The sequence below is a fragment of the Castanea sativa genome, chromosome 10 (assembly GCF_040712315.1).
Source record: "Castanea sativa cultivar Marrone di Chiusa Pesio chromosome 10, ASM4071231v1".
Lineage (NCBI taxonomy): Eukaryota > Viridiplantae > Streptophyta > Magnoliopsida > Fagales > Fagaceae > Castanea > Castanea sativa.
This window is the reverse complement of record NC_134022.1, coordinates 9,741,488-9,885,666: the sequence shown is the minus strand read 5'-3', so window position 1 is coordinate 9,885,666 and position 144,179 is coordinate 9,741,488. Positions and strand designations below refer to the sequence as shown.

At 36.7% G+C, this 144,179-nt stretch overlaps 5 protein-coding genes and 1 pseudogene across 5 annotated transcripts; 3 read left to right on the top strand and 3 right to left on the bottom strand.

Annotated features, from left to right (window-relative positions):
• Positions 1-15,436: 15,436 nt before the first annotated feature.
• Positions 15,437-16,282, bottom strand: LOC142612005 (uncharacterized). Its single transcript, XM_075784142.1, has one exon. It carries the CDS (start codon positions 16,280-16,282, stop codon positions 15,437-15,439), a length of 846 nt encoding a protein of 281 aa, XP_075640257.1.
• Positions 16,283-23,407: 7,125 nt separating this feature from the next.
• LOC142612004 (disease resistance RPP13-like protein 4) lies at positions 23,408-24,385 on the top strand. The gene has a single exon (XM_075784141.1). It carries the CDS (start codon positions 23,408-23,410, stop codon positions 24,383-24,385), a length of 978 nt encoding a protein of 325 aa, XP_075640256.1.
• A 1,110-nt stretch (positions 24,386-25,495) lies between these two features.
• LOC142612003 (uncharacterized) lies at positions 25,496-51,156 on the bottom strand (annotated as a pseudogene).
• Positions 51,157-63,424: 12,268 nt separating this feature from the next.
• On the bottom strand, positions 63,425-65,207 carry LOC142613956 (putative disease resistance protein At5g45440). Its single transcript, XM_075786479.1, has one exon. The coding sequence runs from the start codon at positions 64,992-64,994 to the stop codon at positions 63,621-63,623; it is 1,374 nt and encodes a 457-aa protein (XP_075642594.1). The 5' UTR covers positions 64,995-65,207; the 3' UTR covers positions 63,425-63,620.
• Positions 65,208-95,079: 29,872 nt separating this feature from the next.
• On the top strand, positions 95,080-97,425 carry LOC142612002 (uncharacterized). Its single transcript, XM_075784140.1, has one exon. It carries the CDS (start codon positions 95,080-95,082, stop codon positions 97,423-97,425), a length of 2,346 nt encoding a protein of 781 aa, XP_075640255.1.
• A 26,855-nt stretch (positions 97,426-124,280) lies between these two features.
• Positions 124,281-127,028, top strand: LOC142612001 (uncharacterized). Its single transcript, XM_075784139.1, has 2 exons — positions 124,281-124,479; positions 124,627-127,028. The coding sequence occupies exons 1-2, from the start codon at positions 124,281-124,283 to the stop codon at positions 127,026-127,028; spliced, it is 2,601 nt and encodes an 866-aa protein (XP_075640254.1).
• Positions 127,029-144,179: the final 17,151 nt, after the last annotated feature.

The window sequence follows — 144,179 nt, the reverse complement described above, 5'->3', positions numbered from 1 at the left end:
CAATGAGTGTGACAATAGGTTCGGCTGACCTACACTAGCGGTTTTGAAACCACTAGTATAGGTCCCGACGGTTTTTGAAACCCTATCTTGGCGCTTTTTTAAAAGTGTTGGGATATCCTTCATTATCAATTTCAAAACCTATACTAGCGCTTTTTAAAAAATGAAAATTGTCGTAGTAGGGGCACCTATAACAACAATTTTAAAACTGTCCTATAGGACTTTTTATATTTTTCTCATTTAATATTTAACGGCGGTTTTTGATACCCTATACTGGCGCTTTTTTGCTTCTTAAAACCGATGTAATAGGCCAGACCTACACCTACGGTTTAAAAACTGCCACTATAGGAAATTTAAGGAAATAGAAATATATCCTATACCAATAGTTTTGAAACTGCTGTAATGGGCTAGGCCTACGCCTACGGTTTCAAAACCGCCACTATAGGGAATTTAAGGAAATAGAAATAAATCCTATACCAGTGGTTTTAAAACCGTTGTTGTAGGTATAGAATGTTATAATAAAGTTTCCAACTATGACATATATATATATCAAGGTTTGAAACTTTATTATACATATCAAAGTTTCCAACTAGCTAGTACCCAAAAAAAAAACTCACAATCTGCATATTTCCTAGTGCCTATCCTTGGATGATAAATCCATATCACATGGAGAATGGATATCCGTGTCATCATCGTCACCATCCTAAAATATAATAAATGTACAATGAATTAATTCATTTAACAACAACGTTACTAACTGAATGACACAATATCACTAGTCTATTAGCACTTGAACACATTAAATAAATATTTGAATAATGTGGCTAATGAACTTGAACACATTAAATAAATACATGAATAACATTATACGTTATCGACAACTATGTCTTGATATACAAGTCCATTCCTAATTAAGGCTAATGTTCGTTATAGTGCAAATAATGTAACATTTAGTTAGTCTGTGGTATTAATTCAAAGCCTAGTCTATTATTTTTTTTTAATTGATCTATTATAACAAATAATTAAATATAACAAATAATCCAATATAACAAAATGTAGTTGATAAGATCTCTCTATAAAGTACAAGGATCACTAAATTCAAACCATATTAATATTTCTTTCACTCCATATTAGTATCAAAACTATGTCTTAATATGTATAATAATATGTATAATTTTTTTATTCATCAGAATAAACCATATGTCTAATCAGAATGACAATCTTAATAGGATATAAAAAATGTGGCTAATGGACTTTGAAATTTTTTACCTGAGTACAAGTAAATAGTGGATTCATTTGAGAAAACAATTTCTTCATGAAACTCATTTCAGCTTCCAAGGATTCAAAACCACGGCATTTTTCCTCCAAAGAAGCTATTGAATCATCATCTCCTTAACCTTTTGGTCTGTTGCAGTGGAAGTTGATGGTGGAGTACATTCTTCCAGGATCCTCTTATGATTGCCAAATGGGGTCGGTCCAAAGCCTACCCTCGGGACACGACCACGTTTCTCTGGACCCATTACTTGAGAAAATGCATCATCAACTTGCCATAGGATGCCTACCTCACCAGTCTCACCCTACAATTGTGTTCCAGCTGCCAATAGTTCTTTCATCTTTGCCTAACATCTTTACCAAAAAAAATTTTCATCCCTAAACAAGCTGTATCAAATTACAAAGTACTTATAATTTCAAACTATGAGCTTATACAAATTTAAAGTACTTGGTGGCTGTGTCTCATCCTCACTTGTAGGGGATTGTCGTCTTTCTTCCTCAGTTGGAGGGGTTTCCTAGACTGCTTGATCTTCACCAAATCCTCCTTGTGAAGAGCTTTCACCAATATCAACTAACTCAAACCGCCACTTCCTTCCCATTCCTGTGTGCAAGAACTTAACAATACAAATATGATAATTATAAACATCTTCTATATACAAAGCAACTATTAATCATATTGTCAGACCAATACAATACCAATTTACAGGAAATTCATTAATCTATATTTCAAGTGAATAATGCTCATGACTCGTTACAGAGATAAATACAAGAGAGAAGATTAGCTAAGAATAAAGAAGAAACAAATAAAAGTTAACCATTTTTTTTCTTCTTTTTCTTTATCTATACTGAGGAGGAAGCAATTACATTTCTCTCTAGGACCCAAATTAGTGAAAGCACAAAGCAAACCAATAAACCCAAACTCTTGAAAAAGCTTAAAATTAAAAAAAAATAAAAAAAAAGCTAAACTAAAATGAAGCAGGAGTAGAAACTAACACATTAGTCATTAGTGTCCAAACTAAAGGAGACTTGTATGACAAACACCACTCATATTTTGTATATATAACACCAATATAAGTATATAATTGTATTTTGCATATATACAACATATAATAAAAGTAGATAAAGATGCTCAATTGAGTTTTCATTTGCAGAAGTCCAAACACAGGATAAGTGACTATCAATTAACATATTCTAATCTGAATTGTAATAAAAGTAACATAATAATTCAAAAGATAATATTACTTCATTACACTACTCATCGTTAGTATACTCATTTTTGTTGTACTCCTCATCGCTGAATTCGTTATCTATAAAGTCATTATCATCTACGAAGTCCCCTTCTTGCAAGTCTTTCTCAACAATGATCGATACATTGAGTGTGGTTCCTTTTACATCAGCTCGAGCCAAACCACTATTGTCGGAAACCACATTGTTAGCATTGATATTGTAAGGAACATTCTCACAATAAGTATCTATGTCATCATCGCCACACAAGGGACCACTACCAACGTCAAACACACCCCTTGCTTTAGTTTTAATAACTATATACCAATCCTTTTCCTTTTTATCTTCCACATAAAACACCTATGAAACTTCAGATGCCAATACATATGGCTCATCCATCAGTTCATCCCCAACATATATCAAATGGGTAAAATTCACAAAAGGAAACCCTAACTCATCAGTCTTGTATCCCCTCCTACTTTGAACGTTTACTCATTTGCAGTTGAATAACACATGTCTTTCTTTGTAATAATAATTCAACTCAATAATATCAATTAGAATACCATAGTAAGTAACGCCACCTTCAGTCACAATACTTACTCCACTATTTTGAGTTTTCTTATTTGTCTTGGATTCTTTAGTTCGAAATTTTAAACCATTTGTGACATAGTGCTTCATTTGTTGGCTTTATTATATGGGCATGCAGCAATTGTTCTAAGGATAATACTAAGTTTCTGACTCTTAGTATCAATCATGGCACAACCTAACACGTTCATACATGTATATTATAAGTAAGCTATTTACTATAATGGTACAACCATAAATTGTAGTATAGATCATACTTACAAGATCTCTAAACCAGCCACGAAACTTCTCCATATGGTTCTTATGAATGACAACATTAGATATACAACGGTGGGCCTTTCTTAATTCATCCTCGATCACTTCTTTATGCATACTATGCATGCAATTGTGTTAGAGTTAAGAAAAAAGTTGTTCTTGGAATGGATAACTAGTTTAAATATTGATTCACCAATAACTTACTCACGAAATGTGCCAATGTCAGTATAGTTGAAAAGAATGTAACGATGAACTTGGGTAAATTTCGTATGACCTAGTGTGATGTAAGACACCGCACCAGTAGAGTTGTTATTTGGTCTGGCAGGTCGATTAAAAATAGTTTCAATGCCATGTATCGTGAACAATATGTTAAGCGCTCCTCTACTAAGTACCCTTCAGCTATAGATCCTTCTAGAGTAGCTCTATTTCACACATAAGACTAAAGGCGTGATAGGTACCTAAGTGGAATACTAAAATAAAAAATTGAACAATGCAACCGAAAAAAAAAGAAACAACTCACTCCTTGGTAAAATAATTGGCTTACCTCAATAGGATACATGCAACGATACTGAATTGGGTCAGCAATCTTGGCCTCACTTGCCAAATGCATGACTAAATGTACCATAACTCTAAAAAATGATGAAGGAAATATCATTTTTAATTCACATAGCGTGACTACGATGTCTTTCTCAAGGATCTCAATATTTGACAAACTTAGTGTTTTGGAACATATTTCATGGAAGCATGAGTCCCCTACATTCTACTCAAGTGTTTTCCATCTTGATTCCTCACAATGTGGGCAAGCATCAAGATTAGCATTTTCCTTCCAAAACAATATATAGTCATTAGGACAAGCATGAATCTTCTCATAACCTAAACCCAAATCCTTAATTATCTTCTTAGCCTCATAATAGTCTTTTGGCAACTTAGGATTTGAAGGAAGTAAATCTTGCAAAACTTGGAGCAACATAGTGAATGATTTGTTGGCCCAACCACAAAGAGTCTTTAAGTGGTACAAAACCACAATGGTTGAGAATATGCTAAATTTTGTTCAACCTTTGTATAAAGGTTTCTCCACATTTTCTATTCGATTATAAAACTTTTTTGCATCATCATTAGGATCTTGTACTGGTTGTTGCATAGTAGGACCTTCTGCAGCTTATTGTGCACTAGGACCTTGGTCCCTTGTATCTGGTGCCATATCATACATGGGGTATAAGTCATGCAACATCCCATGAAAATCACCATGTTGATTCAAGCTCTCTTGCACACGACTACTTCCACCTTTAATGAATTATGGATTTCACCAACAACACTATTTCAGTATTGCACATACTAAGGGTTAAATAATAAGTTGATAATGTCTACATATACACCAACATCTCACATCTAGTTTAAAATATAATAGTTACAAAACAATCAACACTCTCAATATAAACATCCACCACCTTATATCTCCATGCAAGCCACCTGCTTGCTCCAAATCAACAGCCCACCACAGTAGAAGTTTTGAGTTTACTCAGAAGAAATAATAAAAATTAACAACGAATTGAACAATATTATCACAATATTCACAAAACAATCAATACTCCCAATATACAAAATACACCACCTTATATCACCATGCAAGCTACCCGCTTGCTCCAAATTAACAACCCACCACAGCAGAATATTTGAATTTACTTAGAGGAAATTATATTAATTGACAACAAATTGAACAATAATATCACAATATTCACAAAAAAATCAACACAACCAATATACAAAATACACCACCATATATCATCATGTAAGTCACTCGCTTGATCCAAATAACCAACCCACCACAGTAGAATATTTGAATTTACTCAGAGGAAATAATATAATTGACAATGAATTGAACAATAATATCACAATATTCACACAAAAATCAACACTCCCAATATACAAAATACACCACCTTATATCACAATGTAAGCCACCCGTTTGATTCGAATCAACAACCCACCACAGCAGTAATTTTGACATATAATTATAGAATAATAGGGTACTAAGTAGATTTTACTCACCCTTTAGCAATTCACTGTCTGCCTTACTGAAAAAGAAACCCAAACTTACAACAAGCTGCTTATCCTGGAAAAGCTAAGTCTAAATTACAAGGAATTTATCAAGAAAACTAAATAATAATCATCAATGAATAAAAAACTACAGTAATAATCCAAACATACACAATACAAAATACACAATAAAGCCCTCAATAAAACGAATAATAAATAAATAAAAAACCCTCAATAAAACGAATAATAAATAAAGCCCACAACTGCAAAAGCTAACCCACAACTTAACATATTCATTTATAATGTCCATAAATCACAACCAAGTAGGGCACAATAACTGAGCAAAACCCACAATGTATAAACTAAATGACTAATTATTGGTGACTAATTCTTGTCTTGACTACTATGTTTTTGTTTGCTATATATCATATAGCGTGAGTTCAATGAGTCTACATTGAAGACCTCTTTTTCGTTTAGGAGAAAAAAAAGAGTTAATCCATTTCAATTTGTGAGGATGATAGCCCAACTAAATTTCTACAAGTGAACATTATCGTATACATAATTGTAGTAATACATAAAAAGGATTTATAGGTGGCCATGAGGGAACCATCCCTATAGACATTGGGCCAAATCGCCTTAAAGTCAGGGGCTTATCATACCTAGGGATAGAGTAGGTTGGATTGAATTTTAGAATCTTTAGATTTGTAGAGTGACAAGAATTCTAGTTGGCCTGCCTCTTAGGGCATCACCTTGAGCATGACTTTGCTAATTTCTCTAGTGGTTATAACAACATCTATATATAATCTGAAGATTGGTTGTGGGAGTAGCAGGAAAAACAAACCAAGACCAGGATTAATATTTATATTCATTGTGCAAGCCTTAAATTTTTAATAAACAAAATTCTAACTTACAACTACAAAAGCTAACCCACAATTTAACATATTCATTTATAATGTCCATAAATCACAACCAAGCAGGGCACAATAACTGAGCAAAACCCACAATGTATAAACTGAATGAGCTAAAACTAACTTAAAGAACAAACTAGAAGTCAAATCATTGGTACATGTGATAACCCATGTGTAAGACTATAAAGCTGAGATCACAAAAAACTAATCTTGCGATATGAGCAAATAGATCGGAAAATTAGTTCAGAAAACTTAAAATAGTAACAGATTCTTTTATATAAAAGAAAAAAAAAATTAGAGGAGAAACTATACCGTTGGGAACGTGTTAGGTGGCTGAGGGAGGGGAGGAGTCTGAGGATGGCCGTGGTGGCTATTAAGGAAGGTGGTGGCGGTGGCGGAGTGTAAGCCCAATTAGATCGCCTTGATTTACAATGGAGAGAAAGAGGGACAGCAGCGAGATGGTGGGGAAAGGAAACCGGGTTTGGCAGTATGGAGGTTTAGATCGGAGGAGTGTAAAGCTGATAGCGGGATGGATGGCAGTGGGATAGGTAGGCTGATCGGTGAGGGAGAGTGAGAATGAGCTTCACGAAATGTGTTGTTTCAATTTTTTTTTTCTTTTTGACCTAAGTGAGACCAAAATTTTTGTTTAAGGTTGTGGGAGACCAAAAGTGTTTTAAGCGGGAACTCAAAAATTTTGAGTGAGAATCCAAATTTTTATGTTTCTGTAGACTTATTGTAGCAAAATTTAGACTTATTGTGGCGGTTTGAAAACTGCTACAATAAGTAAGTAGTAGATTAAAACTTATTATGGCGAAATTATAACTTATTGTGGCAGTTCTCAAAACTGCCTTAATAAGTAATGACAAAGTCAACACCTATTGTAGTGGTTTTCAAACCGCTGTAATTGGTAATAACTAGGTCAAGACCTATTATAGTGGTTTCAAAACCGCTGTAATAGCTCTTTCAGGCCAAGAAACTTACATTCAATTGGACTACTTATTACAGCGGTTTACAAACCGCTACAATAGGTATTAACATTGCAATGACCTATTGCGGCAGTTTACAAATTGCCGTAATAGGCCATAAATTTTTTTCTTTTCCTACTTTTTAGTGGTTTAAAAATCACCGTTATAGGTATTCGATATGAAGAAACCTGCAGTGGCGATTTTAAAACCACCGGCGTAATAAGTGTTCGATATGAAGAAGCCTATAGCCATAGTTGTCAAAACGTTAATCGTATCGTGAATCGGATTTTGATTTTTCCGTATCATGTATCGTAAGATACAAAAATACTTAATAAAATTTATAAAAAATTATATATATATACATATATAAATGGTATATTCATTATAAATTTTAAATATAGTCAATTAATGACTAATTTATTCATCACTTATGTAATAATATTTAACAAGCTAACTAAATAAATCAAACTAGCATTAGTTTATAACATACATATTCAAATTGCTTAAATTCAAAAGTGATATTATATTACAAATTACCCAAAAATAATAATTTATTTTCATCATATTGCCTAATAAAACCCATCTAAGTCAATGCCATCATCATGTTTATCGTTTTGCAAACTTATTTCTTTATTAAAATTTACTTCATCATGATTAGCATTTACTATCTCTTCTAATTCTTTTTATTTTAATAATTTTTTTTAAAATTCTTCTTGGCATTCTAGTTTCTTGGACTTATAACAATAACGATAAAAATAAAAAATAATTATATTGTCAATTAATACCTTATTCATAGTATAGAAAATAAATTTGTAAATATAAAGTGAAGTGTAAGTGTGACTGTGTAGTCCAAATTTTATAGGAGAAAGAGAGAGGAAAAAAAACTTATGAATATGTTATTTTATTAGGCCAAATTAAGTAACCTAATAATTTTATGTTAAAAACAAGTCTAACAACTTATTAGATTCAAATAAAAGTACAAATTTTAACAAAAAATCTCATTTTAAAGCATTTGTCTATGCATCGTACGATACAATTCATACGATATGCACACTGTATCATACGATTCATGAGCACTAACGATACACCGATACAATACAGAACTTTTTACACACAATACGATATGTAGTATACGATATGTATTGCGTATCGTATGATACTAACAACTATGCCTATGTAGCAGTTTTAAAACAGCTGGAATAGGTCATTTTAAAAAAAATGAAAATACTAATTTTAAACCTATAGTTGCAGTTTTAAAATCACCATAATAGGTCATTTAAAAAAAAAATGAAAATACTAATTGATGAAGTTAAAGTTTGTCAGTCGATATGAGTTCGTCCAGATAGTGCCGGTCACAATCCTGCGTCACGACGGAAGCAAGAGCTCCTTCAAATGGTCACCGGTGTGGTGCCTGCCACAACGCCTCCGATGCCAAAATTAGTGCGGAAGAAGGTTTATAATAATAATAACAGAATAACTCAATATCTCTTGTGACTGTATCTGTCAATGTACCTTGTGTTGGAGGTGTGAACGCTTTATATACATTCTTATGGATTCTAGCCATTGTGGTATTAATGCCTTGCTTAGTAATGTTCCCAGCTAAGTAATGGATCTTTAATACGCTCCCAACAGTCTACCTATCTGGTGTTGTAACTGCTTGAGGTATTGCTGGCGACATTGAATGGTTCTGGTATCCTCGTCAGTGACATGGCTAGCTGCTTGGGTTCGTCAAAGAGAGTAGTGTCATCTGCAGTATTGAATTCGTCCATGATCTATTTCGTCAATCCCATCAGATGCCCCCAGATTTTGTGGTCATCGTGACATGTCATGTTGACCATAGAATGCGAAAGGTTTATTAGACTGCAGGTGACTCTTGGGATTTTGTGCCGTATTAAAGGCGTAGTGGCGGCGCCATACTGGTTATGGCCACGTGACGCTTTATGGTGGGTGCGGTTATTGTTCCCATTGTGTGACCCTTGGGTTTCCCGCGGATTTTCGGTTTTGGGCTTTGTTTTAAAAACTTCATCTTTTCTCCTCTTTTCTTTTCATCTTTTCAAATTCCCTGTTTGTGCTCTGAGCATCTCTATCTCTTTGATTTTTCTGCAAGCCGGTGCGCATCTCTATCCCTCTGATTTTTCTGTAAGCCGGTGCGAGGCGGGGTTTCCTACTTTCTCCATTCGAGGTATGTCCCTCTTTTCCCCTTTTGATTCTTCTCTCTCTCTCTCTCTCTCTCTCTCTCTCTCTCTCTTTTGCAATCCCATATCGCGATGAATTTCTGATATCTTCCCCTTTTTTTTTTTTTTTTTTGGTCTAGCTTCTTTGGTTTTTCTATGATTGGTTTTTCTGAGGTTTGGACTATTTGCCCCTCAATTTCTTTGCTTTTTGCGCGTTTAGGAGGGTTTCTAGGTGTTTTTCCAAATCTTGAGGATTTTGTTTTTGAGGGTAACAGTCTGGGTGTCGTTGTGGCCGATCTGTTGCCCTTGCTTCGTCAGTCCGTCGACTGGTTCGAGAATTTGGTGAGGGAGCGGATAAGGATGTCTGAGGTGAGGACTAGTGAGCTTGAGACTGGGTTGTCGTCTAGCAATGACCCGGTGGAGGGAGATACAGCCGTTTCTACCTTTCGAGAGGTTAGGGCTTTCCACGCCCTCGGAGAGGTATGTGGGCTGGATTTTGAGACGTTACGCAAATTTAGGGATAGGTTTCAGTTCCCGGAGCGGGTTAGGGTCCGTTTGCCCAATGAGGAAGATTGGGCATGTCATTCCTTTCCTAGAAAGGTTTGTTTCTATGAATCTTCCTTCGTCTATGGGCTGAGGTTCCCGGTCCACCCTTTTTTTATGGAGCTGTTAGATTGCTATAGTATTGCTCCAGGGTAGCTCATGCCCAACTCCTGGAGGATAGTGGTCAGCTGTATGAAGATATGGCTGGCCACTACGGACAGTGGAGAGCTTAAAGTGGACGAGCTCACCTATTTGTACCGTTTGAAGGAGTCCAAGGAATATGGGTATTATGAGCTAGTTCCTTGGGAAAGGAGGACCAGGATCGTCCGGAGTCTACCTTCGTCTTTCAGGTATTGGAAGTCCCGGCTTTTCTTTGTGTCTGGGGACAATTTTGAAACTTCCTCCAGAGGGGTTTGGGGTGAACTCCCGAGGTTATCTCGTTAGTGGGGACCCCGACCTTAGGTGTGTCATTATTTCTTCTCATCATGTGTGTTTTGTGGTGTTTTCTTTTTTGGTCTTTAACTCCTCCGTCCATTGTTTTGTGTAGTCAAGAAGTGCCCTAAGCTCAAGAGTAGGTATAAGGAGCGAGTGGAAAAGGCGATCGAATACGCGAAGACAATTGAGGATTGGGACAATCTGGTGGACCCGAGGACTCTTGCATTCTATTGCCTTGGCCCAGAGCCTTCTGCTTTTGTCTTGTGTAATCTCAGGATCGAGGGAAAAAAGAGTAAGTGGATGTTTCATCTGCATCGGGTTTTCTTGCATATATATATATATTTTTATATATATATATATATTTTTTTACAAGTGTTTCCCTCTTGCAAAAATGACGACCAAGTTCAACAAAGGTATGTATGATAAGATGAGGGCCAAGAAGGACGAACCATTGTCCCATCTTGGGAAGAAGGTGGTGCACGTCACAGGGAAGGGCCCTCCCGCTACTTCAACCGCTTCAGTTACTCACCTCGTCTCTGGGACAGAAACGACGAGGTCCGCTTCCCCTGCCGCCTCCATTGAAGAGATCCCTACCCCTACCTTAAAAAGGCAGCGCACTTCGGAAGGAGAAAGCTGATTCTCGCTCGTCCACGATCTGGGATGACGAGAAACTGGCAATGGACAGGGCTCATGAGGTTATGACTGCGGAAGACTTGAGGACCTTTTCGGGCTTGTCCACAAAGGAGCTGGTGGGTCGTCATCTCCACAAGATTGTCCAGGTAATGTTCTTGTGCCAATTTTATTTCTTTATGTCCATTTCTTCTTCTTCTTCTTCTTCTTCTTCTTCTTCTTCTTTTCTTTTATTTATTTTATTTTATTTTTTTTTATTTTGAGGTTCAATCTCCTTGCGTGTTCTTCAGGTATTGGGGGAGGGCATTCATCTTTCCTCCAAGTACCTTGCTCAGGAGGCCAAGGTCGAGTCCGTGCTATCATGAATAACGGCCTTAGAGGTGGACAACTCAAAGTTGAAGAAAGAGCTGATAACTTCTATGGGTAAGGCCAACCTTGCCATGGAAGAGGTCAAGAAGCTTAATGACGACCTCAGAACTGAACGGCAATTGGTTTTGGAGAAGGACAAGCAACTTGCTGCTGCTAGGGAGAGGGTGAAAGGTGTCGCTGCTAAGGCCATAGAAGGCTTCCAGCAAACTGAAGAGTACAACTCCATGCTCTTCAGTTGGTACTTCAAGGGGTTCGAGCTGTTGAGGAGATACTTGATTAAGCACCCCTCTAGAGTAAATCTGGAGACGCTGGATATGGAGGAGGTAGACAAGGAGATGGCTGCTGACTAGGCTGCCCAGCAGTTGGCCCCTGAGACCGGTGTTCCTGCGGATGCCTTGTTGCTGCTGACACCTGAAACTTATGATAATTCCTTCTTTCTCTTTTATTTTTTTGGGTGCCCTTTGTATTTTGGGCTTAAATTTCAGAACAATTTTATCTTTATCTTGAGAACACTAGTTTGGGTCCGATGTTTCAAGACTTTTGGATGAAAAAGTAATTACTTACTGTTTTGGTTTCTATAACTGCATACTTTCTTGCCTTCATGTGGTTGTATGTGATATGTTGCACCTGTTCACGCTTTTTCGGGGGTATTCCCCCTTTCAATGATCTTGTTAATTTCCTGGATTTGTCAGTAACGTACATCTGCCTAGGCGGAGTCTTATTACTTAGATTTTTGGGATTTTGCCTCGTAAGTAATGTACATTCGTCTAGGCGGAATCTTATTACTTAGGCTTTTGGGATTTTGCCTCCTAAGTAATGAACATCCGTCTAGGCGGAATCTTATTACTTAGGCTTTTTTGAGATAATCTCTTGGTCTCGTTAGTAATGTACATCCGTCTAGGCGAAATCTTATCACTCTCAATTCGTCAGTAATGCACATCCATCTAGGGGGAATCTTATTACTTTGGCTTCATCAGTAATGTACATCCGTCTAGGCGGAATCGTATTACTTAGCCATTTTTTATTCTTGTAACTTATACTTGTGACCTGGCCTGTTAGCACGAATATATTAGAGGAACAATGCTTTTATTAATTTCAAGAGCGGATACATTAATTTGTTACATCCTTTGGTGGTACTTCTTCAAGTGCTCAATGTTCCATGGTCGAGGGAGCCTTTTCTCGTCTAAGGTCTCCAGGTGATAGCTGCCTTGCTTAGAATAATGGATAACTCGGTATGGTCCTTCCCATGTGGGGCTGAGTTTTCCTTGGGAAGAGTCTCTAGTCGCTGTAGTGACCTTGCGCAGGACGAGGTCGCCTATGTCGAGTCGTTTGAGTCTCATCCTCCTGTTGTAGTATTCGGTCATTTTCTGCTGGTATTTCATCATCCTGTTAGAAGCTTTGTCTCTTACTTCGTCTAGGCAGTCTAGGTTGACTCGCAATTGGTTGTCATTATTTCCTTTTTGGAATGCTTCTCGTCTGATGCTGGCTACTCCTACTTCGATCGGGATTACCGCTTCAGTACCGTATGTAAGCCTGAATGGGGTTTTGCCCGTCGGGGTTCTCGCCGTGGTTTTGTAGGCCCATAAGACATTGGGCAATTCTTCTGGCCAGGCACCCTTCGCGTCGTCCAGTTTGGCTTTAATTATCTGGAGCAATGTTCAATTCGTCACTTTCATCTATCCATTTGCCTGTGGATGCCCTGGGGACGAGAACTGGTTCCTGATGCTGAGGTCGGAGCAGAAGTCCCTAAAGCCTTGGCTGTCAAACTGCCGCCCATTATCTGATATGATTGTCCGCGGGAGCCCGAACCTGCAGATTATATTTTTCCACACGAAGCTTCGGATTCGTGCCTCAGTGATGGTTGCCATTGCCTCCGTTTCAACCCATTTTGTAAAGTAATCAATTGTAACAAGTAGGAATCTTACCTGACCTTTACCTGGGGGTAATGGTCCAACGATGTCGATTCCCCACTGCGCGAATGGCCACGGGGATGATATTGTTGTCAATTTCTCTGCTGGAAGTCGTTGGACATTCCCGAATCTCTGACACTTGTCACAATTCTTGACGAGTTCTACCGCGTTAGCTTGTACAGTTGGCCAGAAATAACCTGTTCGAATGACTTTGCTTACCAGGGACCTAGGGCCAGCGTGATCTCCACAAATACCTTCGTGGATTTCCTCCAAGATGTATCTGGCTTCGTCTTCATCGACACACTTCAAGTAAGGCAGGGGATGGCCCCTTTTGTATAGGTTGTCATTTAGGAACGTGAACCTGGTCGCTCTCTGCTTGATCTTCCTGGCCTCCTTGGCATCCTGTGGGAGTTGTCCGTCTTGGAGGAAGGACACGATCGGTGTCATCCAACTTTTTATGCCCTCGATTGCGAACGTCGGGATGTCTTCGATGTTAGGGCGTTTTTGCATCTCCATGCTTAGCTCCGTGCTCGTTGGTTCTTCCTCTGAGAAGGCCATTTTCGCGATCTCGTCTGCTTCCATATTCTGGCTTCTTGGGATCTGTATGAACTCCAATTTGTCAAACTCCCGGGCCAGATGTTTCGCCATCTTGAAGTATTTCTGCATTCTTTCCTCCTTTGCTTCATACTCCTCTTTGATCTGTCCTATTACTAACTTTGAGTCACTCTGAATGAGCAGATTTTTTGCTCTGAGTGCCTTCCCAAGTCTCAGTCCTGTCAATATTCCTTCGTACTCCGCTTTGTTATCGGTGGCTGGAAATTTAAGTTGAATTCCATACCTGAGCTTTTCTCCACCGGGAGTGATTATGATAACCCCTACTCCCCCCCTCTTTTGGGCTGATGAGCCATCAGTTTGGATTGTCCACTATTCTGCCTCATCATCGCGGTCGTCATCTTCTGGAAGGGTGAACTCGGCAATGAAATTTGCTAGGGCTTGCGCCTTGATGGCTATTTTGGGATGGTACTCGATGTCGAACTGGCTAAGTTCAATTGCCCACTAGACCATTCTCCCTGCTGCCTCAGGTTTGTTCATGGATTTCCTAATCGGTTGGTCCATCATTACTAGGATGGGATGTGCTTCAAAGTATGGTCGCAGCTTCTGTGAAGCCATTATTAAAGCGAATGCAATCTTCTCAATCCTGGGATACTTGGCTTTTACTCCCTGGAGGGCTTGACTGACGTAGTAAACTGGAAGCTGCTTCTTATCCTCCTCTCGAATCAGGGCTGCGCTGACGGCCGAGGCTGATGCCGCCAGGTATAGATAAAGGTTTTCTCCTTCCTTCGACGGACTCAGGAGGGGCGGATTGCTCAGATAACATTTGAGCTCTTGAAACGCTGCTTCGAATTCGTTAGTCCAGGCAAAGGCTTGCTTCAATGTCTTGAAGAAGGGTAAGCATTTGTCCATTGCTTTGGAGACGAACCTATTGAGTGCAGCAATCCTTCCTGTGAGCTTTTGGACTTCTTTGACGGACTTTGGTGATGTCATGTTTAGTATTGCTTGTACCTTCTCCGGATTTGCTTCTATCCCTCTCTGGGAGACCATGAATCCCAAGAATTTTCTCGAGGCTACCCCGAAAACACACTTACTAGGATTCAGCTTCATCTGATATTTTCTAAGGGTGTCAAACATCTCTTCCAAATCGTCCAGGTGTGTCAATTCATTTTTGCTCTTGACGAGCATATCGTCCACATACACCTCCATGTTTCTGCCAATCTGCTTGCTGAACATCTTGTTTACTAATCTTTGGTATGTTGCCCCTGCATTCTTCAGTCCAAAGGGCATTACCCTATAGCAGTAGAGCCCTTGGCTTGTGATGAAAGCGGTTTTTTCTTGATCTTCCTCAGCCATCTTTATCTGGTTGTATCCTGAAAAAGCGTCCATGAACGTCAGTAACTTATGCCCGGCCATAGAATCTACTAGCCGGTCTATCCTAGGCAGAGGGAAACTATCCTTTGGGCAAGCCTTATTTAGGTCCATAAAATCCACACACATTCTCCATTTCCTATTCGCTTTTTTCACCAGCACGACGTTGGCTAGCCACTCGGGATAATAAACCTCCCGAATGAAGCCTGCCTACAATAACTTGTTAACTTCGTCGGTGATCGCTTGGCTTCGTTCGGGGGAAAAGAGTCGTCGTCTTTGTTTGATGGGCTTTCTCCCAGGATCCACATTCAGCTCGTGCTGGATGACCTGCCGTGATATGCCGGGCATATCCTTGTGACTCCATGCAAAGACATCTAGGTTTTCCTTGAAGAATTGAATGAGTTTTGTCCTCATCTCGGGGCTTAAGGTTGTTCCTATCCTCGTCATCTTGGCAGTCTCTCCCTCGACGAGTTCCACTGCTTCCAAAGCTTCTACTTTGTCTTCTTTTTCCTCCTCGATTGTCCACGTGTGGTTTTCATTCGTAGCCAATACTTCCTGGTAGCATTCCCTGGCCAAGACCTGATCCCCTTTCACCTCGCCGACACCGTCCTCGGTTGGGAATTTCACCTTTAGGTAATAGGTGAACGTAGCCGCCTTCCACCTGTTAAGCGTGGGTCTCCCAATGATTACATTATATGAGGAGGGGCAATCTACCACCAGGAAGTCCAACTGATGGGTTAGCTGCTTTGTGTAGGTCCCTACTGTGACTTTTAGCATCACCATGCCCTTGGGATATACCCTGTCCCCGTTTAAGCTGAAAATGGGGGAGTCAAACGGGCGCAATCTCCCAGGATCTAGTTTCAATTGTTGGAAGGCCGGTAAGTACATAATATCTGCGGAACTTCCATTGTCTACAAGGATCCTCTTGGTGTTGAACCATTTGATTGTGAGTGTTATAACCAGGGGGTCATTATGTGGCTGCCTTATTCCTCGAGCATCCTCTTCGTTGAAAAACATGTCTTGGTTTGTCCATCTTTGCTTGAATGGAGGTTCCATATGGACGCTATTTACTTGTCTATGGCATGTTTTCTTGAGGGACTTGTATGATCCCCCCGTGAATGGCCCTCCTGTGATCGTACTTATCTCCCCGATCACATCCTATGGTGGTTGGGATGGGCGGATCTCACTCTTGGACGAGGATTCGCGCTGGCTCTTGCTGCCGTCTCTGAACCTGCTAGACTCTCCCTTTTTCACATACTTCTGCAGTTTTCCTTTCTGTATCAACTCCTCTATCTATCCTTTCAGGTCTCGGCAATCCTCCGTGTAATGGCCATGATCCTTATGGAATCGGCAGTATTTGTTCTTGTCACGCACGTTAGGGGACGAATGTAAAGGTCTCAGCCACTGAAGGTAATGTTGATCCTGAATCTGTGTCAAAATTTTGTCAACAGGCATAATTAGAGGGGTGAATTTTACTGTTCATGGAGCTTTTTCGTCCTTTCGTTTATCTACGTCACTTCCTCGACGGCCTGGGCGCTCCCTTTTTTGTCCCTTACGTTCGTCTTCCTTCCTTCCCTCATTTCTCGGCCTTTCCTTGTCCACTATGGCTGCCAGTGCGTCCTCAGCATTCATGTACTTTTGGGCCTTCAGGAGCATCTCTGTCATCGTCCAAGGCGGATTCTTTGCCAGTGAGACGACGAATTTTCTGGACCTAAGCCCTACTTTAAATGTCGTCAGTTGTACCTTTTCGTCTGCGTCATCCACTTCTAGGGTCTCTCGAGTAAAGCGTTTCACGTATGATTGCAAGGTTTCCCTCTCCCCTTGCTTAATAGTGAGCAGGTGATCCGCTGGTCTCTTAGGATGTTGCCCTCCGACGAAATGGCACAGAAAGACGCTACTTAACTATTTGAAGCTATTAATGGATGAAGTGGGCAGTCTCGTGAACCACTCTCTTCCAGCTCCCTTCAGCATAGTAGGGAAGGAACGACACATTATTTCATTAGGGGGTTGTTGAAGGCCCAGTGTCGTCTTGAAGGTATTAAGGTGATCTTGGGGATCCTTAAGCCCATCAAAAGGCTCAAGTTGAGGCAACCAAAACTTTGCTGGTACTGGTCGTTCTAAGACTGCCATGGTAAAGGGAGAATCCGTTGCCCTGACCATTCTATCTAGGCTCTGATCCGTCTTCTCCTTGATGGCATTTCTCAATTCATCCATCTCCTTTCTCATTTCCTAGAGGAGATCAGAATGTTGTTCCTCTGGGGTAATGGTCCTTCGTCGGTCACTTCTCCCGTGGCTGTCCCCTTCATCCTCTTGGACAGCTCTTGATCGGTTCTCCTCCTGCTGAAGCCTTTATCTCATCTCCTGATTCTGTCTAGTGAGTTCTTCGATGGTGGCCGCAAGAGCTTGAACTTGCTGAGCCAAGGCCGCTGAATCCTGGTTGGATTCTATCTGGATATCGAAGTTGGTAGGAACTACGTTTTCGAATTGTAGTATGAGAATGTCGTTCCCACAGACGGCGCCAAACTGATGAAGCTAAAGTTCGTCAGTCGATATGAGTTCGTCTAGATAGTGCCGGTCACACTCCTGCGTCACGACGGAAGCAAGAGCTCCTTCAAATGGTCACCGGTGTGGTGCCTGCCACAACGCCTTCGATGCCAAAATTAGTGCAGAAGAAGGTTTATAATAATAATAACAGAATAACTCAATATCTCTTGTGACTGTATCTGTCAATGTACCTTCTGTTGGAGGTGTGAAGGCTTTTTATACCTTCTTCTGGATTCTAGCCGTTGTGGTATTAATGCCTTGCTCAGTAACATTCCTAGCTGAGTAATGGATCTTTAATACGCCCCAATGGTCTACCTAGCTGGTGTTGTAACCGCCTGAGGTATTGCTGGCGGCATTGAATAGTTCTGGTATCCTCGTCAGTGACGTAGCTAGTTGCTTGGGTTCGTCAAAGAGAGCGGTGTCGTCTGCAGTATTGAATTCTTCCGTGATCTATTTCGTCAGTCCCATCACTAATTTCAAACCTATAGTAGCAGTTTCAAAATGTCGTAATAACTCTATCTATTGTGGTAGTTTCTTAAAATGCCGCAATAGGGTATCTATAGCAGCGGTTTAAAAAGCGCTGGCTTTAAACTGCCATAATAGGTCAACCTATTGTGGCAATTTCTAAAAGCGTTGCTTTAGGTCTCTTATAGTGGCGGTTTTCAAAACTGCTGGGAAAAAAACACAACTATAGACCCAGTTTTTTTGTAGTGGGGGGAGGGGGGTGGAAAAGGGGAGAGGAGGAAGACTTCATGTAGTTTTTATTATTAATATATTTTTCTTATATTATTGACTTGCATATATTTAGGTCGGTAAAAATGACGTTTATTATCTAAGTTGTTCAAACTTCATTGAATTTTTTAAATATGTTTCATTACTTTCATGATTTATAAAGAAAATATATGTATTAATACTCTAAAATTGTGCAATTTCAAATTTATTAAACCTAAAAAATTTGATCAGTTTTTATTATTATAAATATTTCTTTATTAAGATTAATATAATTTAAAAGATTGTTTCACAGATGTACTTAATAAAATAAATCTTTGTTTTGAATTAGGTAAATATAGACTTAATGTTTTCTTCTTCTTTTTTGGCTATACAAAGAAAACTATATATATTGTTTCTTTTATAAAAACAATATATATTGTTTCCGAACTTCGGCTGCCAAGTAAAGAATAGCAGCAGACGCCTCCCTTTCGCACAAAAGAGGTATGCCTTGCAAGTTGAAAAGAAAATAAAAGCAAATAAATTTAAGTAGTAATCAATACTAAGATAAGGCCATGAGAAACTCCAATTACAAATAAAGAATAGTTTTAGAGCAGCACAAAGAGCCTTGCCTTGCAGATTGAAGAAAAAGTAAAAGCAAGACGAAGCAAATAGTTGAAAGACTAAAAGTAGTCATCAATTAAGAAGATAAAGCGAGGAAAAAACTCATCTTCAAGCAAAGAGACAGTGTCTTGCAAATTAAAGAAAAAGTACATATATATGAAGACTTTGCATGGAGGGACTGTCTTGCAAATTTAGTGATTGTCTTGTTAACCAGTGCCCTAATTTATTGGTTAATATTCAATTATGAGGTGCATATTAATGCATACTTTTCAAAATGAAAAATAAACCTATAATAATTCATTAGTTTGCATGTAAAAATTTCCTTGTAATTATTTGTGTGTTTTTTTTTATTAATATTTGTAGATAGATAATTTTTTCTTTAATAAACATGCATAAAAAAATATTTTTAAAAGATATAAAATGCACCTTAACTTATAGCCTTTAACATAAATCATTGAAGAATATGCTTCCAGAAAACTAAACTTTGCATAAACAGAATTGATTACTTGCAAATTGAAGAAAAGTGAAAGGTTTGTATTCTCTGGCGCCATCTGTAACTCACTAAAAAGAAAGTGCATACAAATTTTCTTAACCACAGCTGGTCATACTTTTGCGCAACAGATATTTGTCTTCACAATGTGACACGCAATTCGTCCACAAACTATTCCAGATACAACCCTCCATCACTAATCAGTACCATTTGACCAAAAGGCTTTCCATGTTTGATGAAAGATCCTAATAAGTACAACTTCAAAATTTGTTGAAGTTTTTAATTTTAATTTTAATATTATTTTATTGATTGATGCAGTTTAATTATTTGTTCTGCCTTGCTTGCATGGGATACCACACGGAATTCATTTGTTGTAATAAATAGTAGATTAATCCCCAGAAATTACAAGAAGGATTAAACAGTATACCGTATACTAATCAACAGGGGAATATTCAAAATCTATATATATATATATATATATATATATATATATATATATATATATATATATAATTTATAACTCCAACTAGAAAGCAAACGTAGAAATTAAGTTTTTGTTTTTTTCCAAAAAAAATTAAGTTTTAGTTGAATGCATAATTCCAAACCTCAACTTCCAAGTAAAGAATACAACTGAACAGACATCTTTCCCTCGCACAAAAGAGAGATACCTTGCAAGTTTTGAAGAGAAAATAAAAGCAAGAGAGTAAATATTAGCTTTCATTTAGGAAAGTAATCAACTAAGATAAAGCCTGCAGGAAACTCGATTTGTCAAGTAAAGAATAGTTTTCGAGTAGCACAAAAAGACTTGCCTTGCAAATTGAAGAAAAAGTAAAAGCGAGACATAACCCATGGGAAAGTCATAAATCAAGAAGATAAAGCTACGAAAGAACTCCATACCAGCAGATAATTCACCTGTACGGATAGTGAGTGCTCTTTGTCTTTACAAATAGAAGAAGCAATGCAGATCTTTTTCTAGTAAAACTATGCAAGCACTCCAGACAGCTGGGAAACTTTGCAAAAGAAAGACTTGATTCCTGGCGAAAATAGCCCACTACCATTATTTAGCAAAAAAATTAGCAATTTATTACTGTTTTGAAAATATGCAGGGATTTACCACTTTTTTGAAACTCAAAATTGTGAAACTTGAGTTTTTGAAAAATATTTTTCAAATTTTCCGGAAAATTTTTCCTTAGTACTCGAGTTCCATGAACTTGAGTATCATGGAAATTCGATTTTGTCAAATTTGAACATTAAAAAAGTGGTAGATCTTTACATATTTTCAAAACAGTGATATATTACAATATAGTTTGCAAAAAGATGCTATTTGGCTAATTTCACCTTTGATTAGTTGCAAAATGAATAAAAGTAGAGGACTATGGCTTATAGCTACTAGGAAAGTAATAAATTAAGGAAAAATTCGGTTACATGTATTCTAATATGCACGCTCTTGCATTCATATAAAAAAAAAAATTATATAAAACGTCACTTTAAGTCACAATTTCTAAGTTGGAAATCTTGTCATTTTTTTTTATGCGTGTACAATGGTGCGTAGTAGTAGTCAGTGTACAATAGACACTCATAAATTAAAGATAATATATATATATATATATATATATATATATATATATATAGAAAGTATAATTGATGTGGGAATCTCTAAAAATGTATAATTTATAATATATAAAAAATAATTAGTTTATATGAATAGTACTGTATAAAGTAGTATACATTGTTTTCAAGGAGCCCATGTGAGCAATTATAAATTTTTTTCTCTGCCAACTCTAATGTTATTGTTTGTGGGTCCCAGATTTAATATATTATTATTTCCTTTTTTGCTTTTTTTTTTCTTTAAAAAAAAATTAATCAGCTTATTCAATTTTGTGTAAATGTGTGTAGGTTAAGTAGTGTAATACAATATTTATAGTATATTATACATGTATAGAAATATTAAATTGTATAAGGATGTGGTGTAAAACCCCATTTTTTAATCTTAACATATTACATCATCTTATCAAATATAAAGTAAATAAGAATAAATACAATCACATCCAATTAATTCTGATATCATATATACATCTAACTAATTTTGAATTTATTAAGATATAATTAAAAATAGTAAAATGTATTAAACTTTAAGTAAAATACTAATGAAACAATCCCTACAAAACACTTTTTAGACTCACGTATAAATGTGTGACATTGGCAATGAAACACAGAGTTGGCAACCCACAAAATAGATAGTCAAACAGAACAAGTTGCTTGGCCACACGTTTTCATTGTCTATAAGATCCTTCCAAAACATTCTGTTTCATCTCCATCGATCAATCCAACCATGTCCTCTAATGAAAAACAAACAAATCCTGTAGAAACCTCGACCCTACCACGAGCGGAGCCCCCTGTTGTTCAACCCCCCGCACTTGAAACTATCACCACCACTAACAACAACATCCTACCACAAGCGGAGCCCACTGTTGACCAACCCAGCGCACTTAACAACAACAGCAACACTGCCGCCACCACCCTCAACAAAAGCAATAAAGAGGTCGACCACAAGAACAATATTGATAACAGTCCAGAAAATGTAGCACAATCCACAACCACCAACCATGGGAAGCAGAATATGGAGTGCAGATGCTGGGATTTTTTTTGCAGGAAGCGGACGGAAGATGACGGACCAAGCACTGCTGGGGGACCGGACAACAACCATGAAAGACGCGTTGATAAGTTAAAAAAAAATCTCAAAGAAATTGAACAGCACTTAGGGCTACTTGAGAAATTTCAAGGAAGTTCCAGTCGTCGAATAGAATTACGAGATCACTTGACGAAGCTAAATGAAATAGTAGATGAGAATAAAGAACAGGAAGCAGGCCATACTGGAACAAAAACTCCAGCCTGGATTCCTAAGATCAGCAAGGAAATTATGAAGTTCAGGCAGCAGATTTCATCGACAGACAGACTTTACGAGAAATTGAGTCTGAGTGCTGATTTACAGTCAAGCACTAGGTCTAAAGGTGGCAGTGGAGTCCATGAGTTGGGTAACGTACACCAGAGTGCAAGCTTCAGCAGCACCTCATTTTACAATGAAATTGCGGACATTTTTAGAGGGCTTGATGAAAGAAAGCAGTTCTTTTTGTCATGCTTTACTGTATTCCCAGAAAATGCAGTGGTGAAGAGGAGGATCTTTGTATATTGGGGATTGGGAGAGGACAAGCTGGCTCCAGTTACTAATGGAAAAAACGAGGGAGAGGCCTCGCCGGACGCTTCAGTTACTGAAGACAAACCTGAGAAAATCGTTGACCGCATTCTTGAGGAATTTCTAGAGAAAGGCTTAATCGAGGCTATTACAAAAAAGCGAAAGCAGCGAAAGCATGTTAAAAGCTATAAAATGCATCCTCTAGTGCGTTCTGCTGTGATTCAGATTTCCAAGCAGGCTGGATTTTTTAATTATGATGAAAAGGGGAATGTGCTTTACCAGAGACATTGGGCTTATATAGAAGTAGAACCTAAGGAGAAGCGGAAGGTGGTGGAGAATGTCTTACTCCCACAGTGTGGCAGGCTGTGTTTGCTACAGGCCGAGGAGCATGAGCAGTTTTTAGAGACAAAACCTTTTACGGCTGAAGGGTTGTCACCACTACATCAGATTTCAGATGATTATCCGGAAAAAATCGTTACATTATTCGGAAAAAATCGTTACATTATTCAATGTTAATGAGCCTTTTCCTGATCTCGAATTGGCGTGGCTATCAAAGCTGAAAGATAAAAGTAATGGGGGACAGTTGAATAAAGAGCCAAGCGCGGAGGACTGGTTATCCAAGATGAAAAATGCCCAAGTTATTTGTTTGGGAAGCTGGCCGGGATCAGCTAAACCTCACATTGAAGTGGAGAGCATTGAATTCTTAAAAGGGTTGACGAGTAGCAAAAATTTAAGGTTTCTTAGCCTTCAAGGAATCTCTAGAATTACTGAGCTTCCAGATTCCGTAAGCAAGCACAGCAATTTGGTGATCTTGGATCTCAAGGAGTGTCATAATCTGGAGATGCTTCCAGAGGAGATAATCAAACTCAAGAAGCTCAGGTACTTGGATCTTTCTGACTGTTATCTGCTAGCTCACATGCCCCAGGGGCTAGGGGCCCTCTCAGAACTTCAAGTCCTTAAGGGGTTTGTCATTGGTAATTCGCAAAGGAAAAGCTCGGGTACTTTAGATGATTTGAAGGGATTGAGGAAGCTGAGGAAACTGACCATCAATGCAAGTAGTGAGGAATTCCCTACACCAGACGATTTGTGTGCTCTCAATGAGCTTGGAGAAAAAGGAGTACTCCGAAAGCTAACAATAGCATGGGGAGCAAAGCTAGCAGATCAGGAAGGAAATGGAGCCAAAAGAGAAGATCAGAATGGAAGAGAAGGCAACTGCTGGAAAAGAATCCCATGTTCAAAGCAACAGAAATCAAAAACAAGAAACGATCAACAGGTCGGGAAACTTCCAATGAAACTTAGGAAGCTGGATCTTCAGTGTTTCCCCATGTCTAAAGCGAAGTGGTTGACACCTAATTCTTTGCCCCACCTAAAAAAACTCTACATAAGAGGAGGAAACCTCGCAACTCTAGAGGATCTGGACAAAAAAAACTGGCTCGAAGTGAAGACTTTACGTTTGAAGTATTTGGGTGATTTGAAGATGACTTGGATAAAAATGCAGGAATCTTTTCCAAAATTGAAATACTTGGAGAAAGTCAAATGCCCTGGGATCACACTCTGCCCTTGTGACGAGCATGGAGTGTGGATGACGGATGAATCCTGATCAGTTGTGAGAGGGATTGGTTCTTGTTCTCTACTGGCCTCATATTATTGTATTATTAAATACTATTGTGGTGTGTTGATTGGTTTTTTTTTTTTTTTTCCTATTTTGAGAGAGAGAATAATTATTATTGCTATTTAATTTGAATTTCAAATCTATATCTTATCTGAATTCTGAACTTCATTAATGGATTTTTAGTAAATAAATGACAATATGTCTTTTTTATACAATACTCCTTGCATGTTTGTTCCATCGAAGCCATTATTTCATATGACCCTCTCATATTTCTTTGTAAAACGCTATTATGTACTGATGCACGTTGAGTACCTTTAAATAGAATTATATAAACTTCTGCTAGTATTGCTCACGATTTATACTGGAGTAGAAGAGACAAGATTGTCAAAGGGTGGGAAAGGGCCTAGGCCTGGCAGTAGCCTTTGCCTCTTCATTGGTAGGGATTGATCTCTGATAATTCTTGTATGATGCGATTTCTACTTGGTCCCTGTTTTGTTTGGATTTCGAGATCCAAACTACGGAGAAGGGTTATATGTTGGACTTGATCAAGTTCATGGAATTTTAATAGAAAAGACACTCAGAATCAGAAAGCTGCTACTATATGTCATCCAATTGGTACACTGGCAAATACCAGAACAATGTCCTTTCATCCCAAAAAAAAAAAAAAAAAAAAAAAACCAGAACAATGTCTGATGCGGGAGACGCAAGAAGATTATTATTTATGTTTGCAAGTCAATTGTATTTTTATGTTTTAGATCCTAATAGTTTATTAGGCTATTAATATTTTAATTTGGAAGAAATGTTATTTTTGTAATAAGGCAATTAGGGTTTCCTAGCCAATTAGAACTAGAGTTTAGCAATCTTTTATAAGCAACCTATTGTACACTTTAAGGAGATAGTTGATATTTTGATGAATGAAAAAAAAAAAATAGCCGTTTGGTCTTTCTTTGGTCTAGTGCTGACTCCAGATCCACTCTAAGTACTGACTCCTAGTGATTTTTCCACTTGATACTTACTCTAAGCAAGACCTAGGTGCTGACTCCTAGGTTATATCCCTTTATTTTATTGTTATTTTAATTTTGTTCTGGTTGTCTTGCATCAATGTCCAGTAGCATGTTTTTGTGACCCATGACGATCATGACCCTATGCAGAATATAGGAAATATATTTGTGTAATATGCAATATCACTCTCATATTCATGTAGGATTCATGTGTTTGAGCCTACACATATTAGAGGAGTGTTCAACTACTGATAGGGGCATTTGGTTTGTCGTAATGTTATATGATACCACAATGTTACATTATTGTAATCTTATATTAATGTAATCTTAATATTAAAATACAATATTACATTGTTTATGAAGGTGATGAGATTAAGATAATATGATATATTTTGTAATTTTTTTTTAGAGAGTTTCAACATATGACGTCCGCTCTTGATAATAGCTCTTTATCATCAGACCAAGATACCAATCAATTTTTAGTATAAGCGGGAATTGATTCCTAGGTCTCTTATACAACCTTTAGAGACTTTACCAGTTGAGTTAATTGGAACTCACTTATATTTTGTAATTTTAAATTATCATAATGTTAGAAAAAATAAAATAAACTAAAAATTTTAATGTTATATTATCATAATGTGCATCATATCGTAATGTGTACAGAATTAAACCCTTTTTTTTCTTAGTGAAGTGTATTGAATTTAACCAAATCACATCAATGATGTCAGATCCAACCAAAGCAAATGACATTATTAAAGAGAATAGTTTATAATTTGAATTTATGGCCCAAGAGGTCCAATTGTTGTGATGAAAAGGTCATCTAGGGCTCATCCAAGTCCCTATATATACCCTTAATAGGGTTCTCTCTGTAATACACAATACAAAAATTAATACTTTGTTTGGCTCACTGTTTACTCTCATTCTTCCTTGCTTACGCTCTTCTCTCTATAATTTTGTCGTGTATACACAATACAAAAAAAAATTTTGCCTTCTGATAAATGAATCTTTTATTCATAAGAAACAAAGTACCACATCATTGCAGGTAGCTTCAGGTGCATAACATATCTAACAAAAGAGTAGAATTCAAAAAAAAAAAAATTTGGTGTATAAATTTGTGGTTTTGCAAAATTGACGGTTTGGGTGGGTCAGTATATATAGGCCACAATTCATGGCAATTTGAGAGTTGGGTTATTAGCGGCATCATGAAGATTTGAGGGCTGGGTTTGGTACTAGTGGGGTTAGGGATTGCAGAAATTTAAAGAAAAATTTTGTGGAGTTGAGAAAGGTAAATTTGTATTTGGGGAAGAGCACAGAAAAAAATATAAGTGATTAAAATGTAAATTGCACACTTTAAGATTGATTGAAATTTATTTAAGTCTTTTTATTTTATTTTTATTCAATTGAGTTCTAAAATATTTTTTGAAAAAATTTCTTACATAAAAAATCTATAAAATATTTTTATAAATTTTTTTCACGTGAAAATAATTTTTTTAATGACATTTTTTTAAGAATATTGGACAAAAAGTCTAAATTGAATAATTTGATATTTAGAGGACTCGATTGAACAAAAATAAAATTAGAGAACTGTGTAAGGTTGAATTTATTCAATCATGTGTTGGCTTTATTCCGTGCCAAAACTTCCAGTCTAGCCAGGCAGTTAGCTCGCGACTCGTTCCAGTTGCGATGTTGAGTAGCCAGAATGCCCTGTTTTATGAAAATTGACTTTTCGTATTCCTCGTACACCCTAATATAAATACCTTTATACCGACAAAATGTAGAGAGCTTTCAAAAAAAAATTTGAGAGAGAAACCCTAGAGAAAACCAAGATTGACTCATTCGTAATCTTTATCATTTGATTCTCCAAATTCCTCTACTCTCACCCTCTCCATTGACATATCCTTGAGAGGTACATTTGCCAAATCCTTATCTCACCATACCCATATCAGTGAGGAGGTGTTTTGGTGCTTGGGAAACAGTTCAGAGAGGACCAATTCATTTGGTTGATGCAATGGGCTTATTGCGGGATCCGGTAAGCTAGAGAAAATAAGGTTCGGCATAACCCTGTTGGAGTAAGAAACTTGGAAGGCTTAGGTGCACTAGGTAGATTAGGCTTGGAAGGTTTTCTATTGTTCATGTATCCCAACTTCATTCTCTAGTGGATTATTGACCGCTTGGAGGGCAGTGGAGAGGTTTTTCGCTGAGTACTTCGGTTTCTTCTTCGATAACACATCGGCGTGTTATCTTTGTATTTGCATCTCTCTTTCCTTTCTTTTTACCTTTTAATTGCTGTTGTGTTTGTAATTAATTATGGTTTAGAGTGTGTGTGTTACCAATGTGGTTATAGCTTATATTTCATATTCCGCACATATACTATTTGATTATAAGCTTGTGTTGGTATTTTTGTAATTGGGGGTCTAAACGTTTGTTGATACCCATTTTCGCGACACATTTTCTACAAGCCCGACTTCCTTGTAGGCTTAATTCATGTATTATATTTTATTTTATTATTTTAAGCATAGCCCAAGCCCATGCGACTTATTGGGGAAAATTGAGGAAGCGTGGTTTGGAGGGTATAGGTCGGTTCCTTTCGGACCTTTTGCATGAGCTCAGCCCATGCGTGCTACCAAGTGGGCAAGAAACACTGGTAGCACCTCAGGCTCATGGAGGAAGTCTTGTATCCAAAATTTCCATCCCAAAACAACTTTTATGCTTTGGGTGACTGTGACCAAAAGTTTCTGTCCAAACCCTTTTTTTTTTTTTCCTTTAAACATAGTTGGCTCCCATTGGCCAACTCCATATGCTAGCCCTCACTTAGGTGAGCCTCCCAATGGTCTGATATTTTTTATCACTGACAACTAATTAAAGAAAACCCACTTTATTTCCAAAATTATGCTAAAAGCATACCAAACTCTTCCCTAAACAAAAGCAACCCAAGCCAAAACACCAAAATAGTATTATAGGGGATAAAAGCTTCTTCCACTACTCAAAAACCAGTCAAGAGTAACACCCCAAACTCTATATAAAACTCTCCCAATGTTTGCCCTACCTATACATGGTCTGGAGAGTAAGCCACATGCCTAGCTCATGGGTCATAGTGGAGAGTAGGGATCATTGCTTGGTTTTAAATGTATTGAGAACCACTTTGAACCCAAATTGTAAAGACCTTACTCTTAATAATTGAAAGATCAAACTTAGCCGTAACTAATAGTTAGTGGACTAAATTGACAATTTAACTAGTTTTAAAATAAGAATATCGAAATTTTTATTTTAAAAAAAAAGAAAAGAAAATTGAATTGCTATAAAATAAAAGTGAATATTGAATTATGAGTAAACTTGGCCTAATGGCAAATAGGCAGGCCGAAAGTGGGAAAGGGTTATTTACTCTCCTTTTTCAGCCAAATAGCAAGGATGGTGATGCCGAAAAAAGAAAAAAGAAAAAAGAAAAAAAAAAGGAAATAAAACTGTAAATGAAGATAATCCTTTGACTAAACTCTTCATTGATGAGGGCCACCTATAAGTTGATGATCCTTTGAGAATCAGTTTATATGATGCGCTCTCCTTAAATTGAGGCACAGTTTGCTCTCTCTTGTTGCTTTGTGCAACTACGTCGTGTACTCTGTGCACCCTAATGTCACTATCCCTTTCAGTGCTGTTATGTCTTGACTCTTGATGCCTTAGCAACAACTCTTGCAAAAATTTGGGTTTATTTTATTTTTTTCGCAATCACTTTTCAAAATACCAACATTAGATTATTTATTCTACATTCTATTTTAAATAATCATCTTTCCTTTTTTTTAATATTATTATTGTAAGGACCAAAAACTCAAAAACCAGCCAAAGAATCTCGATGCTAATTCCTTGAATAAAGATCCGAATACAATATAGTTGGTAGAGAGGGTCCAACAACCAAAAGTCCCCCTCTCTGTATTTTTCGGCTCCTATTTATACTCTTGGCTCCTATCATCTCAACCCTACACCTTGCAATCTATTAAGCTTCCTTCCCCGACACCTGTCCGTCGGTAATGGAGCAAAGCCTTAACTTTGCGTTTCGCACTGTTCAGGTCACGTCTACATTAATGCAATGGACAAAGTTGATACTTTCTAATTAATGCGGCTTGAAAGGTTGGTGCCGGACATTTAATGCAACCTTCTAAGTTATCCTGCCACATTCAGCTAGTTGCAATACGTCCCCTATGCTATCAATGCCCGTGCCACTTCATCCTCGGGTGTCCTTGGGCAAGTTTCTTTATTCCTTTATTCTTCCTTGCTTACTAAGTCTTGAGCTTCCCTTCCTCGGGTCCTCGGGTTCTTGGGTCTTCGGCACCTCACAATAGCCCATTTAACACTTGAGTTATTAACCATAAATTAATGACCAAGTTTTAACTTCGCATACACGCTTCTTACATGCTCCTTTGTTTTCACACGTACAGACGTCTTTTCACTGCCCCATGACCCGCGTCTGGCGCTTCGTATCCCACGATGGAGCATTTATGGAGTCTGGCGTCTCTTTTCCCGCGCATGTTCTACGGCTGGATGAACATTGTACGGCTCAGATTTCGCTCGTAATTATGAGCGGGAAAGTTACCGCTCTTACCTCATTATTTCTACTTTCCCACCCCTATAAAAACAAACCATCAGGCTAGATGAAGCTCATTTTGGCGTTTTGAAGGCTTAAAAGAAAAAAGAGAGAGCTCCCGAGGACAAGTTTTAAGCATTCTTCAGAGGTGTGTTCATTTTCCTTTTGTTTCTTTCTACTTGTTTGTTTTCCTCCTCTTGTCGCGGGGATTAATGGGTAGGTACGCTAAGTTAGTTAACACAGACGAGGCGAAAGCCACCTTTAAAAACCGATATAGGATCCCCGATGATGTAGACATTCAGTACTGTGAGGAGGAGGATATTCCACTCATATCATGGCCACCTAAGTCCGTTTTGATTCCAATGATTGCGTTTATCTAGGGGGGAATGGAAATTCCAATGGGTAGAGTGACTAGGGATTTTCTGATAAACTATAGGCTTACCCCATCTCAATGTTCCCCAAATGTCCTTAGGATTTTAGGATGCGTAGACGCCCTTAACCGTAGGATGGGGACCAATTTGACCTAGCAAGATGTAAACTGGGTGTACAACTGCCAAAAAGGGGACATGACTAAATATTATATGAAATGTAGATTCCCCTCCGTTAGGCTGATCTCTTGCTTACCCGATTCAAGTAAAGGGATGGATGAAGATTACCTTGTCATCTCGGGCAATTGGCATGACGGCTTACACTGCCCTACCCGAGAAGGGGTGCCAGATAGGGTTCCCGAGGACTGACCTAGTATTTAGGAGTGACCAAATTCCTTTTATGTGTTTTGTATTGCTTAACTTATACATTCTAACAATTTCATTCCCTATTGTAGACGATTACCATACCGCTCCGAACTTATCTGCTGTGAACCGTGCTGATCTAAACAAGATTCTTCGGTCAGAAATATTTGTACACAGGGACGGACAACTCCGAGCAGCCCACATCATCCTCGGGTACACACCATCCACCAAACGTTTCCAAAGCCCGAAGAACGTAATTAGAGCAAGGGATCTACGATTAGCTCAGATTGACGTTGCGGCCCCTGGATTCCTACTGCCTGCACCTCCGCCTGCAGGAACTCAAGACGCACCGCTTCCTACCCCACTTGCCGCCCAACTACTTTATCCTTCGGAGCAAGCTGCCAATCTTGTCGCCAAGGAAAGAGTTGCCACTCCCGAGCCAACTCAACCTGTGGTGACAGAGAAGGATTTTGAAGTGTTCTACCGCCCAGACGCTCCTTCCAGTTCCAACCCCTCAACCAGCATAATGGGTTTTCAAGAGAAAGAGCCCGACCTGTTGGCCTTACTACAAGCGCACGCAGGCGATTCTTCACCGGCGGTGCCGGTCCCTCCTCGTCCAATTACCCCGGCTGTGACTCGCGCACCTTCCTCGAAGGTTGTAGACAAAAAACGAAAAAAAGGCCCAAGTAACAAAAACGTAATAGAAATCGAAGAAGGGGAGAGTCTCGACCCTTCTTCTAAAGATACCAGGGTTGGAAAAGCCCTTTCCAAAAAATCTGCTCCTACTGGTTCGTCGAAGGACCCCAGTAGTGAGTCTACAAGGAAGGCATCGGCCTGGCGACCCAACTTCACCCTCAACTCGGGTAACCCTGTTTTGGATGATGCCAACCTGAGGGACCCGAAGAAGGGAAGCTCGAGCCTGGTGGCCGAGTGTTTAGAGAAGGCTCTATGCCTTCCCGAAGACATGGCTGAGTTGCGGTCATTCCGCAAGAGGGAAGTTTTCCTGTCCTTGAAACAGGACTTAGCCAAGGTATTTCCTAAGTCTTTGCACACTCCATTTATGAGTTTAACTCTTTGTCATGACTAACTCTGTTAATTCGAATGTATCATAGGCGGTCCAGGCTTCTTTTATGGCTGAAGAGTGGGTAGACCATTCACTGGACCTTGCCCGAAAAGCTGAGTACAATGCCGAGGCGGCAGTGAAGGCACAAAAAGAAGCCGAGTTAAATTTAAAAGAGACCCTCACTCGCTTGTCTGAGGTAGAAAAAGCTCATAAGAATGCTGAGGCTGCCCTGCAAAGTTATGAGTCGCAAGCGAATCTTGCTCTTGAGGCCCAAAAACAGGCTCAAAACAGGCTCGCCCTCACTGTTGTCGAGCTTAAACAAGTGCGAGGATTGCTAGCCACCAAGGAGCAAGAGCAGGCCGCTGCTGAACAAGCGACGTACGATGCTGGGATGAAGAAGGCCTTTGACAGCTTAACTGCCCAACTTAAAGGGGTTGCTAGAGCATTTTGCTCGAAGGTATGGGGTCGTGCTCTGGACGCTGCCGGGGTAGCTGCTGACGCTGAACTCCGAACTCCTGACAACGTTTACTATCCTCCGGCATTGCGCTTAGCTCCTGCTCCCCCCATGCCAACAAGTGATCCAGCAGCGCCCATCCCTGCTCCTGACCCCTCTGATGCACCAACAACAAAAAACCCTTCTCCCACAGCCCAGCCCGTGGAAGAAGTAATTGAGGGTGATTTGGCTGAAGAGCCAGCAAAAAAGAAGAAAAAAGATAAAGAACCAGAGAAAAGAAAAGACAAGCAACCTGTTGCTTAGTCATTTTATTGTAGTTGTCCTCTTCTGTTTTTTTTTTTTTACAGGTGTAAGGGGCTATATGATTGCTCCATTTTTGTAACGAATATTTTACAAGAGACTAATATTAGCCTTTTTATTATTATTTTTTTTTATGCAACTCTTATTACTATGTGTTGCCGTTCAACTGTCACTTTGTACGCATCCAGATAGAGGCTTAAACGAATTAAAAATCATAATATCACTTCAAAGTTGTTCATTATTATACTTGTGATTTTAAGAAACACAAAAAGGCTTAACTTGGGCACCATAACTTAACTACTTAACCTTTCATGACGTTTGAGAGACGAGGCATGAAACAAGATTAACTTAACACACCTAAGGTTTGTTTATACTAATACTTAGCTGTTTGAGATACATTAGCCTTTATCTTGTTAGATTTATGATTCTTGAGTTATGGTCCGAGGAACCAGATAAGAACCAAATGGAACCAGATTAAAACCAAGATCAGTTTAACACTTATGTTTTTACAAGTGGTTAACTTCTCTTAGACTTGTGGCCCGAGGAGCCGAACAAGAATTAAGGTCAGTTTAACACTTGTGTTTTTGCAAGTGATTAATTTCTCTTAAACTTGTGGCCCGACGAGCCGAACAAGAGCTAAGGACAGTTTAACACTTGTGTTTTTGCAAGTGATTAATTTCTCTTAGACTTGTGGCCCGAGGAGCCGAACAAGAGCTAAGGTCAGTTTAACACTTGTGTTTTTGCAAGTGATTAATTTCTCTTAGACTTGTGGCCTGAGGAGCCGAACAAGAGCTAAGGTCAGTTTAACACTTGTATTTCTTTAAGCGATTAATTTCTCTTAGACTTGTGGCCCGAGGAGCTGAACAAGAGCTAAGGTCAGTTTAACCCTTGTGTCTCTGCAAGTGATTAATTTCTCTTAGACTTGTGGCCCGAGGAGCCGAACAAGAGCTAAGGTCAGTTTAACACTTGTATTTCTGCAAGTGATTAATTTCTCTTAGACTTGTGGCCCGAGGAGCCGAACAAGAGCTAAGGTCAGTTTAACACTTGTATGTTGGTTAATGCAAGATTGATACGAATGAACACAAAGCGACACCATCCTTAGTACAAAAGGAAATTCTTTTCTTAATAATAATAACGTCGTAAGTTATTTACGTTCCAAGGACGAGGCATCACCCTCCCAGCCAAGTCTTCTAAACGATAAGCCCCTATACCTGCTAATGAGGTAATTTTATACGGCCCCTCCCAATTAGGTCCCAACTTTCCCCAAACAGGATTTCTTGCTGCCCCTACCACTTTTCTCAACACCAAATCACCTGGTACCAGGGGCCTGGACCTAACTCCTTTGTCGTATGCCTGCTTGAGTTTCTGCTGATAGCTACCCATCTTCACACTGGCTACCTTTCTTCTTTCCTCAATAGTATTCAAACAATCATGCATCCTATCACGATTACTCGTATCGTCATACTGGTCGGATTTCATGGTGGGAAAACCCGATTCTAATGGTATTACAGCTTCCATACCATATGTCATTGAAAAGGGTGTCTCGCCTATCGATCTTCGGGGTGTAGTGCGATAGGCCCATAATACATGAGGTAATTCTTCTACCCAGCATCCTTTAGTGTCATCCAATCGTTTCTTCAACCCCGCCAAGATGACTTTATTTGTTGCTTCGGCCTGGCCATTTCCTTGAGGATAGGACGGTGTTGAATATCCATTTCTTATTCCCATTCCTGCACAGTACCGTCGGAAAGCCTTGCTATCAAATTGAAGCCCGTTATCAGAAATCAAGGTGTGAGGGACTCCAAAGCGAGTTACGATATTTTTTCAGATGAATTTCCTCGCATCCACATCCCTAGTGTTAGCTAACGGTTCGGCTTCCACCCACTTCGTGAAGTAATCCGTGTCAACAATGAGCCATCTCTTATTACCCAACTGCCTGAGGAAAAGGTCCAACGATATCTAAACCCCACTTAGCGAAGGGCCATGGGCTGGAAAATGGATTTAAAGTACCTCCTAGTTGATGAATGTTAGGCGCAAATCTTTGACACTGATCACATTTCTTGGCATACTCTTGAGAAGATTTCTGCATGCTCGGCCACCAATACCCTTGAGTCATGGCTCTGTGAGCTAATGATCTTCCTCCTGTGTGGCTCCCACAAACCCCTTCATGCAGTTCTTCCAACAAAGGTTCCACGGCTTCAGGATGTACGCAGAGCAGATACGGCCCTGCATAGGAATGCCTATAGAGCTTCTGCTCCTCTGACAGCCAATAACGGGGAGCACTTCTTCGTACCTTCTCGGCCGCTGTGCCATCTTCAAGTAATACACCGTGCTACAGGAAAGCTATGATTGGGTCCATCCAGCTTGGGCCCACGTGAATGCTGTGAACCCGCATCGCCGAGATGCTTGTCAAGCTAGAGGTCAGTAAATCCTCCACCATGACCATACGTGGTAATTTTGAGCCCAATGATGTGGCTAACATTGCTAATGAATCAGCATGAGCGTTCTGTCCTTTTGGGACTTGTTGCACTTGGAAACTTTCAAACAAACTTAACACCCCTTTGACTCTTTTGAGATAGCTCTTCATTCGTTCATCTCTTGCCTCAAACTCTCCATTAACTTGTCCTACCACTAGTCTGGAATCAGAATACAACCTTACTATCCTTCCTCCCAAGTGTTTAGCCATTTGGGCGCCCACCAAGAGAGCTTCATATTCAGCCTCATTATTAGTGGTTGAGAATCCCAGCCTCAATGATTTTTCAATGACTAGCTTTTCGGGAGAAATTAATACGACCCCAATCCCGGCTCCCTTTCGATTTGATGCCCCATCCGTAAAGATTTCCCAAGGAGTGACGTTTTCCAGCCCAATGGTCATCACAGTCACCACGGTATCTTCTTGGTTAATCTGACCTTCTGTGAACTCGGCCACGAAATCGGCAAGGATTTGCCCTTTAATAGCTGTCCGAGGCATATATTTGACATCATAAGCTCCAAGCTTGGTTCCCCATTTGGCTACACGCCCCGTATAGTCCGACTTCCTCATAATAGCCTGCAAGGGCAACTGGGTGAGTATTACTACGGTGTGAGCTTGAAAGTAATGGGGCAATTTCCTCGTTGCATGCACCACGGCTAGCAGCGCTTTTTCTAAAAGTAGGTATCGCTGTTCCACTTCCTGTAAGGACTTGCTGACATAATATATTGGTTTTTGGACCCCACCATCATTTCGTATCAAGACGAGACTTACAGCGTGATTTGTGACGGCTAGATAAGCATATAACACTTCTTCCTTTTCTGGTCTCGATAATATTGGTGGTTTAGCCAAGTATTGCTTTAAATCCTCAAAAGCCAAGTTACATTCATTAGTCCACCGGAAATCTTTGCACTTGTGCAAAAGACGATAAAAGGGGCGGCACCTATCTGCAGACCGGGATATGAACCTATTCAAGGCTGCAACCATACCGGCTAGCTTCTGCACTTCTTTAGGATTCTGAAGAGGATGCAAACCCAAGATAGCCTTGATTTGATCGGATTAACCTCAATTCCCCGATGAGTTATCATGTACCCCAAAAACTTTCCCGAGCCCACTCCAAAAGAACACTTCGATGCATTTAAGCGTAACTTGTGCTTTCTTAAAACTAAGAAGGTTTCATGCAAATCTTTCAAATGGTCTTCCGTCTTTTTACTTTTAATTACCATGTCATCGATATAAGCTTCCATATTACGCCCCAGCTGCGCCTCAAACATTCTGGTCACCATCCGTTGGTAAGTGGATCCTGCGTTCTTAAGACCAAAAGGCATCACTCGGTAATGGTAGTTGCCATTAGGGGCGAAAAAAGCTGTCTTCTCCTGATCATTTAATGACAAAGGGATTTGATGATACCCTTGGAATGCATCCAAGAAGCTCATTCGGGGATGCCCCACAGTTGCATCCACCAATTGATCAATTCTGGGTATAGGGAAAGGGTCCTTGGGACATGCCTTATTCAAATCCGTAAAATCAATACAGACTCTCCATTTACCATTCTTCTTTTTTACCACGACAGTGTTGGCCAGCCACTCGGGATAAAAAATCTCCTTGATCGCCCCGGCTTGCTTTAGCTTACTAACCTCCTCTTTAACTGCCTCCGCATGTTCTTGAGATGTGCGCCGAGGAGGCTCCTTTCGCGGCGTGGCATGGGGATTAACATTCAAACGGTGGCAAATAACTTTTGGATCAATTCCCGGGACGTCATAAGTTTTCCATGCAAAAACATCAATGTTATCCTGTAAGAATTGGACCAGCTCCTCCCTTTCTCGTATCGGTAACTTTGATCCGACTTGAAAATATTTCTATTTATCTTCCCCTATAAATACCTTATCTATCTGCTCGGCAGAACCTCCATCCTCAGCTTCACCGACTTCCCGAGCAGTCTCCTTTAATTGCTATGATGTTTCCAGAACCTCCCCTGCCAATGAGCCTTGACCTGTTCAAATAGTGGCAGACGTCAGACATTGCCTGGCTACCACTTGACTGCCATGTAGTACTCCCACGCTTCCTCGTATGGGATATTTCACCATTACATGTAAAGTAGATGAAACTGCCTCCATTGCATGCAGCCAAGGCCTAGCCAAAATGGCCGTTTACGGTGAGTATGCCATAACAACTATGAAGTTCACCTGCACTTCGGAACCCTCCACCTGCACAGGTAACTTAATCATTCCCCATGGGATTACCTACTTTCCATCAAAGCCAACCAACGGATGGTCATATTTTTCCTAATCTTCTTCTCTCAACTTTAAACCATTAAATAGGTCAGGATACATAATTTCTGCGCCACTTCCATCATCCACCAAGACTCGTCTCACATCATATCCCCCGATACGAACCATAACCACCAAAGTGTCATCGTGGGGTTGAAACATGCCCTCTTTATCCTTATCGGAAAATCCCAATACTGGCATCGCCGAGAATTTCATCCTTTTATCTGCTTGGTTACTTTCCTCTATGACCTCATTCCCGCATCTGTTTTGAACGGTCATGACCCGAGAAGGTTTCCCGAATCCTCCTCTCGGCTGCACCAAGATGACGTTAATAGTGCCTAGAGATGGTTGAGGGGCATGACCCCAATATTTCCGAGTGCCTTGTTGTTCCCCTTTCCCATCCGGCTTAGCCAATAAATGATTAATCTTCCCGGCCTTAATCAATTGATTCAGATGATCACGCAACGTCCGGTACTCCTCTGTGATATGTCCCTTATCCTGATGATAATGGCAATGGAGGTTTTGATTTCTCATAGATGCATCTCCACTCATTTTGTTGGGTGGCCTAAAGTATGGCTCATGCCGAATTTTCTCCAATATGTGATGCACGGGCTCCTTGAATAATGAATTAACTAGAGGCGTCTCGGCGGTCATCGGGCGGCTCGAAAAGTCTCATTTAGGCCGACTACCTTGAAAGCCCCCTCCCCGAGGATCTTTTCTCTCCGGATACACTTTCATTTTTCCTTTGCTTTGCAACTCGTCTTCTTCTACCCGTTTATACTTGTCTATCCGGTCCATGAGTTGACGCATATCTATCGCGGACTTCATTGTCAAAGACTTCCTTAACCCATGCTCCGTGGGAAGGCCCACCTTGAAAGTTCTCACGGCTACATTCTCCACATCTCCATCAATTTCATTATACGTTTCCCAATATCGGTCAGAATAGGTTTTGAGTGTTTCGCCTTCCCTCATCGTCATAGACAGTAGAGCATCCAAGGGTTTTGGAATCCTCGTACAAGTTATGAACCTTGCTCCAAATGCCCTAGTCAACTCTTCAAAAGACTGCAGAGAACCTTCTGCCAGAGCATCAAACCACCTCATGGCCACAGGCCCTAAACTAGAAGGAAAAACTCTGCACATTAGCGCCTCATTTTTCGAGTAAACGGCCATCTTTTGACTGAAATGACTGACGTGCTCTACAGGATCAGTCCTCCCGTTATACATAGTAAAAATGGGTTGAGAAAACCTACGAGGTAGCTTTGCCCTATTAATCCTGGTCACAAAAGGGGATTTGGCGATTTGCCTTAGGGCTTTACCCATTGCATCGCTTCCATCGTCATGATATATCCCATCAGTACCTGGCATCCTCATCTCCTTGTCCTTCTTTGCCCTAACACCGGAAGATACACTGACACGGGTCACACTTCGAGTAGGCTCATATACTGGGGGCTCATTTCCTCCAAGGTTTGCTTCCGAACTATCACTGGAAGAACAAGCCTGACTCTTACGTCTCCATTTTCTACTATCCACACGCTTGCGTAAGTAAGCTATCTCAGATTGCATTTGATGCAATACCTCATCGCGAGACATATGCGCCTCAATTGGTGATCGTTATTCAGCCCCCGGCCGTTATCATGTGCTTCCGCCACCGCTGAGGTATGTCCCTTCCCTTTTCCTTGCTGGAAACTCACTGTTACGTCCCTGCTTCGTGAACTCACTGATTCCTCCCCTTCTAGATATGCCTCAGCCATATACTTCTAAATAGAATGTATCACGTTGTTGTTCCCACAGACGGCGCCAATTGTAAGGAACAAAAACTCAAAAACCAGCCAAAGAATCTCGATGCTAATTCCTTGAATAAAGATCCGAATACAATATAGTTGGTAGAGAGGGTCCAACAACCAAAAGTCCCCCTCTCTGTATTTTTCGGCTCCTATTTATACTCTTGGCTTCTATCATCTCAACCCTACACCTTGCAATCTATTAAGCTTCCTTCCCAGACACCTGTCCGTCGGTAATGGAGCAAAGCCTTAACTTTGCGTTCCGCACTATTCAAGTCACGTCTACATTAATGCAATGGATCAAGTTGATACTTTCTAATTAATGCGGCCAGAAAGGTTGGTGCCGGACATTTAATGCAACCTTCTAAGTTATCCTGCCACATTCAGCTAGTTGCAATACGTCCCCTATGCTATCAATGCCCGTGCCACTTCATCCTCGGGTATCCTCGGGCAAGTTTCTTTATTCCTTTATTCTTCCCTGCTTACTAAGTCTCGAGCTTCCCTTCCTCAGGTCCTCGGGCTCTTGGGTCTTCGGCACCTCACAATTATTATTTTCATAAATAGTGAGAGAATCTAATGAGACATGAGAGCAATAAGAGAGAGAATAAAATAAAATATTGAAATACAATGTGAACAATGAGCATGTATATATCCATGGTTACTATAGTAACTATGTGTTTTTACATAATTTTGTATAGTCTGATCATGCGGGTGAATTTTGCGTTTGGTTGGCTAAAATGTGGTCCTTGTTATATTATACAAGCATTGATACAAGTGTTCTTACCCTTCAAATAAGGTAGAATATACTCTTCAATATCACTTTGGGAGATGTCATCTAGGAACACTTATGTACTTGACCCTTCCTGCTTCATCTAAGGTTTTCAAACCAATCCAATCCTCAATGTAAAGTTGTTTCTGCACAACAAGTGACGAACAAGGTTTTGAAACCCGAACCGTTCATTGAACCGTAAAAGGGAGAGGTTCAAGGTTTTTGAGGTCGAACCGAGGTTGAACCAGGGTCGAACCGTGATGATGTCATAATTAATTTAATAATTAATTAAAGTCAAAATATAGATATTAAATTTATGAAACTAGCAAAATTGACTAATATATCTATATATGTGAGGGGAATTTAATGATTTTCAAGCATATATTTAATAATTAAATAAGAAAGTTAATAAAATAAAATAATAACCATGAAAACATTAAAATTTATGATTAATTTTTAAAGTAAAGTTGAATATCTTTGAAGGATTTTAATTATAATTTTTTTTATTCCTTGTAAAAGATGGATAATTTAATTAAGTAGAATAAAATTGTGTTAAGTTGTTTTTATAAAAAAAAAAAAAAAAAATTGCTAAGGGGTTGGACTGCGCGGTTCTTGACACCGGTTCGTGCAGTCTAACCCCGATTTTAGGGGTTCACAGAATTGACTAAAAATATGGTTCTTTATGCTTAAAAAACCAATTTTCATCCCGGTTCTCGGTTTTCACAGTCCAACCTCCCGGTCCGGCCCAGTTCTAAAAACAGTGGTGATGAAGACTAAGATACCTCTTAGGCTCAAAACACAAAAAAATATGTTGTAGTACATATGAAGTTTTAGATTATAGTGCTAAATTAAGGTGACATAAACTTCTTTTTGTTCCAAGGAAAAAACAACTGATGTTTTTATCATGCTAACTCGTGTTATACACTGCAAAACTATGCCTTGGTCCTTTAGCATGCGACATAACTCTCATAGCCAATGCTTTGCATTGTCTGCTACAAATTTCTTCTAAATATTTTGACAAGCCTTAATTAATTGTCCAGCTTGAGATTTAATGAAATGGATCATCAATTTATTGTTACAAATAATCTGATTGTTTCCTTCACATTCTTAAATTCACCCAAGAAATGGTCAAAACAAAATCTTCTCTCGCTTCATGGAAATGAACTATTTGTATTTAGGGAAAGCAATTTTTATCCATATCCATGAACCCACCCATTACCCACCTTATTTGGATAAGTCTTAACCTAATCCATTTGAATATTTGGGTTAAATGGTTAAAGACCCATTTGGTCATTTATTTAGATAGGTCTAAATGGATAAATCCACTAATACCCACTAAATCCATCTAAAATTTAAATAAACAACATAAAATCTAAATTTCTAGAAAATGACCAAATTATCCCTAAAACCTAAAAAATGACAAAAATACTCCCAAAACCCAAAAAATGACCAAAATACCCCCCAAAACCCACAAAATGACCTAAATACCCTAAAAACAAATAAAAAGACCAAAATACCCCTGAAACCCAAAAAATGACCAAAATGCCCCAAAACCCAACAAATGACCAAAATACCCCCAAAACCCAAAAAAATGACTAAAATACATACAAAACCCAAAAAATGACCAAAATGCTCTCAAAACCTAAAAATAACCAACATACCCCCGAAACCCAAAAAATGACCGAAATACCCATAAAACCCACAAACTAACCAAAATACCCCCCTAAACCCAAAAGATGACCGAAATACCCCTAAACCTTAAAAATGACAAAAATACCTCAAAACCTTAAAATTACCAAAAATACCCCCAAAACCTTAAAAATGACCAAAATACCTCCGAAACCTATAAAATGACTAAAATACCCCCCAAAACTTGAAAAATTTACAAAAATACCCCGTAACCTAAAAAATGACTAAAATACGTCTGAAACCCATAAAATTACCAAAATGCCCCATAAACTTAAAAAAATTACCAAAATACGCCCAAAACCTGAAAAATGACCGAAATACCCTCAAAACCTAAGAATTACCAAAATACACCCTAAACCTAAAAATTACCAAAATACCCCCTAAACCTAAAAAATTACTGAAATACCCAACCTAAAAAATTACCAAAATACCTTGAAACCTAAAAATGATCGAAATACCCCAAGACCAAAAAAATGACTAAAATAACCCTAAAACCTAAAACAATAACCAACATACCCCAAAAACCTAAAAAAATGACTGAATACCGCCAAAGCCTAACAATTACCAAAATACACCCTAAATCTAAAAAATTACCAAAATACTCCCTAAACCTAAAAAATAACCGAAATACCTTCAAAACCTAAAAAATAACTAAAATACCCTTGAAACCTAAAAAAATTACCAAAATACCCTAAAACCTAAAAACTGATCAAATACCCTCAAAACCTAAAAAATGACCAAAATAACCAAAATAACCCCAAAACCTAAAAAGATGGTCGATAAAACCCCTTGAAACCCAAATTATGACCAAAATACCCCTAAAAATGTAAGATGACCAAAATATACCTAAAACATCGAAAATTAACAAAATAGAGGTTTAGGGTATTTTGCATGTTTCGAGGATATTTTTGACAAATTAAAGGTTCTAAGAGTCTTTCAGTCATTTTATAGGTTTCAAGGGAATTTCGGTAATTTTTTAGGTTTCGGGGTTATTTTGATCATCTTTTAGATTCTAAGAGTATTTTAGTCATTTTTTATGTTACGAGGGCATTTCTGTTGTCTTTTAGTTTTAGGGTTATTTCAATAATTTTTAGATTTTATGGTTATTTCGGTAAATTTCTAGGGTTTAGTATTATTTTGGTAATTTTTAGGTTTTGGGGTATTTCGATAATTTTTTAGGTTTCAGGGGTATTTTGGTCATTTTTTGGGTTTCGATGGTATTTTGGTCATTTTTTGGGTTTCGGGGGGCATTTTGGTCATTTTTTGGGTTTTGGAAGTATTTTGGTCATTTTTAGGTTTTGGGGGTATTTTGGTCATTTTTAGGTTTTGAGGGTATTTTGGTTATTTTTTGGGTTTCGGGGGTATTTTGGTAATTTTTTTAGGGTACTTTGGTCATTTTTTGTGTTTTGGAAGTATTTTGGTCATTTTTAAGTTTCGGGGGTATTTTGGTCATTTTTAGGTTTCGGGGGTATTTTAGTCATTTGGTTTTGGGGGTATTTTGGTCATTTTTAGGTTTTGGAGGTATTTTGGTCATTTTTTAGGTTTTGGGGGTATTTTAGTCATTTTTAAGTTTCGGGGGTTATTTTGGTCATTTTTTGGATTTTGGGGGTATTTTGGTCATTTTTTGGGGTTTAGGGGTATTTTGGTCATTTTAGTGGTTTTTAAGCATATTTGGTGATTTTAGAGATATCGGGGGTATTTTGGTCATTTTAGAGGTTTCATGAGTAATTTGCTCATTTTAGAAAATTTGGGGATAATTTTGGATGTCCAAGGGTATATTGGTAATTTTGGAAGTGTAGGGGTATTTGCATCATTTTAGGTTTTTAAGGGTATTTTGGTAATTTTGATGGTCAAGAGGGTAAGTTTTAGATGTATTTAGGTCATATTGGGTTAAATGGATGAGTTACTAATTAAATAGGTTAAGTTGGTACTGGATAATTAATTTATATATAATTGGATCATAAATAAATAAATGCGTAATTACACACCCTATCCATTTATGATCCAACCTGCCCATTTGCCACCCCATTAGCATTGTATTGTTTCTTCAGCAGTAATAATAACCAATGTGTCTCCAGTCATGCTTTTTTCATGATATAAAAGTTGTAGCCTTCATTTACTGTAAATGAAAGTGCTCATATTGGTAATTTAAATGTCTTAGCATTTCAGCTAAAGTGACGACTGTTTTTCTATGTGTATCTGGGCACTGCTCAGGTTGGTAATTTCACTTATGTAACTCCTTAATTAAAACCCATTTTGGCAATGGGATTCCATGTCAGCGAATCATTCAAATTTGGAAAGTAAACTATGTTTCAAGCTAAAAACAATACCTGTTGTGGAGGTAAAATTGGCTTGAAGGCCCCATCTGGGTAATATCCAAACCAGGAGGTTTCCTTAGGTATCAAAAGAGTATCATTCTCAAACTGTTAGGCATACAAAAAAAAGTACAGAGAAGGTTGAGAGATGCTTCATAACTTTAAAATTTCTTATTCTGAGAAAATTTAAGCAATCTGAGAGGACCAAGAACGTTATATATTCCTCAGCAATTTGCAATGATAAGTCTGTTATTAAAAAAAAAAAAAAAAAAAGGGACTTTACCATGATAGGCACCAAGCTCTGTAAGCTACTGAATCGTTCCTTATAAGTGGAGTTTCTCTCGTCAGGGAGTTCATGTTAAGCTTGTTAAATTATCAATGCATGTAGATGGATGGCTATATGACAAAGGCCAAAAAATCAGTTTCACCCTCTGTGACTACAGAGTAATTTCAGAAAGGACACTCAGCCAAATGCTATTGAAAAGAAGATCACTGCAATATCTGTAAGTGTTCATCAGGTTATTCTTCTCCCATTTGGTAATTTGAAATAATTGCTGGGAGCAAAGTGATCCTGCCATTCCAGAAATCAAAGGTCATGCTTATTAGAAACATCTAAGATATAACATAATTTGACAGAAAAAGAGTAACAAGATGAAATTATCCAACTTCAATAAAGGAATTAAAATGTTATACAAGAGAGAGAGAGAGAGAGAGAGAGAGAGAGAGAGAGATTTATACTTGGAAAAGGTCAGTGTAGAGCAATGACTTGACTAGTTTGTCCACAAGAATGCATTTAAAACCAGACTGTAGAAGCAAAAAGCCAAATAAGAATATTAGACAGAGCTCAAGATAGGATTAAACAAAAATTTTAAATTTTATATAAGAATACATCTATTCCTTACTATGTCTTTTGCCATTAGTCCTAGGTGATCATTATCAAAAACAAGCATTAGCATTTATATTAATGGTTCTCAAAATTTAACAATATATAATACGCAGAACTAGCCATTAACCCAAAAAAAGAAAAAGAAAATTTGAAGTCTCCAGAATAGGCTTCATTGACAATATGCAGAAAGGTGGTAGACAATGACAGCAATGAATCTTAAAATTATGTTTTTGAATTATTAACAATGTGATTGAGTGAATTGATGTAGAGAATCTGGTGAGACCTAGATATTCATGATAAGCACAGGGACACTGCTAATCCAATTGGACAATTAGAAGTGCATACAAAGAACAATAACAATAATCTCTAAATAGAATTATTTTGCAGTATATTTTATACAACTCTAAAATCAGTAATGCTTACACCACATTGAGGAACTGTGGCAATACCAGCATGAGGTCCTTCTAGAGATATAAAGTTTTTAACCTGTTTTCAAAATTAATAGAGATAATTTTGTTACTTTCGATCCAAACATGTAAGAGGAAACAAGTTCTCAAAGAAGACTAAGAACAACATTATATAGAGGATATACACTAATTCTTTTTAAAAAATCAATGTTCTGTAGATAGATTTATGAACCTATGCAACATACAGTCAGAGTATGAAGGGATGAGACAGCACTAATTTACATTAGCTAAGGAATTCCAATTTCCTATATACACAGCTTAATGAGAGAACAAAATAATGTAATTCCATAGCTGAAAATGGAAAAAAAAAAAAAAAAAAAAAAAACCCTACAGGTGAATTACTCAAGTATGGTTGACTAGAACGTGGGATGACATTAACAGTGGAATATAGATGATACCATAGTTATTTAGAGTATTTAATAGTTTGAAGAAAAAAAAAATCTTGCACATGGACTCAGAGAGATAATTTGATTCATCTATCACAAATTTATTTTATAATCATTTCAAATTACACAGTTGTTACTCTAAGCTTGAATTGTCTGTTATATTTCAGGCAGAATCAATGGTTATAACTTATAACCTCACATTTCCATCCCCCGCTACCAAACAGGGAATAGAAAAAGAACCCAAGTGAAGGAATACAAAGAAAAGCAGTACAGTTTATCAAGTCAAAATGCTTTCAAAAAATATATACATAAATCTAACAGATTGATATCTAAAAAGAGTTATTCAGCTAAATAATGAACTTAAGAACACCATTCATTATGCTGATTTCACACAATTTAGGCATATAAATGAATGTTCAAAAAAAAAAAAAAAACTAACATTTCATGATAACAAAGTTCATGCAATGGGTTGAACAATGAATTAATAACACTAAACTAGCAAAGTTTATCATAAAGACTGGTTCTTACAGGAGGTTTCCAAAACACCTCGGCCTATTAAACAACCCTGTTAAACCAAATGAAAGTTGAGAATGGGAACCAGTAAATAGAGGCTGCCTGCTGTGGATCAAAAGCCAATATTAGTTGCAATTTCTATGAAATTTTTAAGGGTATCAATTAACAATTATGACTTTTCCGTCTTTGTTCAATTAAATTTATTCCAGTCCATATTAGCTTTTCAATGTGCCATGTCAACACTCTATTTGCTACATATGCAATTTATTTAATTTCAAGCTGACTGTTTGTTGAAATTAACGACCCGTTTGGTTAGAGGAGTGGAAAAGTGAAAGGATAAAAAATGGTGGGAGGATAAAAAATATTTTATTTTCTCTCCCTTTTGTTTGGTTGAAGGTAGAAAAGTGGAGGATGGAAAAAACAAGTTTGAATAAATTTACTCATATACTCTTCTTAAAGAATAATGTCCAATTAAAACAAAAAAAGTGACAAATATCCACAAAAAAGAGCAATCACCTAAATTTATTAAAAAAATAAAAATCATATAAAAAAAATCATGTCTATTAAAAAAAAAAAAACTATCATGCCTAGACCCTAGAAAATCAAGTGAAAAAAAAAAAAATAGAAAAAAAAGGGAAGAGCAAGTGGAAGGATGGAAAATTGTGGGAGGATGGAAAAGTGGGAGGATGAAAAATATTTAGTTTTCCCTTTTGTGTGTTTGGTTGGAGAGGTGAAAAAGTGGGAGGGTGGAAAACTCTTTTGTTTGCTTGGAGAGAAAAATAGAAGGATGAAAAATGTAATTTATATAAATTGACTATTATACCCTTGTTACATAATATATAAGAAATAAATTTATTTGTACTCATTATATAATATAAAATTTATCACATCATATATATAAATTTATATTTATATTTTTATTATTATAATGTAAAAATTAGATTAGGTCACGTTGAAAAAAAAAAAAAAAAACGTTCAAGACCTTCAGGTAACGTTGAAAAAAAAAAAAAAAAAAGAGAACTTTCAGGTAATGTTGAAAAAAAGAAAAGAAAAAAGAGAGAACGTTCAGGACCTTTAGGTAACGTTGGAAAAAAAAAAAAAAAAAAAAACCTTTCAGGATAGGTGGGAAGAGAGGTATTTTTGTAAAAATGCTACTGTAAGAGCACAATTTGTACCTGGACACAAAAATAAGTGATGGGCTCAGGCCCAAAGAGTCTTATACAACAAAATTTGTAGAGTATGAGTTTGAAACCTAGGTTTGGGATGTTGGAAAGTTAAACAACAGGCTAGAATGCCGCTGTCTATGCAAGTAATAGATGGACGTAACAAGAAAGAAGCTCATCGGACGTAAGCCGAGAACAATTTATATAGTATTTCATTTTTTAAGCAAAAGATTACAATTCTTAGTTTTTTAGCTAAGAAGAAGGTCCCCTTCTTCTCTCCTCTCTCGTCTTCTTATATACTTCTTCTTCTTCTCTGTTTCATCCACGTGTCACACAAATCTTCCTATTAGATACTTGTCCCATCCACCATCTTCTTGAAGTCTTCAAATAATAGCAGGAATGCTGAATTCTCCTGTTCAGAGGTCATTTCTCCATTAATGCGGCCAGGGAAGTAGATGTAAGGCCTTTAATGTGGTGGTAGCAGCTTTTTTCTTAGATATTTCTCACACATTCCTGCTTCTAAAGGGTGTTTGGATCACACCTTTATCCACCAGTTCTTCCAGAATTCTACCTCTAAGCTGTTTAGCAAGTCCCAGGGCCCTTGTTGGGCCTGTCCGAGGATATACTCCTCCTCGGATAACTCCTCGGACCACTATAGTGCAGACTGACCTGTGGGCCTAGAGATCCTGATCAAACAGACTTGTACCAACCAATCAGGCCCAAAGCCCAAACGTTTATTCAAGCACTTTTACCCCCCACAGCTACCATAACATTTTTCTCTCCAGATTATCCTTCCGATTTGGAAGGAAAAAAAATGTGGACCCGAAGAGAAAACTTTCTCCCTGGTTTTCTCTTTTTCCTATTTTCCTTCCTCTATTTTCCATCCTCCCTAATTTTCACCCAAACGGACGGACCCTTACTGTCTAGAAGAGGGGAAAAAAGAAAGGTGGCAGGCCTAGAAAATCAAAAAAGAAAAATGAAAAAAAAGAGGCAACGTTGCCCAAAGAAAAAAATACAAAAAAAGAAGAAGAAGAAGAAAAGAAAAAGGCAACAAGCCAACGTTCGGGGAGAAGAAAAATAAATAAATAAAGGCAATCTATGTGAATGTGCACATGGGTATTTTTGTCAATCAGTAAAAAATTCATCCCCACTCAGTTTTCTCTTCATTTTAGAGAGAAAACATTTTGGTGAGTCCGGAAAGAAAACACCTAGGTCTCATCATTTATTTTCCTTCATTCTTACCCAACCAAACACACTCTAAAAAAGTTTTCCTTCCTATTTTTTTTTCCAAAGTTTTCCATCTACCTTATTACACCTCCAAACAAACACACTCTAAAGGAAAATACTATCACACACACTATCACACATATTCACAAAATACAATAGAAAACATGACTTGAAGTCAACAGTGCTCCGAAATTGTGTGTGAAATAAACAGTACTCCGAAATTAATATCTTTTACAATTTTCAGGGACTAAGTAAATCTCAACCCTCTAAATTTGAGGTAAGAAAATTGAACTTGGACCAAATTACAAGGGCAACAATGATTTTAACCATTAATTTACTAATAGACAGCAATGAAATGAAAATTTAATGCAACTTGAGAAGTAGAATAGCACATTCTATACTAACATAATTTTCCTCTTATGAGATCAGAGAAACAGTAAACCTGTTTCTGAGTATACCAAGCATGATTAGAGAGCATCCTACCTAAAACCACAAAATGCAAACTAACATGTATTTAACCTTTTCATTTATTTATCATGTATTAGGACCACCTAGACATAAAATGACAAGGAGAGCTTCATTGCATCAATCATCCTTGACCAACAGCAAATTCAAAATATCTAAGACAGATTACCTAGCACAATAAGACAAACTAAACAATAAGCATAGTTACGTAGATCAAGCAGATCAAGGAAGAATATTGAACGCACCCTAGTGATATAGTTAAGGTTGGAATTCCAGAAGTTCAAGAGGAAGCTAAAATGAAATGTGCTAGAGGCGGTGAAAAAGAGGCAAGATGATATATTATTTGCGGGTGCTACAATTGAGATTGGAACCACCAGAAGTTCAAGAGGAAGCTAAAATGAGGTGCTAGAGGCGGTGAAAAAAAGGCAAGATGATATATTATTTACTGGAGGGGTATGTTTTTGTGGAACAGGGTGGTAAAAGAAGGAAATCGAGAAGCTGATTCCGCATTCTTTGAGAGATGTGAGAAGCTGCAAGAAAGGATCCCGAGAGGACTTTGAAAGAATTCAAAGAACCTACATACACACACAACTCATTTCTTACGTACAAACTCATGAGTAGAAATCACCTTTGAAAACCGGCTTATAAGGGAAATGTGACAAAGAAGTTATATACACATGATTAACTTTGCATTTAAGCCATGTGGGACCCTTAGATTGTAACATATCATGTTAAAATTGGATGACTTTTAAGAGTCTGTTACTATGTCATAAGAAACAATGAAGACACTGTTAATGAGTAATCAAATGATCATTGTGTATGTCATGCTACATTACAAATACATTTAAAACAGGAAAAACTTGATTCTCAAATCACCTGGAAGACACCAACGATGTTGTAACTAGTGGCAGCTCCAGGAATTTTGTTGAGGGGGTTCATTAAATTTTTTTAATAAAAAGAGATCTTAAATATATTGAGTTATCGACAAATAATAATAATAATAATAATAATAATAATAATAATAATAATAATACGTGAAGTTTTACAATTTGATTCTAAAAATTTTCAAATTTTGAATGTTACATGATAGTTCATTTCGAGTATCTATTGCCAATGTGGGTAGCTATGAGCCTATGACCATTTTATTTTGTTAAGTTTGTTTAACATTTTTATCTTTATACAATTGTTATTATCTATTTGACTTTGTTTTATAAAAATATTTTAGACTAAATGACTAATCTTAACTCATTGGCTCCGTATTAATTATTAACGCAAACAATCACTCATTCATACATAAAGTTATACACTATATGTCTACTTAACCAATCAAATGCTTGAACAATCACTAACTTTACAATTTTTTTCTTGAATTTTACTAACTTTATAACAAAAAGTTATTATAATACGATAACAATACACACACATGTAAAAAAACCCTCTTTATTATAAAGTTATATTATATTTATATTGAACACACAAACATCCACACACATCATAATTTACACAAATAACATTATAATAAAAAGTAATGTACACAATCAATATTAGACATACCCACACACATATAATATAAATTTATAAAAAAAAATTACACTTACAATTCACAAACACGTACTTTTTACTCTTAGAGTCGAAAATACTTGTAATAAAGGTGTGCAAGATTTAAGTTAGGATGTGCAAAAAAATATTTTTAAGAATAAATTAAAGTATTAAACTAACAAAAAAATATTTTACATATATAATTTTTTTTTTTGAAGTCAGGGGGTTCAAATTCATTTGAACCCCCTGAATAAGTTATAGCGCCGCCCCTGGTTGTAACCCTGACTCAGTTTGTTCATTTCCTTCACCTGTAGTATAGTAGTGACCATGAATTAGTTGAAGGGGAAACGAAAAACAAACCTCAAGATCAAGGAGAGGTAAACAGCCAATCTAACCAACAGAGATATATCACCTTGTCGCAAACAGTTGCAACCTGCAAGAAAATGTAAAATCATTTAAAGTACAACCATACAATGTAAAACATGACTTCCAATAAGATGGGTCTGGTTCTATTAAGCACATGCCTGTTCCTCAAGAGGCTTGAAAATGGAATCCCATGTTCCATCTCCAACTTCTCTGCAGTAAGGAAAGAAATGAACACATGGAGGTAATAAACTGACATTTGCAACTTTATTTGAAAAAAAATTGAAAATTAATGGAACAACCACATGGGTGAACTATTTTACAGAGCCATGGCATATAATGTCCCAAAATTAAAATATACTTGGGTTGTGTTTGGGATAAGAGTTTAAAGTTAGTTTATTTTACTATATAGTTTAATTTTGATACTATTCAGTTTTTTTTGTTACTATTCATGAGTCTCATAGCACTCTTTGGTATTATTCATGAGTCTTACTGTACTATTTCAACTAATTTTTACTTTTATCTATAGTACTTTCAGCAAAAAAATTTCAGTTTCAACTAAATAAGCTGTTCTCAAATAGACCTTTAGTCAATGACTTTTAAGATTAAAAAAAAAGGTTCCAATTTTTTTTTAAAATTCCCAGAACACATATAATGTGTTTGTGTGTGCACGCACGACTACATTTCAATGACTTTTAAGCTGAAAAAACGGTTCCAAATTTTTTTGAAAAGTCTCAGAACACATATAATGTGTTTGTGTGTGCGCGTGCATGACTACATTTTGTCCATTAAATCATAGACCAATTTGAAATTTTATGAGTAAATCCTAAAAGTAAAAATGATATATAAAATAAAAAAAGGAATAACACAATTTTATTTAGCAAAAAATAAAAATAACAAATGGTTATTGAAAAATAATTAAAAATGCAAATAGCCCAATCATTGACAATTATTTATTTATTTATATTTCTCATAGAAGTTAGGCGAAACTACATTATTGGTCTCTGAAGTTTAACATGTGAGCGCTATTGGTCCCTTAAGTTTCAAGTGAGCATAATTAATCCTTTTAGTTTAAAAAACTAACAATGTTAGTTCTTTTGTTAACTATCGTTAGTGTTAATGTCTATGTGGCAAACAGAACATTGACATGTCTTGTTTTAATTGATGTGGCATTTTTTTATATATGAAAATGCTAAAACTATTTCAAGATTTACACTTTTACCACAAGATCTTTACAAACATGTAACTATGACACATAAGCTATTTTGAAGAAAAACTTAGAAGTCAATTTTAAGTTAATAATCTATTCAAATTTAAAATAAAAAAGTAAAACACGAAAACATTTTAAAAAAACAAAACAAAACAAAAAAAAAAACAAAACAATTTTCATTGCTGGCGTCTCTTCATTGACCACCCACCCAGGCAAGCTAGACTGTCCATCTTAGGCAACGTTCGACCAAAAACTCAAAAACTCCCCAGATCTTATTTTCTTCCTTTTGGATGTTTTTATGATTTTTTGAAGCATGAAGTTCTCTTTATTTTATTATTAAGATTTGGATCTTTTGGGGGGTGATAGATTGTGAGCTAAGGAGGAGCACATATTAGAAAAAGGAAGTAACAAAGTTTTTGTAGCCTAGTGTTCAGGTGAAGGTAGGTTTTTTTTTATTTTATTTTATTTTTATTTTTTTTATTTTTTATGGACAAATGGAGAAATTATTTGTAATTCATTATGGCCACTATTCATTGGCTTCTAAGAAACCCATTACTTCTTCATTATTGTCATCATCTCCTTTTTCTCTCTGGTGCTAGTCTAAGTGCAGGTAACCGAAGATTAGAGCTTGAAGCGATACCGGCGATGAGAGAAAGGAATTAACGCTAACACTAAACAAGACTAGTATTAAAAAAAGAAAAAAGAAATGCCATGTCAATTAAAAAGATGCCACGTCAATGTACTGTTAGCCACATAGGAATTAACACTAATGGTAGTTAACAAAAATATTGTTCGGGGGCCATTTTCGGTTGCTCAGCCACGTGTAGTCCTTTGGAGGGGTGACTTTGTTAGACCCAGGTTCGTTTGGGGAGTTGTATTCCGGAACTCAACATTGGGCCGCGTGGTCCAATGGCTACCGGTATACTTTTAAGCCTACAAAACCATCAAAGCCAAAGTCTAAGAATCACGATAATGGTTGAATAAATATACAATATGCGTTTGATATGATAGCTTTGATTATTAATTATAATACCAGTTGAAATAAAGTAGTATTTATTTAGATGTAAAGTAATCACGTACTCAATGATGCAATTTTGAAGACATGGAAGCAAAGTCACTTATCTTCGTATGGTTTGTAACCCGGCTATGTAGCATCAGTGAGCTGATAGGATTCCAGCAGAATGCCAGCGGTATAGGCTAGTTAAGCTTGCCCCTCTTATCATGCATTTAAATGAGTTTAAGCCTTGGTTAACAGTTGTAATAGTAGTTGGAATAAAGTAATATGTATTTAAATGTGAAGTAATCATGTACTCAATAATGTAAATTTAAAGATAATGAAGCAAAGTCACTTATCTTTGTATGGTTTGTAGTCCCAACTGTACAACTTCTGTGAGTTGATGATATCCCAGTAGAGTGACCCTAGCGGTAGAGAGGCAGTTTGCCATAATAACTTCAAACATAATAACTTCAAGATCGAAGGAGAAAAATGGGTGCAGCTGGAGGGAGAGAGAGTATGCCCATCTGTGTGTAGGGGCTGGTTAAGCTTGCCCCTCTTATCATGCACTTAAATAAGTTTTCCCCTTGACAATGTTCTTTTAGTTGTTGTGAAGTTATGAATAGTGTTGCCTTCCATGAGAAGGGCTTTTGTATGGAGTATTTGTGCCTTCTAAGGGAAGGGCTTTATGTAAGATGGATTTGTGTCTTCCATGAGAAGAGCTTTGATATGAGAACTTGGTGCCTTTTAGGAGAAGGGCTTTAGTATTAGAAGTTTATGCCTTCCATGAGAAGGGCTTTTATAAGAGAGATAGAGAAGCGTATTGGTATGTGTTTATGAGCAGCAAAACAGTAGAACTTTAGAGTGAGAGAGTATGAGAGTGGAGTTTAGATGAGTGTAGTGTGTTATATGTAATGGTGTAGTAAATATGTATGAGATTGTGTAAGAGAAGTGGAGAAAGACATGTTTAGAAATATGAGTGTTTTGTGGGATGTAGCATTTGTAATATGTATGGTATACGGAAGTATGAGAGATATGGTAGTTAAAGATAGTAAACATATGAGATTATAACCATTGAAGTTGTAGAGATTGCTTTCCAAGAGGAAAGATTTTATAAGAGAAGAGTATGAAGATGTGTTTAAGTATTTGAGGATAGGATTAGTAAGATAAACATATTTTCTGAATATGGAAAGTGAGAGAATGAGTATAAGAGAGTAATGGTGTTGTAGTGTGTTTAGCAAAGCTGCTGGGATTTGCTGCTGGGATGGACAGGAGCTTATAAAGAGCTCATAAGTGGGGAGTAAGGGAGTATTTGAGAGCTAGGGGTGTGCTCTTAGAGAGAGTATAGGTAGCTTAGAGAGAGTATATGTAGTAAGTAGTGAGTTATTTGGTAGTATGGGCAGTGAGAGAGAAAGTGTTTAGCAGGGCTGCTGGGTATTTTTGCTGGGATTTTCTACTAGAGGGTGTATAAAGGCTTATGAAGGGCATTTATGAGCTAAGGAATGAAGAGTTTAGTTCCTGATTTTGAAACTAAAAACTAAAAACTTAGAACTTCTTTAAGAGCTTGAGAAGATAACTCACTTGGCACAAAATTGTAAAATTTAGATTAGATGAGACACATGACGTAAAATTAGACTCTAATTGAATTCCAATTTGAAATTTAATTGGATTTTCCTTCTACTTTACCCATTATTATATATATAGATATGTACATTAGTTGAATTACATGTTTAAAGAAATTTTTGGTTGAATTGATGTAGTTGATTGTTTTTTTAAATAATCTGTACAGAAATTTTGTATTAAGATAACGAATTTTGAATAAAGAGTTCAACTGTTCAAGATTACAAATCTTGTCTTTCCTATTTAATTATTTTTGTTTTCCTAAAGTTTAAATTAATTTTTGTTTATGACTTATTCTTTTTGATGAGTTTGATATGGATTTTTTTATTTTAAGTTTTTGTTTTTGACGTAGAGTTTCAGTAATTCAAATGCTCATGTGGACCCCTTTTTTTTTTTTTTAATGTTAATCAAATACTACGTCCACAATATTTTCACAACAAATTATAGGTAGTTAGTTGTTATTGGTTCAAATTTGAAAATAAAACTAAGATTACTTTTTTGCTTCAATAATAACAATCAATAACAATTAGGCACTTAGATTTGTTTTAAAAATATTGTGAATATGTTGTGGACATATTATTTCTTATTATTTTATTGGCCATGTAAGATTCAAGTGTGCCAATTGTACACTCCGTTTGCCACGTAGATATTTTCTATTAGTGGGTTATCAGTAAGAACCAAATTGATTGTAAGTTGAAAATAACAAGGACTAGATTGATTGCTACCAAAATGTAAGGACTAAATTAATTATGACTCCAAAATGTAAATGTAAGGACTTAAATAATGTTTTCGTTTTAATAAAAAGATATATTTGTTTATTATGTAACGAATGAAATTTTTTTTTTTTTGGCTATAGAAAGAAAACAATATATATTGAATTATGTTAAGGGCGTACTTGTTGTTTGTTTATTTGCTTAAATGAGATCAAATTATTATATAAACCTTTATATGTTTACATTGTATTTATAATATAAATTTATATTGTAGACACAAAAAAATAGCAAATATTGTACATATTTATAAAAAGTGTACAATATATATCACTTTTTGCAAATATATACAACATTTGTCACCTTGTTTATGTGATTGTACTGTACAATATAAAAGAATAAATTTTTTTATTATATAAAACGGAAAAGTCTTAGTTTTCAAAAATTCCTAGTTAGCTAAATCAAGCCGTACAAACATAGATTAGTACAAAACAAGCCATTGAAGGCATACCAAACACTATAAGACACTTTCAATCCAAAAAAAAAAACATTATATAGCACACACAATATAGATAGCATCATATCGCGCACGTACACAATTCATTGCCTCCAACAAAATCCTGGAGACAATTAATTGTGAGGCCTAACTAATTGTTAACTAACTAAAACGCATACAAACATAGCAAGGTCCTCCATAGAACCCTGATACACATCCTCGGTCACCGATCAAAAGTAATTCACCTGAGCACACATCCTCGGTCACTCAAATTTACATATATCATTGATAACTCAAACTCAAAAGTAAACACAGAAATCACGATTTGGTTGAGCACATATATAGTTCTAAATCTCGACTGCCAAGTAAAGAATAGTAGCAGACATGTCTCATTCGCACAAAAGAGATATGCCTGAAAGTGGAATTGAAAATTAAAGCAGTTAAAGTTTATCTTTCATATGGCAAAGCAATCAACTAAGATTAGTCCAGGAGAAAAAATTCAATTGCCAAGTCAAGAATAGTTTTAGAGCAGCGCAACGAGACTTGCATTGCAAATTGAAGAAAAAGTAAAAAAGCAGGACAGAACACATTGTTGAAAGTAACATTAGCAATTTAGAAGATAAAAGCGAGGAAAGAACTCCGAATGCCAAGTAAGGAATTCTCTACCAGCAGAGAGCTCATCTTCACTCAAAATTCAAAAAGTACACGAAGACTTTGCACAAATTAATAGACTGTCTTGCAAATTAAAAACGGTCTTGTTAACAATAGTGTCCAAATTCATTATTTATATTCAATTACAAATTGCAATGTACACTTTCCCAACAAAAAAAAATTAATCAATAATTTATTACTTTGCACTTACAAATTTATTGTGATTATATTAGTTTTTCTTCATATTTGAATACATTCAAATTTTTATATATGAAAATTACATTTTAGCCTTTTAAGCTATACTCATATTATATTTATCCTGTAAACTATAAGAATGCATATTACGCTCATAAATTATTACCCTCTGGCCTTGCACACTTTGCATCCTACCATTTAGTTGGCTGTTAATTTTGATGGAATTTGGAATCATATGCAACACGTGACAACTACAAAGGTAGCATATAATTAGAAGACCAAATTGCCCCCTCTTAATCTCTTAAAACAACACAGATCTCCCTCTCATGTTCAGTTTCAATTCTATACTCCTATCTTTCTCCTCTGTTTCTTTTTCTTATTAATTTCTTAAACCATGTGCTTATCACAAAGGTTAGGGATTAAGAAGATAACGTATCGATGTTGAGCAAAAATTGAATTTGGATTTAATATATAGATTGTCAAACATTACTGGAACCCGCGGCTACACATAAAAAAATGCCAATTGTATACGTATAACAAAGGAGAGCATGTATATCAATCAGAATATGTATTAACCCAATATATATAAAGGAGAGCATGTGCTTGTTTAAAACAAATTAAAATGAAATAAGAAAAAGAAACAGAGGAGAAAGATAGGACTAAAACTGAACGTGAGAGGGAAACAACCGCGCTGCCTTGGATTAAAAGGGGGTAATTTGGTCTTTTAATTATTGCCCCCTTTGCAGCTGTTCAATGACTTGCATGTGAGTCTAAATTTCATCCAAATTAACAGCCAACTAAATTGTGGGGGTGCAATGTGTGCATCCGCTAATAGTTTAAGAGGTAAGTGTGCACTTTCATAGTTTAAGGGGTAAAGTGTAATTTTTTATTTTTATTTTTATTTTAAAATGTATAAGAGCATTATTTTATACAATACTAAATTCCAAGGTTTTAAATTCCATCCTATTATAACCAAAGTTTTCCATTTCAGTGCTTAATCCCTATTTCGTTTTAGTCTAAATTTTGGTCTATTTAGGTGTTTCAAACAAATTTTGGAAGAGAACAAGAGCGGGGCTAATAGTTTAGTGGGGGTAAATGTAAAAGGGTCATAGTTTAGAGGAGGTGAAGTATGCATTCTCATAGTTTAGGGGAGGTAAGAGTAGAATGAGATATATTTTATGGGGGTAAAGTGTGCATTCTAATAGTTTAGGGGGTAAGTGTAAAATGAGTCATATATTTTAAGGGGATAAAATGTAATTTCCCCTAAAAAGAAACATATAGAAAAAAAAAATAGAAATTTACCATGAAGTACCACGAAGGGTATGGAGTGAAAGTGGGAAGGTCATGAGACCAAGATGGAGGCAATCATTGGTGAAGGAAAAGCTATGAAATTTATGGCTTTTGTTAAAGAGAAGAGAAAACAAAGATTGTTGGGAATAAATAATAATGATTTTAGGAAATTTTGAGGGATTTTTTTTTGATAAAATTTTGTTTTTTGGTTTTATGATTTGCTTGTTTTGGTTGGTTGGCTTGAGATGTTAGTTTGTGTTCGGAAATAGCTTTCGTTTTTTGCTAAAAAAATTTTGTTGAAAGTATATTAAAGTATACTTGTATTTTGAAAAAGTGAAAAAAAAAAAAAAAAAAAGAAAGAGAAAAAAGTAAGGTTTTCATGGTAGTAAGTGATTGGTGAAGAAAATGCTAAACATGGAATCTAGGAGGGAGGGATGAATTGAATGGGATAAATGATATTGATTTTGTTTTGTTTTGTTTTTTGTTTTTGTTTTGCTTTAAGATAGAATTCTACTCTATCCTAATCTAAGTGAATGAGACATATGATATTGTTTCTGTTACTATTGCTGCTGTTGTAGCATTTATTGTCACTATAAAGTTCCTTCTTAAAGTGACCAATGGGTAATCACTTTGAATAGGATTTGAGTGTCAGACTGTGGCAACTTTGATTCTCTTTGACAATGTTCTCGTTTGTTACTATGTGGTTTTTTAAATTTTATTTTATCGTTATTTAGATTATGCTTGAGTGAGTTTATTTTCTTTAATTTGTTTTTAGTTCTAAAAAATAGTTATTTTTTAGTTTAAAAGCACATATTTATTATGAGTTTCAATTAACTTAACTGATAAAGTTTATTGCCATCAAATGAGTGACTTAGATATGAATTATGCTCTTGTATATGGTTATATGAAAAAGAAACTCATTGTCATCTTGGGTTGATGATAATAGCAAATTAGCACTAACGGGATAGCACACATCTTTCACTTGTGTTTTTGGTTGTTGGTTGGTCATTGAATGAAGATGGTATTGATAAAATTATTGATTACAAACACACAACATTTTTACAATTTATTGAATTGGTCTAAAATCACCGTCACATATCACTGCCGCTATTGCATTTATTTTTTACATAATAATCATAGCTTTTCAAATTAGTAAATTATGAAGAAAAAAAGTGCAAAATAGGACAAGGTATACCTCAAAAACTAGTTTGAAGGAATTTTCTTCAACCCACAATGTGGTAATTTATAAAACTATCCATATATATTATTTAAACAAGTCACATAATTTATTTAAATGGTCATGTGACTAAATGTACACATAGATAAAGGAAGTTTCCTCCAAACTAGGTTGGAAATAAAAATTTTCTGTAAAAATATGCCTACATAAACTGTTCGGCTTTATGTTTAGGCTTAAAAAGCTTTAAACTCCATTAAAGCTCTTTGAAAAAATTTGCCACTTGTATTTCAATTTTGTTAAAGAGTTTTTCTTCACTTTTTTTTTTTTTTTTTTTTTTCAATTTTAAGATGAAATATATATATATATATATATATATATATATATATATATATATATATATATATATAAAAAGCTAAAAGCATGTTGATTTGATTTTTTTGAGAATGAGCATGTTGGTTTGATTGACAGAGGGTTGATACTTGATACTAGACGACACATATCCAATTGGGTTTAGTAGCGGGTTCTCATATGAAGAAACCAATTAGTGTGGTTACCGCATGACATAAATTATTTATTTGGTCACATAAATTTAAATTCAATATGTCATTGCAGTGCTGGAAGCAATTTTACAACTTGAAAAAGAACTTAAATTTCCTTGAGACGTCGGAAGCAAAGCAATAGTAGGAAGGACCTTCATAGTTTTTTAAGGAATTTCAAGTACACGATCTTGATGTTGTTCGAAGTAAACTTGTTTTTGATTAAAATCTCATTAATAAGTATGAGTTTTATAAAATTAAGTAAAATTGCGGTGAATGCATGTGGGGCTTCTTGAAATTATGTACTTAAATTTGAGATTTTATGAAGGTAAGAGTTTAGAAAATAAATGTATTGAGAGTTAGGCCTAGGGATTACTTGGTATAGTATATATACCCCATAAAACCGTCAATTCCAAAGCAAGAACGAAGAAAAGAAATACAAGTAAAACAGAGTTTTCTTACTGTTTCCTCTCCACTGTCTCTCCCTTTGCGTGCTTAATTTGCGAGTGTGAGTCACTTCTTTTAAGTGGTATGTGAGTGTTTGGGAGTGCAAGTGAGAAAAGACCTACCAAATTTCCAACAGATATTAAACAAAAATAAATAAAGCTTTCCAATCTCAATAGCAATTTATATATATATATAAAAAGTGATCCTATATGAAAAATAAAAAAGTGAAGTCCTGGAGAATGCAAAATAAAACTAGAGAATGAATTCAAATAATGCGCTTATTAGCAACAAAAAGAAAATTGAAGATTTACTTTGCTCTCTAACTTGGTTAGTAGTGTTATGAAATTAAATAATTCTTGCGAGACAACCAAAATGAACAGTTAAACCATTAGTGTCGTTACCGCATGACATAGATGGTCTAAACAACTATAACTCTGAATTATATTCTTGGTGACATGGTTTTAGATTCAATATGTGTTATTGCCGTGCTAAATGCAATTTTACAAGTTGGATTAGAACTTAACTTTCCTTGAGATAGAAGCAAAGTAAGAAGGGTGTGTATATTTTTTTTAGAAATTCCAGACAAAGGAGTCAATACCATACTAGAGACCGTTTTAGTTTAACTAAAGAAACAAAATATTTCGGTACTGATTAATACCAATGTATTGTTTCGAAATTACTGCTAAATATATATATTCTCTTAAAAATATGAAATGATTTTAAAGTCTGGCCAATAATAATGATTCCTTTAAATGTTAATAATTATGGTTGCAGTATAATTTTTTTTTAAAGAGTTATAGTTTAATAATAGTACTAAGTACATGTTCTAGGATACGTGGGTGCTTGGAGATAAGTTTGAAAATTTTGAAAACTTTTGACTCATTTAATGACTTCAGTATTCACGTGGGAGTGGGACTCTAGTGTACAAAACAAGATACAGCAATAGGTGTTCAAAACTAGAAATACCAAAGAATAGAGAAGCGGAAAAGTCGAAGAAAAACAGAGAACGGAGAAGTGAAAAGGCGAGGAAGAAGAAGTTGAAGCAGGTGGAGAGACTGCGATTGACAAAATAGAAGTGGCCGGAGACATGGAAGTGACCAGCGATGTGGTGGTGAGTGGCTGTGATGACAAAAATTGATGATTTTTTTTTTTTTTTTTTGGTGCTCGTTCGAATAAGATTTATTGGCTGAAACATCCAATTTTCACCGGTAAGGCCAAAACAGTTCGGTATGGGCCAATACTCAGAATGGTACAAATTAAGAGGGTTTCGGTATGGTATTAAGTTCCTTGATTCTAGGTACATGATCTATATACTAAATCAAATTAATTAAATATTTCCAAAATCAATAGAAATTTAGTTAGAGAAATAACTGATCATAACGAAAAATGCAAAAAGAGAAGGTCTAGGAGAATGTAAAACAAAACTAGAGAATAAAATCAAGTAATGCACTTATTGACCATTGACCACACAAGAAAAATGAAGGTTTTGCTTTGCTATCTAACTTAGTCAACAGTGCTATGAATTTAATGTAGTCGACAATTCTAGTGTCAAAATAACCAGAATGAACAGTTAAACCAATTGGTGACGTTGCTGTTGGGTATAGATGATTTAGTGTGCGTTTGGATACTACTTATTTTACTAAAAACTGAAAATTAAAAATAATAAAAAATTAATTTCTCCAACACTGTTCACTCTATTAACATTGTAGCTGTGCCTACTTGCACTGTTCATGTCCCGTGAACAGTGCAAGAGGCGCTTCAAGAAAAAAAAGAGGAAGAAGAAGAAGAAAACGTAGACGTGGCAGTGGCCGTGGCCATGGCCGTGAACGCGCAATACAAACAGAGCCTTACACAATTGTAAGTTGTAATTCTGAATTATTTATTTGGTCACATGTGTTTAGATTTAATGTGTCATTGTGACATTGTAGTGCTCCAAGTAATTTTACAACTTAGGAATATAACTTAACTTTACTCATAATAGATGTTATGAGTAAAGATATGTATGTTTTGATTATATTAAAAGGAAAATTCTTAAGTAGTCCCAGAGTATAATGAAATAATACTATTTTCTTTCACATTTATGGTGGATCCAATCATGAATGTGAGATGAGGGAGCACCATTTCCATGTTCTGGGAATACCTAAGAATTACTCATATTAAAATGATAGCTTTAGAATCTTCTTTTTAATTTAAAAAAAAAAAAAAAAAACTTTACTTGGGAAGGAAGCAATTAAAGAAAGTAGGAAGGGCCTTGCGTAGTTCATTTCTTTTAAGGAATTCTTGGTTCAAGATATTGATATTAAATCAATTAAATAAAGCTTTCCAAACTCAACATAAGTCCATAAGAATGCAAAAGAAAACTAGATAATGGTATCAAATAATGCACTTATATAAACACAAGAAAAATGAAGATTTACTTTGTTATCTAACTTAGACAAAAGTGCTATGAAATTAACATAGTTGACATCTCTAGTGCCAAAATTAGAATGCAAAGTTAAACTAATCAGTATTGTGATTGCATGGCATAGATAGTCTACACAAGTGTAACTCTGAATTATTTATTTGTTCACATGAGTTTAGATTCAATATGTCACTGCAGTGTTGGAAGCAATTTTACAAGTTGGAATAGAACTTAACTTTTCTTGAGGTGGAAGCCAAGCTTATAGGAAGAACCTTTAAGTTGAGAAATCATATAGTCCTCATGGTGGATCATGTTACTTGTCCACCATTCCACTAAAATATTTCTACTTGTTTAAAATTACTGAGTCGATAGTTAGTTTTTGTTTAATTTTTTTTTCAGACTCAATAATTTTAAATAAGTGGAAGTCTATTAGTGGAATGATGGACAAATGACGTAATTTACCATGAGGATATTATAATTTCTCTTTCAAATTAAGCTTTTCAAACATGATAGAAATTTACTTATAGAAATAACTGTTCTTAACGAAAATTGAAAAAAAAAAAAAAAATTCTGGAGAACGCAAAAGAAAGCTAAAGATTGAAAATAAATAATACACTTATTATTAGGAACACAAGATAATTGAAGATTTCATTTATTAAAAAAGAGTAAATTAGATTTTAAACCCTAAAGTTTAAGGTGGTATCAAATTAAAACTTATAGTTTCATTAGTTTTAAATTAGATTATTAACTTTTAAAATCGTATCAATTTAAATCTTCAATCAAATTTGAATGTCAAACTCCAAATCTATGGTTTAAATTTATACAATTTTAAAAATTTATGATATTTGAAACTAAGGAAAGTTGAAGGTTTAGAGTTTAATTTGAAATGTTATAAATTATATAGGATTTAATTTGAAACCACCTTAGAATGTTGGATTTAAAAGCAATTTACTTAAAATGAAAAGTAGTGGATAGACGCGAAAACTAACACCAACTTCAGACAGAGTAAGAGAATTTTGAAGCTAAAAGAAGGGCAAGAAGAAACCCATTGGAAAACACAAATGCGATTTAATTTGTTCCTGAAGCTGCTTCAATGATTTCATTGTGTGCGGCTCCCTCTTGATGAGGTTCGGGTTCTGCTTCTGCTGGATGTTCTTCTGATTTAATCTGCTCATCATCTTTGGACCCAATGGAACTTCTTGCGTCTTTCTCTTGTTGTTGTATGTGTTTTTCTCCTGCTGGAACTTCTTCAGATTTAATCTTCTTATCATCTTTGGAACTTTTTGCGACTTCATCAGGTTGTATGGGTTTTGTTTCTGTGGGAAGTTCTTCAATTTTATAATTCTCTTCATCTTTGGAGCTAATGGGACTTTCTGGTTCCATCTTCTTTGCCGGTTCCTTTTCAGCTTTCTCCGCAGCTTCCTTTGCAGATTTCTCCGCAGCTTCCTTTGCAGCTTTCTCTTCAGCTTCCTTTGCAGCTTTTACAAGTTCTTCAGATTTAATCTTTCCCATCATAGCCGCAGCTAATGGAAGACCAGCACACTTCTTCAGAAATTCCTTCTGTTCTGGGTCATTATTTAACTCCTGTATATCTATCATGTCATTGTAAATAAAGGAGCAGCTCTTTGGGTCTGAAAGTGGCCGAAGATGAAGCAAGTTTTTCTCTCCAACCATTACCTTCGCTAAATTTTCATCCCTACTCGTAACGATGACTGTTCCCCCATGTCCTTTGGGCAATCCAAAGGCGAGACATTTACCCCATTTCTCTTTTTCAGTAATTGGAGAATCCAAATCTGCGAGCCACTTGTTTCTCTCCTTAAAAGCATCAGCCTTCTTTTTTTTTTGATCAGCATCATCACCCTCCTTAATAGCATCATCACCCTTCTTTTTTTTATTATCAGCATCATCACCCTCCCCAATAGCATCATCGAGCACAATCAGATATTTCTTACCAGTCAATTGCAAGTGAAGGGCATAGAGTAGACTGCTGAGGCGATCAGCCTCAGGTACTGAATCTGAAATTGATTGAATGGTTTCGTCATCAACTCCAAGACAGGTCAGCATTCTCTTAACAGTTGTTGTCTTGCGGTCTCCATATTCAGTGGGCTTCCAGGACATGCAAACCCAAATCCTTGGAAGGAAGTCGGCTTGTACCCTGTTGAAAAGTGCTTGGCAAAGAGTTGTTTTGCCAACACCACGCTTCCCAACGATTGCAACTGCCTTGAACTGATCACTACTTTGCCTCTGCTGAATCATTTTTTCCAAAGAAATCAGTTGAGTGTCAAATCCTTGAACCTTCTTTGCACCTACTACCCGGGAACTCCGTCGGTATGAGTTTACGCGAGGAGCTACCGTGGTATTACTATGCTCGCTATCTTGCCTTTTGATCTTACTTGAATTGCTTGAGTCAAGACTCGAAACATGCTTACTGTTATGGGACATTTTCACGTCTTCAGCTCCTACCTTCAATCAATATTTAGAGCAGAGAACTTGAGAGATTCTTTCAGGCCCAAGGAAATGCCTCTGTGGTTGAAGTTTTCGTTGGAATATTTCTATTTTGTGGAGAAAATAGAAATTTTATATATATATGGACTATTGCTCGGCAACGATCATTATAGATGCTTATGGAAACTGTGGTTATGATCTGAAGATGGTTTTTTAGTTCCGTATGGAGAATGTGGTGTCTAGATTGTTGATGCCGAGCCTACTTTTGAAGTTATTTGCTAAAGACGCATAAGAAGAATACTTGGCTAGGTCATAAATCTAGATTCCATACCTTACCTCTATCCACCCTCGCAAGGATACTTGGGTGGTGAGCCTTTTGGTCCGGAGCATGAAATAAATTCGAAGATTTTAGATTCAATTTACCACACTATAGGATTTCAAGAGTATCTCATGTGCAAGGAGTAATTCGGTCAAAGGCTAGCTAGAACACCACTTCTTTATATCTATAAAAACTCACCTTTACTCCTTTACATCATGACTCTAGTGAGCAAGTGTTGTGGTTAGGCTTAGACCTGGCAAAATTGGACTCAAATCCATTAATCTGCCAAATACTAAAGATAAAAATGAGTATGGGTGTGGATATTTTTGAACCTGTGAAAAAATCGGTTTAATGAATCTGATAGGCTAAAACAAGCAAGATCGTGTCATGTCCCAAAACTACTTGTCTGAGTCAAACATATGACAAAAACGACATACTGTAAAGTTTTGGCTTACAAGTGTGCAAGAAGGCTTTACTAAATATAAAAAACTATTCTCCCAAAAATAACTCTCCGAGATTACCCAAAAAAAAAAAAAAACACTGAACAAAAATTCAACATTTGAAACCTCCAAACAAGATCAAATCAAACTAAAATAAAACTCATATATTACAGGACTTCCGAAGGTCATACAGAACACCAAATGTATGATATAATACAATCCTAAATTGGGTGGGCTTCTATTATGTTGAAACCCAAGGCCATTATTCTCTTAAAACATAGAATTTTATGTTCTTTTCACTTTTGTCTACTTGGCCCAAAAAGCTAATAACTCATCCCACTGCGTACTTTTTGCGCCCAAGTCTCACTCAAATAAAAGGCATTGGACTCCTAAGAAAAACAATTATCTTCTATTTTATTCCAGCATATTCTAGTTTTTTCCTCAAAATTAAATAAGATTTTCTTTTATAATATTTTTAATCCTCTTTTTATGCTATGTGGAATACATGATTGATAGAATAATACTCATCAGGTAAAAATTTGCAGGGTGTTACACTTTGGCACTATGAAAAATGGGTTTTTTCGGTTATTCTAATTTTAATCAAAATGTTGGTTGCACAGTAATGTTGAAGGATGTGTGGCATGCTCAAGATTTATGCTTCAATTTGTTTTCCACACATGCTACAGATCAAGCCGGTTATTTTAACTGCTATATAGCAATGAAAAATGAAAACTTATTAAAGGATCTTTGTCTGTTGAAAGAGGGTGTGCTTGCTATGATATGTATATCACTCATGTGAAGGCTCATAATTAAGAAAAAGCTAGTTTAATGAGGTTAAATATTTTGATAACACTCCATGTTTGATAGTTTGCATTAATAGTGTTGCTACCAAGAATAAAATTGTCTCTACCTAACAATGCTACATAAAGGAGAGCTACAAGTGATAAAGAATATGGAGATATCAAGTTGGCTACAATGAGAGCAGCCTTCTCCACTAGAGATGTATAAGCCTCAGAAGATCTGGTTTATTAGAGAACATTATATAGCTAGTTTTGACTTTTGATAATATTAGGCTTCTAGTGGAGGGTGGGGGTTTAGGGAATTGGATTAACAGTATCCAAGATGAGATTAATTATTTGAGAAAGAAATGCATTTTATAAAGGAATTGTTTAGATCCCTTTGTTAATTATGTAGCGGATCAATTTGTGATATACCAATTATACAAATTATACTTATAAAAAAATGCTAATTATATGATCACAACTTAAACATTCACTACAACAAAATGTATTTTTAGTGACGAAAATTAGTGAGGAAATATTTTTCGTCGCTAAAAATACAGTTTTAGTGACGAAATATGAATTTCCTCACTAATAATGAAAAAAATTATAACATTTAGCGACGAAAAATAAATTTCGTCGCTATTGTGATCTGAAAAATGGGCGCTAGTGGAGGGAAACTTTGGCGCGAGTTTAATTAATCTATAGCGACGAAATATTTCGTCACTAAAAGTTGAAACTTTTAGTGACGAAATATTTCGTCGCTGTAGGTATTGCTGTGGATAGTATTAGTGACAAAAATCCTTTCGTCGCTATAAGGAAGAATTAGTGACGAAAAATATTCGTCACTAAAAATAATAATAGTTTTGCACTTATATGTTTTTAGTGACGAAATCACAATTTGTTACTAAAAGTATGATTTAGCAATGAAATATGAATTTCGTCTCTAAAAGTCTTAACAAAGCCTGGGTCTTTAGCGACGAAACTGAAATTTGTCGCTAAAAACTTAAAAGCCTAATTTCTATACCCAGCTAACCACAAAACATTTCAATACCAAGAGTTGTTAAAATCACATTTCAGTATCATTTTGGTCAAAAAAAATACCAAGAGATAAGCTCCCAAACCAAAAAAATCCTCCATCACCTCCCACCGTCACCGATTAAGCTCCGTTAAGAGCCTACCATCGCCGATTAAGCTCAACGGCGACGGTTGGGCTTGTCGATTGTGCTCGCCGTCGCGACGCTTCGGCTCGCCGATCGCGACGCTTCGGCTCACCGATCGCGACGCTTCGGCTCGCCGTTAGCGATGCATTAGGTCGCTGATCATTGGCGACACTTCATCCTTCAGTTCGTGATGCTTCATCCGGCGATGCTTCAGTTCGCAACGCTTCTAGCGACCCTTCGCCTCCCCTTCGCACCAGCAACGGCAACTGTGAGTTTCTTTGGTCTTTCTCTCTAACTGGTCTCTCTCTCTTTTGCTTTTTCATTATTGCCATGGCTGGATTTGTTATGATTTTTGTGTTTTCATTCATTTAATGGAAATGGGTTTTTCTTTTCTCGTCTCTAATCCTTTTATGTTGTCCAAATTTATCTGCTTGATGTTTGACAAAATGCCTCAGAGAGTTGATGGTTAAACTCATTGTGTAATGTGTACCTCTTTGAGATGCTAACATATATTTATATGCTTTTTAAATATCTTAGTTTAAAAAGCATAAAATTAGCAAACAAGAAATTAAAAATTTTAGGCACCACCGGTAAGAAGGAAGTCAGTTAGGGTCATATTCTTTGATTTGAATTACTACTAATAAGACTATTTTGTTTTTATAGTTATATATAGTTGTTTGTAGTTATAGTAGATTGAACACAAAGCTCATTATGGAATCCGTACTAATTTGTTTGTTCAACTAATTAGTGCCTCCACCAATTATTACAATTCGCACATTCCTTGTTTTTCTTAACTACCTTTGAATTTAGTCTTTAAAGAGAGCCAAACCCAACACTTTGTTTTGAAACAGACACAAGTGAAGTGATCTCAAATGTTGTTGTGAACAAGAACTGGACACTGATCATATATAATCATAAAGGTAAGATTATTCAAGGGTCTTTTTATGTTTTGCTTTTCTGTACTCCCTTTGGTTGTTATGTGTTTGTTATTGGTTTTGTTTGTGCTTAAGCTTAAGTAGGGAGCTAATTTTGGTTGAGATTTTTTCTTTGGTGGGTTATCCATTTCTTAATAAACTAGAAGTTTTTTTTTTTTTCCTTTGTATGTGGGCTAAAGCTAACTAAAAGTTATCTTTCTTTTATCTCTAGCTCTCTTTCTCTTTTGTGGCTGAAGAAATTGTGAGGAACAAGGTGAAGAACACAAGTTAACTTTGGATTTTTTTTTTTTTTTGAAAGTTGTAAACTTAGCTTGAGCAAAGTAAGTAAATTCTAGTTAAAAACTTGTAAAACTCTACACTTGTGATGTTGGAAATTAGATTTGTGGTGGTATGTTGTATTGGAGCAAGCAGGTGGCTTGCATGGTGTTATAAGGTAGTTTAAACTAATATTGAGAGTGTTTTTCATTTCTTGCAAATGTGAATAGATCTTGTTGATTAGATGCGATGAATAGTACTTTAATTGATTTTAATACTTGTAAACACTCTATACTTGTGATGTTTGTGATTGATTTTGTGGTGGGTTGTTGTGTTGGAGCAAGCGGGTGGCTTGCATGGTGTTATAAGATGATTTAAATTCATATCGGGAGTGTTTTTAGTTTCTTGCAAATGTGAATGGACCTTGTTGATTAGATGTGATGCATAGTACTTTAATTGATTTTAATACTTGTAAATACTCAATACTTGTGATGTTTGTGATTGATTTTGTGGTGGGTTGTGTTGGAGCAAGCGGGTGGCTTACATGGTGTTATAAGGTGGTTTCAATTCATATCGGGAGTGTTTTTAGTTTCTTGCAAATGTGAATGGACCTTGTTAATTGGATGTGATGAATAGTACTTTAATTGATTTTAATACTTGTAAACACTCTATACTTGTGATGTTTGTGATTGCTTTTGTGGTGGGTCGTTGTGTTGGATAAGAACATTCATGATAATGAAATGTCGGATGGTGATCATATGGATGGTATTCATGCCTTAGTACTTTATTTTAGCAATTGACCCGCACTACATGGTGCGACTACTTTTTTTGATGCATTATTTGAAACTAATTGTATTATATTATACTTGAAAATCTATATTTGCTTTCTACAGCTTATACATTAGGAGTTGTGATTTTAATTCATTGGTGTGGCTACTCTTAATGCATTGTTAGAAATGTTTCTTATAACATAGTTAATGTTTTTACTTTACGATTTTAATGTAGTATTGTTTTTATATTTGTGCATATTTCTTATTGGTGGCTTTTAGGGGATTTACATTTGGCATTACTTGAAGACATATGAGGACATCTTCCGTTAGTTCTAATTATATTAGGCTACACTTTTTGTATTATTATAAAACATCTTGAGTTATTGTATATGTTGCAAACAATTATTGTATTGAAGAAGTTTGAATCGGATACTTCTTTTATTTTTTACTTGTGGAATGTATAGATCTTTTTTTTATAAATGTGTTGTTGAAATAAATGTGTTATTCAAATTTGAAGTTTTAATAATGTAATGACAGGTTACAGGTTAATATCAAAGCTATGAAAAAATTAAAAACAGAAAATAAGTTTTAGCGACGAATTTTTGTCACAAATATAACAAAAAAAAATTGTTTTAGTGACGAAATATTTTAAGGAAAAGAAAGGTTTGCATTTTGGATTGGTGTTATATGTGCAAGTGTAATAGTGAAACTGTTGACCATCTATTCCTTCATTGCTCGGTTGCTTTGGAGTTGTGGGATATGATCTTTGGTTTATTTGAAGTTTGTTGGGTTATGCCAATGTCTGTTGTTGGGCTATTTACTTGCTGGCAAGGTCGATTTGATCGCTATCGTAATGGAGATATATGGATGGTTGTTTCTCATTGTTTGATGTGGTGTATTTGAAAGGAGAGAAATAATAGGTGTTTTGAAGATAATGAGTGTTCCATGCCTGATCTCAAGCTTCTATTTTTTAGAACCTTATTGGACTGATTCTTTGTGTGGAGAACCAACATTTTCTTCTATTTTGGATTTACTTGATTTTTGTAATGTTCGTTTTTGATATGATCACCCCTGTATACTCCCTGTATACTTGGGTGTCTCTCTCTTTTTGATATCAATATATCTTTATTACTTATCAAAAATGAATTGCACAAGAATAGACATTGTATATTATGTTAGCAAGCTCAATAGATTCATGAGTAATCTAGGAGAAGACCAATGGAAGACAATAGTTAGGGTTCTGCGATATTTAAGAAAACCCCTAACTATGGATTGTACTACATGAGAAATTAATTGTACTAGAAGGGTATAGTGATACAAACTAGATAATCTGATACAAAGGAAATAAATTCCACAAGTGTATATATCTCTATGCTTGGTGGTGCAATTGTATCTTGGAAATCTTCTAAACAAATATGCATTGCTAGGTTCACAATGGAATTAGAGTTTATTGCTTTGGATGAAGTAGGAGAAGAAGAAAATATGTCAATGTGGACGAAACACCAATCAACAATTGGTAGGGCACAAAGTTTTTGGCGAAAAGGATTAATCATCAATTATGATGAGAATGGAAAGAGGAGTGTTAGATAGGTATCTGTTGGGAAAAAATCTGCTAACCAGATAAGGGTGGAAAGTGTGAAATCAAATAACGAGGGAAAGGGTGAATTAAACAAGGTAGATACAAGTTAAGATTAGCTTTACACAAATAAAGTGTTGGGCGCAAACACATGGCTGGCCCATCTTATAACTCTATCCAAACTGGTTGCTTAAATTTAAGCCCAACCGGAACTTGTTTAAGTTGCCCGACAATATTTGAAGTGGGTGAAAGTTCTAAGGGAAAATTACACTTTACCACTCTAAACTATGCCCCAGATTACACTTTGCACCCTAAACTTTCCGAATGCACGCTTTGCACCCTAAACTATGACCATTGTTACACTTTGCACCCTAATGTTAAATTTGCTGTTATGTTAGACGGAAAGCACAATCACATGCCTCCCACGTGACGTTTGCTTAAGTGTCACCAAGCCAAAAGACCCAAATGCCCTCTTCCAACTCCAGTAGCAAAGACATCTCTCTCTGTGTTGGGACGGAGCCACCAGGAGCAGAGGGAAGAAGGAGATCAGTTGGGATGACATCAACAAAGACATCTCTCTCTTCCAACTCCAGTAGCACACTGTCGCCCAATTTTCAGGCATGATGTCCACAATCAAAAATTCACATACCATTCCTATCAAAAAAAAAAAAAAAAACCCTGATACCATCGCAAAGCCTCCAATTTTCGAGCATGAAATCCTCTGTCAAAAACCAAATCACAACACAAATTCACAGGATACAAAATCACAAACACAAATCTGACCGACTAAGATCCACAAACACAAATCCACACTTTCTGATCAACGCATTCCGAATTTTAGATCACAAACACAACTCTTAACCAATCCATCGCCAAGATCTGTAGTGAAAGTGAGAGAGAAAAGATGAATCTTGCCCAACCGATTTTGAGATCACGAATGCCACTATGAGCTCTTGGAGTTGACCATACTAGTTTTGAATCATGATCCAAATCAAACCCAGCTACCATCGGCACCACCATCTGCGACCAGCCACCATCGCCACTCAACCACCGTTGTTCACTACCCTCTATCTCTACTGATCTGTGTGGATCGGTGCATAGAGAGACCCAAAACACCAAATCGTGAGTGAGAGGGAAGGAGTGATACTGAGGATATGTGGAACGCTTTTTGGGTCTTCGGACTTGGAAGAGGGCATTTGGGTCTTTTGGCTACTGGAGTTGGAAGAGAGAGATGTCTTTGTTGATGTCATCCCAATTGATCTCCTTCTTCCCTCTGCTCCCGGTGGCTCCGTCCCAACATAGAGAGAGATGTCTTTGCTACTGGAGTTGGAAGAGGGCATTTGGGTCTTTTGGCTTGGTGACACTTAAGCAAATGTCACGTGGGAGGCATGTGATTGCGCTTTCCGTCTAACATAACAACAAATTTAACATTAGGGTGCAAAGTGTAACAATGGTCATAGTTTAGGGTGCAAAATGTGAATTCGAAAAGTTTAGGGTGCAAAGTGTAATTTGGGGCATAATTTAGGGTGGTAAAGTGTAATTTTCCCAAGTTCTAATGCAAGCTCGAGCCAACCCAGGACTGAAATCAATCTAGATGACTCCTCAGTTTTACCCATACTAGGTTCGACATCCATTTTGTCTCACTTAGTCATTTGAAATGGTAAGCAACTATTGAGACTAACAATGGCGAATGTTGGGGTTAGCTTGGTGATTGTGTGGGAGGTCAGTCCATTTCGAGTGGTTGGGTAGCCGGCTCGCTGCTCGATTGGTGAGTTGTGGTGGAGATTTGGTGGTGTGATGGTGGATTTTCTGAGGTTTGTGGGTACCGGTGTCATTCATGGAGGTCACTTCAATTTCGATGGGGGTGGAGGGTACTTTTTCTGTGGAGGAAGGCTGGGTTGGGAAATATGGATGTTTTTGGGTCAGAAAAGGGGAGACTCAATTTGTTGCTGAGTTCTTTCTCAGAAGATAATGCTGGGAGTGACAAGGACATTGGTGGGGAAGATTGGGGGTATGGAGGGTATCATAGTCCATTGGAATGCAACCCTTTGATGAAGATTGACTCTTCAGATTTAGCTTTAGATTTAGTCAAATTTGAGGAGCCAGATAGTGATTGTAGAAAGATGCTCCTGGATGATAATGTGGATATTTCTAGATGGGTCAAGTATAGAATTCGTGGGTCCAGAAAACTAGTTAGGCTTTCCTTTGAATCATCATGAGAAGTTATGCATTCATCTTTTGTTGAAGTTGGAAAGGGAGATGAAAGCAACTACGTTATGGAATGGGGACTTTGTTGGGGCTCATCACTCAGTTAAATCTAAAGCTAAAGGTGTGGTAGAACTGAGGAATTTGATTTCCTCTGTCAACTATGAGATGCGGACCATGCGGTAATGTGTTGGTGATGGCCTACAGTGTTTGGGTTTTAGTAGTACTGATGAAGATACAAATGATCTCCTGGAATGTTAAAGGCTTCCATGGTCCTAGCAAGCAATTAAGGGTGAAAAATATCTTAAGGGAGTGAAGTGTGATGTCGTTTGTTTGCAAGAAACTAAATTGATGACATTTGATAGGTAGATGGTGTCTAGTTTATGGAGCTCCCCTTTTGTGGACTTGGTTGTTCTTAATGCTGATAACACGGTAGGTGAGGTTATTATTATGTGGGACAAGAGGGTGTTGGAGAAAATAGATGATATGGTAGACTTATGAAAAATTATTCCAAGAAATAGAACCATAGAGACCTATGGCTGAAGGTTTGGAGTTTGACTAGATAGGGGAGGTGGAAAGTGGGTTGCTTGAGAGGAAGTTTGAGAGGGATGAAATAGCCAATGTTGTTAGAAGTATGGAAGGAGACAAATCTCCATGGCCAAATGGATTCTCTATGGCATTTTTCCATCAATGTTGGAGGGTAATGGAGAAGGATGTTCTCACTTTTTTTTCTTCCAAGAGCTTCATCAGTACTGTAAATTTGAGTAGTCTCTAAATACAACCTTTATTGCCTTAATTCCCAAAAAGAATCCAACATTAGAGATTTTAGACCCATAAGTCTAGTGAGTAGTGTCTATAAAATTTTGGTTAAGGTTTTGACAAATAGGTTGAGAGGGGTTTTATTCAAAGTTTTAAATTTCATTCTAGATATTGTTTCAAACTAGCTACTGAAACAGAATATTTCGGTATTAGTATTTACCGATGTATAGTTTTGGGATTACGCACCGGATATCTATATCTATATCTATATCTATATATATATATATATATATATATATATATATATATAAAAGATTAAAAAAATTTATGAAAACAAAAACATAGAAAAATTTATGAAGTGATGTGTCAGTCTTATTTGTTTTCTTTTTACCATTTTTAAATATTTCTTCTATCTTTCTTATTTTTTTTTCTTTAACAGTACCTAATACTTTAATTTTTCTTTAAAAAAAATTATCTTCTCTGTTTCTTCACTCCTTTCTCTCTCTCTCTCTCTCTCCCTCTCCTTCTCTCTTAAAATCTCTTCTTCTTCTTTTTTAACCTTTTGCACATACCCACAAATATCACTTTTTAAACGTTATCTTTTATCTCTCTCTCTCTCTCTCTCTCTCTCTCTCTCTTTGATCAAATGGAGATCCGGTCAACTGAGTTAAGTGCTTCTACAACCTTCCTCCTATCTTGCTACTGCTTGACATATGAAGTAAATACGTTGAACAGATGCAGATAAGTTTGCCATTACTCAACAATCTTCTTCCTATTTTGCTACTACCAAAACAGTGGCACAGTAAACCTTCTCTTAATTTTTTTCCTCTTCTCCTCTCTCGATCTGGATCTGGTATGATATAGAGAGAGGGGGGGATGATGCTACCAAAGTCATTCCAAACTTAAACATATTTTCTTGTCGGAATTCTCAAAATTGACCGGAATGGCTGGTTTTATTGGGAATGGTCTGGTATTTAAACCAAGATAGAACAAGAGGTATGGTTGTGCTGGATTGGTTGCCAGCACGAACAATTCCTATCGGAACAAAACAGATTTCAAAACATTGGTTTTAATGGCCTTGATTCTGACTCTCATAACACATTTGTGGGGGCAGACAGATTCTAGATTCGGTCCTCATTGCAAATGAGTGTGGATAGTTGTTTAAGGAGTAAAATTCCAGGTGTAATATGCAAATTAGATATCAAAAACACCTATGACCATGTAAATTGGGAGGTGCTCATTTACTTATTAGGGAAGATGAGATTTGGTGATAAATGGTGTTAGTGGATCTAAACCTGCATATCTACAGCTCAATTTTCAGTTGTTGTTAACAAGTCGCTAGAAGGCTTTTTTATTTACTCAAAGGTGATTAGGCAAGGAGATCCGCTCTCCCTAATGCTGTTCTTATTAATGATGGAGGTGTTCAGTAGAATGCTTAAGAGGATGGAGGAGGTTGGCCTGATTAATGGGCTTTAAAGCTAATGGGGTGGGAGCTGATGATGTGTTTATCACTCATCTATTATTTGTAGAAAACATTGTTCTCTTTTGTGATGCTGATGTTGAGTAATGTCTTCATATCAGGATGTTATTGCTTTGTTTTTAGCCAGTGATAGGATTGAAGGTTAATGTGAGCAAAAGTGAGTTGGTTACATTAGGGGAGGTGACTGACGTGCACTGTGCAGGCACTTGCTGACATTTTAGGTTGTAAGATACGAAATTTGCCTAAGTCCTATCTTGGTATATCATTGGGAGCTTCTTGTAAAGTTTTATCTATTTGGAATATTATTTTGGAGAAGATTGAGCAATGATTGGCTGGATGAAAGAGGTTGTATCTATCTAAATGTGGTCATTTAACATTGCTTAAATGTACCTTGTCAAGCCTTCCAACTTATTATTTATCCTTCTTCATTATTCTTACTAGTGTGGCTAATAGGATTGAAAAGCTGCAAAGGGACTTCTTATGGGTAAAAAGCCCAAGTTGCACTTGGTGAGGTGGAAAACAGTTTGTACTCTTATGACAAATGGTGGTTTGGGGATAAGGGTGGTCATTTCTTTCAACAAATCTTTGTTGGGTAAATGGTTATGGAAATTTGGAAGGTAGAGACTAGGCTTTGGAGGTGTGTGATAGCTTTAAAGTTTGGAAAAAGACGGGGGGGGGGGGGGGGGAGAGGTGGGGGGGGGTTTGGACTTCTAAGTTAAAGAGGGGTCCATATGGTTGTGGTTTGTGGAAAATTATTAGGATGGGTTGGGAAGAATTTCATAGATATATTTGGTATGAGGTGAGTATGGGAAATAGGGTGTGGTGATGGTTGGATTGTTGGTGTGGAGATATAGAGTTGTTAGTTGTGTCAACCGACTAAATCAGATGTTCGGGCTGCAACTGAACCATCATGACATCAATTTTATGTATAAACTGTGTGGCAATTTTTCAAGTGACTATTACTTAGAAACTAGAGATATGTGAGTCCGGCTTATTTCTTGTTTGCCCGACTCTAATAGAAACTCGACCGGAGAGTTCGTTCGGGTTTGTGGTAACTGGCTCTCCAGCAAGCTACTCTGACCGCTTTCACCACGTGAAGTTGGTCCGTACTGAGAGTCTTCATTTGCTTTGTTCTTGCATCTTTTTATTATTTGTGCAATTAACTGATTGGTATCTTCTCGGATTTGTTATAGAATCAAAAAGGTTCCTGCCGGACTCCCGAGTCATACATGTGTGAGATCTCAACTTTGTTCCGAGGTCGGAGATTTTCATGCACGACGACTGGTAACTTCAGGCATCTCACTTGATTCTTGGAGTTAACTCAGTGTACACCACTTGGCAAAACTTCAGCCAGACGCTTTTAGTGGACAGTCCGCTCCTGTCCTACATAGACATCCGGCACAAAAAATTTCTCCCTCCCTCTCTTACCACTGGCGAAGCTCGTGACCTTGGGCCTTATTATACCACTGCAGATGACATCGCACCTGTAAGGGACGAGTCTGCCAAGCGTGTGTCCCAAAATCGAAAGAGACACAAGGCTGTCGAACAGCCTGAAAACACTGCCCCAATAGCCGAGAAAGAAACTGCCGAACCAGTAGGTACTTCGGTTGCTGAATCTGGCCATGTGGAAAATATGGTGAAGCAAAGGGAGATGACCCTTGCTTGGTTTATACCCGGGGCCAGCAACATGACTCAACCTCAATCCCCCCTAGGAATGGGTCAGACTCTTCCCGTTGGTAAGACCAAAAAGAGGAAACGAGTCGCCGAGAAGAATACTCCCTCCTTGGGTGACGCCCTACCAAAGACCCCGCCCCGCGCAAGGGGCAGGCCTAGGATCCAGGAGACACCGGTTGTTACTCCACCAGCGGCTCAGGTAGGGACCAACATGGCGTCTTCTTCTCGACCTGAGGTCGGTTGACAGCACACTTTTTTGTTGGGTGATAAGCCATTACCGGCCACCGCCAGCATTCGGCTATGGGACAAGGGCGGAGAGGGTCGAGTAGCTTAATTTTGGCGCAAGGCCTCTGGCTGCCCGAGGATGTTCACTATTATTCGAACAGCGACGACGAGACGCTTGCTGCACAACTACAATGGCATACCATCATTGTAATTTCCTATTTCCTTCATTGCATACGTTGTAACGGGTAGCTATCTTCCCAGTTTCATCATTTTGTTACCATTTTGTTTTCAGGCCGCGCAGCTAACTAGCATTGTGGACGGGAGGTTGAAGGATGCAGCTGAGGCCGTTGAGCGGGAGAAGGCACTAAAAGCTATCGCTGAGGTTACTGCTAGGGAGAAGGGGGAGGCTGCTGTGGCATCGGAGAGGAAAGCAATAGATGCCGAGAAAGCCCGGCAGGCCACCGAGAGCAAGCTGTCCGTCATGGAGACGAAGCTAAGCGAGACAAAACTCAGGTTAGCGAAGGCAGATAGCTTGAACCTAACCCAAGCTTATCAAATTGCTAATTTGAAGGAATCCCTTGAAGCCTGCGAGGATAAGTGGTACAACGTAGGCTTCTCAGAGGCTGAAAGCTCCATGGAGCCGATCATTCATCAAGCTCGACGCCATGGATTTAAGGAGGGATGGTTAGCTGCTCTTCAAGCGATGGGAGTGGCTGAGGACTCCCCGCTGTGGAATCCAACGCAGATCCCCTACCCGGCCCCTCCCCCTCCTGTTCAGAGTCGAGCTAATGCCACGGATGAGGAGACTCCGAGTATGAGGGATCTTGTACGGGATATTGATGCTCACGTAGAAATGGCCGACCTAGAGGTTACGAGCAATATCTGTACTGGAGCTGAAGGTGTTCAAGATCAGACCCTTCCGCATATATTAGAGCAACCTGTCACCCCCTACACCAACCGACCCTGCCGTTTGAAAATTTAGCTTTTTCTTTTTTATTAGTTTTGTGCTTGATAAGCCTAAATCGTCGGGCTGTGGCGATGGAGCAATCTTTATTCCTTGGATGGTTTTAATTAACGTCATTCAAATAAATTTGTGCTTTTCATTGCTTCTTGTTTGATAACTGCCGACTTTTATATGATCCGGGTTAACCTGCTCATCATACCTTACTTTCTCACTTTCGGGGGCTGGGAGCAGCCTTTCTGCCCTTAGGGTGTTCTAGCTTGGGTTTCATTCGGTGATGTAGGTCGAAATGAGGGCAGGTTTCTGTCCTAAGAAGATTGGAGTTTAAGGTTTTCACCAGCTCGGTAATAAGATCGAACCGAGAGCAGGTCTCCGGCTTTAGAAACTAATACCTTAAGGTTTCCACTTGCCTGGTTATAGGAATCGAACTGAAGGCAGGTTTCTGGCCTTAGAAAATGATACCTTAAGGTTTCCACTTGCTCGGTGGTAGGAATCAAACCGAGGATAAGTTTCTATTCTTTAGAGAACGATAGCTAAGGTGTCCACCTGCTCGGTCATAGGAATCGAACTGAGGATAGGTTTCTGTCCTTAGAAAAATGTTGTCTTAAGGTTTCCACCTGCTCGGTGATAGGAATCGAACCAAGGGCAGGTTTCTATCCTTTAAAGAATGATAGCTAAGGTTTCTACCTGCTCGGTCATAGGAATCGAACCGAGGACAGGTTTCTATCCTTAGAAAAATGATGTCTTAAGGTTTCCACCTGCTCGGTGATAGGAATCAAACCGAGGGCAGGTTTCTGACCTTAGAAAACGATAGCTTAAGGTTTCCACCTACTCGGTGATAGGAATCAAACCGAGGACAGGCTTCCGTCCTTAACATGAATGAGTTGCCTTTGCCCTCGTGATTCTCTCCATATTTCTTGACCGGCAATAATAGCTTAACAGTAATAGGGTTAAATGCACCTGCATGAATAAATACTGTCATATTAATATGTAATAATGCAGAATTACATCAAGTTTACATCTTTGGAGAGTAACCAGTCAATGATAAAACTTTTTTAAGTTGTGAACATCCCATGGCCGGCGAAGCGGTTTTTCCTCTAAATCCTCTAAGTAGTATGCTCCTGCACCTGCAATAGTAGTCACTCGGTAGGGCCCTTCCCAGGATGGGGCTAGTTTTCCTGAATTAATGCCTTGTGTATTCCCTACGACCTTACGAAGTACTAGATCTCCCGTGGCAAACTCCCTCTTCCTTACATTTCTATTGTACCTCTAGGCGAGCTTTTGCTGATATTCTACCAGCCGAATGGTGGCCGCTTCTCGGTGTTCCTCTAGCAAGTTCAACTACTTGGACATTAGCTTCTCATTCTCGTCCGGAGAGAATCCTGTGACTCGGGCGTTGCACAGGTTTACTTCAATAGGGATGACGACCTCTACCCCGTAAGTTAGAGAGAATGGTGTTTCTCCTGTGGATCACCTTAGAGTTGTCTGGTATTCCCATAGGATGCTTGGCAATTCCTCGGCCCATCTACCTTTGGCACCTTCTAACCTCTTCTTCAATCTGCTCACAATGGCCTTATTGGTAGCTTCTGCCTGGCCGTTGCTTTGTGGATATGCCGGCGTGGAATACTGGTTCCTGATGCTAGGGTTGCTGCAAAACTCTCGGAAAGCTTTGCTAACGAACTGTAGATCATTGCCCGACACAAGAGACTCCGGCACGCCAAATCTTGTTATAATCTTTCACCATACGAATCTCTTGACGTCAGCATCTCGGATGTTTGCTAGCTCTTCCGCTTCTACCCACTTTGTGAAGTAGTCTACTGCCACTAGCATAAATCTTCGATTGCTTGTTACTCGGGGGAATGGCTCGACTATGTCTAGCCCCCATTGGACGAATGGCTATGGGCTGTTTACTCGGTTCAAGTTCCAGGCAGGTTGGTGGATTATCGGGGCGTGTATTTGACACTGCTCACACCTCCGTGCATGCTCAGTAGCATCTTTCCTCATCTGCGGCCACTAAAAGCCTTGCGTAATTGCTCGGTGAGCCAATGAGTGTCCCCCCACGTGACTACCGCACACACCTTTGTGCGGTTCCGCCAAGAGCTCTTTGGCTTGACTAGGACGAAGACACTGCAGGTATGGTTCTTCGAATGATCTTCGATACAACTTCCGATCGGCAGATAACCAATATCGAGCAGTGGTTCGTTATACCCTGGCTGCCTCTTTTTCATCTTCAGGAGCTCGGTCTTCTGCAAGGAAATCAACGATGGGGTCCATCCAGCACTTCTCGGCTATGGTGATCTTTGCAATTGGTGCCTTAGCAGTAATACTCGGTTCAGCCACTAACTCCACCCTGATCAATCGAGGTACCATGTCAGCTATTGATGATGCTAATGTCGCTAAGGAATCGACGTGTTGATTCTGTCCCCGGGCTACCCGTTCAACCTTGACATTTGAAAAATTACACATGGTCTGCTTTACCAGCCACAGATATTCCATCATCCGAGGGTCTTTGGCCTCGAAGTTTCTTTGCACCCGATTAACTATTAGGAGAGAATCTGAGTAAACTTCCACCTCTTTGGCTCTCAAATCTACGACAACTCTCAGTGTGAGAAGAAGAGCCTCATACTCGGCCTCATTATTAGAAGCCCTGAAGCCTAATCTAAACGAGTGCTCTAGTTTTAACCCTTCTGGGGTGATGACCACAATTCTAGCCCCCGCTCCTACCGTATTGAATGCACCATCCACAAATACTTTCCATGGCCTGACCCCCACAAGGCAAACAATATCCGTACTTTTTGGCGAGAACTCAGCAATGAAGTCTGCAAGTACTTGTCCCTTTACCGAGCTCCTCGGCCTGTATCTGATGTCAAAGGAGCCTAGCCGAGTCCCCCACTTAGCTATCCTCCCCGTAAAGTTAGATTTTCTTAACAATGACTGAAGAGGATACTCGGTCAGAACATGGACGGTGTGAGCCTAAAAGTAATAAGGCAATTTACGGGTGGAATGCACCAGTGCCAGTACCAGTTTCTCTAGTGGTAAATACCTGATCTCGGTGTCAACAAATGTCTTGCTTATGTAATAAACTGGCAGCTGTACACCACTATCCTTCAATAACACAGTGCTGGCTGCATGCTCAGACACCGAGAGGTACATATACAAGTATGCTCCTGGCTCCGGGGCCGTTAATGTCGGTGCCTGTCCAAGATAGTCCTTAAGGTCTTGGAAGGCTCTATCACACTCCTCGTCCCATTGAAACCCCTTCCACTTCTTCAAAAGCTGATAAAATGGTCGGCACCTATTAGCAAACTTGGAAATAAATCGGTTGAGAGCGGCCAACATGCCAGTCAATTTTTGAACCTCTTTCGGATTGCTCGGTGGTTTAAGACGTTTCACGGCTTCAATCTGATCGGGGTTAACTTCGATCCCCCGTTTGGTAATTAAATAACCCAAGAATTTGCCGGACCCTACTCCGAAAGCGCACTTATCAGCATTGAGGCGCAGTTGGTGTCGCCAGAGTATCTCAAACACCTCTTTAAGGTTGTCAATATGTTGCCCTTCTTGCTTGCTTTTTATTATCATGTCATCAATGTATACCTCAACCGTACACCCAATCTTATCCCTAAACATCCTCGTCATCATTCGTTGATAAGTGGCTCCCACGTTCTTCAATCCGAATGGCATCACAGTATAGTGATAGTTAGCATCAGGTGTTATGAATGCAGTCTTCTCTTGATCCTCGGCGGCTAAGGCAATTTGGTGATAACCCTGGAAAGCATCAAGAAAGCTCATTTTTGGGTGTCCGTACGTAGCGTTCACCAATTGATCAATTTTTGGCATCGAAAACGGATCCTTCGGGCATGCTCGGTTCAGATTAGTGAAATCAACACAAACCCTCCACTTACTGTTCTTATTCTTCACAACCACTGTGTTTGCGAGCCATTCTGGAAAGAATGTTTCCTTTATGGCCCTTGCTTCCTTCAGCTTCCCAACCTCCTGTCTGACGGCTTCAACATGCTCTTTAGCGGACCTTCTCGGTCTCTGTTTCTTAGGAGGGCATGAAGGATCTACATTTAGCTTGTGAACTATAAATTCGGGGTTAACCTTGGACACCTTATATGGACTCTAAGCAAATACATCCATGTTTTGTATTAGAAAAAGCAGTAACTCCACCCTTTCCCTATCACTCAAGCTTGCCCCTATTAGGAAACTCCTTTCACCGTCCGGCAGAATTTTTACTTTAACTAGATCCTCGGCAACATTGGTTCCCTCCACTAGGGGCTGCTGTAATTACTATAAGGGAGCCTTTTTGGTTGACTCCATTTGTTCAGTTTGTTTATTGGCTGCGACTACTAAGCATTGTCTGGCTGCCTACTGATCACCCCTTATCATTGTAATTACTTCTTCAGTTCAAAATTTGACTTTTACGTGCAAGGTGGACGGCACAGCTCCCCTGTCATGAATCCACGACCTTCTGAGGATTGCCGTGTATGGCGAGAAAGAAGTGACCATTATGAACGTCACAATGACCTCCTTACCTCCCATGCTGACTGGGAGTGAAATCTGCCCTTCTGGAATCACCATATGTCCATCAAATCCCATCAACGGCGTATCATACTTGGACAGGTCCTCCTTTTCAATCCGAGCCCCCTATACAAGTCGGGGTACATTACATCTGCACCACTCGTCGATCTATCATTATTCTTTTTACCATGAAACCCTTTACACGGGCCATGACCACTAAAGCGTCGTGGTGCGGCTGAGTAGTGCCTTCCATATCATCATCATCAAATGCTATGGGTAGTTTAGTGTGTCTCAGCTTCTTCCCTAGGGGACGTTCGTCCGTGCAACTTTCTGCTGACACCACGGCCAATACCCCCCTGGTTGTGGGTGCTTGAAAGCTCTTCGAGACTGCATGGATGACCTCTATCACTCCCAAAGGGGGTGGGAGAGGGTTTCTACGTAGCCGATCTGCTTTCTCGGTCTCCTAATTCCTTTTTTGCACCAGAAACTCTTTCAGATGTCCCGCCTTCACCAACTATTCCAGGTGGTCTTTCAACACTCTGCACTGCTCGGTAGTGTGCCCTTTGTCTTTGTGGTAGGTGTAATACAAATTCTGATTCCTCTTCGATGGGTCCCCCCCATCTTGTTCGGCCACTTAAAATACAGCTCATTTTTTATTTGATCAATGATCCTGCACACGAGTTCCTTGAAGGCCGTGTTGACTCCTCCAATCGTCGGCCCGGACTCTTGAATCCTTAGATCCCTCTGGGATCTAGGATGGAAGCTGGTATTCCGAGGATAATTGATGATCGGTGCCTTCCCCTTGGTCTGCAACCGATCATCTTCTAATCGCTTATACTTCTTAATACGCCTCATCAACTGCCTCATATCCTCGGGAGGCCTTCTCATCAATGATTCTCTCAGCCCAAACTCCTCAGGCAACCCTATCTGAAAGGTGCTTGTCGCGATCTTTTTATTGCCCCTGTCAATCTCGTTATACAGCTCCCAGTACCGATTGGCATAGTTGCGAAGGGTTTCCTCAACCCCCATTTTCATCGATAGTAACGCGTCCACAGGCTGCGGAACCCAGCTGCAAGTCATGAATCGTACACCAAACTCCTGGATTAGTTTCGAAAAACTATGGACTGAACCTTTCTTTAATCCGTTGAACCACCTCAAAGCAGTGGCCCCGAGGCTCGAAGGGAAGACCTTACACATCAATGCATCGTTATGGGCATGTAAAGACATCATTTGAATATAGTGGCTTACATGCTCCACTAGGTCTGTCTTTCCGGTGTAGGAATTGAATGGCGGCCGTGTGAATCTGTTCAGCATGGGCACGCTTTCAATATCTCTCGAGAACGCGACCGGGCAACTTGCCGTAATGCCCGGCTCATTGCATCAATGGCCACATTTCGGGGTCGCCCCTTATCCGGGGAAGTCGAATCATGGTCGGCATTCTCCTGTGAATGATCGCGGTGTCGATGAGACCTGGATTGATAGGATCCTGCCACACGGTGATTCCCTACACTTGCCGACCTTTCTCTTTGCTCTTCGTGGTCCCTTCTTCTGCGTCTGTCTTCGCTTGCAACTCCAAATCCCTTACCGCCCTACATAGGCACTCGAGCTCCTGGTCTCTTTAGTCGAGGCAGCTGCGGCCCGACGCTTCAGACATTGTCCGGAGAGTTTGATATAATCCCTCTCCAGGCCTAGACTCCTCTGCTTCCTCATGCCGCTTGTCCTCTTGCCTTTTTTGCCTCATTTCCTACCATGTAGACCCTCGCGAGGACCCTCCAAAGTCGCTCTCAGTATGACTTTCCAGCCTACTTCTAGACATTCTCCCGTGTGCACCTAGATAGTACCACAGCTACGTAGGAGATTCCCACAGACGGCGCCAATTGTGCGCACCCAAATATGGCTATGAGGCCTAAAATATATTTGGGCTCACAATCTACTTGTATTGTGGGCTTTCAGATTTCCTACAAAGGGTGGTCCAATGCTCGGCAGCCCATACACCCAGGTCCCTTGTGTTCTCAAGCACTCTCCCCCTTTTCTCTCTAGATGATCACTTCCTTTCCTTGGTCTCTACTCTCCAGAATTGCCAACCCCCATGACTGAATCTCCCTCGCTTATTTATAGTCAAAGTTAGTGGGATTGCCATGATCATTTTCCTGGTCAGTGGAAGGAGCGGTCCAATATTGTTTCTTCTAAGCGCGTGCTTAATTGCGAGTGGGAGAAGGTGATAGTGGCATTAGAACTAGCTCCACCGTTAGATCTGCTGCCCGGCAGAGGCGTTCCCTACGCTACGGAAGGGAGGTCCAATACCATTACCCTTAAGTGGACGTTTGGTGGTGAGTAGGAGAAGGTAACGGTGGCATTGGGACTAGCTCCACCGGTAGATTGATGCCCGACAAAGGTATTCCTTAGGTGATGCCGGGCACTCCAAGTTTTATCTGCCCGGGGGACATATTCATCGGAGATGGTGAGGCCTCACCTTTGTCGGTCAAGCAGTGAATGATTCCATCCTTAGGCTTCGGGTTTTAGGTGAGCATCAAAACTCGCCTAGGATGAGCCAGTGCATCTGGTCAGTGTATGGCTCTACACGTGGCGTCGGTGCAACGGGCTTTCATAAACAAATGAGCTTGAAGGAGAGTAATGCCCGTATAGTAACTATAAAAAAAATCAATGTAATTTTTATTTTTATTTTTCTTGTAATGTAACTAGGTTTAAAGCCCTATAGTTTTCAATTTCTTAGATTCTGTCTATAAGACCAAAATCGCATATTTTATATATATATATATATATATATATATATATATATATATATATATATATATATATATATATATATATATAAATCTTTGTTATTCATTGATGTAATTCTTTCAATAATTCAATAAAAGGTATTTTCTTGAAGTATTTTATTATTTTTTTCATAATAAAATAAGTAGTAACTACATACACATGCACGTACCACACATTATTCCCCCGAGGATTTCCAAAATAAGCATAAAAAACTACTTCTTCATAGGACTTGCACGTCTTTTGAGGAGGATCTTAGTTGGGACATGTTCTCCTTTCTGAGGAGATTAATCTCATGTGGTCACTTGCCTAAAACTATTGAGTAATGATTGAAAAATTGACTTCTAAGGCTGTTAAATCTTTGAATCCCACTTAGGAAAAGAAATGGACTTTATGTGAGTTTATACGCAAGGAAGTTGGCTATTAGGTTGGGCACCAAGAAGCACCTTGCTTTTAGTGGAAGGGGGAGGTTTACCTAAGTTGACTCACACCAGGCCAAGTCGAGTAGGGTTGGGCGTGAATGTGGGTCTATATGGCTTGGGCCCTTCCCATCTAATATTAAATGTTCGTTTAGATACTGCTTATCTTGCTGAAAATTGAAAACTTATTATTAAAAATAATAATAAAAATAATTTCTGGATTACTGTTCATTACTGAAAATACTGTAGCTTTGCCTTAATGAACTGTTCATGTTCTATGATGTTAGAGATATATTAACCCATTAGCATAAGCCCAAGCCTAATTCTACTTTGTGTGCAAGCCAAGTTTCCTACTTGTACTAGAAGTCTATTAGTTTAGGGTTTAGTCTACTATATATACACATGTTATGGTTCATTATAACACAGGATTTGTTCTACACTCTAATATATTATTGCCCTTTAGGGTTTCCTCCGTGGATGTAGGCCGTTAGGCTGAACCACGTAATCCTCTTGTGTTATTGTATTCTATACTTTATGCTTTCGCTTCCGCATCCATAATAGCATATTCAACATGGTGTATCAATGCTAATATTTAACATGGTATCAGAGCTGCCTTCCTATGGCCGTGGTTTTTAGTCCTTACGGTGTATTAAGAGCAATTTGTCTTTCTCGGTGTTTCTTCACTGCGTTCATCTTCTTTGGTTTTCCACTGCTGCCGTCAAAATTCTCCGGTATAGTCATGTCACCGTTAGAAGTCGCATCAACACTGCAAGACCATTGCCTTTCTCAAGCCACCGTCACAGAGCCAAACTTCATTCAAGGGATCTTTTCAACCTAATCAAATCTCAAGATTTCATCAAGTTTTCATCTTGAGTTTGAGAGGGGGTGTTAGAGATATATTAACTCATTAGCATAAGTCCAAGCCTAATTCTACTTTGTGTGCAAGCCAAGTTTCCTACTTGTACTAGAAGTTTATTAGTTTAGGGTTTAGTCTACTATATATACACATGTTATGGTTCATTGTAACACAGGATTTGTTCTACACTTTAATATATTATTGCCCTTTAGGGTTTCCTCCGTGGATGTAGGCCGTTAGGCTGAACCACGTAATCCTCTTGTGTTATTGTGTTCTATACTTTATGCTTTCGCTTCCGCATCCATAATAGCATATTCAACATGGTGTATCAATGCTAATATTTAACATATGAACAATGCAAAAGGCGCTAGTAAAAAAAAAAAAAAAAAAAGAGAGGCAAAAATGCAGAACGTGAACGTTGGACGTGGGATCCAAACGGGTACTAAATAGTTCTTTATTCAATGTTTGTTAATTGCTCAGTGTTATTTATTCTAGAATAGTGTCTGTTTGTTAGGACCTATTTTGAACAGGTGCACGTATGTCTATAAATGGGTGTCTTATTTCATTTCAGATAGTTTTTGCTTTCTTTGTTTCATGCATATGTGAGAGAGAGAGAGAGAGAGATGTTTGTTTGACACAAAGATTGATGTGCTTTTTCTGCGTGTAGTAGATCATTGTTTGTTGGGAGACAGATTTCCATGAGACTTAAACATGATAAACAATAAAAAACTACAAGAAGAACAATTACACAAGAGGCGGGAAATTGTTCACGAAGTGAAAACTCACCAGGGAAAAGTACTCTGGGGCCTAGCCCAATCTCTTCAAATCCATCAAGAATAGGTTACGATACAATCAAGCTTGCACGATCTCTAGTACATGTAAATTGACTTGTATCTAAGCTCCTAGCTACTTGTTGCAACCGCTTCCTCAAACTTTTTCTTTACAGTGATTTGCCACGTCAAACTTTTTTCTTTTCAGTGATTTGCCACCGCAATTCAAGACGCCAACCGTCAAACAAATGTCTTGGTTACTTCAAAGGTCACTTGAAGAATTTTGATGTCTTTGTGGGTCAACATATGTCCAACACTCTTTTATTGATCTAGGTGTATGGAACAACAAAACCTCTTAAAGGTATAGCAATGGAATTGGTAGGAAGACCATAAATATTTTTAGATATAGTTTTTCTTTGCTCTATGTCTTAAGACTGATTATGGTTGACAACTAGGTTTAAATTTGTGAATGGGTTGGGGTTGTTTGGCTATAGCAATAAGCTGTGGACAAATCTTGGAATTTTTCATAACTGAGTTTCAGTTAACTGTGAGTCTATTGAGAGTTTTTGCTTGGAGCTTGCACAATCAAGATCTTCTTGAGTGACTGAGATTTGTCATCTCGCTTGACCTAGGTTGAACTTTGTTCAACTGAAATCTTCAATACTAGATAGTGAATAGAAACCTTTGGTATCTCACCCAACACAATTACAATGAAAATTGTTCATCAATCTCAAATAAATTTGTCATGGAATCAGCTAACACCATATATCCTAACACAATGTATATATACTCGCTTGCAAGTGATGGAACTTATAAATAAGAAAGTTGATACAATTTTTGTACTTTTCTCTCTTATGTTCTCTCTTTCCCTCTTAAGTTCTATCATTTCTCTTTGAGAGCTGTGACTCCACTAATAGTAGTCATTCACTACTTTCAATTGTTTCCTTTATTCATTCATCCGACGTCCCATTTCCAACCCATAAACACCTTACTATCTCTACAATACTCGAAACCCTAAAGCTACATTCATTAGCAACTCCATCTACCAAATTGTGAAACACTTGACCAAACGCTTCGTTATGCTAACGGTAACTGTGATCCTAATTAACGATAGTATAGACTACAAAGGTTTCGTGAGTTCTAGCTAATTGTAACTGTTCTGTTATAGTGCATTTTCTATAGGATTGGACCTCCAGAGTGATTCTTTCTTTGATGAGATTATCTAGTTAATAGTAACTGTTCTGTTATAGTGCATTTTCTATATACAGGATTGTACCTCCAGAGTGCTTCTTTCATTGATGAGATTATTCATTGGTTTTCCACTTCATTACCAAAGCTATGTTCTTGCTTTTACTTTTTTTATTATTATAGCTTTAGATTTGGTTTATGTGGTAATATATTTGTTTGTAAGAAAATCCACTTTAAACTTATTTTACATATGTTGTTTAGTTACATAAGAGAAAATATATATTTGTTTCAAGTAGTAAAAGAACCTACAACATTGTGTGCCGATAAATTTTTCACTACACAAAGCCCAAAGTAACAAAATATATATGTAGAGAGGTGTGGAGATAGGTAGATAGTGGGGAAGGGGAAGATGAGGTTTGAACTACAAAAGTAGAACACAACAAATGATGTTATTAAGGATTTTGTAAATTAAAACCCCAAGGGAATTCGTCTAGGAAATACTTTTAGAAACTACTTAAAGAAAAAAAAAAAAAAGCAACTAACTTTTATAGTTTTTTATATTTCTTATAAAAGCAGTATTAAAACTTTCTTAAAATAGTTCATTAACAAATACTCTAAGGGTACTTGTTAATCATACCTAATTATAAATCAATTGTCATCATTATCATTGGACCATTTGCATTCAAATCCTAGTTACACCAAGACCCAAGAGTCTTGTAGCTCAACTACTTTCTCCATTTTTTGTTGTTTGGGGGTAATTCACAATCCCCTCACCCCCCCCCCCCAACTTTTTTTTTAAAATTTTTTTAAATCTTTGAAGCTAATGTATGGAAAATGAGCAAATTTCCACGATCCATTAATTTTTCAGTTAAATCCAACGTAATTATGATGGTTACATATGTAATAATAATAAAAAATAATATAACCCTTAAGTTTTTCTATTTCTTGTGGTGTACTATTAGTAATTTGTTCAAAAGATTATGTTGGATTTCACTTAGAAAGTAACAAATTTAGGTTATTTACATATTTCTTAAACATAAGGTGAAATTGATTAGAAAGATGAAAATTGTGAACTACACTAAATATAAAGTTAGGAATATACTTTTTTTTTTCCAAAAAAGAAAAAAGAAAAAAGAACAACCCTTGTGGGTCACTAATAAGGAAGCATCCTTTTGGTTGGAGCAGATTTCTTACCAATCACACAAATTGATTCTTTCCATCTTTAGTGAGAGTTGCTTCCCACCTACTAGACAATAACTGAACTTTTAGAGAATCATATATTCTCTAAAAAGCGAAAATTAATCATTAAAATTTTGTTTGTCTGTGACAAATGAAAAATTATTAAGTCCATCAGGAGAACTGCTGACGTGGTTCTTCCTGACTTTACAACCAATAAAATGTTGTTATTTATACAAATGTGACATCACCTGGTAACCTTTGTGGGTTACTAATAAGAAAACATCCTTTTGGTTGGATCAGATTTCTTACCAATCATGCAAATTGATTCTTTCCATATTTAGTGAGAGTTGCTTCCCCCTTACAAGACAATAAATGAGCTTTTATAGAATCATATATTCTCTAAAAAGTGAAAATTAATTATTAAGATTTTGTTTGTCTATGACAAATGAGAAATTATTAGGTCTAGGACAGATGAAAATCGTAAACTACACTAAATATAAAGTTAGGAAAATACTTTTTTTTTTCAAAAAAAGAAAAAGAAAAAAGAACAACCCTTGTGGGTTACTAATAAGTAATAAGGAAGCATCCTTTTGGTTGTATCAGATTTCTTGTCAATCATGCAAGTTGATTCTTTCCATCTTTAGTGAGAGTTGCTTCCCCCTTACAAGACAATAATTGAGCTTTGATAGAATCATATATTCTCTAAAAAGCGAAAATTAATCATTAAGATTTTGTTTGTCTGTGACAAATGAGAAATTATTAGGTTCACTAGAAAAACTGCAGACGTGGTTCTCTTTGACCTCCCAACCAATAAAATGCTGTTATATATGCAAATGTGACATTACTTAGTAATTTTTTTTATTTTTTATTCTTTGAACTGATTTGGAAGCTGATTCATACATTTGCATAAATAACATTATTTTATTGGTTAGAGGATCACATCAACAGTCTTTCTGGTATATCTAATAATTTCTTTTGACAAATAGCTTGTTTAGATGTTACTGGAGTGTGGTGGGTATCTTTCAGTGAAGGGAGATGGGAATCTTTTAAAGTTATGTCAATTATTTGGAAAAGCTTGTAACCAAAGCCATGCATAGATAGAAGTTGTACTTTTTTACTTCATTTCAATAAAAATCCTGTTGTCTTCACCTCAAATAAAAAAATAAAAATAAATAAAAAAAGAAAAAGAAAAAGAAAAAGAAAAAGAAAAAGAAGAAGAAGACTAAGTTCACCCATAACACATGCATAGCAAGGAAGATACTACGCCAGGAGTGTCCATAAAAATTCATGGGACCACACTTATATTTGGACCACGCTATAAAGGAATGACATAAAAAATTCATCAATTTTTTGTTTTATGATTAAGAATTGACACATCAATTTCTAATCTTTATGTGATAAATTTTATAGCATATTTTCAAATAAGGGGAAAAAAGAGAGGAAAATGTCACTATATTTAAAATATATATATATATATATTTATAATTAATAGGTAAAGTTGAGAGAAAATTCAATTAGGTTTTAAACTGAATTTCAATTTTTGTCTAATTTTGCGCCACATGTTCTATTTAAGTTTTTAATTTTTTTTTAATTTTTTTTGTTCTAGATGAGTTAATAAGGTGCAAAAAATGAAGGGTCTAATATAAATAAATCATCAAAAACTCAATAAACAAAAAAAGAAAAAAAGAAAGAGTAAACTCATGTGTATATCCAAAAGAAATTAAATTGAGAGAGTGAGTATAATTTGAATCTATAGATGTGTGTAATTGTAATTTTTTTTAATTGTACTATGCATATGCACGGGTTATACACTAGTCTTACTATAAAATACATGCAACCTGATATGAAAATAATTATGAATGGATGTGACATGAATGACATAATAAATATATATTTTTACTATTTTTTCGCTTTGTGTTTAAAAATTGCTAAATCAATTTGTAATGCTAATTCTTCTTAAAAAAAAATTGTAACGCTAAGTTAGTAAAATTTGTACTATCTTTAACATCAATCTAATAAATAATTTCATAATTACCTTTTTTATGTGATTAAAAGTTAATATATCAGTTTGTAAATCTTATATAGTAGTAAAATTTATAATAATTATAGTCTAATGCTTTTGTAGTTATTGGAAAATTTGAAGTTAATTTTTCTAATCTACTGTTGTGTGCCACGTTAATCACCTATTGTAAACCCTTTCCTTCATATTTTTGGCTTTCTTATGCCCATTATTTGCTACCTTACCGTTACTCTTTTTGAATCCTTTCTCTTCCTTTTTTACTCTTCTTCGTCACATCTTCTCTTCTATAAATTTGCAATTACTTCCCCTACACACCTCTCTCCCATTCATTCCATGTTTTGCCCACAAAAAAGAGACTATTCTCTTTCTTTTTTCGATTCTCTTCTTTCTTTTGGTTGATTTTTTTTTCTTTCTTGCACATTTTCTTTGGGTTGATGTGGTTTGGTGTTACGTTTCTTAATTACCCCCTCATCACTCTCATGGCTTTGGTCTAATATTAGTTTGAGTTTTTTTTTTTTTTTTTTTGAAAGTAGGAATTCAAGTTTAAATGAAAATATAGAGTATTTAGTTATGTATGGTTATGTTTTTAAATATGCCTAGCAAATGTTTGAGTAATTGATATATACAAAGTTAATCACTTATTCCTTTGATATTCATTTTAATTTTGATTAAGTTAATATTACAATTTTATGATATACTTTGATTATCATAATAACCTTCCTTAGAGAATGAGAAATTTAGAATGTACAAACATAATAAATTTAAAGCTTAGAAAGTTCAATTATATGGAAGAAAATCAATGAAAGCATAACTTGCCATGACACAAGTTAGAGCAATAAATATGGTCCATCTTAGAGAGAGAGAGAGAGAGAGACTTACATACAATCAAGAAAGGCAAAAAGAAAATTTCAAGGGGCTAACTTAATGATTCTTAAGATCTCATGATATTTATGAGATCTTGGGTTCATCCCTGTAATTATTTGATGTGTGTGGGACATTTTTTAATTAAAAAAATGAAAAAATAAAAGTGGGAGAAACTTAGAACAGAAGATTTATTTTTGATGAAAGCTCAATAGTGTAAAACACTAATGCTTGTTTAGATCCCCAATTTTAATTGTGGCTAGATTAATTTTAAGCTTAACACTCTTAATTTGGAATATACTTGATTAGCAAATTAATTAATCAAAGCACTCAACAATTGCATGGATGAACATATAAGTGTAAGGCAAATATGTAAAGGGTAGTAGGAAAAAGAATAGCAAACCCAAGATAACACGGCGATATATTATTGAGGAGGAAAATCGAAAAACTCGGTGTAAAAACCTTTCCCTAGCTCTCCAAGCCGAAATAATCCACTAGTGAATAAGTTGGAGTCCAAGAATAACCAAGAAAACCCTTTAAGCCTAATCTACCCAAAGTACTTGAGCTCTCGAAGTTTCAGCTACCAACGGACTTCTCGGAGTCTTGTCTTCACTAGCTTCTCGGATCTTACAATATCTCTCGATTGTACCGTCAAGCCTCACCGGCCTGTTTTGGCAAAGACCTAATACTTCCCAAGCTCCAATATACTTTCTACACTCTGAATGAGTGTGAGTTTTGTTGGAGTATAAATCTCTTCTCAAGGTATGACAATGGAAGAGGGGAAGGAAAAGAGATTACAAAAGAATTCTTAGTTAAGGATGAGTAGCTTTCTCTAAAATGGTGGGTGTTGTAGAAACATCTCTCTAGGGTTTTCTTCTAAATAGTCTCCTTACAATTTTTATGGGTAATGAGGGTATATATAATATGGATGAAAGGTATAAAAGTCACACTTAAAATTCTAGCTATCAGTACATCTCGCGGGTCATCTCGCGAGTTGGTCAAGTCGCGAGATTACTTGCGAGATACACTAACTCTTCAGTTTTCGACATGTGTTCCTCATGTGACCATCAACTGTCTTGATCAATTTTTCTCAACTTAAGACTAAACTTATTACAATTAAATCTCACAAAATATATGGAAATAAATTAATCAAATTACAATACTTTTTGTCATAGAATAAAACCAATATAAATGTTATGTGAAAAAATATAACTTAACAATTAATTTTTTTCTTTTAAAGAAAGGAAAAAAGAAAGTCGTAGAAACTTAGAAGAGAAGATTTATTTTTTTGATAAACACAAGAAGATTGATAAGTGTTAAAATACCTCTTTATTTAAATTGGTCTACTCTTTTTAAAAAGTGTATTCATTCCTGATATTTTATATTTAACGTTCGTTTGGATGCAGCTGAAAACTGAAAACTGAAAACACTGAAGCAAAATAAATTTTAAATGTGTGAATAGTACTGTGAGACTTATTTTAATGAAAAAATAGCTGAAAAGTGATATTTGTAGGTCCTGTGAACAGTACTCAACCGTGCATGAACAGTGAATTTTGTCCCCTCTAAAATGCATGTAGCAGCAGAAAAAAAAAAAAAAAAAAAAGTGAAAACGCAAAATGCAGCAAAATTCATCCAGATCCAAATGCTCACTTAGTAAAAATTGATGAAATTATAAAATAATTATTGATCCTCTCCTTCTGCATCACGCGGTTGTGCGAGTAGTATATATATAGATGTCATGTGTACACATGTTCCCATTGCATTCTGCTTTCCACCGTTAGCAGCTGTGAAATTACTGTGCTTTTTATAGTCAACGTGAGAGTGAGAGGTATCTGTCAAAAACCCAAAAAAAAAAAAAAAAGAGAGAGAGAGAGAGAGAGAGAGAGAGAGAGAGAGAGAGAGAGAGGGGGGGAAAAACAAAACAAAACAAAAAGCAGAGAGAGGCTATGATTTCGTTAGCTTCGTTAGCTATACCAAATTTGAAGCACGTATGGGACACATGGAATGTGAGGGTAGTGATTCTCGTAAGCTTGACACTCCAGGTCATTTTGATAGTGGTTGCTCCCTTCAGGAAACGCACGACTAATAAAGCAGTGATCTTGTCCATCTGGGTATCGTACTTGCTGGCTGACTGGGCCGCAAGCTTTGCTGTTGGACATATCTCTAACGGTAGCAGAGAATCTAATGATCCCTGTGATAAGGAAGATTTTATCACTAGTGTACACTACTTCTTCTCCAGCGGTAAAGAAAAAGTCTCTAGTTGCGGTGTTAAGGGAGACGCATTGTCCATGAATTATGCTGACATTTTAGCATTTTGGGCTCCCTTCCTTTTAGTACACCTGGGTGGACCAGACACTATCACTGCATTTGCCCTTGAGGATAATGAGCTCTGGCTTAGGCACTTATTCAGCCTTGGAGTCCAACTTGCGGTTACTTTGTACGTCTTCTGGCTCACATTTCCTAAAAACAAGCTATTGATCCCAACATTATTGATGTTTGCGGCTGGAATCATCAAATATTTTGAGCGGACACGTGCCTTGTTTCTTGCAAGCTTGGGTAGGTTCCGAAAATCTTTGCTTAAAGATCCTGATCCGGGTCCCAACTATGCGAAGCTCATGGAGGAATACTCTTCAAAGAAAGAAGCCGGACTACCAACAAAGATAGAAATGACACGAGAACCTGGTAAAGAATCAAAGCTTGCAGCTAATGTGAGACAGCCCGGAAATTTAAGCGAAATTGAAGTGGTGACATATGCTTACCACTACTTCCAAAAATTCAAGGGACTCATCGTTGACATTATCTTCAGCTACCGTGAGCGCAATGAAAGCCGAGACTTTTTCCTGAACAGAAATGCAGAAGATGCGCTTAAATTGATAGAGTTAGAACTCAACTTTATCTATGAAGCTTTCTATACCAAGGTCCTTGTTGTGCATAGTTTAACCGGATACATATTCAGGCTTATATCCATTGTTTTGGTTTTGGTGGCCTATGGACTCTTCTATTCCTTGGACAAGCATGATTTCAAGAAGTTTGATATCATTGTCACCTACACTTTGCTGTTTGGTGCCATGAGCCTGGATGGAATTGCTCTCATCATGCTCATTTCATCTGATTGGACTATTGCAGCTATCAATAGCAACAAGAGACTGGCAAACTACGTTCCGAAGTTTGTCGAAAGTTATCTTTTTTTTAAGAGTTTAAGGTGGTGTGTTGAGTCTGTAGACTCACACAAATTTGAAGTATTGAATACGCCACCTATTCTTCGCAGGTGGTCTGAATCTGTGTCAAGTTATAATTTGATAGCATATTGCCTCGAGCAACGTCCACCTGAAGACAGAGGGCGTTTCAGGCGTTTCATGGATAAAATGGATTATTTTGGTGTTTGGGACAATGTAACTGACTTCTTCTTTCCAAAAACATATCTGTATCCAACAAAGAAACTCCCTAAAAATCTATGGAGTTTTATATTTGATGAGTTGAAAGAGAAATCCAAAGATGCCGAAGATGATGAAGAAATTACCAAGAGGATATGCTCAGCTAGAGGCGCTTATGCTATCCAAGAATATATTGGGGATGTCTACCACAAAATAAGAGGGGACTATATCCAAAATATTGCCTATGATGAGAGCCTTCTGTTGTGGCACGTTGCTACTGATCTCTGCTTTCGGAAAGAAACCCAAGGCATAGACGCAACAGACAAAGAAGGAGACAATTCTTGTTGGTCGTGGAGCTTTGTTACTAAACTCTTCTTGCGGAAAAGACCCAAAGCAGAAACCGACCTTACTAAAGACAACCGTCATTTCAGCAAGCTCCTCTCAGATTACATGATATATCTTTTAGTGAAGCAGCCTAATATGATGTCCGCAGTGACTGGAATAGGGCAAATAAGATATCGGGATACCTGTGCCGAAGCTGTAAAATTCTTTAGCAGAAGGGGTATAAAACGAGGTCAAACAAGAGCCTGTCATGCCATCCTTGCAGTGGATACTGAAGTTAAACCTGTTTATGTAAAGGGGGATAGAAGCAAATCTGTACTGTTTGATGCATCTATGCTGGCCCAAGAGCTGGAAAAACTGGACAAGGATGAGAGATGGCAGATAATCATCAAAGTATGGGTGGAAATGTTGTCGTATGCCGCTAGTCATTGCAGACCAGATACCCATGCAAAGGAAGTAAGTAAGGGTGGCCAGCTTATTTCTTTTGTTTGGTTACTCATGGCTCATTTTGGACTCGGGGAGCAGTTCCAAATCAATGAGGGCCATACTAGGGCCAAACTGATGGTGGATAAGTAGTTCAATCTGAGTTCTGTTGGTCTTGTCAATTAATCTGTCAGAAATAAATTGGATTGTACCATTATGTGAAACTCATTCGATCTATTCGCCTGTTGTTAGTACTGTTTCATAGTGTTGTATTGCTCTTGTTATCAGTGTTGTATTCTTCTTTGTGCTTTTTTCATTCTTTGTCCTCGATCAGTTATCCATGAGAAATAAAGCTGATTGTAATATTGTGCGAATCTGATGCATCCAATCTACGATTGCATTGTATTATCTGATGTTGCTTTTGGGTGGAAAAAATTGCAGGTAAACTAAGGAGGCTTGAAATATATCTCCAAATCACCTTGGCGAAGGATAACAAAAAAGCAAAACGAATGAAAGAGTTTTTTAGAGTGACACGTAGCCAGGGTTGCGAAGTGAAACTGGGCCCACTCATAGGAGCCAGAAGGCTTATTACTAATTACAGTCCAAGGCCTCAATATAAGACAACAATTCCCTTAACCTCGGCGATGTGGGACTTAATCAGAATTTGGTTGTCCCTCACCTCAACCCACTTAAGAGCTCTTTTAGTTAGGTGGTCACAAACATTCCCGAGTTAGTGGAATTAGATTTGCTATACCCATTTTTCAAGAAATGACACTTTGCCACCAAATGGGGCATAATGTCAATTATTTTGACCATTAAGAGGTAGAATGGATACTTCTTGAAAATCAAGTATAATGAGTTTAATTTTTGTGATATTTCGAGGGTGTGAGTATAGTTTACTCTCCTTAAAATTTTAATGGGTAAATTACATCATTCATCATATCATCCTATGGTTTGGGATAGTTACAAAATAAATGGTAATTTTTTTTTAAACACAAAATTAATTAAAACCATAAACTTTCCAAATATTTATACTCTGTCTCCTCTACGAGTTATTATTAACAAAAACAATTAATGAAAATTCATATAAGTAGTTACCAAATTGCTTCCATATAAATCACATATAGAATTTTTGGCCCAAAAAGGAACTTACAAAATAACTTTAAAAAATCCTAATAGATAAATACGTTTTAATAAATATGCAACCATTCACTACAAAAAACGCGTGCTATAGCCGCGTTTTTCTTTGGCCCAAAAAGGAACTTACAAAATAACTTTAAAAAATCCTAATAGATAAATACGTTTTAATAAATATGCAACCATTCACTACAAAAAACGCGTGCTATAGCCGCGTTTATAGAAAAACGCGGCTATACCTAACCTATAGCCGCGTTTCTAGGAAACGCGGCTATAGACCAAAGCTATAGCCGTGTTTCTAGGAATCGCGGCTTTAGACCTAACCTATAGCTGCGTTTTTTAAACGCGGCCATAGGCCAGGTCTAAAGCCGCGTTTGTAAATGACTTGAGCTGTGTTTTATGTCAGGCCTATAGCCGCGTTTTCAAAAAACGCAGCTATAGGTCCAACCAAATAATATTTTTTAACAGGCTAGCATGTACAGTCGAACAAAATATTTTTTTTATAATGGCAGGGCTATAGCCGCGTTTTAAAAAACGCGGCCATAGGTTAGGTCTAAGCCGCGTTTTTTAAAATGCGGCCCTAGGTTATATCTAAAGCCGCGTTTTTAGGTGCCTTGAGCTGCGTTTTTGAGTCTGGCCTATCGCCGCATTTTTGAAAACGCGGCTATAGGTCTAGCAAAATAATATACATATTTTAAAAAGATGGCATGTGCATCTGAATAATTTATTTTTTTATATAAAGGAGGGCCTATAGCCGCGTTTTCATAAACGCGGCTATAGGTCTAGCCAAATAATATACATATTTTAAAAAGATGGCCTGTGCATCCGAATAATTTATTTTTTTTATATGAGGGAGGGGCTTTAGCCGCGTTTTAAAAAACGCGGCTATAGGTAACACCAATAACAAAAAGAAAAGAACCCCACTTTCCCACCTACCCCCACTCTTATCTTTTCTTTCTTTGGTCCTTCTTCAGTACGCTCTCTTTCCTGGGTTTCTTTGCTCAAAAGTTCATGGGTTTCTCTCTTAATTTCTTCTCTGCAAATCATGCCAAGGTCTTCTTTCTTTATTATTATTTTTTTCCCTTTTTCTTTCTTCCTTCTTCACTCCAGCACAACACTTTTTTTTTCTTTGTTTCTTTGCAGCTACTTCTTCTTTTTTTCTTCATCTCAGGCACTGATTTTTCTATAGATCTAGTTTTTTTTTTTTGTTATTTTATGTTTAGTTAGTAAGAAAATGCTGAAAATTTTGAATTTGTGCTATTGTGTCCCTGATATTGTGCTTATGTTTAAATGGATTTGTGTTCTTGCGCTTGTTCTTTTGGGTTGGCTTTGTTGAAGGAGAGGAGATTCATGGGTTTGTGTTCTTATATTTTGGAGCAAGTTGTGGTTGTATTGTTAGTATGTTGTGTTTGATTTTGAATTTTTGGGTGTATTTGTATTGTGAGTATGTTGTGTTTGATTTTGAAATTTTTGGGTTTGTATTTTATTTTCAATTTTCTGGGTTTACGTTTAATTTAAAATTTTTTTTTTTTTGAATTTTGAATTTCTTGGGGAAAAAAAACACCCAGAAATTTTTTTTTTTTTGTTTTTAAAAAAACCTATAGCCGCGTTTTTGAAAAACGCGGCTATAGGTCTCAAACTATAGCTGTGGTTGAACAACGCGGCTTTAGGTCCAATCTTTAGCCGCGGTTGTAAAAACACGGCTACAGACCCACAGGAGCTGTTGCTGCGCCGCTTAGGCCGGGTTTGTAAACGCGGCTCTAAAAAACGTGGCTATAGGCTATAGCCGCGTTTTTTAATTTTTTTTTATTTTAATATTTACTTTTTGCCATAAAATATCACATTGGTATTCATATGTCTGGTCTTTTTTTTTTTTTTTTGAAAAGCATATGTCGGGTCTTTTAATAATGCTCTGAAAAGTGGTATATGCAATTTATATGTTTTTTTTCCCCCTTAGTTTTATAGTTAATAATGACTTTCTAGGTAGGAAAAGAAAATTCAAGGTTTTAATTTAAAATTTTCAAAATATAAAAGGTAATTTGAAATCACCTAAACTATATGATTTTAGGAGGAAACGTATGATTTGCTGAATTTTTAGTCATGTAAATTTATCTTCTTCTTCCTTTATTATTATCTATATATCATATCATATATTATACAATAAAAATTAGGCTTAGAAGCCATGATTGCGCCAAGTGGCTGCACAAAATTGTAGTAATTTAAAATCAATTTTTTAAATCTTTTCCAAAAAAAAAAAAAAATCAATTTTTTAGATAGACACAAATTCTTAATTGTTCTTATCAACTTCCCCTTTATTTATCTTTGGATAGACACAAAGCATCTTAATTATTCTTATCAACTTTTCCTCTAAAAATCTTTGTATAGACACAAAATTTTTAATTTTTCTTATCAACTTTTCCTCTATTTATCTTTGGATAGACACAAAAACTTAATGTTGATCTCAGTTTTTTTCTCCCTTCACGTTATGAATAATAATCTAAAATTTTTTTATTTTTTTTAATACACGATTTTATCCAAAAAAAAAATCAAGTCCAGCAAAGAGATATTTTTTGATAGACTCAAGCCTAGTAACTAAGAGGTTTTTTTTGGATAAATCCAAGAGAACTTTAAAAAAAAAATTTATACGTTAAAGAAAGAATAAACCTTTTTAGCTAAGTTTCAAAAGATATAAAATCTATTTCAACTAAAATTCTATTTTAACTAAAATAAAAAATTTCGTTATCAGGTAAGTGTGTGTCTATATATATATATATATACCCTTAAGTTCATAATATAAGCAAATCTAATTTTCAAATCTTAGATTTGTTCCAAGCTCTGTTTCTTTTATTTTTATCCATTTTGTTCATCAATTGATTTATTGAGATTCATAAAAAAGGTTTTATGAAACCAAACATGTGGAGAATGCCAGTTATTTTTTTTCTCCCAATTTTTTGGCAGGTTTATCTTATTTGTCAAAAACATTGTTGAGACCCAATTGGCATGACAATAAATTCTTAGAATTACAAATATTGATAGGATTGTAGAGTGTGAAAGATATAAAGTGTTCATAGTATCAGGTGAGGAATTATGTAGATAACTTTTGATTAAACATGAAATTTTGTTAGATTAGGAAAGAGGTTAACATAAACTAAGAAAGCATGTAAATATCTCATATTTAATCATCTCAAGTAAGTTTACTCAATGCATAAGGTAAATACTCATTCCTTCTTTGTTTATATTATACATCAAGAAAGTTGAATAGTGCTTAAAATAATTTTGATAATGTTAGTAAAATATATAATTTATAGTTTCATTTATTATTAAGTTTTTTATCGAAGATTAAACTCTATTACTAATAATTTACTATGAACAAAATTTATTTTCTAAGTTATAAAATTTCTTAAATTATACTTCACTAAAAATTCTATTACAAAATGTTTCAAGTAATTTAAAATAAATTTAATGTCTATTTAGATTATAAACCATATAACTTTATGTTTTAATATACTACACATCATGTATGCACAAAGTGACTAAATACATGTATGTATTACATGTTTCAAAATTAATTAGTTTTTATTATGGCTCACAAATTATAAATATATTTTTGACATATATAACTTTTAATTAAGCCATGCATCGCACGAGCATATATATATATATATATATATATATATATATATATATATATATATCATATACTACTTAGAAGCCATGGTTGAGTCAAGTGGTTTCACTAAATAGTAGAAATTTTTTTTAGATTTAAAAATATATATATATATATAATTTTTCTTTTCCTATAATTTCTAAGTTGATAAAAATCTTAATTCGATTATAATCCAAATTCTCCATCTAATCTATCTAATCATTATTTTATAAGTGTAGTGTATTATAATCCAAATTCTTCATCTACTCCATTTAATCCTTATTTTTACGTGTAGTGTATTATAAAAAATAAGTAGTTTTAACAAAACATGCAACTTACATTCAAAAATAAGTGTTTTATCAAAACATGCAACATACATTCAACAAAATGTAAAATTTTAAAAAGAGATTAAATTTAGTTGGTTTTCTTCTTTGAGAAGTAAATTTAGTTCGTTAGTGCTATACAACTACAACCTACAATTGTGTCTATCTAAATATTATCAACAAAACCTAAAATAATAGGATAGAAAGAAAAAAAAAATCCAAAGCCTAAAATATTAAAATGTGTAGTTGTGCACGTAGAAGTATAGCTAATCCCATGAATTTTTTTTATAAAAAAACCCCACTTTCATTGGAAGAATATACACACGGGGAGGAATTAATAATAAATTTGTTATCTACTTTTTTCAAATATATTTTGTTTTAATTTTTTTATTTATTGGATAAATATCAAATTTTTGGATAAAAAAAAAAAAGAAAAGAAAAGAAAAGAAACTAATAACGTTAACAACTTGATCTTTACTGTATATTAGGAAAAAATATTTGTAATCAATGTTAACAACTTGATTTTTATGGTATTTGATTTGATTTTTTTTTTTTTTTTTTTGCTTATAACAACTTCTTTACAACTTAAAATTATTTTTTTAAATAGAAACAGCTTCTTAACAACTATTTATTTTTTGGGTTGAAGTTTACCATGGTTGATTGTCAGATTCATGATTTATTTCATTAATATTTTGAACGTTCAAGAATCTATCATTTTTTAAGGTTATTTGTTATTTTTCTTTCTCTCAAATTCAGTCCTTCTTTGCTTCAAAAGAAATTTCCAAATTTTGTTTTGTTTTTTATTTATTTATTTATTATTATTCATGTTTTTTTTATATTATTATTCATGTTGATTTTTATTATTTTTATTATTATTCATGTTGTTTTTTATTATTTTTTCCAAGGAGTTTCATTGAGGCTCTGAAGCATTCGATCAAAAGTTTTTCTCAAAAACATTTATTAAATTTTATATTTACACATTTTGTTTTGATAGGATGAAATTCGGCTTCAAATACAAAAATTCAATTCTTACGTAAGTTTATTTAGTTTTATTTTTTAATGTTTATTAATTTGGGTTGTTCATAATTCTTAACTATTACATTGAGATAACCACTTAAATATGCTTTCAATTATTATTTTTTAATTATTGAATTCAAGGTTTTTCATTTCAATATGCACTTGAGTTTTAATAATGCAAATTCCCTTTATATTTTTCAGGCATTTCCTTTTATATTAGTTGCATAGTTATCTACCATATTCTATTCAATTAATTTTGGACTTATATAAGATTTTTTTTTTTAATAAAAACTTAATCTTACGCAATATTCATTCACTATATAACTTAAAATAAAAGGTTACTTCTATTTTAAAAAATAGAGTAAAAGATTACTTTATTTTTATTATCTATTTAATTTTAATTAATATAAAATTATTATTTTCTATTTTCATTAATTTAAAATTTTGATAATTATATCCTTAAATAGTATAGAAAGAAATTAATAAGTATATTGTAACACAAGTAACAAAGAATACCAAGTTTTCATTTTTTTTTTTTTTAATATTTCGAACAAACAAAGCTCACAAAATAGTAAAGAAATAAGCAAAGGTAAAATAAAGAGAGTACCAAATGCAAGATACTTATTTTAAATTTGGACAAATGACTTACAAGTCACACCAAGGTATAAGTGTTGATTCGAGCATCTCACATATAGAAGTCCCTAAGATGAAATAATAATTATAACCAGATCAACAGCAGTCATCCAAAAATACACCCAAAAAAAAAAATCCACCCAAAAAAAAGAAATCCACACTCACAAATTAATGTTAACCACAAAACAGTTATGAACATCTCATTATAGAATTTTACAAGTATTCAAGTAGAAATTACTTACTATGTTCAAGCCAAACACGTGCCTCTTCTAAAGAAATCCAAACTTACTACAAGCAAAGAATGTTTAGCCTGCAAAAGATGAGTTTAATTTGTTTGAAATTTATCAATACACTTAGTAACTACCTTAAAGATTTATGTACATTGAACTATGGAACATGATAAGTTAACAAACACAAAGACATGTAAATATATACATAACATAAAATCAAATCAAGCAGCTATAAATATAAAAATAAAAACTTCATTAAGCAATAGAATCTTATGTAATATAACGAGGAAGAAGAGGTAGATAACAAATAGAAGGATGATGGTGAATCTGAAGAGCGAGAGACCGTTCAGATGAAATTTGAACCCAAATGATAGCACTCATTCAATTAGAAATTTGAACCCAAATTTGAAGTCACTGCACTACTTCAATCACAAACCCTTAAAAACCCCAAATAAATACTCATAATCCATTCAGAAACTCATAGCAAAAAAAGAACAAAAAATTTCTAAAACAACAAATAAAACCCCACACAACAACCCATTCCATTTTACAAAATCCATACCCAACTTTAACCAAAATCAAAACTACAAACCATAAAATTAACTCAAAGTAATACACACACACACACACACACATAATCCACTTAATAGAGAAAAACCCAAATCAAAACAAATATACACATGATCCTAAACCAAATAGATAACTAAAAAACCACAAGTTTAACTACAAATATACACAAATTTAACTACAAAATAGGGGGGAGAGAGAGAGAGAGAGAGAGAGAGAGAGAGACCAAGCTTTGGGTAGAAGATGGGGTTTTGGTATTATCTTTGGGTTTGAGTCAAGAAGAAGAAGAGATGATGGAAGTGGTGGTTGTGGTGGTGTGGAAAGGGAGACCCAAAGGGTGTGGATAAAGAGGAAGAAGATGGGTGAAGTGGAAGAGGAAAACGGAGTGGGGAAGGAATGGAAGCGTGGGCTTCGTCAGCGATAGCTAAGAGCGGTGGTGTAGGCATCGGGTTGGGTGGATCGGTCAGCGTCAACGGTGGTGTGGCGTGCGAGGCCAAGGGAGAGAGAGAGAGAGTATTGGATGATGAGAGTGAGAGCTATAATTTAAATGGGTTAGAACTTATTGCGGCGGTTTTAAACCACTCTAATAAGTTTTCAATATTCACTTACCTATCGTGGCAGTTTTGAAGCACTGCAATAGGGTGTCCCATAAAAAAAATTTGGACCCCAATTTTGGACCTATTGTGACGCTTTCAAACTGCTGTATTAGGTATATCTTTTCCAAATACCTATTGCAGAGGCTTAGAACTACCGTAATATATAGCTCTTTAAAAAAAATTCTTTTAACATTTTGGACCTATTATAGTGCTTTTAAACCACCATAATAGATCTTTATTTCCTCATTACCTATTGCGGCATTTTGTGAAGCACCGTAATAAGCCTTGATTAAAAAAAAAAAACTAAAACCGGTGTTTTAAATCACCACAATAGGTATTTGTGAAGCGACGTAATAGGTACATAGTTTAAAGCATTGTTATAGACCATATCTATTGTGGCGCTTTCAAAAGCACCGGTACAGGTGACAAATAGTGGCGTTTTTTAGAAATGCTGGTATAGAGCGGTTTTTTTTGTGGTGTTAATATGGGAAAGGGATGCACTAAGGGCAGGGTGTGATGGCCTTGTGCCTATTACACTAATTATTTTTAAAATAATTTAATTGTTTGAAAAAGTTCGTTGTAGGGATTTAAACTCATGTTCTCTTTATATAATAAGAGAAATCAATGAATATCATCGAATCACAAGATTTTTAACAACTTTGCTTTCTAAAGGGATGTACTGTAGTGATTTAATGTATTTTCTCTTGTCATGGGTAATTTATTAAAACAAAGTGTATTTGAAGTATATGTCCTAAAAAATAACTCATAATCTAAAATAGTATATTGATTTAATGTTTCAGCTTTGAGGGAGGTAAAAATGATGAGGTTTCTTGGAGCCCATGTTGCCTTCTTAAACAAAGAGGGTGGGGGGAAGGAGGGGGGGACTACAAAAAACTGAGGCTATAGTAGCATTTTTAAACCGCAATTATAGCCCCAAAAACAGCCAGTATAGACCTAAATGGGCTATCCTGGTGCTTTTTTTCCCAGCGCTTCATAGCGCTGCCCAATGAGTGTGACAATAGGTCCGGCTGACCTACATTGACGGTTTTAAAACCGATAGTATTGGTCCCGACGGTTTTGAAACCCTATCTCGGCGCTTTTTTAAAAGTGTTGGGATATCCTGCATCATCAGTTTCAAAACCTATACTAGCGCTTTTTAAAAAATGAAAACTGTCGTAGTAGGGGCACCTATAACAGCAATTTTAAAACTGTCGCTATAGGACTTTTTATATTTTTCTCATTTAATATTTAACGGCGGTTTTGATACCCTATACCGGCGCTTTTTTGCTTCTTAAAACCGATGTAATAGGCCAGACCTACACCTACGGTTTAAAAACTGCCACTATAGGAAATTTAAGGAAATAGAAATATATCCTATACCAGTAGTTTTGAAAACGCTGTAATGGGCTAGGCCTACGCCTGCGGTTTCAAAACCGCCACTATAGGGAATTTAAGGAAATAGAAATAAATCCTATATCAGTGGTTTTAAAACCGTTGTTGTAGGTATAGAATGTTATAATAAAGTTTCCAACTATGATATATATATATCAAGGTTTGAAACTTTATTATACATATCAAAGTTTCCAACTAGCTAGTACCCAAAAAAAAAAACTCACAATCTGCATATTTCCTAGTGCCTATCCCTGGATGATAAATCCATATCACATGGAGTATGGATATCCGTGTCATCATCGTCACCATCCTAAAATATAATAAATGCACAATGAATTAATTCATTTAACAACAACGTTACTAACTGAATGACACAATATCACTAGTCTATTAGCACTTGAACACATTAAATAAATACATGAATAACATTATACGTTATCGACAACTATGTCTTGATATACAAGTCCATTCCTAATTAAGGCTAATGTTCGTTATAGTGCAAATAATGTAACATTTAGTTAGTCTGTGGTAGTTGATTATTTCAAAGCCTAGTCTATTATTATTATTTTTAATTGATCTATTATAACAAATAATTAAATATAACAAATAATCCAATATAACAAAATGTAGTTGATAAGATCTCTCTGTAAAGTACAAGGATCACTAAATTCAAACCATATTAATATTTCTTTCACTCCATATTAGTATCAAAACTATGTCTTTATATGTATAATAATATGTATAATTTTTTTATTCATCAGAATAAACCCTATGTCTAATCAGAATGACAATCTTAATAGGATATAAAAAACGTGGCTAATGGACTTTGAAATTTTTTACCTGAGTAAAAGTAAATAGTGGATTCATTTGAGAAAACAATTTCTTCATGAAACTCATTTCAGCTTCCAATGATTCAAAACCACGGCATTTTTCCTCCAAAGAAGCTATTGAGTCATCATCTCCTTAACCTTTTGGTTTGTTGCAGTGGAAGTTGATGCTGGAGTACATTCTTCCAGGATCCTCTTATGATTGCCAAATGGGGTTGGTCCAAAGCCTACCCTCTGGACACGACCACGTCTCTCTGGACCCATTACTTGAGCAAATGCACATCAACTTGCCATAGGATGCCTACCTCACCAGTCTCACCCTACAATTGTGTTCCAACTGCCAATAGTTCTTTCATCTTTGCCTAATATTCAAAATTAAACAAAATAACATATTAGCAACGATTCTAATAGGATAAAATACTATTTTGGTCTCTAAACTTTACCAAAATTTTTTTTCACCCCTAAACAAGCTGTATCAAATTACAAAGTACTTATAATTTCAAACTATGAGCTTATACAAATTTAAAGTACTTGGTGGCTGTGTCTCATCCTCACTTGTAGGGGATTGTCGTCTTTCTTCCTCAGTTGGAGGGGTTTCCTAGACTGCTTGATCTTCACCAGATCCTCCTTGTGAAGAGCTTTCACCAATATCAACTAACTCAAACCGCCACTTCCTTCCCATTCCTGTGTGCAAGAACTTAACAATACAAATATGATAATTATAAAACACCTTCTATATACAAAGCAACTATTAATCATATTGTTAGACCAATACAACACCAATTTACAGGAAATTCATTAATCTATATTTCAAGTGAATAATCCTCATGACTCGTTACAGAGATAAATACAAGAGAGAAGATTAGCTAAGAATAAAGAAGAAACAAATAAAAGTTAGCCATTTTTTTTTTCTTTTTCTTTATCTATACTAAGGAGGAAGCAATTACATTTCTCTCTAGGACTCAAATTAGTGAAAGCACAAAGCAAACCAATAAACCCAAACTCTTGAAAAAGTTTAAAATTAAAAAAAAAAAAATGAAAGTATGAGCAAAAACTAACACATTAGTCATTAGTGTCCAAACTAAAGGAGACTTGTATGACAAACACCACTCATATTTTGTCTATATAACACCAATATAAGTATAAAATTGTATTTTGCATATATACAACATATAATAAAAGTAGATAAAGATGCTCAATTGAGTTTTCATTTGCAGAAGTCCAAACACGGGATAAGTGACTATCAATTAACATATTCTAATCTGAATTGTAATAAAAGTAACATAATAATTCAAAAGATAATATTACTTCATTACACTACTCATCGTCAGTATACTCATTTTTGTTGTACTCCTCATCGCTGAATTCATCATCTATAAAGTCATTATCATCTACGAAGTCCCCTTCTTGCAAGTCTTTCTCAACAATGATCGATACATTGAGTGTGGTTCCTTTTACATCAGCTCGAGCCAAACCGATATTGTCGGAAACCACATTGTTAGCATTGATATTGTAATGAACATTCTCACAATAAGTATATGTGTCATCATCGCTGCACAAGGGACCACTACCAACGTCAAACACACCCCTTGCTTTAGTTTTAATAACTATATACCAATCCTTTTCCTTTTTATCTTCCACATAAAACACCTATGAAACTTCAGATGCCAATACATATGGCTCATCTATCAGTTCATCCCCAACATGTATCAAGTGGGTAAAATTCACAAGAGGAAACCCTAACTCATCAGTCTTGTATCCCCTCCTACTTTGAACGTTTACTTATTTACAGTTGAATAACACATGTCTTTCTTTGTAATAATAATTCAACTCAATAATATCAATTAGAATACCATAGTAAGCAATGCCACCTTCAGTCACAACACTTACTCCACTATTTTGAGTTTTCTTATTTGTCTTGGATTCTTTAGTTCGAAATTTTAAACCATTTGTGACATAGTGCTTCATTTGTTGGCTTTATTATATGGGCATGCAGCAATTGTTCTAAGGATAATACTAAGTTTCTATCTCTTAGTATCAATCATGGCACAACCTAACATGTTCATACATGTATATTATAAGTAAGCTATTTACTATAATGGTACAACCATAAATTGTAGTATAGATCATACTTACAAGATCTCTAAACCAGCCACAAAACTTCTCCATATGGTTCTTATGAATGACAACATTAGATATACAATGGTGGGCCTTTCTTAATTCATCCTCGATCACTTCTTTGTGCATACTATGCATGCAATTGTGTTAGAGTTAAGAAAAAAGTTGTTCTTGGAATGGATAACCAGTTTAAATATTGATTCACCAATAACCTACTCGCAAAATGTGCCAATGTCAGCATAGTTGAAAAGAATGTAACGATGAACTTGGGTAAATTTCATATGACCTAGTGTGATGTAAGACACCGCACTAGTAGAGTTGTCATTTGGTCTGGCAGGTCGATTAAAAATAGTTTCAATGCCATGTATCGTGAACAATATGTTAAGCGCTCCTCTACTAAGTACCCTTCAGCTATGGATCCTTCTGGAGTAGCTCTATTTCACACATAAGACTAAAGGCGTGATAGGTACCTAAGTGGAATACTAAAATAAAAAATTGAACAATGCAACTAAAAAAAAAAAAAAGAAACAACTCACTCCTTGGTAAAATAATTGGCTTACCTCAATAGGATACATGCAATGATACTGAATTGGGTCAACAATCTTGGCCTCACTTGCCAAATGCATGACTAAATGTACCATAACTCTAAAAAATGATGGAGGAAATATCGTTTTCAATTCACAAAGCGTGACTACGATGTCTTTCTCAAGGATCTCAATATTTGACACACTTAGTGTTTTGGAACATATTTCACGGAAGCATGTGTCCCCTACATTCTACTCATGTGTTTTCCATCTTGATTCCTTACAATGTGGGCAAGCATCAAGATTAGCATTTTCCTTCCAAAAGAATATATAGTCATTAGGACAAGCATTAATCTTCTCACAACCTAAACCCAAATCCTTAATTATCTTGTTAGCCTCATAATAGTCTTTTGGCAACTTAGGATCTGAAGGAAGTAAATCTTGCAAAACTTGGAGCAACATAGTGAATGATTTGTTGGCCCAACCACAAAGTGTCTTTAAGTAGTACAAAACCACAATGGTTGAGAATATGCTAAATTTTGTTCAACCTTTGTATAAAGGTTTCTCCACATTTTCTATTCGGTTATAAAACTTTTTTGCATCATCATTAGGATCTTGTACCGGTTGTTGCATAGTAGGACCTTCTGCAGCTTATTGTGCACTAGGACCTTGGTCCATTGTATCCAATGCCATATCATACATGGGGTATAAGTCATGCAATATCCCATGAAAATCACCATGTTGATTCAAGCTCTCTTACACACGACTACTTCCACCTTTAATGAATTATGGATTTCACCTACAACATTATTTCAGTATTGCACATACTAAGGGTTAAATAATAAGTTGATAATGCCTACGTATACACTAGCATCTCACATTTAGTTTAAAATATAATAGTTACAAAACAATCAACACTCTCAATATAAACACACACCACCTTATATCTCCATGCAAGCCACCTACTTGCTCCAAATCAACAGCCCACCATAGTAGAAGTTTTGAGTTTACTCAGAGAAAATAATAAAAATTGACAACGAATTGAAAAATATTATCACAACATTCATAAAAAAATCAACACTCCCAATATACAAAATACACCACCTTATATCACTATGCAAGCTACCCGCTTGCTCCAAATTAACAACCCACCACAGCAGAATATTTGAATTTACTCAGAGAAAATTATATTAATTGACAACAAAGTGAACAATAATATCACAATATTCACACAAAAAAAAAAATCAACACAACCAATATACAAAATACACCACCATATATCATCATGTAAGTCACCCGCTTGATCCAAATAACCAACCCACCACAGTAGAATATTTGAATTTACTTAGAGGAAATAATATAATTGACAACAAATTGAACAATAATATCACAATATTCACACAAAAATCAACACTCCCAATATACAAAATATACCACCTTATATCACAGTGTAAGCCACCCATTTGATTCAAATCAACAACCCACCACAGCAGTAATTTTGACATATAATTATAGAATAATAGGGTACTAAATAGATTTTACTCACCCTTTAGCAATTCACTGTCTGCCTTACTGAAAAAGAAACCCAAACTTACAACAAGCTGCTTATCCTGCAAAAGCTAAGTCTAAATTACAAGGAATTTATCAAGACAACTAAATAATAATCATCAATGAATAAAAAACTACAGTAATAATCCAAACATACACAATACAAAATACACAATAAGCTGCAACAAAAAAAAAACCTCTCAATAAAACGAATAATAAATATAACCCACAACTGCAAAAGCTAACCCACAACTTAACATATTCATTTATAATGTCCATAAATCACAACCAAGCAGGGCACAATAACTGAGCAAAACCCACAATGAATAAACTGAATGACTAATTATTGGTGACTAATTCTTGTTTTGACTACTATGTTTTTGTTTGCTATCATTTAGCGTGAGTTCAATGAGTCCACATTGAAGACCTCTTTTTCATTTAGGAGAAAAAAAAGAGTTACTCCATTTCAATTTGTGAGGATGATAGCCCAATTAAATTTCTACAAGTGAACGTTATCATATACATAATTGCAGTAATACATAAAAAGGATTTATAGGTGGCCATGAGGGAACCATCCCTATAGACATTGGGCCAAATCGCCTTAAAGTCAGGGGCTTATCATACCTAGGGATAGAGTAGGTTGGATTGAATTTTAGAATCTTTAGATCTGTAGAGTGACAAGAATTCTAGTTGGCCTGCCTCTTAGGGCATCACCTTGAGCATGACTTTGCTAATTTCTCTAGTGGTTATAACAACATCTATATATAATCTGAAGATTGGTTGTGGAAGTAGCAGGAAAAACAAACCAAGACCACGATTAATATTTATATTCATTGTGCAAGCCTTAAATTTTTAATAAACAAAATTCTAACTTACAACTACAAAAGCTAACCCACAATTTAACATATTCATTTATAATGTCCATAAATCACAACCAAGCAGGGTACAATAACTGAGCAAAACCCACAATGTATAAACTGAATGAGCTAAAACCAACTAAAAGAACAAAATAGAAGTCAAATAATTGGTACATGTGATAACTCATGTGTAAGACTATAAAGTTGAGATCACAAAAAACTAATCTTGCGATATGAGCAAATAGATCGGAAAATTAGTTCAAAAAACTTAAAATAATAACAGATTCTTTTATATAAAAGAAAAAAAAATTAGAGGAGAAACTATACCGTTGGGAACGTGTTAGGCGGCTGAGGGAGGGGAGGAGTCTGAGGATGGCCGTGGTGGCTATTAAGGAAGGTGGTGGCGGCGGCGGCGGAGTGTAAGCCCGATTAGATCGCCTTGATTTACAATGGAGAGAAAGGGGGACAGAAGCGAGATGATGGGGAAAGGAAACCGAGTTTGGCAGTATGGAGGTTTAGATCAGAGGAGTGTAAGGCCGATAGCGGGATGGATGGCAGTGGGATAGGTAGGCTGATCGGTGAGGGAGAGTGAGAATGAGCTTCACGAAATGTGTTGTTTCAATTTTTTTTTTTTCTTTTTGACCCAAGTGAGACCAAAATTTTTGTTTAAGGTTGTGGGAGACCAAAAGTGTTTTAAGCAAGAACCCGAAAATTTTGAGTGAGAATCCAAATTTTTATGTTTCTGTAGACTTATTGTGGCAAAATTTAGACTTATTGTGGCGGTTTGAAAACTGCTACAATAAGTAAGTAGTAGATTAAAACTTATTATGGCGAAATTATAACTTATTGCGGCGGTTCTCAAAACTGCCTTAATAAGTAACGACAAAGTCAACACCTATTGTAGCGGTTTTCAAACCGCCGTAATTGGTAATAACTAGGTCAAGACCTATTATAGTGGTTTTAAAACCGCTGTAATAGCTCTTTCAGGCCAAGAAACATACATTCAATTGGACTACTTATTACAGCGGTTTACAAACCGCTACAATAGGTATTAACATTGCAATGACCTATTGCGGCAGTTTACAAATTGCCGTAATAGGCCATAAATTTTTTTCTTTTCCTACTTTTTAGTGGTTTAAAAATCACCGTTATAGGTATTCGATATGAAGAAACCTGCAGTGGCAGTTTTAAAACCACCGGCGTAATAAGTATTCGATATGAAGAAGCCTATAGCTATAGTTGTCAAAACGTTAATCGTATCGTGAATCGATTTTTGATTTTTCCGTATCATGTATCGTAAGATACGCAAATACTTAATAAAATTTATAAAAAATTATATATATATATATATATATATATATATATATACATATATAAAATGGTATATTCATTATAAATTTTAAATATAGTCAATTAATGACTAATTTATTCATCACTTATGTAATAATATTTAAAAAGCTAACTAAATAAATCAAACTAGCATGTGTTTATAACATACATATTCAAATTGCTTAAATTCAAAAGTGATAATATATTACAAATTACCCAAAAATAATAATTTGTTTTCATCATATTGCCTAATAAAACCCATCTAAGTCAATGCCATCATCATGTTTATCATTTTGCAAACTTATTTCTTTATTAAAATTTACTTCATCATGATTAACATTTACTATCTCTTCTAATTCTTTTTATTTTAATAATTTTTTTAAAAAATTCTTCTTGGCATTCTAGTTTCTTGGACTTATAACAATAATGATAAAAATAAAAAAATAATTATATTGTCAATTAATACCTTATTCATAGTATAGAAAATAAATTTGTAAATATTAAAGTGAAGTATAAGTGTGACTGTGTAGTCCAAATTTTATAGGAGAAAGAGAGAGGAAAAAAACTTATGAATATGTTATTTTATTAGGCCAAATTAAGTAACCTAATAATTTTATGTTAAAAACAAGTCTAACAACTTATTAGATTCAAATAAAAGTACAAATTTTAACAAAAAATCTCATTTTAAAGCATTTCTCTATGCATCGTACGATACATACGATACGATTTATACGATATGCACATTGTATCATATGATTCATGAGCACTAACAATACACTGATACGATACGGAACTTTTTACACATAATAGATACGTAGTATACGATACGTATTGCGTATCATATGATACTAACAACTATGTCTATGCAGTAGTTTTATAACAGCCGGAATAGGTCATTTCAAAAAAATGAAAATACTAATTTCAAACCTATAGCGGCAATTTAAAATCACCATAATAGGTCATTTAAAAAACAAAAAAATGAAAATACTAATTTCAAACCTATAGCGGCAGTTTTAAAATGCCGTAATAGCTCTATCTCTTGTGGTAGTTTCTTAAAATGCCGCAGTAGGGTATCTATAGCAGCGGTTTAAAAAGCGCTGGCTTTAAACTACCATAATAGGTCAACCTATTGTGGCAATTTCTAAGAGCGTTGCTTTAGGTCTCTTATAGTGGCGGTTTTCAAAACTACTGGGAAAAAAACCTGACTATAGAACCAGTTTTTTTTGTAGTGGGGGGGGGGGGGGTGGGAGAGGGGAGGGAGGAAGACTTCGTGTAGTTTTTATTATTAATATATTTTTCTTATATTATTGACTTGTATATATTTAGGTCCGTAAAAATGACGTTTATTATCTAAGTTGTTCAAACTTCATTGAATTTTTAAAATATGTTTCATTACTTTCATGATTTATAAAGAAATATATGTATTAATACTCTAATATTGTGCAATTTCAAATTTATTAAACCTAAAAAGTTTTATCAGTTTTTTTTATTATAAATATTTCTTTATTAAGATTAATATAATTTAAAAGATTGTTTCACAGATGTACTATATAAAATAAATCTTTGTTTTGAATTGGGTAAATATAGACTTAATGTTTTCTTCTTCTTTTTTGGCTATACAAAGAAAACTATATATATTGTTTCTTTTATAAAAACAATATAAACAATATATATTGTTTCCAAACTTCGGCTGCCAAGTAAAGAATAGCAGCAGACGCCTCCCTTTCGCACAAAAGAGGTATGCCTTGCAAGTTGAAAAGAAAATAAAAGCAAATAAAGTTAAGCAGTAATCAATACTAAGATAAGGCCATGAGAAACTCCAATTACCAAGTAAAGAATAGTTTTAGAGCAGCACAAAGAGCCTTGCCTTGCAGATTGAAGAAAAAGTAAAAGCAAGACAAAGCAAATAGTTGAAAGACTAAAAGTAGTCATCAATTAAGAAGATAAAGCGAGGAAAAAACTCATCTTCAAGCAAAGAGACAGTGTCTTGCAAATTAAAAAAAAAGTACATATATATGAAGACTTTGCATGGAGGGACTGTCTTGCAAATTTAGTGATTGTCTTGTTAACCAGTGCCCTAATTTATTGGTTAATATTCAATTATGAGGTGCATATGAATGCATACTTTTCAAAATGAAAAATAAACCTATAATAATTCATTAGTTTGCATGTAAAAATTTCCTTGTAATTATTTGTGTGTGTGTGTTTTTTTTTAATATTTGTAGATAGATAATTTTTTCTTTAATAAACATGCATAAAAAAATATTTTTAAAAGATATAAAATGCACCTTAACTTGTAGCCTTTAACATAAATCATTGAAGAATATGCTTCCAGAAAACTAAACTTTGCATAAACAGAATTGATTGCTTGCAAATTGAAGAAAAGTGAAAGGTTTGTATTCTCTGGCGCCATCTGTAACTCATTAAAAAGAAAGTGCATACCAATTTTCTTAACCAAAGCTAGTCATACTTTTGCGCAACAGATATATGTCTTCACAATGTGACACGCAATTCGTCCACAAACTATTCCAGATACAACCCTCCATCACTAATCAGTACTATTTGACCAAAAGGCTTTCCATGTTAGATGAAAGATCCTAATAAGTACAACTTCAAAATTTGTTGAAGTTTTTAATTTTAATTTTAATATTATTTTATTGATTGATGCAGTTTAATTATTTGTTCTGCCTTGCTTGCATGGGATACCACACGGAATTCATTTGTTGTAATAAACAGTAGATTAATCCCCAGAAATTACAAGAAGGATTAAACAGTATACCGTATACAAATCAACAGGGGAATATTCAAAATCAATATATATATATATATATATATATATATATATAATTTATAACTCCAACTAAAAAGCAAACATAGAAATCAAGTTTTTGTTTTTTTCCAAAAAAAAAAAAAAGTTTTAGTTGAATGCATAATTCCAAACCTCAACTTCCAAGTAAAGAATACAACTGAACAGACATCTTTCCCTGGCACAAAAGAGAGATACCTTGCAAGTTTTGAAAAGAAAATAAAAGCAAGAGAGTAAATATTAGCTTTCATTTAGGAAAGTAATCAACTAAGATAAAGCCTGCAGGAAACTCGATTTGCCAAGTAAAGAATAGTTTTCGAGTAGCACAAAAAGACTTGCCTTGCAAATTGAAGAAAAAGTAAAAGCGAGACATTACCCATGGGAAAGTCATAAATCAAGAAGATAAAGCTAGGAAAGAACTCCATACCAGCAGATAATTCACCTGTACGGATAGTGAGTGCTCTTTGTCTTTACAAATAGAAGAAGCAATGCAGATCTTTTTCTAGTAATTACTATGCAAGAACTCCAGAGAGCTGGAAACTTTGCAAAAGAAAGACTTGATTCTTGGCGAAAATGGCCCACTACCACTATTTAGCAAAAAAATTAGCAATTTACTACTATTTTGAAAATATGTAAGGATCTACCACCTTTTTGAAACTCGAGTTTTTTGAAAAATGTTTTTCAAATTTTCCGGAAAATTTTTCTTTAGTACTCGAGTTCTATGAACTTGAGTATCATGGAAACTCGATTTTGTCAAATTTGAGTATTAAAAAAGTGGTAGATCTTCACATATTTTCAAAACAATGATAGATTACCATATAGTTTGCAAAAAGATGCTATTTGGCTAATTTCACCTTTGATTCGTTGCAAAATGAATAAAAGTAGAGGACTATGGCTTATAGCTACTAGGAAAGTAATAAATTAAGGAAAAATTCTGTTACATGTATTCTAATATGCACGCTCTTGCATTCATATAAAAAAAAAAATTATATAAAACGTGACTTTAAGTCACAATTTCTAAGTTGGAAATCTTGTCTCTTTTTTTTTATGCGAGTACAATGGTGCGTAGTAGTAGTCAGTGTACAATAGACACTCATAAATTAAAGATAATATATATATATAAAATTCTAGAAAGTATAATTGATGTGGGAATCTCTAAAAATGTATAATTTATAATATTAAAAAAAAATTATTAGTTTATATGAATAGTACTGTATAAAGTAGTATACATTGTTTTCAAAGAACCCATGTGAGCAATTATAATTTTTTTTCTCTACCAACTCTAATATTATTGTTTGTGGGTCCCAGATTTTATATATTATTATTTCCTTTTTTGCTTTTTTTCTTTTTTAAAAAAATTAATCAGCTTATTCAATTTTGTGTAAATGTGTGTAGGTTAAGTTGTGTAATACAATATTTATCATATATTATACATGTATAGAAAGATTAAATTGTATATGGATGTGGTGTAAAACCCCCCCTTTTAATCTTAACATATTACATCATCTTATCAAATATAAAGTAGATAAGAATAAGTACAATTACATACAATCAATTCTGATATCATATATAGATCTAACCAATTTTGAATTTATTGAGATATTATTAAGAATAGTAAGATGTATTAAACTTTAAGTAAAATACTAATGAAAACCCCATTTGCTAAATTCCAAAAATAATGTACAAGCAGAAGGAATTGCAAGCCCAGATTCATGCAGATGATACCCCATTTTCACCCTTCAAGCCACAAAAGGACGCAATACTGGCTTGGCTTCTGCAAAATCACCACATATAGGGAGAAGTGGACGAAGAAGTAAGTGAAAGAGAACGAAACCAAATGTAAAAGACTAAAGGACGAAAGAAACTAAAATACAAAGAACAGCAAAACTACAAAACTAAGTTATTTTATGAACTTAGGAAGCTACGGGAGAAGAAATGGAAAGGATGAAATGTGGATAAAGACGAGACAACTACAAGACGAACATAGGAGGGTGTAAGAAAATTGTGGAAGCTTATTAATGGCATATATTACTAGAATACTATAGAAAATAACTGCAGAATATGGGATAGAACACAGAACAAGATACAACAAACTGATAGATATTATTATGTTGAACAAGTTTTTTACAGGACTGGAAGACATAGACTGTAAAATATTTCACAAGCTGGCTGACTCTCTAATTTTTCTTACTCTAATTCACTCTCTCTTTTCTGTTCTCGCTTCACCTTGCTAAACTAATGATACAAAGGGCCTTTTTATAGGCAAACATCTTACAAGAAGACGAAATAATTTACAGTAACAAAGCGTGAATTCTGAGTTCTTGCTTTACAGGTGTTGGAAACTGGCGGAGGACGCAGTACTGGCTTGGCTTCTACAAAATCTTCTTCTGACAACGGAAATCCTGGAACTGAAGTGAAGGACTAGTTATAATTCATGCATGCTGGAAAGGAGTGTGACGGCAAGGTGGAAAAAGAGGTCAAGACAAAAGTGGGTCCAGAGTGGGTCTCACAATTTTCGTTTTTTTTTTTTTTTTTTTTTCATATATCCTTTTGTACATAATTTCTTCTAATCATCTCTTCCTTGAAACCATTCTTCATCAATGTCTGCATCTGGATCAGGATTATGGTAATAGGGATCATCAAAATCAAACGGACTGGGCATTTCCCAATGGTGTTGATGAGGCCATTGCTGTCTGCAAATGTCTGGGTCGGCGGGTACAATTTCTGGAAGGATTCCCTGGTTGAAAGATTCTGCCATTGAAAGTGAATAGTGACAGGATATCCATGATACATCTGTGTGTCTGTGAATAGTACCGTCGGCATTTGTTACCCAATGGACATCTGGAGGGTGGACAATTCCTTCTGCTTGAACATTATCTTTGGAATTTAGCTTTGCAACTATACATGCTGAAGTGATTCTTTGACCAAACCTGGGGTGATCGGCTTTGTGATACTTGGACCATTGACCATCATGAGCATCATTCTTCAAAAGTTCATGCCAGAATTTGTTAAAATATTTATTATCATGAAGAAAAATGTATGAGTAGAAACGTGGTTCAAAGTGAATGCACAAGTAGTACTCATTGATTAAGTACCACATGTAAAGGTAATGAACAACATTCCATTGTGTTATCCAAAATGCAAATGGGATTTTCCATGGTTGCTCAATATCTGGGTAAATGGCAAGGAAACGGTTCTGGTCTTGTGTGAGGTAATTGTGGAGGACTTGGATGATTCTTTTGGATCTGGCTTGAAGGGTTAGGGTTTTTATTTGGTCTTTTATGTCTGAGGGAAGGGTTTCTATTATTTCCATGATGTCATTGGAGGATGAAGAGGATGAGGAAGGACCTGAGGATGAGGATGGATCTGTTATTGGATATACACATAAGGGTGGAGGGATTATAGTGGTATGGAGGACTGGAGGTTTTCTGGAAAGGTAATCAGTGATAAGGTTATCTGTACCTTTGATGTGCTTGACTTGGAAGGACCATTGTGAAAACCAATTTGACCATCTAAGTAACTGGGGATGGGGGAGCAATTTTCTTTTGAACTAGAGCATTTTTGGGAAGGAAGACATATCCATTTCTACAAGGAAATTGTGACCAAGGAGGTGAAACTGGAACTTTTCAATACCATGTTTAACTGCTAGAATTTCTTTGAAAGTGGAATGATAATGGAGTTCTGAAGGCTTGAATGCACCGCTTTTGTATCCACAAATGCTTCTTTTTCCATTAATTTCTTCAAAGAGAGCTGCTGCCCAATACTTATCACTTGCATCTGTCTGTAAAATCCTTTTTCCTGTGCCTGGAATCTGCAAAGGGGGAAGCTTTTCTGCTAATTTCTTCAACTGTTGAACTGCTTCTGTATGAGCTGAATTCCATGCTGGAGGAGATTTTTTCAATAACTTGGACAAACAATCTCTGTGTCTGGAAATTTTTGGAATGAAATCTGACATGTAATTAACAATTCCAAGAAACTGCTGGATCTGCTTGGTGCTGGTGAGTATATCTGGAAACTCACTGAGAGAGACTGCTATGTGAGGCTGCAGAATATACTATCCATCTAAAATGTTTACTCCAAGGAAATCAATAGAGGATACTCCTATGACCATTTTCTTTTCTGAAAGCATTATCCCTTGAGCTTTTACTAAATTGTAGAATTCAGTAAGTAATTTTTCATAGGATTCTGCATCTTTTGAGAATAGGAGGATATCATCTACATAGATCAATGCATTTGACAACAGTGGTTGGAAAAGAGTTACCATTGCTTTTTGGAACTGAGATGGAGCATTTTTGAGACCAAAAGGCATTACCGTCCATTGATAATGGTGGTCTGGAATGCAAAAAGCTGTCTTGTATCTTTATTCTGGATGGATTCCAAGTTGCCAAAATCCTGCTTTAAAATCAAACTTTGAAAACACTTTAGCATTGGAAAGATGTTGAAAAAGAGCACTTTTGTTTGGCAGTGGAAACTTGTCATCAGCAAGGAAATGATTAAGATCTTGATAATTGATTACCAATCTGAGCTTTCCTCGAACTTGTTCTGCATGCTTGTTAACATAGAAAGCTTCACATGCCCATGGAGAAGTTGTGGGTTCAATGAGGCTTTCTAAGAGAAGGGTAGCTAACTCCTGCTTAACTAGGGACAAGTGTTCTGGATTCATACCTCTATGGCTAGCTTTTGTAGGGTTAACATCTTCATTCTTTTTGAAGGGAAGGGTTATGAAAAAGGCTGGGTTTTTCCATAGTGGGTTTGGGTTTTTTAAGAGGAATTCTGAGTGGGTGGCTGCACAACATTCATTGATGATCTGGGCTTTCAAGGAATCAAAGGGGTTTAGTGAAAACAAATGTGGTACCTGGGTCCATGTGAGAAGGTGTTGTTTATGCAAGAGGCCTTTGGAAGACCATCTGAGGCTAGGTATCTGGTGAAGGAGGTCAAATCCTATAAGGAGGTCTCTGCCTGTGAGAGGGGATCCAAGGACTTGGTGTTTAATGGTAAGGGTTGGGAATATTCTAATGTGAATGGGTTTGCTTTTCTGGGTGATCAGGAATGTTTCTCCATTGGCTGCTCTGAACATCTGATGATGGGACATCCAAAGATTTTCTGGTAAAATCTTAGGATGAAGAATTGTTGCTGTTGCTCCTGTGTCAAACAAGGCTATCACTGGGATGGGTCTGGAATAGGTATCAAGGAGGATGTGAACTTGGGTTATTGGTGTGGGGCCGATTATTGGGGCTATAAGAGGCTGAGATGTGTATATGGTTTGGATTTCTGGATCTGAATCATCTGTAATGCTTGAATCTGGTTCTTCTTCTGAGGATGAATAGGCTATGGCTGCCAGGGCTTGGGGAGAATAATCATCATCAAGTGAAAAGAGTGATTCCACATCTGAAAATGGGGTATCATCTGCATGAATCTGGGCTTGCTCCAAAAGCTTTGCTGCTTTGGCTTTCTTTGGACAATTTTTTGCAAAATGACCGGGCTTTCTGCATACAAAACAGACTTTTGAATTTTTTCCTTTGAACTGCATTCGTCTGAGAAACTTCCATTTCTTTTTTCTGAAAAGGATGGAATTTTTTGTTTTCTGGATCTGGGGTAAAGGACATAGTAATCAAACCTTCCTGAAGGTTCTCCAAGGAGGTCGACTTTTGGGTCTCCTGCTTCATATCTTTCTTTGAGAATCTGCTGGGAAGACTTCTTCTTTCTTCTTTTCTTATCTTCTTCGAATATTTCTTCTTCTCTGCATTCTTCACAATCACAAACATCCCACCATATATGGCCTGTGGGTGATTTTCCTTCATAGACAGGTTTTCCATTTTCTTGAAATGCTTTGATCTGAAGACCATCAAGACCTTCATAAAAAACTGGCTGGATCATAGCTGTTGGAAAGATTGTCACTTCTTCTTTTTCTGGTGTGGTTGTCCTAAATCTGACTTCAACTTCACCATTCTGGTTTCTGATGAAGAAAGGAGTGTTGGACTGGATTGGCTGAGATACCTGATGGAGAATCTCATACTTTGTAACCCATGTCTCTAGAAAGAGCTTTTTCATCTGGTCTTTGTTCAATTGTCTTGGAACAAATGTGCACGTAGGCGTCATGCCTGGATCAACTTGGATCAAAAGAGCATCATTGGACTGGGCAAACTCTGGTATGGCTACATCAAAAGCATGGTTCTGGAGTCTGTAAGCAAGTTGGTAATGAAGTGTGGCAGCAAAAGTATCTGGTACTTGAGAGGCTCCTGTAATCTGAACTTGGACTTTAAGGGCATCACATATGTGAGGATCTCTGAGAGACATGTTGAAATTGGGAAAAAGGGTGACAAAGACTGTTCCTGCTCCTGTGTCAAACAAGGCTATCACTGGGATGGGTCTGGAATAGGTATCAAGGAGGATGTGAACTTGGGCTATTGGTGTGGGGCCGATTATTGGGGCTATAAGAGGCTGAGATGTGTATATAGTTTGGATTTCTGGATCTGAATCATCTGTAATGCTTGAATCTGGTTCTTCTTCTGAGGATGAATAGGCTATGGCTGCCAGGGCTTGGGGAGAATAATCATCATCAAGTGAAAAGAGTGATTCCACATCTGAAAATGGGGTATCATCTGCATGAATCTGGGCTTGCTCCAAAAGCTTTGCTGCTTTGGCTTTCTTTGGACAATTTTTTGCAAAATGACCGGGCTTTCTGCATACAAAATAGACTTTTGAATTTTTTCCATGATGTCATTGGAGGATGAAGAGGATGAGGAAGGACCTGAGGATGAGGATGGATCTGTTATTGGATATACACATAAGGGTGGAGGGATTATAGTGGTATGGAGGACTGGAGGTTTTCTGGAAAGGTAATCAGTGATAAGGTTATCTGTACCCTTGATGTGCTTGACTTGGAAGGACCATTGTGAAAACCAATTTGACCATCTAAGTAACTGGGGATGGGGGAGCATTTTTCTTTTGAACTGGAGCATTTTTGGGAAGGAAGACATATCCATTTCTACAAGGAAATTGTGACCAAGGAGGTGAAACTGGAACTTTTCAATACCATGTTTAACTGCTAGAATTTCTTTGAAAGTGGAATGATAATGGAGTTCTGAAGGCTTGAATGCACCGCTTTTGTATCCACAAATGCTTCTTTTTCCTACCTTGTACTCAACATCCATATCCATTCAATATTTCCCAAAAATTGGTAAAGCCTCAGAATCAGTTTCTCTCTCCTTTGATTAGTACACTTGAATTATTGTCCTGATTAGTATGCTCTGTGATTAACAGTTGCCACTTATTGTGGATCCTCTGTGATAATCACATTAGAAAACGGGATTTGATAATCAAGTAGAAAACTAAGGAGTTGTACTAAAAGAGTCAAAGAATTATTTTTCCTGAGTAGTCTAGTGGACGTGAGCCTAGGAGTGGCGTTTTAGTCCTGTCAAGATCTTAGGAAAATTGTTCTTCATTTTAGAAACAGTTATGGCCAGTTCCAGTTCATCATCCTCAGCAGTCACATTCTCAGCAGTCACTGATACCCTTCCCCCTTCAGTAAAGGATTTGTCTATATCCTTTCCCCTCATTGGGCAAAAAGAAAAAGAAAAAAAGCCCCACACCAATAGCCCAAGTTCACAAGAAGGGGGAAGGGTATCAGTGACTGCTGAGGATGTGACTGCTGAGGGTATCAGTGACTGCTGAGGATGATGGGCATTTCCCAATGGTGTTGATGAGGCCAAAGCTTCACATGCCCATGGAGAAGTTGTGGGTTTAGGAATAAAACATTTATTAGACTCACGTATAAATGTGTGACATTGGCAATGAAACACAGAGTTGGCAACCCACAAAATAGATAGTCAAACAGAACAAGTTGCTTGGCCACACGTTTTCATTGTCTATAAGATCCTTCCAAAACATTCTGTTTCATCTCCATCGATCAATCCAACCATGTCCTCTAATGAAAAACAAACAAATCCTGTAGAAACCTCGACCCTACCACGAGCGGAGCCCCCTGTTGTTCAACCCACCGCACTTGAAACTATCACCACCACTAACAACAATGGGAAGCAGAATATGGAGTGCAAATGCTCTGGGATTTGGGATTTTTTTTGCAGGGAGCGGACGAAAGATGACGATCCAAGCAGTGCTGGGGGACCGGACAACAACCATAAAAGACGCGTTGAGAAGTTAAAAAAAAATCTCAAAGAAATTGAACAGCACTTAGGGCTACTTGAGAAATTTCAAGGAAGTTCCAGTCGTCGAATAGAATTACGAGATCACTTAAAGAAGCTAAGTGAAATAGTAGATGAGAATAAAGAACAGGAAGCAGGCCATACTGGAACAAAAACTCCAGCCTGGATTCCTAAGATCAGCAAGGAAATTATGAAGTTCCGGCAGCAGATTTCATCGACAGACAGACTTTACGAGAAATTGAGTCTGAGTGCTGATTTGCAGTCAAGCACTAGGTCTAAAGGTGGCAGTGGAGTCCATGAGTTGGGTAACGTACACCAGAGTGCAAGCTTCAGCAGCACCTCATTTTACAATGAAATTGCGGACATTTTTAGAGGGCTTGATGAAAGAAAGCAGTTCTTTTTGTCATGCTTTACTGTATTCCCAGAAAATGCAGTGGTGAAGAGGAGGATCTTTGTATATTGGGGATTGGGAGAGGACAAGCTGGCTCCAGTTACTAATGGAAAAAACGCAGGAGAGACCTCGTCGGACGCTTCAGTTACTGAAGACAAACCTGAGAAAATCGTTGACCGCATTCTTGAGGAATTTCTAGAGAAAGGCTTAATCGAGGCTATTACAAAAAAGCGAAAGCAGCGAAAGCATGTTAAAAGCTATAAAATGCATCCTCTAGTGCGTTCTGCTGTGATTCAGATTTCCAAGCAGGCTGGATTTTTTAATTATGATGAAAAGGGGAATGTGCTTTACCAGAGACATTGGGCTTATTATATAGAACCTAAGGGGAAGCGGGAGGTGGTGGAGAATGTCTTACTCCCACAGTGTGGCAGGCTGTGTTTGCTACAGGCCGAGGAGCATGAGCAGTTTTTAGAGACAAAACCTTTTACGGCTGAAGGGTTGTCACCACTACATCAGATTTCAGATGATTATCCGGAAAAAATCGTTACATTATTCAATGTTAATGAGCCTTTTCCTGATCTCGAATTGGCGTGGCTATCAAAGCTGAAAGATAAAAGTAATGGGGGACAGTTGAATAAAGAGCCAAGCGCGGAGGACTGGTTATCCAAGATGAAAAATGCCCAAGTTATTTGTTTGGGAAGCTGGCCGGGATCAGCTAAACCTCACATTGAAGTGGAGAGCATTGAATTCTTAAAAGGGTTGACGAGTAGCAAAAAGTTAAGGTTTCTTAGCCTTCAAGGAATCTCTAGAATTACTGAGCTTCCAGATTCCGTAAGCAAGCACAGCAATTTGGTGATCTTGGATCTCAAGGAGTGTCATAATCTGGAGATGCTTCCAGAGGAGATAATCAAACTCAAGAAGCTCAGGTACTTGGATCTTTCTGACTGTTATCTGCTAGCTCACATGCCCCAGGGGCTAGGGGCCCTCTCAGAACTTCAAGTCCTCAAGGGGTTTGTCATTGGTAATCCGCAAAGGAAAAGCTCGGGTACTTTAGATGATTTGAAGGGATTGAGGAAGCTGAGGAAACTGACCATCAATGCAAGTAGTGAGGAATTCCCTACACCAGACGATTTGTGTGCTCTCAATGAGCTTGGAGAAAAAGGAGTACTCCGAAAGCTAACAATAGCATGGGGAGCAAAGCTAGCAGATCAGGAAGGAAATGGAGACAAAAGAGAAGATCAGAATGGAAGAGAAGGCAACTGCTGGAAAAGACTCATCCCATGTTCAAAGCAACAGAAATCAAAAACAAGGAACGATCAACAGGTCGGGAAACTTCCAATGAAACTTAGGAAGCTGGATCTTCAGTGTTTCCCCATGTCTAAAGCGAAGTGGTTGACACCTAATTCTTTGCCCCACCTAAAAAAACTCTACATAAGAGGAGGAAACCTCGCAACTCTAGAGGATCTGGACAAAAAAAACTGGCTCGAAGTGAAGACTTTACGTTTGAAGTATTTGGGTGATTTGAAGATGACTTGGATAAAAATGCAGGAATCTTTTCCAAAATTGAAATACTTGGAGAAAGTCAAATGCCCTGGGATCACACTCTGCCCTTGTGACGAGCATGGAGTGTGGATGACGGATGAATCCTGATCAGTTGTGAGGGGGATTGGTTGTTGTTCTCTACTGGCCTCACATTATTGTATTATTAAATACTATTGTGGTGTGTTGATTGGTTTTTTTTTTTTTTTTTTTTTCCTATTTTGAGAGAGAGAATAATTATTATTGCTATTTAATTTGAATTTCAAATCTATATCTTATCTGAATTCTGAACTTCATTAATGGATTTTTACTAAATAAATGACAATATATCTTTTTTATACAATACTCCTTGCATGTTTGTTCCATCGAAGCCATTATTTCATATGACCTTCTCATATTTCTTTGTAAAACGCTATTATGTACTGATGCACGTTGAGTACCTTTAAATAGAATTATATAAACTTCTGCTAGTATTGCTCACGATTTATACTGGAGTAGGAGAGACAAGATTGTCAAAGGGTGGGAAAGGGCCTAGGCCTGGCAGTAGCCTTTGCCTCTTCATTGGTAGGGATTGATCTCTGCTAATTCTTGTATGATGCGATTTCTACTTGGTCCCTGTTTTGTTTGGATTTTCGAGATCCAAACTACAGAGAAGGGTTATATGTTGGACTTGATCAAGTTCATGGAATTTTAATAGAAAAGACACTCAGAATCAGAAAGCTGCTACTATATGTCATCCAATTGATACACTGGCAAATACCAGAACAATGTCCTTTCATCCAAAAAAAAAAAAAAAAAAACCAGAACAATGTCTGATGCGGGAGACACAAGAAGATTATTATTTATGTTTGCAAGTCAATTGTATTTTTATGTTTTAGATCCTAATAGTTTATTAGGCTATTAATATTTTAATTTGGAAGAAATGTTATTTTTGTAATAAGGCAATTAGGGTTTCCTAGCCAATTAAAACTAGGGTTTAGCAATCTTTTATTAGCAATCTATTATACTCTTTAAGGAGATAGTTGATATTTTGATGAATGAAAAAAAAAAATAGTCGTTTGGTCTTTCTTTGGTATGGTGCTGACTCCAGATCCACCCTAAGTACTGACTCCTAATGATTTTTCCACTTGATACTTACTCTTAGCAAGACCTAGGTGCTGACTCCTAGATTATATCCCTTTATTTTATTGTTATTTTAATTTTGTTCTGGTTATCCTGCATCAATGTCCAGTAGCATGTTTTTGTGACCCATGACGATCGTGACCCAAGACGATCATGACCCTATGCAGAATATAGGAAATATATTTGTGTAATATGCAATATCACTCTCATATTCATGTAGGATTCATGTGTTTGAGCCTACACATATTAGAGGAGTGTTGAACTACTGATAGGGGCGTTTGGTTTGTCGTAATGCTATATTATACCACAATGTTACATTATTGTAATCTTATAGTAATGTAATCTTAATATTAAAATTACAATATTACATTGTTTATGAAGGTAATGAGATTAAGATAATATGATATATTTTGTAATTTTTTTTACAAAGTTTCAACTTATGACATCCGCTCCTGATAATAGCTCTTTATCATCAGACCAAGACACCAATTAATTTTTAGTATAAGCGGGGATTGATCCCCAGGTCTCTTATACAACCTTTAAAGACTTTACCAGATGAGTTAACTGAAACCCACATATATTTTGTAATTTTAAATTATCATAATGTTAGAAAAAATAAAATAAACTAAAAATTGTAATGTCACATCATCATAATATGCATCACATCGTAATGTGTACAGAATTAAACCCTTTTTTTTCTTAGTAAAGTGTATTGAATTTAACCAAATCACATCAATGATGTCAGATCCAACCAAAGCAAATGACATTATTGAAGAGAATAGTTTATAATTTGAATTTATGGCCCAAGAGGTCCAATTGTTGTGATGAAAAGCCCATCTAGGGCTCATCCGAGTCCGTATATATACCCTCAATAGGGTTCTCTCTGTAATACACAATACAAAAATTAATACTTTGTTTGACTCACTGTTTACTCTCGTTCTTCCTTACTTACGCTCTTCTCTCTATAATTTTGTTGTGCATACACAATACAAAAATTTTGTTTGCCTTCTGATAAATGAATCTTTTATTCATAAGAAACAAAGTACCACATCATTGCAGGTAGCTTCAGGCGCATAACATATCTAACAAAAGAGTAGAATTCAAAAAAAAAAAAAAAAAAAATTGGTGTATAAATTTGTGGTTTCGCAAAATTGACGGTTTGGGTGGGTCAGTATATATAGGCCACAGTTCATGGGAATTTGAGAGTTGGGTTATTAGCGGCATTTTGAAGATTTGAGGGCTAGGTTTGGTACTAGTGGGGTTAGGGATTGCAGAAATTTAAAGAAAAATTTTGTGGAGTTGAGAAAGGTAAATTTGTATTTGGGGAAGAGCGCAGAAAAAAACATAAGTAATTAAAATGTTAAAATGTAAATTGCACACTTTAAGATTGATTGAAATTTATTTAAGTCTTTTTATTTTATTTTTATTCAATTGAGTTCTAAAATATTTTTTGAAAAAATTTCTTACATAAAAAATTTATAAAATTTTTTTATAAATTTTTTTCATGTGAAAATAATTTTTTTAATGACATTTTTTTAAGAATATTGGACAAAAAGTCTAAATTGTATAATTTGATATTTAGAGGACTCGATTGAACAAAAATAAAATTAGAGAACTGTGTAAGGTTGAATTTATTCAATCATGTGTTAGCTTTATTCCGTACCAAAACTTCCAGTCTAACCAAGCAGTTAGCTCGCGACTCGTTCCAGTTGCGATGTTAAGTCGCCAGAATGCCCTGTTTTATGAAAATTGACTTTTCGTATTCCTCATACACCCTAATATAAATACCCTTATACTCACGAAATGTAGAGAGTTTCCAAAAAAATTTTGAGAGAGAAACCCTAGAGAAAACCAAGATTGACTCTTTCACAATTTTTATCATTTGATTCTTCAAATTCCTCTACTCTCACCCTCTCCATTGACATATCCTTGAGAGGTACATTTGCCAAATCCTTATCTTACCATACCCATATCAGTGAGGAGATGTTTTGGTGCTTGGGAAGCAGTTCAGAGAGGACCAATTCATTTGGTTGATGCAATGGGCTTATTGCGGGATCCGGTAAGTTAGAGAAGATAAGGTTCGACATAACCTTATTGGAGTAAGAAGCTTGAAAGGCTTAGGTGTTCTGGGTAGATTAGGCTTGGAGGGTTTTCTACTATTCATGTATCCCAACTTCATTCTCTAGTGGATTATTGACTGCTTGGAGGGCGACGGAGAATTTTTTCGCTGAGTATTTCGGTTTCCTCTTCGATAACACATCGGCGTGTTATCTTTGTATTTGCATCTCTCTTTCCTTTTTTTTTTTACCTTTTAATTGCTGTTGTGTTTGTAATTAATTATGGTTTAGAGTGTGTGTTACCAATTTGGTTATAGCTTATATTTCATATTCCACACATATACTATTTGATTATAAGCTTGTGTTGGTATTTTTGTAATTGGGGGTCTAAACATTTGTTGATACCCATTTTCGCGACACATTTTCTACAAGCCCGATTCAACAAAGCCCGACTTCCTTGTAGGCTTAATTCATGTATTATATTTTATTTTATTATTTTAAGCATGACCCAAGCCCATGCAACTTATTGGAGAAAATTGAGAAAGTGTGGTTTGGAGGGTATGGGTCAGTTCTTTTCGGACCTTTTGCATGAGCCCAGTCCATGCGTGCTACCAAGTGGGCAAGGAACACTGGTAGCACCTCAGGCTCCTGGAGGAAGTCTTGTATCCAAAATTTCCACCCCAAAACAACTTTTATGCTCTGGGTTTTGTCAAATTGTCTTTTTTTTTTTTCCCTTCAACACTAAAAGGAGCTGGTTTTGACACAAAAGAAATTAGGACTGAAACACAAATGGTTTTATACCAACAATTACAACATTTAAATTTGAAAAACAAGGAATCACAACCACTAAAATGAAGGAAAGTAAATAGCTAATAACTGACACGCTAGGACTTGAAAATAAGAGACTCAATAAACAGAACTGGTTAAATTGACCTAACTGAATTAGAAAATGACTCCACCTACATGAGAACGTCACACTAAACTGACTTCCGTAACTCCCAAAAATGGTTCATAACAAGCAACAATAGAACAACTATGTAACACCAAAATGATAACAAGGGTCTATACAAAAGGAGCTCAAATGTTGTGTTTTAAATGGTTCACAAAAGTTAATAAACTAATCAAACATTATTTATTCCACATGGCTGAATATAAATCAACATTACAAGAAATTGATAAGCATTCTATGAGAATCTACCCAACACTATAAGATAGCTAAAGCTTATTAAACCCGATCTAAACTAATATTGAAATACATGGGACTTAAACTTCATCTTCATCTCCTTATCAACGTGGATGTGTTTAACTTGATCCCTATCAGCATGTCTCTCCAAAAATGTTGCATAATTTGGTCTTGCATGCTTGCCATGATAAACTTGTAACAAATCTGATAGATAAAATATACAAGAGCATCATTGTTTCTTTCTTCTTCAGCAAACCCAACAGAATAGAAGCATCGCATGCCTGCACTACCAAAAAAAAAATTTATTATTACAAAGAATGAACCAAAATCTGAAAATTCCAAGTAAGCTTGCAAACTTTAGTTGCATCTAAAAGAAAAAATCTTTAAATTGCAGAGATGAAAACGAGCAATTCTTCCATGAAAAATAAGTAATGGCTAATAATCAAGGTTTAACATTTTAATTTATACTATGCAAACATCCTAAAACCGTTTCAAGTTGCATTTTTCAAACACCATTTATGCAAAATTATCAAACACATGTAAATAATAATGTCTTTATAAAAAAAGTTATGCTCTCACATAAACCTCATTCATGCCAAAGCTTGATGTAGTATATTTATTTTTTCCCCTTCTAAACCCCCTTGGCTAGAATCTCCACACAACTAAACAATACCACCACAAATGACATCACAACACCCATCCATGAAAATTTCCAAGCATATTAGTATTTTCACAAAATAATGTTTGAAAACTCAACAATCCAAATTCAAATAAAACAAATGTGCAAAGCTAGTAATTATTGCTGCATTTAATCAAACAGATGGAGTGCATAAGAAATGAACACAAGTTGAAAAATCAATAGGACATAAATTCCTAAATACCCCATACAAAAATCGTTCAAGATACATCATCCATCAAAGACTAACAATAATCATCAAGGTAACTATAATCATCAAAGAGATCAACATGGATATCAAAGGAATCAAAAGAAAAAAAAATCACCAAGAACACGTATGGCAGAAAATTTCAGGGGCCAAAAAAATCTGGAAATTTCAAGAAATCAATCTGATTCAGTTACTAAGTCTATCAATTTGATTCAATGTATACAAAAGAGAGAACTCACCTCCTTGAGTCGGTTGATGACGGAAGCAACCAATCAAAGATGAACCTGCGGTGACTATCACAAAGGGGATTTTGGGGATTTTCTGACGATACAATGGCCAAGTACCGTCAGAACCACCGATCCGGCTAGTGGCTTCGTTGCTTCAAAGAGACATTCACTCCATGAGAGTTGGGACTTGGGACAGCTTCACACACGAGAAAGAGGGAGTGTGAGTGTTTGGGGGTTTAGTTTCAAATGCTAAGTTTCAGTGTTTGGGTATGAGCTGGGGCTCTGTAACAATGGATTGAAGGAGAGGTAGAGAATGGGTTGAAGGAGAGGTAGCTGCGCAGGGAAGAGAGAGAAAAAAAAAATTAAGTTTATGAAAAGTTAGGGCTAAAACTGAAACAGTGGGCGGGTGAAATTTTTTAAGGGCAAAATAGTCTTTTTGTCATTTGGTGAGATGTCAAATATTTAAGCCATTAGATTAAATCTATGGCTGAGATTTTAGGTATTGCACACCATGCAATACCCTAAGTATTGCACGGGATATGGATCCGTCGGCTTGTACCTCTTACTTCTTGAAAAGTACTTGGCAAAGAGTTGTTTTGCCAACACCTTGCTTCCCATTTCCCAAAGATTGCAACTGCCTTGAACTGATCACTACTTTGCCTCTGCTGAACCATTTTTTCCAAAGAAATCAGTTGTGTCAAATCCATGAACCTTGTTTGCATCTACTAACCGGGAACTCCGTCGGTATGAGTTTACACGAGGAGCTACCGTGGTATTACTATTCTCGCTATCTTGCCCTTTGATCTTACTTGAATTGCTTGAGTCAAGGCTCGAAACAAGCTTACTCTTATGGGACATTTTCATGTCTTAAGCTCCGACCTTCACACAAAGTTTAGAGTAGAGAACTTAAGAGATTCTTTCAGGCCCAAGGAAATGCCTCTGTGGTTGAAGTTTTCGTTGGACTATTTCTTTTTTGTGGAGAAAATAGAAAATTTATATATATGGACTATTGCTCGGCAACGATCATTATAGATGCTTATGGAAACTGTGGTTATGATCTGAAGATGGTTTTGTAGTTCCGTATGGAGAATGTGGTGTCTAGGTTGTTGATGCCGAGCCTACTTATTGAAGTTATTTGCCAAAGACGCATAAGAAGAATACTTGGCTAGGTCATAAATCTAGATTCCACACCTTACCTCTATCCACCCTCACAAGGACACTTGAGTGGTGAGCTTTTTGGTCCGGAGCATGAAATAAATTTGAAGATTTTAGATTCAATTTACAACACTATTGTTTCTTGGCATTTCAAAAGTATCTGGCAAGGAGTAATTGGGTCAAAGACTAGTTAGGACGCTACTTCTTTATATCTATAAAAACTCAACTTTACTCCTTTACGTCATGACTCTAGTGAGCAAGTGTTGTGGTCAAGCTTAGACCTAGCAAAATTGGACACAAATCCGTTAATCCGACAAATACTAAAGATAAGATTGAGTATGGCTGTGGATTTTTTTGAACTTGTGAAAAAATAGGTTAGATTGAACCTGATAGGCTAAAACAAGCAAGATCGTGTAATGGCCCAAAACTAATTGTATGAGTCAAACTAATTTTATGAGTCAAACATATGACAAAAACAACATACTGTAAAGTTTTGGCTTACATGTGTGTAAGGAGGCTTCACTAAACATAAAAAACTATTCTCCCCAATATAACTCTCCAAGATTACCAAAAAAAAAAACTCTCCAAAAATAATTCAACACTTGAAACCTCCAAACAAGATCAAATAAAACTCATATATTACAAGACTTCCGAGGGTCATACAAAACACCAACTGTATGATATAATACAATCCTAAATTGTGTGGGCTTCTATTATGTTGAACCCAAGCCCATTATTCTCTTAAAACACAAAATTTATGTTCTTTTCACTTTTGTCTACTTGGTCCAAAAAGCTAATAACTCATCCCACTACGTACTTTTTGCACCCAAGTCCTACTCAAATAAAAGGCATTGGAACCCTAAGAAAAACATTATCTTCTATTTTCCTCTTTTTAAATCCTCTTTTAAAAATTTGCAGGTTGTTACACTTTGGCACCATGAAAAATGGATATTTTCAGTTATTTTCTAATTTTAATCAAAATGTTGGTTGCACAGTAATGTTGAAAGATGTGTGGTACGTTCAAGATTTATGCTTCAATTTGTTTTTCACACATGCTACAGATCAAGCAGGTTATTTTAACTGATATATAGTAATGAAAGATGAAAACTTATTAAAGGATCTTTGTCTGTTGAATGAGGGTATGCTGCTATGATATGTATATCACTCATGTGAAGGCCCCGTGAGAAAAAGCTAATTTAACGAGGTTAAAGGTTCGTTTGGTTGGAGATTTTTAGAGCATCCACAGCAGTGAAGCTAAAATTTTAGCAATTTAGTTTTATAAAAGTTACTTTATCTATTTTACCTACTCATTTTACAAAACATGCTGCAGCAGTGAATTTATTTTAGCTTTCAACACAAAAAAATGATATAAACATCACAATAAAATAATATATCTACTACAATAAAATAATATATCCCACAATCCAAAAAATATTCAACCACAATTTAATTGGAAAGGTGAATAAATTTTTTTTTTTTTTTTTATAGCTCTCAGCTACAGTGCTCATGTATTGATACATGAGCACTGTAGCACTTTAGCTAAATTTTTTTGCTTTACCTCCACTGCTGTAGGAGGATTTTTTGTATTTGAGTGGAACTAAATAGCTATATAGCTATTTAACTTCACTGCTGCAATTGCTCTTAGGATTATTGTTCAATTTTCAGTGTTGTGAAAATACGTGTTTGAGTGTTATAGAAATACGTGTTAGAAATCTGAAAACTATTGTTTAAACACTGGTACCAAACTACCCCTAAATATTTAGAGAAGACTCCACGTTTGATAGTTTGCATTAATAGTGTTGCTACCAAGAATAAAATTCTCTCTACTTGACAATGATACATATAGGAGAGCTACATGTGATAAAGAATATGGAGATATCAAGTTGGCTGCAAGGGATTAGGATGGACTGAACGATTTTAAACTCTTGTACAAGGAGAGTAGCCTTCTCCACTAGAGATGGATGAGTTTCAGAGGATCTGGTTTATTAGTGAACATTATATAGCTAGTTTTGATAATATTAGGCTTCTGATGGAGGGTGGGGGTTTAGGGAATTGGATTAAGGGTATCCAAGATGAGATTAATTTTTTGAGAAAGAAAGGTATTGTTTAGATCGCTTTGTTGATTATGTACTGGATCAATTTGTGATATACCAATTATGCTAATTATATGATCACAACTTAAACATTATAAACCAAATACATCAAGTCACCAAATCTAAAACTAAGGCAATCAAAGCAACAAACACAATGATATTGATATAATGACAAAGTGAAAAATCGATAGAGAATACTCCAAAGGAAAAAATCACTATAACAACGCCCTTACCCCCATGCAACACCCCATTATTTAAATATTTTAATCAATTATCCATATTTAGTGATGCACACCCTAACGGGAGAAATTTAAATTGAATGAACATGTTATGAAGCGAAGTGTACAATACTACGATGACAAGGGCCATTGCATATTTACGTGGCTCCAAGGAATGGGATAATACTTAACCAAAAAAAAAAGAAAAAGGAATGGGATACTTAGCCCAATGGGCCAAATAGACAATAGAAAGTGGGCTAATAGGGATAGGAGGTGAAAGTGAGATTAGGGAATTTTAGAGTCATGGGCTAATAGAGGTAGGAGGTGAAGTGAGATTCGGGAATTTTAGAGTCATGGGAACCAACCACTAGTTATTATATTACCTTTTCTTCTACCTGGCACTGTCACCATTTTTGTTTGCCGTGATCTTTTAAGGGACATGACGCGATTTGGGCAATTGCGTATAAGTTGACGAAATCAGTGCATTTTGTCCTAGTTAGAATGAATTACTCTCTTGACTGCATGGGGTTTCAGCCTTTGACCGAGACCCGCAATTTACCACACCATTTTAAGGTAGCCTAGTTTTGTGGTGCTAATATTAACTTTAGGGCCAGAGATCATTCAGAGGACTACTGTGGAAATGGAATAGATTTGTAAGAAATTGCAAATAGAACAAAGTCAACAGAATGGTTATGTTGATAATGGAAGGAAAGATTTAGAATTTGAAGTTATATTTTTTGAGTTGCTTCAATGAAAGGAGTCGCGAAGTTTGAGAAACAAGGGCAAGTTGAACCCTTGAGTGCATTGGTTTACTTGCCTACAAGTTAGCCTTACCACCTGCACTAGCGGGAGTTCATAATGTATTTCATGCACCTATGGTAAGGAAGTATATCCTCGATCTCTCCCATCCCATGTTTTGAACTATGAGCTACTCCGGATTAAAGACGACTTCATGTATGAGGAAGTTTGAACTTGAATCTTATACTATAAGGATCAGATGTTATGTATCAAGAATATATTCCCTTCGTCCAAAATTGTTGTTCCTTTATTTCATTTTAGAATATCCCAAAATGAAGTGCTCTTTCTAAAATTAATAAGAAAATTCCTATTTTACCCCTTTGCTTTATTTAAAAAGTCAATGTTATTATTTTTCTATAGCATATATTAATGGTAATATTAACCGGTGCCTTTAGGGTAATTATTAATAAACTATTTTAAAAAAAATTTGACACAACTTTCATTGGATATATAAAAAGCTGTCAAAACAATTAATTCTTTTTTTTTCTTTTCTCATAAAAAAATTCTAAAACTATTTGTTAAACCAATACCTCTAGGACATTCTTTAACTTTTTCCTTAAATTAATTAGGGTAGTTTTAGAAATTTGTACATTTTTAATGAAGGGAGTACTAGTTAAGGTTCTTTGGAGAATGACACGGTGGAAGAGGCATTTCTTTTAATGAGGGAAGATGTTAAACCCATACTTTAATTAGGCTTTGACTTACCTTCAATACTTTTTAAAAATGAATCTCATTTTGTTTTAATTAGAGACTGTCATATTATACACTAACTAAATAAAATGTAGAGATTAAAACTCATTACCACTTGCCATTGTATATTTTAAAAAAAAATATGTCTAATTAAAAAAGTACTGGAGGTAAGCTAAATCTCTTTAATTATTTTTAATCAATTATCCATATTTAGTGTCACAGGAAATTAAAATTTTATGAGTGTGTTAAGAAGTCTAGTGTACTGTAAGTGCACAATTGCACCTGGGCCCAAAGACAATCACGGGCTCAGGCCCAATGAGCCTTAAACAATAAAATTTGTAGAGTGTGGGCTTGAAACCTAGGTTAGAAGTACTGGGAGCTTGATAACAGGCTTTTATAAACAAACACAAGTAAATAACGAACGATAATGACAAATGGATTTCCTCGGACTCGAGCCGAGGACTACTTCTTTATTATTTCTCTTTCTTCCTTCAAGATTACAATTTCTTAATTTCTTTCTTAGTTTCCGATCCCCCTCTTTCTTTGGCCTTTACCCCCCTTTTATACTTCCTTCCCTGATACTTTTTGAACAGTGACTAGAAGTTTCCACCTCACTGTTCAGGGGTCACCTCCCCATTAATGCGGCCAGGGAGGTAGGTGCAGAACCTTTAATGCAGAGGTGGCAACATTTACTCTTGATATTTTCTTTAATACTGGTGCATCTAGAAGATTCAGGATGTCCCCTTTTAACCACTAGTCTTTCCAGAGTTGTGCCTTGACCTTTATAATGAAATCTTGAGTTCTCTTGGATCTGTCCGAGGTGAAACTCTCCCTCGACTGTATCCTCGGACCCTCGGCGTATGGGTCAACTCATAGAGTTTAATCCTAGAGTAGGTCGGCCCTCCATGTTATAGCCCAAAGGCCCATATGCCTACTTGGGTCCTTTTACTCCCCACAATAGCCCCTCAAAACTCTATTTTTCATCATCCGAGGAGAAAAATAGGGTTTTGATCCAACGAACACCTCCTCCACACTTTCTGTAAATAACCACACGTGTGAAAACTGTTTCGCGTTCCGGAGGGTGACACTTGGCAGTTTTATTTTCAAAAACGCGCGTATTTATTACTGTAAGTTATACCTTGTCCCCCACATTCAACGGTGAGATGAGCATCCAACGGTCCTTGTTATTCCATGAAAATTTGGGCGGGACAAATACAACTTCGAGGCCGCTTCCCGCACGTCGTGACGCTTTGGGAACCTGCGCCTTCATTTATTTCTCCAGAGACTAATCCCATCAAAACATCAGCAATCACCTTTTGTCTACACAAATCTGTGGAAACTCGCACAACTTCAAGTCTGTAAGTTCTTATTCCTTTTTTCTCTTAACCCTTTCTCCTCGGACCCTGTCCTCGGCTCTCCTTATAATCATTCCCCCTTTTAGAATTTAGCCTTTCGTTCATATTTGATGGGAAAGTTCAAGTGTCTAGTTGATACCGCCGCTAGAATGGAAGGCTTTAGGGCCAAGTATCACATTCCCGGTGATGTAGGTTTAAAATATTGCCCGGCGGAAGCCGTGGCCGGCTCTAGAAAGACTGGGGAGGTTATCATCCCAATGGTAGCCTTTGTAGAGGGTGGGATGACCCTCCCAATGAAGCCTGTAACTAGGGAGTACCTCCGCAACCACCGGTTGTGTCCCGATTAGTGCACCTCAAACGTTTTTAGAGTTTTGGGTAGCGTCGATGCTCTAAACGAGCAAATGGGTCTAAACCTCACCTGGCACAATGTCGTCTTTCTGTACGAGTGCCATAAACTCACCAATGTAGGTTACTACATTAAATCCCGCTCCAGCGTCGTTAGGCTAATCTCCTGTCTGCCCAAATCTAACAAAGGCATGAAGGATGACTACCTGATCGTCTCTGGGAACTGGCACGACGGCCTCCATTGCCCAGTTGAGTGGGGAGATCCAGGTGCGACACCTTAGGATTAACCCCCCCACCGCACAACTTCCTCTAACACTCACAAAAATGCGTATTCACATGTATTCATGTTTATTTAAGTTTATTATATGTTGTGTGAATCTGACCATGTTCGTTTGCTTTGATGTCTTTCTTTGCAGATAAGCAACACGTGCGCCCACGCTTGAGCCACTGCAACGTTGCAGATCTAAACCGAGTACTGCGCTCCGAGGTGTTTGTCAGCGAGGACCTACAACTCAGGGCTGCTCACTTGATTCTAAGGTACGATCCCATATCCTCGGACTTCCAGGCAATAGAGAACGCCATTATTGCAGGTGACCGGCGGCGTAGGAAGATCAACGTAGCCAGACCTCACTTCCTGGACGATCACGACCTCCCTAACAGTCCTAACACCATACTGTATTTACAACCGATTGCTGCGGTCCCTCTAACTACACACTCCCAGGCAACTGTTGTCCCAGAGGAGCAAGTGTCTTCTTCAAAAACTTTGGACGAGGAGATAGACCAGTTTCGGCTCGAGGACTCCCCACGACCTCGCGGAAACCCGTTTTTCATCCTTTCTGACGAGGAAGAAGAAGAAGCCGAGGCCTCTGGGATCGTGGGTCTAGTGATAGCGCGTCCAGACGACAGTTCTGTTGAAGAAGAGATGGACAAGGTAAAGGACCTGATGACCGATAGAGGCGCCCGAGTGGCAAAGAAGGGAGCAAGGGGGTCCCAGGTTCCCCCGACTTTACCACCACCTCCTCCTACTCCAACTGACCCAAAGCCTCCAGCCGAGGATCCCAAGAAGAAAAGGAAAGCGGAGGTTGAGGGGGCTGGAGGTGAAAAGCAAAAGAAGATGAAACAACCTGCGCCGACCCAGCAGCAGAAGTTGGACAAGGGCAAAGGGCGCGCCCGCTTAGTTGAAAGCGGGGAGATCAGAGACGTGGCCGAGGTGCGCCGAGCACCAACTACCTGGTCTCCTGACTTGAGACTAGATGGCGCGCCCGTTCCCTGCCATTCCAGTATCAGGGCGGTCCAGCAAGGCCACGCTCACCACCTAGCTGAGGTGCTGGAACGCCCTCTTCTACTTTCCAAGGACATGGAAACCTTGGAGAAGATGGGCCAGCCGCAGCTGTTCCTCTCGTTGAAGAGGGGTTTAGCTCTGGTAAGTTCCATCTTACACTAACATTCTATACTGGTTTGTAAACACTTCACTGCATTTAACCTCCTATCCTTTTTGCAGTCCATCCAAGAGGTTTTCGCTGCCGAGAAGTTCGTGGACGACTCTCGGAAGCGCGCTGGGATAGAGCAGGAGCTAAGGCAAGAGGCAGAAAGATCTCTGAGCCAGGCCCTAGCAGAGAATGGGAAAATCACGTCCCAGCTGGCCGACTTGAAAAGAGAAAGAGATGGTGACAAGGCTAGCTTGAAGACGATGACAACCCAAGTGGAGGGGCAGCGTAAGCTCCTTCGTCAAAAGGATGACGAGCTCGCCCAAGTCCAACAGGCACGCTTTGACTTGGAAAAGGAGTTTACGCGGGCTAAGGAGGAGGCTCGCGCCCATCAGCACGCACTGGAGGCTGCGAAGAAGGCCAGTTATCAGGAGGGGGTGACCAGAACGCAAGAAGAGCTGACAGAAGCTTTCGCGGCCTTGTGCCGAGAGTACTGTCAGCAGGTCTGGGGAGAGGCCATGAATGCGGTAGGGGTTCCTCAAGCTTCCGAGCTGAGGAAGCCCGAGAACATCTGGCTTCCCCTAGACATACAGGAAATTGAAGACCCTCCTATTGCTGCCTCTCCTGCCCTTCCTCCTGTAGTGGAAGAGCTCGTTCCTGCTCCTACAGAACCTGAAGGTTCCCACAAAGAGAAGGACGAGTGTGGTGGTGCCGAGAAGGAGCAAATCCAATGTGTAGAGCCCCCCATGCCTTCAACAGACAAAGGGAAACAAGCCTTGTCCACCTTTGAGCTGGAATTGAAGAGTACTGAGGCTGGCAGCAACTCCCTTCAAGACCCCTCTTCCCTAGTTTAGGGCCTAGTATAGGAATTTTCTATACTCTCCTTCTTTGTATATAATTAATGAAGAAGATTTTTATTCAATTTTTGTTCACATTGTCTTTGTTTTACTTTATTCTTTTTGTGCTTGCCATGAGAGCTTTTAATAACAAACAGCAGAATAAATAAGTACAACTCCACCATGCAATTAACTATGACTTCAAAACTGCCGCATAACTTAATTTAGACATCAAATAATACCAAAGTTAGACAACTCATATGACAGTTAAACCTTTGTAATCTGATATATTGCTTCCAGCAGGATGTAAGATCCGAAGACCATTCCTTGCAAAAATTTTGCTTAACACTTAAAAGTGAAGAACTTGAGATCCAAATTAATAAATGATGAGATAATGATTTCCATAAAAAGGGTGATAAGAATAAGAACAGTGACAAAATATTAAGAATAGTGACAAGGTTTGGTCCGAGGACTATACTTAACCAAGTTTCTATTTGATTTTTAAGAATAGTAACTTCAAGTGTTAATTTCCCCAAAGTAGGAGGTCCAAGGACCCGGCATAACTAAAGTTCTGTTTAACAAATGACACGACATCAATTTCCACAAGGTTTGTGGTCCGAGGACTGCACTAAACCAAGTTTCTGTTTGATTCTTAAGAACAGTAGCTTCAAATGTTAATTTCCCCAAAGTAGGAGATCCGAGGACCTGGCATAACTAAGGTTCTGTTTAACAAATGACAAGACATCAATTTCCACAAGGTTTGTGGTCCGAGGACTGCACTTAACCAAGTTTCTGTTTGATTCTTAAGAATAGTAACTTCAAGTGTTAATTTTCCCAAAGTAGGAGGTCCGAGGACCCGGCATAACTAAAGTTCTGTTTAACAAATGACACGACATCAATTTCCACAAGGTTTATGGTCCGAGGACTGCACTAAACCAAGTTTCTGTTTGATTCTTAAGAACAGTAGCTTCAAATGTTAATTTCCCCAAAGTAGGAGGTCCGAGGACCCGGCATAACTAAGGTTCTGTTTAACAAATGACAAGACATCAATTTTCACAAGGTTTGTGGTCCGAGGACTGCACTTAACCAAGTTTCTGTTTGATTCTTAAGAATAGTAACTTCAAGTGTTAATTTCCCCAAAGTAGGAGGTCCGAGGACCCGGCATAACTAAGGTTCTGTTTAACAAATGACAAGACATCAATTTCCACAAGGTTTGTGGTCCGAGGACTGCACTTAACCAAGTTTCTGTTTGATTCTTAAGAATAGTAACTTCAAGTGTTAATTTCCCCAAAGTAGGAGGTCCGAGGACCCGGCATAACTAAGGTTCTGTTTAACAAATGACAAGACATCAATTTTCACAAGGTTTGTGGTCCGAGGACTGCACTTAACCAAGTTTCTGTTTAATTCTTAAGAACAGTAGCTTCAAGTGTCAGAGGTACTCATAACTTTGAAATATTAACTGACAAAAGCTCATTTTATTAATAATAATACCTTCTAAGATTATTTACATTCCATGGGCGTGGTACAATTCTTTCATCTAGATCAGCTAGTCGATATGACCCTATGCCTGCTACTGAAACAATGCGATAGGGGCCTTCCCAGTTGGGTCCTAGCTTACCCCAAGCTGGGTTCTTAGAAGTGCCTACAACTTTCCTTAGTACAAGACCACCAGGTGCAAGTGGCCTTAGCTTCACGTGGGCATCATATCCCCGTTTTAGCTTCTGTTGATAATAAGCCATTTGGACCATGGCTGCCTCGCATCGTTCCTCGAGTAAATCAAGGCCTTTCTCCAGGAGTCCATTGTTATTCTCCGGGCTAAAAGAACTTGTCTTTAGGGTGGGAAAACCAGATTCCAGAGGTATCACCGCCTCGGCTCCATATGTCATAGAGAATGGCGTTTCTCCCGTGGACCTACGCGGGGTGGTCCAATACGTCCACAGAACATGAGGGAGTTCTTCTACCCATCTGCCTTTCGCATCGTCCAACCTTTTCTTAAGCCCACTGACTATGACCTTGTTAACGGCCTCGGCTTGCCCATTTCCCTGAGGATAAGCTGGGGTGGAGTATCTATTTATGATACCCATGTCACCACAATATTGCCTAAAGGCCTTACTGTCAAATTGAACACCATTGTCTGAGACAAGTGTATGTGGTATTCCGAATCTAGTGACAATATTTTTCCAGATAAATTTCTTGGAATCAACATCTCTGATATTTGCTAAGGGCTCGGCCTCAACCCATTTAGTGAAATAGTCTGTTCCCACAAGAAGCCATCTTTTGTTTCTGGCAGCTCTCGGAAATGGCCCCACTATATCCAGTCCCCATTGGGCAAAAGGCCAAGGACTGGAGAGAGGGTTAAGAACCCCACCAGGTTGATGAATATTAGGGGCGAACCTCTGGCATTGATCACATTTTCTGGCATAGTCCTGAGCCTCTCTCTGCATATTGGGCCACCAATAACCCTGAGTTAGAGCTATATGGGCTAAGGACCTTCCCCTAGTGTGGCTCCCACAAATTCCCTCATACAGTTCCTCCAGTAATGCTTCCGTTGATTCAGGGTGCACACACAACAAGTACGGTCCTGAAAAGGATCGTTTGTACAGCTTCTGGTCCTCGGACAACCAGAAACGTGGCGCCTTTCGACGTATCTTTTCTGCTTCAGATTTGTCCTCAGGAAGAATATCATTCTTAAGAAAAGCTATAACCGGGTTGATCCAACTAGGCCCAGGCCTTATCATATGAATATGAACTGTGCTGACGACAGTAAGAGTTGGCTCCAACAAATCCTCCACGAGGATAATCCTAGGCAAGTCCTGAACTGAGGAAGTTGCCAACATAGCCAAAGAATCTGCATGAGTGTTTGCACTCCTAG

Bases quoted from the DNA above. Each gene is read 5' to 3' on its own strand.
- LOC142612004 (XM_075784141.1), top strand. From the start codon at position 23,408: ATGAAAAATGCCCAAGTTATTTGTTTGGGAAGCTGGCCGGGATCAGCT.
- LOC142612001 (XM_075784139.1), top strand. From the start codon at position 124,281: ATGGCCAGTTCCAGTTCATCATCCTCAGCAGTCACATTCTCAGCAGTC. The intron at 124,480-124,626 runs GTATCAGTGACT...AATGAAACACAG, and splicing joins TGAGGATGTGACTGCTGAGG to AGTTGGCAACCCACAAAATA.
- LOC142613956 (XM_075786479.1), bottom strand. From the start codon at position 64,994: ATGTCCCATAACAGTAAGCATGTTTCGAGTCTTGACTCAAGCAATTCA.
- LOC142612005 (XM_075784142.1), bottom strand. From the start codon at position 16,282: ATGGAACCTCCATTCAAGCAAAGATGGACAAACCAAGACATGTTTTTC.
- LOC142612002 (XM_075784140.1), top strand. From the start codon at position 95,080: ATGATTTCGTTAGCTTCGTTAGCTATACCAAATTTGAAGCACGTATGG.